Below are 113,284 nucleotides of genomic sequence, written 5' to 3' on the forward strand. Positions count from 1 at the left end.
GCAAATAGGAATGTGATTTTCATCATTCTCATTTACAATGGAATCTCTGAATTGGACAAATAATAGATAATTTCTGTACCCAGATCTAGCAAAATGTCATCTATTTACATTCAAGTTTACACCTTTTCTTCAAGTTCCACACTGGAGGCCATCAAAAACACTTCAGCTGGGCTCCTATATGGCCATGAGTGAGGGAAGAAGTGCATCCACAGGTTTTCAAAGTTTTTCCTACAGCTACTCATCAGTTGAAGAGGCAAGCCAGTTTTAATAAAAGTGGCATGCCTGTTCAGCCAAGTGATTGCTGCCACAGAAACTTTCAAAACATATTTCATGCTTCAGCATGCATTTATCTCCCCTATCCACGCATGCAAGTGTCTAGGATCGCATCTGTTAATAGCAGTTTCTCAGATCTACGGACTGTTATATTCTATCAAATCCCTCTGGGTGTGTCTAATCCTCTGTTTACTGCAGCAATCCTCATCTTCCTAGGTACCATATTTAACACCATCTGTGAGTGGTGGCCTTTCTAGAATACTGCTCTTTCTCCAAGTTTCCTTGTATTTGCAACCTGTGAAATCCAAAGCCCTGATTTCCTCTTCAGACGCAGCTAGGATTTCACAGACTTCAGATAGCAGATTTTCATCTACCGCTATTGTTCGAATAACATAAAATGTCAATAGTTATCTGAACCAGTTATTTTATCATAATTCTATTTAGCAATTAAAAATTACAAAATGTACAATAGAAAAATATTCAATAGTTCACAAACATGAAAAAACATATTTTAACATGCAGCTACATCCAGTCTGTCCAGTTCATGTGGGCGATGATTGTCACTAGTTCCAAAAGCTATGTTTACTTTGCATGTTGCGTATTTGGCAGTGCTGTTGGAACCAGCTTTTCCTTTCTCAAAACACATGGAGAGATTTGAACTTCTCAGCTATATTCCAGTTGTAATATAAATCCTCTCTTCCTCCCTCTGAGAATGAGTAACATTTGTTTCTGATAGCTTCCAAGTAAGATTTTTTTTGTTCTGGCCCTATAATATACAGGGCGATATCCTGATGACTTCTGTTCTGATGAACATCTGCTATTTTCAGTTCTTCCTTTAGACAGATGTTCTTTTGTGTGCACAGGGGCTCTTATGAAATCTGATGGACAATATTTATGATTGCCTCAAAATGGAGCAGTCCTTAATATAAGGAGTGTTGCTGATTGAAAAGAAACAAATGAAAGCCATGGCATCTGACACTTTGAAGATAACCTTGAGGTATAATGAAATCCATTTCACTTCTTCATGTTGTAACTTACGGCATCTTTTGAATTGGTAGGTTGAGAGCCATTTGTGGAGAGCTGGTTTGCTGCTCCTTCCAATTCCGATTCACGTATAAAGATTACTGCATCTCCGCTGACGTTTATTAGGCACTGTGCCTGCAAAGACAGAAAGCAGGCATCCAGTTATATATCTTCTAGATTTTAAACAGAATCTTATTGTTTACACAGGACTTTAAAATGCACAAAGAAATTCCTGCTACCGGACAAGGTCTTTGTACCTCTCTGCTGCCAGAAGCAGCCGAGTGCTGACAAAAAGTTTACAGATGAGCAGCTGCAGCAACGCTAGCAGAGAAGGAGCTTTCTGCAGATGGTTACAGCAGAGGCCAAAACTAGTAGTACTAGAGATTCAGAAGCTTCTGATCACACAGATGGTTTCTGTGTGAAATGGCCTGAGTAAATAATTATTTCCTCTCCACCTACACCAGCTCATTTTGTGAATATAGGGCCCTCCCTAACAGCCCCAACAAATAAACATTCATTTTTCTCCAAGCTAAGGATGCTCAGCCTTTTCAGCCTCACTTTTCATGTGTTTCCCTTTCAATTTCTTTGAAAGCTGACACAGCAGAAAGCTACAAATTGACAATTCGCCAACGTCCTTTTTGGAATGGTACACATTGTTCAAAAGGCCTTTGGAGCCCAGTGCAATAAATGCAGTTGTTCCTTTTTTATCGGGATTTAAGACTCCTGTCCATAAAAAGTGGGAATGTTATATATATATTTTACCAAAACTGTGATGTTTCTTGGAAAATGCAGCCCTCCATTCCCTGTGCTTCTATTGTGACTTCACGCACAAAAGGAGCCAAATCATGCAGTCACATTTATTAGCCAAGAATTCCAGTAGCTACAAACAAATGAAAAGTCTAATTGCTCCATTTTAAGGCCCAGGGGCTGTCACAAACACTTTAAAGAAGGGGTGGGGGACCCTTTTGGACTTGTGAGCCAGACTGTCATCTGCCCCCACTTCCGAGTGCCAACTTTTGACAGGTGAGTGGGATAACCCACTCGTCAATCACTTGACATGGTGTGATTAACAGGTAGGTTGTTTACTTAGCAGGAGTTCTTGACTGTGTTGGAAAACAAGCCTTTCTCGGGAGAAGCTGGCAACTCTCCCAGGCTCCCGGCTTGGTCTCCGGTGACCTCCCTGGCTGCAATCCCTGCAGGCTCCAGGCTAGGTCTCAATAGGCGACACTTCCCAGCGTGGGAAGTGCACACCCACTCCCTCCTGCTTCCCTAGCAGGGAAAGGAGCTAGCCAGAAACGTCTATTTACATACTTTTATTTCTGACTTTGCAGCACTACAGAAAACATGTCCGATCACTTCAAACTTCAGCAAACAAGTGAGAGAGACTTCCTGTACATACACAAGAGGAAGGTCTCATATTACACACTGAGCAAATTCCGGTGAATTGCCCTGTGAACTGACTGTAACATTGTTTCCCACAGTCAGCCCCATCATGTGATGTAAACAAGCTGGCTGTCTGCATCTGCGATGATCTCATATTGTAACAGACTGATTAGTTAGGAGAACCTTGCCTGGATGCCAGTACATTGCAAATGCTGTCAGGCTTCTCTAGTCCTTGACCGTTTATGTGCAGACATACAGTATTCTCTTCAAGCACCATTTACCTGATTTTTGTTTGGATTCTCCATGAACACGCACTGCTTCATGATGTAAGAGACAACGGCATTTCCCCCGAGAGCTGCCACGTGAGCCCTTACCATTGCAAAGACCTCAGCAATGAATGCATGAAGAAAACCGCTTACACCGCCCTCCTATAAAAACACACCAATACACATTTTAGTGGAAAGGCACTAGTAAAACCACCCCCAGCACTTACTGTTCTTTAGTTTCAAATTTATTCTAAACAAGTGAAAACTAATCAACAGTTGTTCCAAAAGAGTTGTGTCATTTTTCTTAGTCTTCTAAAGCATCATTCAGAGTTAACACATACTTTGAGAACTACTGCTTCAAACCTCCAAGTAAACAGTCTGATTTATCAGCAAAAAAGCAATGAAAAAACACAAATAGCATTCAAAACCATACAAGGAACAGATGGGACTGTGTGACAATTTGCTTAGGCTCCCAAAATGTTTGCTGTTATTGTTGCCTTATAATAGCATACCTGCATATTTTTCAAATTATCCAGCAGAGCTATACTGTGGATCTTTTCTGCAAGCACACAATCAAGGGCTGGGTTAATCTGCTAAAAAGAGCACCAAATTCAACTGTGCATTGGATTTTGCTTATAGTGAAGGTATATGGAGATATGATAATCTGGAATCTTCTCAAGCAAGATTTATGCCCTTTATTTTTCTGTTAATTCTGAATTGCTGAATCTCTTGCACCCAGCATAACTAAAACCCAAGATCAGCCATGTTAGCCATGAGAGAAAGGCGAATTCCAGTGCAGCTTACCTCACGCAAAGAAGTGGTTTCTCGTATAAAAAACATGTTGATTATTCCAAGGTATTTGGTTATTTTTGCCCCAGCGATGAAAGAAAGAGGTGTCATCTTAACAACTGGCACAGTGGAACTCATGCCGGATGAGCCAGAACGACGGGACTGTCCTTCTGTCAATGGACTTGGCTTGTCGAATGAAATGGCTGCAAGTGGCAGAAGGGAGGAAGGAAAGAAGGAAGACAGACAGAGAATAACTACTCAATATATGGACAGTTGCATCGGTAGCTCCAACAGATTAAGCCTTCTTCATGGTTTCCACATAGCTTGGTGACAACATTCAGCTGCCCGTGATGCTCAGCCATAGAAAAGAAATAACCATGCAGCACATGCAAACGAGAGACAAAAAGCTTGAATGGGATTTAATTTTGGAAGAAGAGTAGCATTCCTGCAAAAGAAAACACTGAGGCCAGCAGCTGCACATACAAATGATCAGTTATAAAGTGAAGACACAGGTAGTGCGGAGGGAGGGAGGGAGTGGTTGGGAAAGGTATCACGATTTGGTAAAAATTTCTGCTAGAGGGAACGACAAAAAGTCTACAGGAAAGAGTGTGAAAGTTGACACGTTTCTCCAGTCCAGCATTTTTCAAATTTTGGACAAATTCTTCATTGCTGTCAGCTTCCAGGTAAATCTTCATCTTGGGTAACTAAAGCAAAAGTCATACCTGCAGCCACTGAACTACTTAAACAAAAATTAAAAACTCACCACTTTGTAATTCAGTGATTGCTGCCACAAATATCATGCAGGTGATCCTTGCATAGTCTGAAGAATTTCACTGATGTATACATACACTTTCTGCCACACGGTATGTATACCTTTTAGTTGTACAATTCACAAGCCTATTTATCACCTATATATTTACTGGCAGTTTACTTTTGGAGCACAGAACAATGCGCTCCAAAATCAACCTGGCATTAATGTTTTCAAAAACAGACGCTGTGTGTCTGCAGCTTTCACACTCGGACACTGATTTTGCAATGCCACTACTGGGTAGGAAGCTCCACCGTTTGCCACTGAAAGATCAGAACTACGCTTCCAATGATCAGAATGTGGTAGAAATGACCGCCTACTTGTCTTAATTGATCCACGCCTTATGGTCTGAGCTTTCAGTTTAATGAATTCTATCCAGCTGTTGCATCTGTCTGCAAAGGAACTGTAATCAACTGATGTTGCTGGAAACACAGACAGAAAAACAAAAGGAAAAACAAAGGAAAAAAATATGGGTGATGCCCCTTTGCCCATTGCAGTGCTCCTTCTGATGAATCAATTATCTGCATCCAAGAATAAGTGGTTTTCCAAGAAAACACAGTGCTTGCTTCTGCTTGGACATTACAGGTAGGACATGATTCACCTACGTAGTATGAACATCTAGAAACATCATCCCTACGATAAATGCATACATGTCTTGTTCTATCCATTTCTACAGCAGTGAATTCAAAAGAGTACCTGCTGCCATAAGACTGCCTTGCAGTTTTCTGTAACAGTGCTTTCAGAGTGCTTGGCGGTGCTTCAAGAGATGCCCTTTTGGCAACTCTGATGATTCTGTGAATTATGTCCAACAGTTCTGAAAGTTACAGTGCTTGGGATCACTGTGGAGGCTTCTACAAGGCAGCACAAATTGAGCCTTCTGCTGTATGATGATCAGAAGGAAGATACTGCATAAGTACCTTCCACTCCCCAGATACACCAATTTCAGGCAGTGGTCCAGAGCAGAGGCTAGACAGGTCCCACACAAACTGCCTATGGGAGTCTGCAGGGCCACCAGCAGGGACCGCAAGGAAGCAGAGATCACATGAACAGATTCACACAGTTGCTGCAATTTGCAAGAACGAATTGATCTGGAGGATCACTGTGACTGTACAAATCATGGCACCAGTGTACATGGTCCCCACATGCTGTTTCGTACAGCTCTCTCTTCAATGTGATCCCTGCTGGGTGAGAGCTTGCTGGCTGCAGTTTGAATGGAGTCTGCTGACTGTCTGAACCAGTGTGAAGTGCTCAGTGTTGTGATATGTTTAGTTAATGAATACATCATGAAATGATCTGTACTGCACAGATATAAGTGGCGTGAAATACCCAGGTAACTTGATGTTGTGAATTCAGGTGCAAACAGTAGTCAAATGGGACAGAGTCATTCAGCTCTGAGCACATATTTTTAAATATAAAGGATATTTTCACTATAATAAACAAAATAACTGGCACAGGGCTGCATGAATGAGGGAACTCCCATATAATGTCCTTAGGATATCACACCTCACCCTCGACAGTATCCATACCAGACAAATCTTTTAAACAAATAAATGAAAAGTATTTGCACCCTTTTGGCAACAACTTTGATGTTTTGAATCCAACACCTGGGGTGCCTTGCTTGCTTCCTGGACCAGCTCACTAAAAGTTCAGCAATTGTTTTCAGCTTTAATTTAAAAACCACAGAACTTCTCCTGATAAGCAGGAAATAAAGATAAAATATACTGCACGTAAGCCCCTGTTTGTGCTGTTGAAACACCTCTTCTTTTTCAAGATCGTTACCCTCGCAGTGAAAATTGAAGCCCCCCCCCCCATTACTGAGTATTCCTAGGCAGGCACCAAGACTGGTATCAAGAATTCCACAGCAGCATGCATTTTTTATGTATTAACTGATCTTTAGTTCCATCCCCTTCCAGTCCTCCGTAAAAAAACAACAACTGAGGAATTCAATATAACATTAAAGGAAGATGAAGAACTGAACAACCAGTTATTATGAAAATTGTTCTGGAAGACAAAGCGACAATATAAGACCACCCGTCACTTCGAATTCTAGCTACCCTAATGTATATAAAAATACTTTATGAGCATATTCAGATATCAATAAGCCACATCAGAGCATGCTTTCCAAGGCAACTGGTACATACTTCCTGAATGCTTGAAACTACATCCCAAGTGTACCCCCAACAGAGCCAGGAATGTATGCCCTGTTCTGGCTTATAGCTAAATCAAGGAAACTCACCTCTTTGGACAGCTGTGTGGGAACTTGCATTCTCCAGGTCCTCTAATAAGACAAAATGAATTCCACTGATATGACATAAGAAACATTAACTATATTAATACAGATTTTTATTTCATGTCAATTTTTAAGTGAGTAATCTGCTAGAGAAATCCCTGTGTTGTGTTTTCTGGTTTTATTTCACACAACATTAACTTTGCACAACCTATTCACAACAGAATACAGTAAACTTTGTACTACATTCAAGAGGGACTGATTTTTCTTGGCAAAGCGTCTTTGGACCTTAAAAAGATTCTCTTCTAGTTCTATGGCCTTGCATACTGAGAAGGCTCTCTGTTTAAAAATAGCAAGGGATTGCAAATCTGAACTGCAACTACTAAAAAAAGAAGCATGTAGTCTGCGAAGTTACTACATTTACTGCCTACGCTCCATAGAACCTAAATGTATAGAATGGCTATGCAAGAATAAGGGTTAATGCTTAACCTAACATGGAGGATTAACATTGATGGAATAGGCAGCTAAACTGGAAAAGAAGAGGGAGCAAGGATTGATAATCACAGAATAGAAACAGAAGAAATGATAGAATGATGCACTTATGCATGTAGGTTATAAAAGCAGAGACTAAGTTCTAAAAATCTTGGAAAGAACGAAGTCTAAATATTTGACTTAGCCATTTTGCTCCCCTGCAGAAGCCAAGACTGAGCCCAACAGAAGAAAGAAAGAAAGAAAGAAAGAAAGAAAGAAAGAAAGAAAAGAGAAAATCTTTGTTGCAAGTACAGTATGTAAAACTGACCCCACTAATTGGTGGGAAAATTTTAACAGCTAGTACAAGTTTGTGACATTGATTAAATTTATAAGGTGTGTAACCTTTTAAAAATTGTACATGATAAATATTAAAATTTGTGGGGCAGTTTCTCTCACAAAATTTTTGTCAGCGAAAGATCACAAGGAATGCTTTTTACCTCTCAGAACTTAAAGCGGAAGCTGAGCATGCAGAACTCTTCTCTTTCTAAGTATCCCAAATGTTGGGAGCCAAATTACCTCTGTGAACTCTACCATACGTGCATGGTATAATTACAGAACTGAAGCTTTAATATATAATCACAAATGCAAGGCTGCTGATAATCCCTGGACTTTTGTGAGCAGAATCTGGGATTCCTAAGAAACAATCTATTTCTCTATATCTATACTGTATCTGCCTTTCTTCGTGGGGTAAGGGACTTTTTATGTCCTGCACTGCTACCTAATGCTACCCCCTTCATAGCTTCTATGCTTCTCTTCTTCCCGTATGAATCTTTCTATTACTGAATCCTGACTATGCTTTAACTCTCCACTTTCCACTAAAAGTGCCACTCCAAGCAGGGTGCCCAATTCTAAGCCCTCATCACCACCACCATTGTTTCATACCCTGCAGGTTCATCACATGGTTCAAATCTGCTGAACTGTTTTTCCCCTATGCATTTCCTCTTCTCTTTCAAACAGGATCTTTATTGTTCATTTCTATTTTGTCCTCAGTCAGCCCCCCCCACCGCCCTTTGATTGAGTCTTGTTTTTAGAAGCCTAGCATGGGGTGTACTCATTTTTAGCCAAGTAATTTATTACTCAAGCTCTTCTGTAAGAACTGCAGGCTAACAACAGAACATTTTTAAAAAGCCTATCTCAACTGTTTCTAGCAATGGAGGCATGTGCCCTGACTGGCATGTATCCAATTATCTTTTGTATTGTTATCATTTCTATACCACATTCTTTCTTCTTCTGAGTCCAACAGACTCAAAATTAGTTATGTCTTGTTCAAATTAAATAAATTCTAATCCAGGAAGCTTGTGTTTACCTTCATAATATTTAAGAGACCTCATCATAATTATTTTCAGATGAGCTCTCTTATTTTCAGAACTTTTCACCAGAGTGCTGACATCTGTAAGTTGGTCTATCAGTTCACAGGGCAACAAGATTGATAGGAATCCAAAAGGTGACTACATTTGAACTCCCTGGCTTAACCCATGATCTGCCACATATTCATCCCACACAAACTAACCCATAATAGTATAGACTACAGTGCCCTAGAAGCATGAAACAGGAATGACCAAGGTACACCAGGCTCAAGAAAGAACTGAATTTTTGTTAATGGTCCTCAGGTAAGCATGCAAAGAAGAGACTGGAAAATTGCCAAAGAACTATATGTTTGTAATAAAAGAACAATCAGCCGCAAGTCTGGACCTCACAAAACTTCTGGAACTTACTCACTGACATATCATATGCTGATATCTGTTCTAGCATGAAAAAGCCACAAATTTCTCTCATCAGATTTCTAAACACTGTATAAAGGCTTCCACTAAGCAAAATCAGACTGAAGACAGATGGTAAGTTTTGTTTTTGTGTGTTGCTGTTTGTTAGTTCTTTAGTGCCATGGTTGTCTCTGATCAAGCAAGTTTTGCAGGTTTATGAACTGCTCTGGTTTGCCATGGCTGACTGTGAGGAAAGCATACACATAGCACAGGCAACCATGGCTGTAATAAACTATTTTCAACACACACACGCACACCCAAATGAAAGGATGCCTCCAGCCCCAGACTACCAGCCTTCTTCTGCTCTCCAAGGTGCTGATTTTGCAAAGAGCACCTTAAAGCAAACGGAGGCAACAACCCCCAGAACGAGGGCTTCATATAGGTTACAGACATTAAGCTACATGAATATTTCATCCAATTCATTTCATATGATTGTATACAGTTCTCTACTGAGTAACTTTTATATTCACTCCGAATAAAAAAATGCTCCCTAGTCATTATATAAGCAGCATTTTAAAATATCTCTTTATATTTTATGTATATTATTGTCATTGGGTGCTGGCTATCTAACAAGCTTTTCCAGGTGCAAAGAAAATCTGGTTTGATTACTATAGGATCAATGCAACGCAATCTGTTACTACAGTTTAAATCAAGTGTCAGTGAACCAATTTTTGCCTAAGGGCCACATCCCATCTTGGCCATCTACCTGGAGGGCTCAAACCACCAGTGGGTGCAGCTAGGCACCTTGTGGCAACCTCTCCCTATGTTCATTTATGGAGCATCAGCTGCCTTGAGGCAGTGGATCCCAATAAAGCCAGCCTCCCTCATCCCTTGCTTTTCCCAACCGTAAAGGAGACAAAAGACATTAGAAACCACTGCTGTGAGCAGTTGCTGAAGAGGGAGGTAGGCAGGATATCAAAAGCAGCAGACAAATGGTTTCCCAATCTCCTCTGATGCTTTCAAAGAGCTGCCCACCTTCTCCTTTGCCTATGTTGAAAGCAGCTGTTGCCAGAGGCAGTGCTCTGACTGTCACTTTTAGACAGTCATAGACAAGTTGGCAGGCTGGTGGATTGAATCTGACTTGTGGGCCACTGGTTTCCTCACCACGGTTGAAGTAATTTCTACAAATCAATGTAAATCATGTCAGTTCTTTATGGAAGAACATGGTTTAACTACACTATTTCACTAACTTAATCTGCACTTCTGTCAACCATAAAAAGGTTATGTTTCAGCCCAGGCTGGAGAATCTTAAGCCAGGAGAATAAATTTCTCCTATTTTGCATGTGTGCCCTTGGCAACTCTTTATTAGTGCAGCTATACACTAGCCCAGCACCATCAACATGGGTTATGTCAACTAGGGCTCATTTTATCCACATGACAGCAGCAAAGCAAAGACTGACACGAAGGGAGCTATAATCAGTCCTTGCTGCTTGATGATTGTGCACATATGATGGGTGTGCTTGTAAACACAAATTTGTCATATAAACACTTTGCATTTTTAAGGATACATTTAAAATTGTGTATGAAACAGTGCTAGGTGCAGGGCTTTAAAGGAAGCTAGAATATACCCTAGGACAAAAATGTGATGGGAAGGGGCCATACTAAACACACATCAGGTATTATTGGACTATAGATTTCCTAGACATACATGCCTACTTAGCTAGTGTCAACACACCACAACAATACTTGCTGCGTGCATGCAACTCTAGAGAAAAGTCATGTGTATATATGCGTGAAAAATCAAGGTGAAAAAAGAATTTTCTGTTGTCCCAGTTTTTGCTTCCTGGGGTGGGGGGTTTTTTGTGCAACAATACGAATAAAGGAATGTCTGCACTTTTATGAAGGTGCATATGTGTTGCCTGTGCGTATGTGTACATATAAACACTACATGCCTACAGTTGTGAATCAATCTCACTTGCCAGATTAATTGGAGTGCAATGCTTCCTGCTTTCCAAAAAGTGGTAACAAATTCAGGCTGAAGTCTTCATGAAGCCACAATGTACATAGTACAACTTCAACTCAGGTTAAGGTCTCTCTGTTTTAGAGATACAGGGCCTGTTCACATGCTACTTTTTCCCAAGAATATAGCAGAAATGTGTAACAGGGCTTATGCACACTAGCCTTCTTCCCTGCATACTTTACTACATGCAGAACATAATGCTTTAACTAGGTGACAACATGCTTATTTGTATGCAGACGCTCCCTGATCCTTTTGTAATGATGCAGGTTTGTCTCAAAGCTGCTGGGAGAAAGCAGGGAGGGCAGCAGGCTGTTAGTCAAAACGCAGGAATAAAACAGGACCTAAGTATTATGGTAACGCAAAACAATATTCCAAGACCTTATGGAAGGCAGGCAGGCAGGCAATTGTCCAAGCTGTGTTTTCGTTATAGAAATTTAAAAAAACAGAACCTGATCAGGCAGGAATTTTATTTGTAAGCTGAATATACCCCTTTAGCACCATTACATTAACACTGCCCTCTGTGGGGGTTTAGTGAGAACGTAATAAATGTTTGGTTCGTTGATCTATTATTTTGCCTGAAGTGCAAATGAACTTAATAATTAAGTTCTCACAGGAGCTCAAGTAAATTATGAATCATAAATCAACTACAGATCTTTCCAAAAGAAAGAATTCCCTTTAGAGAATGGGAGGCGTTGATACGAACCTTGATGATCTCACATAAATGCTTGCTGAGTTTCACAGACCATCCATGGTTAATGTTAAACACACCGTTTGCTGACAAGGGAGTAGACTACCCTCTACTGGCCAGCAGTTATTTTACAAATAGGGTCTCCTACTAATCTTTGGAAAAGAATAAGCCAAATAAGTTAACAACAGTGAAACCCTGCAAGAAGGCTAAGTTTACACAATGAAAGACATGGAATTCCAGAAGATTCTGATTTGTAGAAAGAAGAGGAGGGTGGTTTGGTAAACAGAAACTCAGCAACAGGATAAATTTGTTGAAGTATTTGTGTGTTCAATAGTGCGTTGCTCCAGAAGCTTACCTCATGACCTAGCATAATCTATTAAAACTGACTTTAGGGATAAGAGTTTCTAGAGGATAGCCATGTTAATCAGTTGCACAGGAGCATTGTTAGGTACTTAAAAGACTTGGGGCACGGACTTATGGCACAAATTTGAAATGTATGTACATGCAAATATAGGCTCACATTCCAAGGTGGGGAAAGCATAGTTTTTACCTGTCAGGGCTTATTCTGAGCTATGGGCTGCTTATATACATATTAAAATCAAAACAAGAGCCTCTGGGAAAATTAGGATGGTGGTTGGCTGTGGTCTCCTGGGCATTGCACTTTGGAAGACTCCGGGCATCTTGTGGGATTCGGGTCTCTGGGACACTCCCTAATTACACTCCTGATGTTGTAGTAAAAACAAAATGAGTCTTGTTTCATAAAGCATAGTGACCATTCACAAGAGCAGAAATTGTTGGTCACATATCCTATATATCCTGCATTAATTAACTGTGGTAGAACAGATCTAGTAAAGTCCAGATGGAGAAAATTATTTTGTTGCCTTATACCAAAAAAAGTTATCAAAGCAAGCTACAATAAAATCCATACAACTAAAATTCATAACAAATACAGTATTTAAAATCTGTAACAGACTAAATGTTATTATCCACAATAATTAATAAGCAAAAATACATTTTCTTCACATAAAATTAACTGATTAAGTTCTCATTCAGCACTTTCCTGCAGGAGCCTCTCTTTGAAGTTCATTTGTTGAACATACACCTTTCAACAGGATGGAACCTCATATATCCAACAAAGTAGGCTCTTGCCACAAAACCTACACCATGATAAAACTGTTCATCTTTTAATGTATCACAAGACTCTTTGTTGATTCGGGCTGCAATTCTATGCCCACTTACCTTGAAGTAAGCCCACTGAAATTACTGGGACTTGCTTCACAACAGACATGTATAGCGTTATACGTTTGACCTCTTTTACAGATGTGCTGTGTTGACTTGAGTAGCAAAACACTTTCACAAGACATGGCATTTCAAATTAGCTTTCCAATGCAATGCTAATATCTCTTTTTCTAGGCAGTTACCTGTTTAGACCTCATCAGTTTAATGCAAAATTTGGAATATTTATTCCAGCGATCATTACTCTGCACTTATGCCAAATCACATACTTTGCCTCATCTCCCTAGTTTGGATTAATCATTTTGTGGCTCCCCACTGTGAAGTCTACAACCTCTGTATTAGGATAAAGATTTAGGACAGGCTTCCTCAAACATGGCCCTCTAGATGTTTTTGAGACTACTATTCCCATCATCCCTGACCACTGGTCCTGCTAGCTAGGGATCAGGGGAGTCGTAGGCCAAAAACATCTGGAGGGCTGAGTTTGAGGAAGCCTGATTTAGGATGAGGGTGGTGGAACATTTCCTTTCCTTTGGAAAATACCTGGCACAGCGCATTGTTAGTTATATCTGCCTCTCCAAGAGAAATAATCTATAATATTTACAATTCTTAAAATTCCAAAAAGACTTGCTTCAGACTCAGCAAAACCCATTGCTTCAGAGCACATTTTGTAGTTAGATGAACCACCTCATACTTTTCCAAAATGCAGCTGTCTCTAGACTAGAATGGCTGTTTGGCAGCAGCTCAAAGCAGCATCAGAAGAGCAGTAAAAGAAGCGCAAGTTGTTCCTGTTCATTTGCTCCCTCTTCAGCAGCAGCCACCCTGTTTTTAAAAAGAGACTGCACAGCGAACATATTAAGAAGATTTTGTTTTGCTCTCCTCACATATCCGGAGGATGAAGTCTTTTTGGCAAACAAAAAACTTGCATTGCGTAACAGGGCTATTTCTAAGGTTGACAAACAAAAAAGGAGCAAGTGGATGGAACACAGGAAGATAAGCATATGGCCTTTTTCTTTAACCAACCTTTTGCTGGCGAGAATTGCTGGGGAGCATGAGGATCAGAAGAAAGCTCCATGGGAAACTGTAGCTGTTCTTCATTGTCTGTAGAAGCTGGCAACAAAAACAAAAACAGAAGAAGAAAGGCACAAAAACCTTAATTTATTTCTCCTTTACAAAATTCACATATACCTACCTACACAAACAAAACAAAAAACCCCACAGACTTGGTTGTATCCAATGAAATTGTCCCTTTAGTGCAAGGACTTCTGCCTGCACAATGGGACTTCCTCTTCCTCTCTTCTGCTCCCCCAATCTATTCTGGATTTACTCTGGGGAGAAAAAAAGATGACCTGCTGCACAGTCGGACGTCATTGTGCTAACAGGACAACTTCGTTAGCAATCCACTGTAGTGGAAAGCAAAGAGATGTTCACTAATAACTACAGTTCACTTAACTGATTAAGTAGTACCAGCAGCTTCTTTCTAAATATGCCCTGAAGACCTGTGCCCCTCTGGAAAAATCACCAGTTAAATTGAGATATCACGCCTTAAGGTTAGCCACAGGTATTGCTTCAGTTGATGTTAATTCTATTCCCCAGAGGCATGAACGCAGGGCACTTTAATGCAGTTTACTCTCAGACTCACACCCTGTAAGCCACTGCACACACTACAATTAAATTAATCGATCTTAATCAAGGCATGGGATTAAATACATTAGTTTCAATCCACCCCCAGCATCTGCATGCATCATCACCATCCCAGTGTGTGTGTGAGCAGCATAAATGTATGATTGTTTCACTTGCTTGTGAAATATGCCACAGCCTGCAAGAAGTGGTTAAAAGCAAACCTGAGAATGATAAAAGCTGCTTGACCGTAATGATTTTAAAGATGAAATATGTTGCAGCAACATTAGGAAAGGGTGTCTAGGCTGCAGTGCTGCACCTAATGACACCCACTTAGGCCCAATTTAATGAATGGACATCCTGAGATGGCTGTGACAATGAACAATTATAGCACACATAACAGGCAAGAGCTGACAGTTTTAAGTTCCGCAATGTGTTTACCTCTTTGTAATGTTTTTTCTGCAGGAGTTTTAGCTGCTTGCAAAGCTTGGTGTTTGTCAAATGTTATTGCAACTGCTGTAACAGTGACCTGCAATTGTAAATATAATGTTGTCAGGTTTTTATTCCTTAGACTTTATTTCAAAGTTTTAAATTAACCCCGTCTACACTTTGGGGAGATATACAGACACACATTGTGCAAACCTTCACACTTTGCTTTTTAACTTAACCATGGCATTTTTCTTAACTGGTGGTTAATGGAAATCTTCACTTGCTGATCTCAGCAGACGGCATGCTCAAGGGTGAAGGAGCCAACTGGGCTTGAAGAGGTGTTGGGAAGTGCACCTCCACTGGCCCTCACTGGGTGCCAGTCCAAGCTCAATTGACCGCCTGGGGGACAGAGACTTGCCATGAACCAGAACTTTGCATCTGTGGACCACACCAAGTATTTAAATACTGGACATGCCACACAGAGACACATTAGTGTTGGAGGTGACTTCCCTGCTCACCTTCCCTCTGTCGCATACTCTTGCTATGGGCATCAGCTGTCACTAGTTACCCGCCACATGTTTAGCTGTTTGGGGGGGATTTTTTTGCCTTCCTCATCAGTCAGGATGTTTTCTGGCATTTTATTGCCAGAACATCTGTTGGTGAGTGAAGGGCACTCAGAAGGAACATCAGTCATGCGGGGGGAGAGGGCTAAGGAATATTGGGGGCACCAATTAGGCCTTGGCCCCAGCTTAGGGGCAGGGTTGCCCGTCACCCATCTAGGTTCTTGGATGAGGCCTTCCTGAAAACGGCCCACATCAGGGTGAACCCCTGATGCCAGGGGATTCCTATGCACATTCCACAGCTGGTGGGGCTGGAGAGAGAAATACCGGGCAGCAGGCAGGCTGTCCAATTAGGTGAGGATTTGCCCTATGCCTTGCCAATCCCGGACTCTCATTTCGGGTGCAGTGGGTGCAAGACAGGTTTGAAAGCAAAAACTTTTACAGAACATCATAACCTAATCACTATGGATTGGATCCAACCTAAGGTTGCAATTGATCTCGCCTTCTTTTTAAGGCTTGTGTGCACTGGACAGAGGTTTCCTCTATCAAGCCCTGCTAGCTTCCACCGATGGAGTGATGCCAGTGTCACCCCACTGGCAGGAAACTCTCTGTTCTGCCTGCGAAACATGCAAGTGGCCAGAAGTGCCACAGGCTGGATTGCCAGCAGCCTGCAGAAAGCCCCCAAATGGGGGAGGGGCTGTGGCAGCCTGGAATCTGCTAGATCCAAAACTAGCACCATGGGACAGCATCGGGTCTGATCACTGGACTAGCCCATTGTCTCCCACCCCCAAAATCAACAGAACCTGATGGCAGGTATGACTGTAATAGTCTGAATCCAACTCAATGATCTTTCAATACAAACTACTCCATTGAATGAGCCTATTTTGATAACTTGTAATTAGAAATAAAGATGTCTGGGACTGTGTAAAGGAAAAATGGTAGGCAACTATCCAAGGCAATGGTATTTTGTATGGCTGATTTGAGATTTTATAAAACTTCTACTCTGCCTTCCTCGCAAGCTGGCCCAGGGCAGCAAACCACAAAACAGCACATTTTTTTAAAAAAAAAAAATTACAAGCATTACAACCATCTGAAAAACCTTTTAAGTTTGCATGCAACAGTGTAATCATAGTAAGGTTTTGTTTCTGTCAGCATTCCTCACAACAACTTTGAAAGAAAGAAATTTAATTAAATATGATTTCACCATACTCTGGGGCATGCAAATAACTGAAAAGGTTAGAATGCAGTCAAACCTCTCATTTAAATACAGCAATTGCTAAAATAGGCTCACAGCATGGCCACACATATTTTAAAAGGAAATGGCAACGAGCACTGCAATTACATGGAACCACATGAACATTTCTGTGGAGACACATTTAAATTATCAAAGTTATATACTATGTCCAGGGCCTTGCCGAAAACAGACACATTCTTGAGAATGTGTGTCCTACAGCAACTGAGCAAAAGGAGCATTGCAACTGTCATTCTCCAAAGTATCTTCATAAACTTTGTTTGCTAAGCAGTCCAAGCTTTTAAACTCAAAATTGTAAAACTCAATGGTTGGGAAGGAGCTTTCAGCATAACCTGTGTCTGACTTGACCAGCTTTACTTTTTCAAAGTCTGCTCCTGTCACAGATTAATGTGAAGAGCTTCAAATACAAAAAGGTGAATGGACTGGCTTACCTGAATTAATTCATCCTCTGGAAGAGCAACTGTAAAATTTACATGGCACAGACAGCAAGGAATCATAGATCGAAGTTTAAAATACAGGCTCTGTTGAACACAAGAAATTAGTATATATTATGTATCTAGTATGCTCTGAATTCTAAGGGACGCAGGTGGCGCTGTGGGTTAAAGCCTCAGCGCCTAGGACTTGCCGATCGAAAGGTCGGCGGTTCGAATCCCTGCGGCGGGGTGCGCTCCCGCTGCTCGGTCCCAGCGCCTGCCAACCTAGCAGTTCGAAAGCACCTCCGGGTGCAAGTAGATAAATAGGGACCGCTTACCAGCGGGAAGGTAAACGGCGTTTCCGTGTGCGGCTCTGGCTCGCCAGAGCAGCGATGTCACGCTGGCCACGTGACCCGGAAGTGTCTCTGGACAGCGCTGGCCCCTGGCCTCTTAAGTGAGATGGGCGCACAACCCCAGAGTCTGTCAAGACTGGCCCGTACGGGCAGGGGTACCTTTACCTTTACCTTTTTATGCTCTGAATTGGTGGAAGTCTGGGTTTCATTTCTTTGTAGCCTGCTTCAGCTACATCAGTGTGAGCAGATGCTGCCATCTACCTTTAAAGTGTGCATGAATCATTTTGAGTATGCTGTTTCTGGCATACTTGGACCCTTGCCTGTAGTGGTTTGCAAAAGATATGTTGGAAAGATTCATACATTTGGAGATATATATTGCAAATATGTATGTGGGGCGGGGGAGAGACTCAGTTTCTTACAGTGGCATTAAAATGGCATTTAAGAATCATCTGATGACTTTGCTAATTACTGTATAGTTGCCAACCTTTGTCACTCCATGCTGAATGTGTGGCTTTTGGTCAAACTCCAGAAATGCCCATGCAAGAAATCTTCCATCTCTGGCACAGGTGTTGTGCTGCTACTGGATTTGTATGTTGTCAGTGGTTTTCAGGAATGTAGTTTTGGTGAAAAGCACCCTTGATGTTTTAAAGTAGATAGCTAATGAATCACATACACTGATACTTACTCTGGTGTCTTAACAAGAAAATAGATGTAGACTTGCATTATCTTATGTGCCATTTAACATTTGTATATGATTTCCTGAGACCTAAAGTTGGAATGGACCAGGTAGCCATCTAGTACAACCGTTTGCTACAATGCTGTGCCCACCCGCTCGCCAGCATTGTCCCATTCAGTATTAGTTTATGCAATCCACTCCACAGTTTGCCACAAGCAGAAAAGTAGGCACTGAGAAGTGACAGAAAAGTAATTCTACGTACCATTGGCAAAAAAACTTAATAGTTCAAAAACATACATAGTTCCAGCAGCCATTCATTTACCTTGAGCAGATTCTCACAGAGATCATTAAAGGTCTTGTTGAGTGTTTGGTTTGTTAGGGTAACATTATTAAGTCTGGAGACTCTCACTGATGTGAACATCTAAAGCAGAAACAAATTAAACGAGTTACTGTTTAAATATAATTTTATTACAGATCATATAAGTAATTAAGGTTGAGAGAGGTGATGAAGTTTGTTGTTGTTGTTGCTGTTGTTGTTGTTGTTGTTGTTGCTGTTGTTGTTGTTTTAAATCCAGGATGACTTAACACAGATAGAACTTGTCTGTTCCATTTTACAGTACAACTAAGAGCCATGAACCTGCGTTGGTATGTGCAGGTAAATTCTATATGTGCTATGTATTTATATAAAGGAGGGGCATGGGTTTGTACCAGAGAAGGGAAAGATTAGGAACATAGTTTAGAGTTTAACTTTTAGGTTTGGTTTCAAATATCTGTGAGCTGAAGGTGCAGGGGGGTAGTGGAGAAACCCACTAGCATTTTTCCACAAAAACTTCACATGGTACTACAACAAAACTCAATCTTGATGAGCACTTCATTTGCTTGATGGTGTTAAAACTGTTCTCGATGGGTTTACACTCATACCCACACCAGGTTCACAGCTTGAGGACACTCCTAGGTCTGTCACAACAGACCCAAGTTACATCAGTGGCACATAATGTGTTTCACCAGCTTAGGCTGGTCCCAGTAGTAACTGGGACCTCTCCCAAATAGCCAGTCACCCATGCTCTGGTAATGCTCCAATTAGACTACCGTAACCTGGTAGATGAGGGTGGGGACATGTTGCACTTGCACACAGCTCAGAAACTGAAAACTGCACAGAACACAGTTGGTAGGACGCTAACTGAGACCGGTCATCGGGAACAAAACCTCAGTAATATTGAATATTGGTTCCTGGTGCATTTCAGAGTGCAATACTTAGCTATAATGCCCTATACTGTTTGGGACCCAGGGAAATGGAACAGTAATTACTCCCATAGCAACTTGGCTGTGTATTAAAATATATCTTATCAGCGCTCTCGTTTGAATGCCTCCACCTGAGGTGAAGTGGCTAGCAACCAAGGAGAAGGCGGCACATTTAGATGTGGTGCCTGGAAGGCTTGCAGGGCATGCAAACTATTTTATTTGGGGCACCAAATACTTTTCCTCCTCCAATTTTAAAAACAGTATTTTTTGCGCCTGCTTTGTGTGGCCTTTTCCCCACTGCAATTTATGTTTTGATCTTATGTTGTATTATTATTATTATTTGCATCTTTGTAAAGTGCTCTGTAAACCTTTGTTGAAGAGAGATGTTCAGGTCCACTCATTCATTTGTTAAGGTGGGTTTCACAGCAGTGCAGAAGCCAAACAATCTCATAATAATAATAATAATAATAATAATAATAATAATAATATATTTATACCCCGCCCATCTGGCTGGGCTTCCCCAGCCACTCTGGGCGGCTTCCCAAAAAAATATTAAAATACTGTAATATATCCCATCTCAACCTGTTGCCTTCCAGTTGTTGGTGATGGCTGGTAAGAGTTGTAGTCCAAAACATCTGGAGGGCAGCAGGATGAGGAAGGGGACTCTAATGGAAGGTGTAAAAATGGTCCTTCTCTGAGTGGAAGGGCACCTTTAGATACAATCCATCGTGCCACCACTGGGCCCTAATGTCCCTGACACCTAATTTTTTATAAAGAACTGATGGTATGGGGGATCTTGCTCCTATAATTTTTTTACATGGATAATTATTCTTATGAATGCTAAACACTGTGTTAGACACAAATCATTATTTAGGTCTGAGATTATACATTTCACTATGAAAGAAAAGGCATTTAATTTTTGTTTTTGTATGCTTTTTTCTTTACCTGTATATCAGAAGTCCAGTTATTTATACCAGGCATAATTTCTGTGTTGCAGCTATAAAATCCTGCCAAATCACATAAAAGGTATTATTTTTAATAGCAGAGAACATTATTATGGTGCTGTATAACATGATCAGCTTTCAAGTTTTGTGTAGTTTCACAGCTAGATTTTCAACTAGCGTAATATATCAGACAGAAAGTTTTTAAAATGCAATGTCAGGGCTGGTTCAACTGCAGGTCAGTATGGAGACTCAGAGCTGAACTGTAAAATTGATTCTTTATTCAAGGAAACAGAATACAAACAAGAAAATCCTACGTGAGACTGGCCCCACTGAAGAATTTGCCAGAACTGATGATCTGATCACTTCCCCCTAAGTCTCCTCCCCATCCAGCTGTTTTCCCTGCAGTCTTAAACTCTGCTGGCAAGGGGGCCGCTGCAACCTCCAGGCTTGTCATTCTGCTGCGTGCAAAATTCTCCAAGTGCTTGGAGACAATGGGGGAGGAGAGCTGCATACAGTAGGACCAGCAGGCTCCTGTGAATCTGTTGCAGCCTCAGCCCCCACCTCCCCTACTCCTGCCATTTTCTGCCTCTTCTTCCTCTCTCTCTCTCTCACTCAAGCCTGTTGCTTGTTCAGCATTCAACCATTCTGCCTGCACCCCTTCATCCTCTGACTGTCTTCCATGTGCCGCCAACATTCCCTGGGTTTGGAGCCTTCCTCTTCTGAGGCTTCACTAGCGGGTTCTCCGGCTGCAGCCTCCCACCATTCCTAATTGCCCAGCCAGTCCCTGACATCCCACTTGTGAAAGTGGCCAGGATTACATATTTTAAGCAACCATGCAGGAAAACAGTAAAAATATAATGAGCCAGAGATCCCGGACTGGAGAAAGGCCATGATTCAGTGGCACAGGATTTGCTTTTCAAACAGAAGCTTCCATGATCAATCCCCAGCATCTCCAGGTAGGGCTATGGAGAACTCCTGCTGCCAGTCAGTGTCAACCATACTGAGCTAGATGGACCAATGGTCAAACGCAGTATAAGGTGGTTCCTTTGAAAGTACTTGCAGTCAGATTTTTAAAAAATAATAACTGCAAAATCCAATCAGTTGTTCAGTCTAGGTGACTGAAGATAGATTGAATAAGAAGAGATAATTTTTTGATATTTTTCAACCTTCTAGTTCTCATAATTGTAGAGAAAATCAACAAAATACACTTTGCAAAGTGTTCATGAGAAATAAATCCCACTAGCACTCTATAGTGGCTGAAAAATTCCACCAGGGGGCACTCCTAGAGCCACAAATGCTCTTAAGTCCATTAGGGAATGCAGCAAGAGAAATAGATCTATTCTAGCCTATATATGAGAAACTGACTACCAAAAAATACTGGAAGGGTTTAAAGAAAGAAAGACGATATTGGAGGGAGGACTACAAAATGATGTATCAAAAGTGTCAAGTGGCTAGTAGATTGTGGACAACTTGGAAGTTGAGAAATGAAAACAAATGGGCACTAAAATATAACAATTATTACGGATGTTGTTGGTAGACTCACTAGCCCATGAAGTGTGATTGTGCATAATTTATTACTTATAGAATTTGTATTGAATATTTTGACATGACAGTCCTCAAAGCGGTTTATAAACAGCCAATATAAAACTAAGTAACTAAAAGATAATATAAAGGCAATATCCAAAAGGTTTTCCACATATTTTGCATTTGTCTCTGCTATTCTCAAGGGCTGTGAAGTGGTGGGAAGGACAGAATCTTGCTATTATACAGTTGTGATGCACTGCAGAAAATCATGAAACTGATAAGTTAATGGAAGAACACAGCATTTCAGCACGCTGAGCACCCCACCCACTGTACCCTTTTTAGTTGTTTGACTTTGAAACCTTTTCTGTCCACCGACCTAAAAGACAGTTCACGGACAGCAGTTTATTCAAGTACAAGTTAGCGGCATCTGTTATTGGACCTGCAGGGCCTCAAACAGTGCAAAGTACAAGTGTGTTTTCAAATTCTGGAGGTTAAGCAGTTTCAAGAGATAAGAGAGTGGGGTGGGGGAATGACCATGACTGTGGAAGAACGTCAGAAAAGCCCAAATGGATCGCATCAAATATCCATCAACTGTAGGAAGTATCCTGTTACCAACATCAGTCAATCAAATGCCTCTCGGAAGCCCACAAAAGCAAAAGAACAGCCTCCCATTGTTGCTCCCCGCCAACTAGTACTGAGATCCTAGCTTGGTGAGCTATCTCATACTGTCTATACACAACCACTGGGCAGAGATGAGAATGGGGTAATCTATATTGGCTCCTAGGATTGGCAAGCAGCATGGATCCCTTAGACAGGCCAAGTAGAAAATACTATTCCACTGACCAGGCCAAGAGGAGGAAAGCAAGATCACAGTAATATTAAATAACAGGAGCCTGGGCTTCTAGTTTTGTCAGCAAGGCTTCTGCATTCTAAACCTCAGGGTCAACTCAGGCACTCCCAGTTCCAGCAACAGAACTAAAGGACCCTCCACTGGAGAAAGCACAGTCCAGCTCTGGGTGCAAGTATGGCTGTCCCAATCTCAGACTAGTCAGCACGGTTTGTAATGGTATGCAAGACTACTCTATGATTTACTGTAGGCCATATCCACACACACTGACTTCTTGTAACCAAGACCACCCCCCAAAATATAGCATTTTTAAATAAAAAAAATTGGTCCTCCATGCAAAAAGGTTTTTTATTACCTGCAAAACATGTCCATTCCCCTGTACTTCATTTTTTACTGACAGCTCCTATGGATCCCTTTCTGTGACACTATACAGTGGTACCTCTTGATGCGAACGGGATCCATTCCGGAACCCCGTTCGCATCCTGAGCAGAATGCAACCTGCGTCTCCGCGTCTGCTTCTGCGCATGCAACGTGATGTCATGCGCAAGCAGCAAAACCCGGAAGTAACGCTTTCCGTTACTTTCGGGTTGCCGTGGAATGCAACCTGAAAACACTCAACCTGAAGCTACTTTAACCGAAGGTATGACTGTAATGTCAAAAGGTTTTTGTTAGCCCCTGAAAGACTGCCTCAGAATTTGTCCTTTTAAACAAATGCAATTTTATGAGCTATAATGAATGATTTAAAATAGTGTAAAACAGCTGCTGGTAATGCTTTTTGGAAAGCAAGCCTTGAGAACTGCAGCTATTACCACAGCCACTTTTACATGCAGCCCCAGAGTTCACCAGGGGTCAGCGTGGCCCTCGGCCTGAAAAGGATTAGCCACCCGTGAACAAGAATATATACAATTTCTATGAACACAACAGATTTATTAACCAACTGCTCAACAATAATAGGATGGATTCTTAACCAGCAGAACCTTGAATCAATGCTAGGATCCCCTTAATCTGAGCATGTTTAATCACCCTTCAGCAGGTAATATGAAGGTTTCTAATTTGTGGTGCCAGCACAAAAAAAGGAAAGTCATCTCTTTTTTATTTTATAAATCCTAAAAAGTTGGAAGGCGAGTAAAGTGAGCTAATCCAGGGACCAATCACATAAAGACCTACACTTAAAAGATTGGTCACATTAGTAGCATTTGGAGAACAGACCTTCAGGGTCACGCTGCAAAGCATGTCAGAAAAGAGTCAACCCTCAACTTGTTCTAATCTGACTCTGTGGACATGGGAACCTCATCAGGGCACAGCCATTATAAGCAACCCGATATTGAAGGAACAAACACCACACAACGGCTACTGAAATGCACACAGCTTATTGGTAGATTGTATTGCAGTACCGACCAATCCTTCAACAACTTAGTCGAAAACACACTCATAGAGCCAGGCAGGACTCAAGCACTTCTTTGAGGATTGTGCAAGTTTGGTCTTTCTGCCTTTATCTCAGCCAGTGCGAGAAGAGATAGCATTAGAGAGATACTGTAAATGAATCCACCCTGTTTTAGACAAATATTTAACATGTATCCAAGGTTATCAATCCTGTGGAGTTAGATGAGGAAAACAGGCTTAAAAACAATATTGAAGTATTAATTCAGAGCATCAAACTAGCATTCTGCGTTAGGAGATGCCAAAGCAGGATAGAGAAGCACCGGAATGGAATCTGGTTTTCTGTCTGTGGGTTGACAGTACAGTGGTGCCTCGCAAGACGAAAAGAATCCGTTCCGCGAGTCTCTTCGTCTAGCGGTTTTTTCATCTTGCGAAGCAAGCCCATTGACGGCTTAGCGGATTAGCGCTATTAGCGGTTTAGCGGCTTTTAGCGGCTTATCGGCTTAGTGGATAAGCGGATAAGTGGCTTAGAAAAAGGGGGGGGGAGAAGAAAAAAAACCCGCAGGAACTCGCAAGACATTTTCGTCTTGCGAAGCAAGCCCATAGGAAATTCGTTTTGCGAAGCACCTCCAAAACGGAAAACTCTTTTGTCTAGTGAGTTTTCCGTCTTGCGAGGCATTCGTCTTGCGGGGCACCACTGTATTATATACAGTGGTGCCTCGCAAGACGAAATTAATCCGTTCCGTGAGGCTCTTCGTCTAGCGGTTTTTTCGTCTTGCGAAGCAAGCCCATTGACAGCTTAGCGGATTAGCGCTATTAGCGGTTTAGCGGCTTTTAACGGATCAGCTGATAAGCGGCTTATCAGCGGATCAGCTGATAAGCAGTTTAGCGGCTTAGGAAAAGGGGGGGGGGGAAAGGGGAAAAAACCCGCAGGAACTCGCAAGACATTTCGTCTTGCGAAGCAAGCCCATAGGGAAATTCGCGAAGCAAGCCCATAGGGAAATTTGCGAAGCGCCTCCAAAACGGAAAACCCTTTCGTCTAGCGGGTTTTCCGTCTTGCGAGGCGTTCGTCTTGCGGGGCACCACTGTATATTAAAGCAGCCATCATCTCTCAACCTCAGAAACTTCTCTAATATGGGGGGTAATAATTCTGACCTACATTATAAATTCACTGTAAATCTTACTGAGATAATATCCTCTTCAGAGGGCATTGTATTATCGATCTAAAGTCCAGGCTAACAAAAGTGATTCAGATATATAGCATTAAATGTCTCACACAGTTTCAGTTCACTTTATGCAAGTAACAGTTCAATCCAAAAGTAAGGTTTCCCCACCTTTGGATGGAACATGTCCAATATACCTGATTACATGGTTCTTCATCAAATGAAGAGAATCGGCAGTTTATTGTCGGAGAGAATTGTCTAAAGTCAACAAAATAAGAAACCAATGTTTACCATACCTGAAGGTGGAGGGACATCTGTTAATAAAGAGTGAACATCTTCCATTGCATCTGTATCATCAATCTGAAAAAAGACAGTATATAAATTATGTTGTGCACTCTGAAATTGAATTTATCAAGATTAATACAGCATATACTGTATGACATACATATATACATACAGATACATACATATACATATTCATATACGTATACATATACGTATACATATACATGCATACAGGTATAGCCAAGGCTTTTTTGCTCCTAAAAACATGTTTGGTAACTTCAGTTAGGCTTAAAATCAGCATCACGACTAAGTTTGCCCCTGGACAAATTGAGCTGGAATTTAAATGTAACATGCTCAAGAGAAAGCGTGATTATGAACACAGCCAAAATCATTTCAACTGGTTTTTCGCTCTTCAAGACAATTTAATTGATTTGGGACTATTTTTAAATGCTCATGATTATAAAACAACTGTCCATATTTTTTTTAAAGATGTATTTATTTCATAAAGAATAGCTGTGCCAACTTTATAAAAAAATTATTTCCTGATCTATAGTGGCACTAGCTGTAGTTTGGGCTGTGAGAGGGAAGGGATGCAAGCAAACAAACCTGCTAAACCAGCCCCTTCTTCAATTTTACCACTGGCACCATATGGATACCATTTTCCCCTGGCTCCCTCCACTAAACACCTCCCCTATCTCTTTCCAACATTTCTTAACTGGTGCAGCCAAATCTCCACATTGGACAGAGTGGTAAGGCAGTTAGGTGAGGGGTGAATAAGAAGGCAAAGACACAAACCCAAAACAAACTTAGTTTTTACTTAAGATTTTTGTGTGAGGTAACAAATTCAGAGTTTTTAAAGATGTTCTAGAAAAACATTTGTTTTTAAAAAAATAGTTTTGACTAGCTATCCATTAAAGCAGGGGTGTCAAACTCAAATTCATCGGGGGCCGCATCAGCAGTTTGGTCACCCTCAAAGGGCCGGTTGTATCTGTAGGACTATGTGTCCACTCTTTATTATCATAAATAAAAACAAGTGGAGGTTTCCTAAATGCATGTAAAGTGGAGGTTTCCTGTGTAGAACGGCCGGTGCCGCTAGAGGGCAGACGTTCTCTGGCCTGTAGGCTGCCGCGCATGCGCTGAAGAGGCGGCTTTCTTGTGTCAAAAAAAAAAAAAGCGATAATAAAAGGTGAAGGCTGCAGGCAGCGGCGGCTACACGGGCCACATGACGAGGTCTGGCTGGCCGGATTTGGCCCGCGGGCCTTGTGTTTGACACCCGTGCATTAAAGCAAAATACAAATAAGAGAGGAAAAGGCATCCCCTCCCAACTTTTTGGACCACCAGACAGTAAATTCTCCTCACAGACTGCTCTTTCAGTTTTCATTTCCCTAAACCTGTTAGGTCCCTTAAATATTTTGTTCCATTTTCCCCTTAGCTACTAAGTTCCTTAGCTGAATCTCTGACCTTGGTCAGAAAGCAGATGCAACAATTTCACCAAAAAACCAAAATACAAAATTCTGAACAGCTATATTCCTTCAATGTCACAAATAAAGCAATACTTTGGTTAATAATTATCAAAGCAATCTTATCTAAGAAGAAGAAGAAGAGTTTGGATTTGATATCCCGCCTTTCACTCCCTTTAAGGAGTCTCAAAGCGGCTAACATTCTCCTTTCCCTTCCTCCCCCACAACAAACACTCTGTGAGGTGAGTGAGGCTGAGAGACTTCAGAGAGAAGTGTGACTAGCCCAAGGTCACCCAGCAGCTGCATGTGGAGGAGCGGGGAAGCGAACCTGGTTCACCAGATTACGAGTCCACCGCTCTTAACCACTACACCACACTGAAAAAACAGAAGAGCTCAATGAATGCTGAGAATAACAAACAACTTATACACTTAGGTCTTCATTGATCAAACAGGAGCTAAAAAATATTTGTTGTAGGCCACTAACCCCTTTCTAGTCTATTTTGGCTGACAGAGCATATCTGATAATTTGGATAGTTAAACTATAAGTTTGTCACTAAGAATTTTAGAGTTGCCTCTCCTAGGGCTGTTATGTTACCATGAAAATTTTTGAATTCCTGCAACTTTTTATTATAGAAAATCAGGCTTGTAAGGCAAACAATCGTATACTTTATGACAGTGGACACCCCCAACCCTCCCCAAGGATTATACTTCATGAAGTAGAATCATGAAGCTTGCACCACAATAGATGTGTTAGTGTTTAACAAGAAAGTATTCTTTAATTAGCAACTTTGATATTTTTATACCCTTTAAGTTCTTCAGAAGGCATGTAGAAGTCTAAACTTTACAGAACATACCTCCAAGACGAAGGCATCTTTTTTTCCATGTGACAGGTCCAATTCTGTAATTTCATCAGAACTTTCAGACTGTGATCTTAGCACCCTAGTACGCCTTGGTTCTGGAATGGGCGAACCTATAATTTCTTCAGGTGCCTCCTAAGCAGAACAATGGTATGAAAACATGTATGCATCCCTTATTTTATTAAATCTTAAATTTTAAATGCCATGCCACTATACCCTTCCTCCAAAACAAAGGCAAAAAGTACAGGCACTGCCCCTTATCATCAGGGCCAAATTCAACACCTTGAAAGGTACAATCTGAAGAAGTGTTGAATAGCATGGATCAGGTCCTAATTCATGCAACGCAGAACTTCTTCAAAGTGCACCTTTCGATTGCTGGTGCTTCCTCCCTTCCTTGCTTGGCAGTGGATGAAGGGGTGCATGATTTCTGCAGTCTAAAAAAAAGCACACAGGCAGCATCCCCTAAAGCAGAAATACTGCAGTTCAAGAGCTGAGGAAGCAATAAAGTGTTTGCCTGTTTAACTGTTCCTGTCCGAAGTACCCAACTGAGAACCTAATGGATGCAGCACCAGCATCTTCTTAGACTAAAGAATCCACCTACAACTTATGCTTTCTCTATGAAATGCAGGGACACTGGGGCTCTGCAGTTTAAAAAGGTATGTACAGAAGTGAGCAGACTGCGGGTTCCTGAGGGTAAGCCAAGGAAGGAAATGAGGAAACCAAACCTAGACCTACGTTGTGTATCTGGGTTCTTTGGTCTTTTGGCCTTCCTCCTTTACAGAAGCCACCAATTTAGGTTTGAGATACATCAGGGGGTGAAGGGGCTGGGGAGGAAAGGTTCAGTTGTTCTGGCAAACCTCTTTGTATATATGCATTATAATAATAAAAAGAAACCTCCCTCCCCCCAAATTACAGACTCCCCCACTTGTGCACACGGCTACCTTCTAAGTAAGTTTCTTTGCTTATGTGCATGATCCATTCTGCATTAGCTAACAGGATATAGATTAGGTATGAACAGTGTATGACTCAGAATTGTTTGAACGGTTCCATAACCTTGCTTACTGGAGGGTTAATCTCATAAAGCTCCTTATTTTTGGCTATTGTATCATTTATCTTCTTCTGCATGTGCGATATATGTTGTTCGTAAGTGGCGTCATTCGGCGTCTTCCCAGCAATTTGAATCCCACCAGGAGATGGTAAGGCAGTCAGGTATACACCCGTGGCAGACTTTAAAGAATAAGACCAAAAAAAAAAAAAAAATGAAGTGCAATATATAGTCATGCTTTTTTAAATAAATGCTTTATAAGCATGCATTTCACACTATTTGTTAAATGTCCACTATTTAAACTTGAATCTCACAATCACAAATTTTCTAGTAATGTTATACTATTGGAATAACTTCTGGAAGCTTTCCACACTAAACCCATTTTACAGAACATGTAATCCATTCAGCTTTTTAAAAAGATTAGCAACACAAAAATTCATACACTGTAACAGATATTGCCTTCATTGTTCATACTTACAATTTTACAAAGACCGCTATAAGCTGGATCTTGCAAGAGTCTAGAGTGCCCTAGCTCTTATATCATCTATGTGTTTTATATACAAAATACAACAGATAACATAGAAGCTGCAGACAAAGCATCTTAAGAACTTAACCAGGATGCATCCCACCCTGAACCACAATGAGATTTATTCTGTCAGCAGCCTTCAAGGAACATCCCTAAATGCTGAATCTCAAAGTCTCTGGTTTCATTAGAAAACTATGGAGAAGATAAAAGGCTGGATCATAGTTCTCATCCTAACATTCACTTTCTTCAGGCGTTCAAAACAAAGTGCAATGCCTCAGCCTGGGTAGGATGATGCAGGGGCGTGGATGCATGTGCAGCAACAGTGGGGCTTAGGAGCACAGCTCCCAAGCCCACAAATGCTCTTTAGAATGGGTGAAGAGAACTCAAGAATGCTCCGTTCCTGGCTGCAAGACTATTTCTACCAACAATTATTTAAGAACTTGGAAAAACCCTGCTGGAACAGGCAAAAAAGCCCATCTAGTCCAGTCCTGTTATCACAATGGCCAATCAGATGTCTATGGGAGGCCTGCAAGCAGGTTGTGAGGACAACAGCTCTCTCCCTACATGTGATTCTTATCAACTGGTATTCAGAGGCATACTGCTTTCCGTATCACACATTAGAAGAAGAAGTGTTTGGATTTGATATCCCGCTTTATCACTACCTGAAGGAGTCTCAAAGCGGCTAACATTCTCCTTTCCCTTCCTCCCCCACAACAAACACTCTGTGAGGTGAGTGGGGCTGAGAGACTTCAGAGAAGTGTGATTAGCCCCAGGCAGCTAACCCAGCAGCTGCATGTGGAGGAGAGGGGAATCGAACTCAGTTCACCAGATTACAAGTCCATCGCTCTTAACTACTTCACCACACTGGCTCTCCTTAGAACATAGCAGCAGGAACACAATTCTCTGGAGTGCAGCTGATGCCATTGAACATATAATGACATGGATGGAGGAGCTGAAATATAGGAAAGATGCTGCAAAGGGAAGAAAGGTGTTTTTTTTGGGGGGACAGAGTTTTGAGCATGAGACTGGAGTCTATGGGAAATGCAGACTGACTCTTTAAGTAATGACCTTCATTTCTGGTTGGAGAGAGCCACAGTTGTGTCACCTGCTGATTCTGCCACCTGCCAATGGCTATTTTCCAGGTTCTCTATAGCCTTGAAAACCTTTAAGTCCATTGAAGTCTGCCATTCCCAAACATTTAATTTTCCCTCATCCCCCAAAATACATTTAATCAACTAAATACATCTCTTAAATACTACCTTCTCTTTTTGGTGTCATCGTTTATTTATAATAGGTACTTTTTATACTGCCCTTCAATCATATTCCATGGCAGTTTAGAAGAAAGACTAAACGGCGCATAATCAAAAAAGCATCACAACTAAGACTAGATTGTACCGTCCATTTAACTGTGCAGTTACCATCATGGAAAAGTATTGAGGCATTCCAGGTGGCTGTTCACCAACTGTGGAGCCCACTTCTCTTAAAGCATGGAAGGCCAGCTGGCTGCCTGTAGGCCAAATACACCACCTTCTGAGTCAATTCTGTATGCTTTACCGGTAGCTTGACCAAGTTTCAATTAAGGCACAGCAAATGCTATTCTCATTTAATTGCAATGAAAAGAAAAACGTATGGTTGCACAAAATGTAAATAGCCCATACTTTGTTACTTTATTTATAACATGTATTTTTACTTTCTTTATAACATGTGTGTAAATAGGACAATGCATGTCCTTGTGTAGAATACTATGCCTGAATGCATGTGCTCCATAATTTTGGAAGGCCTAACTGCCAAATAGCGCCAGCTTGATTATAGAGCCTACCTACTTGGTTGTGGAAGATTGCCACTTTCTAGAGAACATAATGGCTACCAAGAAGACTTTGCCTGACTATCTCAGTCAAAGTCTGATCCTCTATAATTTCTAGAAGAAATGTAAAAAAAATCCTCTTTGCACTGGCATCCAGTGACCGGGAGTAAGCAGCTATGGGGATATTCTAATTTAAATAGAGGTGTTGTTTTCATTATGTGGGTTTTATTTTAACTGCTCTCCAGAAAAGGGAATAAAAGAACCCCAAAATAAATACAGAAAAACTTACTGCCAAACCCATTAGCATTGTTTCTCCTACTGTGATCTGAATCCTCAGTCCAAAAAGAGCATTCATTCCTTTCAGTTTTAGCTTATTCATCAGCTGAGTGTGTACTTCATATTCCATAAATGGCAGCAGATTACTGATGGAAGTTGCATTTGCTTCGGCTTGTGCTTTCTTTTTCAGCCGACACAACCTATTGGGATGGACAGTAAAACACAAAGGGTCATGTTCAATTATGTTTTAGTTGGAGTTGTCCCACTGAAATTAATGTATATGACTAAGCTAGGTCCATTAATTTCAATGCATCTACCATGAGGAAAACCTAGTTGAATACTATCCAGAGTGGTAGGCCTGGTCTTACATGAAAAGTCTCTTAGCAATGGCTAAGAAGTTTAACACCATAAAATGCCCTGTTCTATAAAAGCATGATTCCCGAGGCTCCCCGCCACAATCAGTGATATGCCAAGCTAGAGGTAAAATGGGTTGAAGCTAGCAAAGGTCTAATAGGTAAACTAGAAGGTCTGAACAAAAACAAAGGACTAGATTAAAAAAACCACAGTCTGACAGATGAGTTTTAAAGCTTACCAGCAACAGAATTATGTGCAGCATTATCTACTAAATATGTGCTTAAGCTGTAAAAAATGTGCTTAAGCTGTTAGAAAAAAAATGATGTGTCAGAAGTAACAAGTTGCTTGTCTTGACAAAAAGCGTCCAGACTAAAATTCATTTTTTGCCTTCCCTTTTCCAGAGTAGACCTGCTCTTGGTAAAAGGAAACTTTCAGATGCTGTTAAAGGGGCCAGCGCTACTAACATTGATAACTGTACCCTGCTCTTTAAAACAAAAAGAGAGGTCAAAACAGAGAGCAAAGCAAATCTGGCAGAAAGATACCTGGCTTGAATGAGACATCCTTTCCCAACCACCAGTGCATCCACAGGCAAATCTATTGTTGTGAAAAGAACATCAGGGACTTTTTGCTTCCTGCAGTTGCAGCAGTAAGTGAGGTGAGCAGGGAATGGCATGTTGAGCTCATCATATGGTATGTGGCAAAAGCCACAACCCAGAGGTGATGTTTCCTCTAACCTAAAAAATGAGATTGTGAGACATCTAATATTACCATTCAGACACCATCTTGTGAAATATAAATATTGTATTTTACTGTGTGTGTTTTTTAAAAAACTGACCCATGCAGGCACTAACAGAACCCATACATTGTGGTGGTCAACTTTTGTTCTCTTTTTATGGTTCTTGCAACTGATTAAGCTGGTAAACAGTCACACACCTGTCACCTGTAGTGAGTCAAAATTGCCTTCAAGAGATCAGGCAGGGATGCTGTATGAAAGTTTGTTTTCCTCCCTCCTTGTTTTTTAAGGTATGCTTGTATATGCAAGGCAAGGCTGGAATACATGGGAACTAATGGTAGAATACTTGATTTTATCAATGTTAAAAGTCAAGCTTCTATAGAGTTACAGTCTTAACAAGAATAAAAAAGCTCAGTACAACGAAAAAACCAAGTTGCATAAATCAGAGGGACAATTGCAAAACAGTACTGTAATAAGATGGACTGTTTTGATTAGAATGAGCAAATATATGGCTATGGCTTTGCCTTTGTCTTAACAAAATAACCTGACTGTACCCCAAGGGCTCTTGTTTTTGGAACATAACACTCAGATAATTTGGGCACCTCTACAACAGGTTCTGGCAGTTTGAATTTGAGCAGAGATAGAATGCATGAGAGCAGTGAGTCAGCAAAAGGCAAAGCACCTTGGGGTGCAATTGTTCCCTTTGGGAGTTTGCTGCAGGATTAACAGTTGTGCTGCCTCCTCTTGGAGTCTATTTTGCTTGTTCTACACTCTGTCCGTATCTTTGTAAATAAAACTCAAGAACACCCATCCTTTTCCTGATCCAAAGAATACCCATAATACTACCCCATTACTTCTTACCTCTTGGGGAAATAGGGAGCACCTAAACGTATGTATTGTCTCGTGTTTCTGACAGCTGCAGCGTAAACTGAACATGGAGAGCTACTGTTTGCAAATCTCAAAATATTCTGCACTGAATTTTCATAGAAAGGTGGGATATATGTTTTGGGAATAAGCAAATGAAATCACAGGACATGGTAGTTTATATTGTTATCTGCACATATAACACCTTGTCCCTCTTCTTTATTTTTAAACTACCACACATCTTCGCTGTACCTTGCACTGATAGGATTTTTCAGCTGAGCAAGTGGACCAATTTGATGCTTTCGGCATAAAAAAAACTGGAATTCTGATAACACAATTTGCATATCAAAGCTTCATCATAAAAACAACTGGGTACAACCCAAGCAGCAAAAGTTAGACGTAAAACACCTTCCCTTCAGAAGCACTGAAACAAACTCATCTTGTCTAATGGAAGGGATGGATTGTATAAACAACAGCTTTAAAATAAAATTCAACAAGAACATCTCTTGCAATAGAGCCCACTGAAAAGAACAGCATATACACATATTATATTCAAAACATGGTGCTTACCATCTTTGTATTTATTTGATACCCTTTTATATACTGGGGGAGGGATAACAATATACACTATTTTATGAGGGCACAGAGGGAAAATGGTTAGGTGCAGACATAATGCTATTGATCCCTAATGATGAACTGGGTTAAGATGTACTTTATTTAAGTAAAAGTTTAATCCACTAATATTTGCAAGGCAAGATGAGGAAACAAGGGGGAGGGGGAATGTACCAAGATGCAATGATGTAACGACAGGTATACATTACAGTATTTTATAGGCCTACAGCGAGGCAGGGGAAATACTGGCTTCTGGGAGAAAGTGGGAGCTGCCTTCTAGTCTAACCTCAAGCCAAAACTTTTTATCAATACAGCCTGCTTCCTAGTGGATAGTGTGGAAAGCACCTGTGTCCTAAACCACTAGATGGTGCCAAGTTGAAGAATGAGTTGTGCCTCAATACCATCAACTCTAGCCGATTTTCTCAGGCTTAATACCTCTAACGTTTCATGAACTTTAGTTGACATTTTTAAAGAGTTAAATTTACCCATGCCCATTCAAAAAATTTTGTCAATATTTCAAGAGAGGCAAATTGCCACATGATACATTTATCATCAAGCTTATGCAGTGAAACGACACAGGGGGTCACTTGTATGCAGTGTGCTAGGAGAAGCAGAATAGGAAGGAGTGGCAAAGAGGAAGAAAAAATTTGCATTATGTGGTTAGTAGTCAAATGTGTTACCTTGCTGAGGCTGTTAGAAATTTGAAAACAATAAGGCTAGAGATTTGGTGCAGAGCTCCACAACTTCTGTTGTTGTTAGTGAAAAATCAGTAAAGTGGTTGGCTCCGCATCCTGTACTGTAACACTGGTAACCTACCCTAATAGAGAAGAACTATCCTGGTTTTGAGGAAAAAAATCAACCTCTCCCTTCTCTGACCCTATGGAAAAGTAGCCAGGCTGCCATGACAACCTTTGTTCCAAACAGACTTCCGTGGTGCCATCCTGGAGAAACCTAGGGTTCAGTACAGCTGCCGTGCCCGATGCAGACAAAATACAGACCTCTTCACTACAGAAAAGAAAAGAAGATGATAAAGCCACATTTTTGATTATATGCATTTTTAGGCATCCTATTTAGTAAAAGTCAAAACAACAATTATGAAACCAATTCAGAGCAAACCCTTTTGGAGCTGTATAGCCCAAGGTGAAGAATATAGTTACAGCATTCAGGAAAGGTGAGGCAGCCCTCTGCAGCCAGCAGGACTGCACTCTCTTCTCATCAACAGATGATTGGCAGGTGTCTATCCCACCCACCCAATCGAAGTTGGCCCGTAGGGAAGATAAAGATCTGAGCCTGGGTCAAAAAGGTTCCCCACTTCTATTCTACCAATATACACTAGAACTGTTGCTGGCATATTTTCCCAAACACGCTGAATGAGTGAACTTTTACTGCTGTGAAGTTTAGAGATAGTTGGCCACCCAGTTATCATACTTCAAAAAGAAGACATTTCTTTCCAAGCAGCACTGATCAAAGAATGATCTCGGGACAACAGAACACATAAAATCCTCCCATAGGTTGTGAAGCCTAAGCAAGGGTGCACTATATATTAAAAAAGGTAAAGAACCCCTGGCAGTTAAGTCCAGTTGCAGATGACTCTGGGTTGCGGCACTCTTCTCGCTTTACAGACCGAGGGAACCGGCGTTTGTCTGCAGACAGTTTTTCAGGGTCATAGGGCTAGCATGACTAAGCCGCTTCTGGCACAACGGAACACCGAAACCAGAGCAGCACACAGAAACGCAGTTTATCTTCCCACCGGAGCAGTACCTATTTATCTACTTGAACTTTTTTAGCGTGCTTACAAACTGCTAGGTTGAAAGGAGCTGGGACCAAGCAACGGGAGCTCATCCCGTCGCAGGGATTCGAACCGCCAACCTTCTGATCGGCAAGCCCAAGAGGCTCAGTGGTTTAGACCACAGCGCCACCTGCGTCCCTAGGGTGCACTATGTTCTCCTGTAAATACAAGGATCTAATTAATTGTTCTGCTCCATCTACAAGAAACAGCAGCCAATACTAGAGTAATGGAAACTTCCTACAGTGCTGTTGCTATGTTTATTTATTCAATTATTCCATTAATTTATAGGCCAATTAATATTTGTTTCAAAAATCTAAGTGATTTTTCAAAGTAAAAAACATAAAACTGCAAGGTTTATATTAAAAATAACAACACAAAAAGACATTATCACTGAAAAGAATCCCGAATCAGAATACTGAAACAAACTACCAAGCAGTGCAGTCTAAAAAACAAGAGTCAGGAAATGCCTGAACAAGTAGGTTTTTAATAGGCATCTGAAACACATCACAGTGATGCATCTTTGGCATGCGCCAGAAAGGGTGTCCCTGCCTCTCTGCCTGTTTTCTGCACCATTGTCTGAAGCATTCTCACTGCCTATCTCAGCTTTGCCTACACACTGCTTCCTGCAGTAATTTATTCTCCTTCCACACATGCTGCTTGTATGATTCAGGACTCATTTCGAAAGCATTACAAAAATATAAGTGATTTACCAAATGCTAGTTGATTCACTGTAGCCCACTACAGCATGACACCCCAGTGCCTTTGCATGGGATTTTATTTCTTGTCGTATTTCGGCCCACCATGCATCTCGTGTCTCTGGGTCATCTGAAAGATAAAGCAAAAATCAGTCACTGTTCTGCACTAACACAAGCATGTAAAACTTTGTGGCTAAAGATCAAGAATAATTTAGCTTTCAAGCTGTCACAAGCGCCTGACAACTTTGTTTTTGCTTCCTATCAGCCTATCGCTACACTGATTAGGTAACCTTGCTTATTCCTTTGTAGTGCTGATTTCATGAACTGAAACCTTGTTGATTCACTTGACTTCTTTAATTCTTAGAAAAACACAAGATTTTATGGATTTACTTTGTCCAACATTGCCTGCACAGGGGAACATTGTGGCTATGAGCTATACTCCTCTCCTATCTAACTTTATATGTACGTATTTATTTCTTGACTAAAATAGAGCAGTAGCCTCTGCAACCAGGATATACCTCAAATTCCACTGTAAGGACATCCGTAGTCACCAAATCTCAATGTTAAAGAGATCACACTCATTGTGGTTTCCTCCCTCTCTGGGCTTTCAAAAGCTCCCTAGTCAGGATACCAAGAAATGTGGAGCTTAACGCTTGTTGTTCGTGTATAGAAGCTCCAATTGCTATATATAATTCTCCATCGATGGTGTTTTGTTTTTCGAATACACCCCGAGAGCAAAAATCATAAAACTTTTGTGTCAGTCTTCTACAACTCTATATTCCAGGTAGTCCTTCTCCCTCAGCCTCTGGTCATAGCCAATAGCCACCCTCTTACCCATTAGGGCAAAATAAGGACCTCACTTCTGGTCCTTAACTATGACAATGTGTAAATTGCCATTTTTAGGCCTTCCTTTCTTAACAGTGGGAGAGGGGAAATCAGTGTTTTGACCCTTGCAGCTTTTGAGGTCAGTTCTACCCCATCTGGAATAGCCAAGGGGAGAGGGTACATGCACACAGCGCCAGGGGTCAAAATGATCCTGCACAAGGCTGCTTATAATTTTAGTTGTTGGCCATAGCTGCAGATGCTTAGCCCAGAAATTCTTCTGTCCACCAGAAAGGAGCATAGAGGATGAAATGTTCGGTCTATTTTCGTATCAGACTAATCAGTAACTCAACTTCTACCAACATCACAGATGGGATCAAGGGTCAATAGTACCCCCACAGGTTTACTAAGCCACTTTATAACCCTGAATTGTTTAACCCCACCCCTCAATTAGAACTTTTCTTGTGAAAAAGCAAAACCATTTTTGTATCATAGCTATTTTTGCGCAAAACTAAATAACCTGGTTTTTGGGGTCACTGAGACCCCAACTGCAAGCAACCAGTACCCTCACTTCTGTAGGTGGCAAGACAGTTCAGGGCCTTTAGATGCCCATTTATCTCTAGATACATAGAACCATCTCTGCAAAATGTGTTTCTGAGGATTTCTAGGGCACAATGTCACTGGCCTCCTTCAAAAGAAAGAATGACGTTCTCAAACTGAGGACAAGTTTCAGCGCTGAACTACAGGTGTGAGAGACAAGCTTACCCTTGTGTGTGGCCTATGGGATACGTTTAATAACACTCACACACAATATTTCATTATTACATATGATAATGTAATAACTGGTGAAAAATTAGTGCCATGCAAAGAAAGATGTCCAATGAGGCAGTATATGCCATCCAAATTCACAAAGTATGGCATAAAACTCTGGCTGTGTTGCAATTCCAAAACATCATGCTTATGATACAGATATGTATATATAAGCGGGGACTGGAGAGCAGTAGTCAGACAGTAGTCAAGAAACAAGCAACACAGGATTTACAGGATTATGGATGAAATATAACAATAAACAGCCAGGGGATTGGTGCAAAAAACCTGACTCTGGGTGGCTCACTGAAAAAACAAACAAACCAGAAATTCTCCCCAAGTTCCTTGCCCACAAATCCTGAAGTGTCAACAGCAACATATTTTGGATTTCAAGAAGATTTGACACTTTTCAGTCATAGGCTAACTATGTAGTACTCTCAGATCGGAATTTTAAGCTTGAGACCATTCTGTATTGTATTAAATTAAAGGAGGCATAGATGCCTGTGACCAGATTGTTTTCATATACAGTTCCACATGCATGATTAAACTGTGGCTGATGGTACTTAAATATATGGTGGACACTCACTGCTTATGTCTGGAAACTGAACAACCCACTGTAGTGTGAGTATCCTGAAAAATCCCCTTGTGGCTGATCTAATTCTAAAGTTCATCAACCTCTGCTCTAAGTCTAGATATGTAGCTAGCTTGCTTGGGGCATCTAGATGGCAGTCTCAGAACTGGTAAATCATTTGTCTAAAGTGGTGCTTTCTACTCAGGCTGCTCAGTTATCATGCACTATGGTTACAAATTCTGCAATACTAACCTCACTTACCTGGGAGTAAGACCTATTGAATTCAATAGAACTTACTTCTGAGCAGACATGGTTAGGATTGCCCTGTTATTAATTTAGAAGAAATTATAAACCTATTATTATTATTATTATTATTATTATTATTATTATTTTAAAAACCTAAGCAGTATACATGAAAAACAACATAAAACAATTATTTGTTGTTACCAGGAGTTCACCACTCATTATCACTGCACTGTTATAATGTAATTATAACAGTTGCATAAGTATATGTGTGTTAATGGCACTTTTTAAGTTTAAACGGTGGAATCAGTTTTCATACTTTACATAGTGAAGTGTTGCTAACCCCAATGATTTATGGGCAATTATAGTGTTTTATTGGGAAAGAGGTCTCAAAAAGGCATGAATTTTATTTTGTTTTGTTTTACTTGCAAATGGTCTCAGGCTTGATAATTTCCACCAGGTATTTTCTTTTAATAACTTTCCTGGAGCATATCTAACCATGATATCAAATTTATACAACTTTTTTTTTCTATTGAAAGAGGTTTAAACTATTTCAAAAGCAATGTGGAATATGGCATAGTTTACAGTTAAGCCATTCTTTCGCTACCAGTCTGTGTTTTCATAATGATATGACAACCAAAAAATAATCAAGTAAGACACAGAGCCTATTGCTGCTGCAACCAAAAAGGGAAAGATGTTGTCTTACGCTAGTAAATAAAATGGCATTTATTAAATGAATCAAAAACTCAAGGTATAACATTCATTTTAAAGAACAATTTTGTTAACACTGTAACCATAAATGACACATTTGTGAGGATGCACTGAAGGCAAACCTTGTTTTTGCACCCTGGTCTTAAAACAGATTTACTTGGAAGTGGGTTCCAATGACTGCAAACAGAACTTACTCACAAGCAGGGTGTTCAGAGCAAGAATCTTTAATTCATTTATTTTTCAAGTGGCTTACACATGTACCAGCAGAAATATCTGTGGAGGTTATTATGGAGCCTAACACAACCGAAAATCCAAAAGCAATCTTAATTCTCAAGAAAAATGTGTTTAAGAGCAGGACTTGCTAATTAAGAAGAAAGAAATGCATTCAGCAGCAAGCACACACACAAGCAAATAAACTAACAAACAAACAAAAACCAAACAAAAATGACTTACTATGTACTGTGAAAGCTTACTTATAAAGGAGAGAGGGCTTTGGGGACTCCCTTTCCATAACACAATTTCAGAAGAGGTCACCATAAAGAGAAATAAAATGAATGCATTTATGAGTTTCACTGACTCCATAATGACAACCATATTATCATACAGCCATATTTATTCTAAGTGTGGCTGGCCCTGCCTTTTTAAAAAAGCATGCAGTGACTAAACTAAAAGTACAAAGCATACTGCTATAAGTTAGGGCTGGAAAACTGGCAGCTCGAGTGAAATCTTGGGTGATGGTGGTGGGGCTTGGATCGAGACCTCCCACAAAATGGAAAGCTAGCAGCTAACCATGTAAGACCTGCAGTCCCCTAGGTGTTTCTGAACTCCAGCTCCCCGCAGCCCTTCAACCACCACTGATGGTCATGGAGAATAAGAATTGTAGTGCAGGAACACTTGGGGGGTTCGCCAGTTCTCATGTAACGTGTAGGCCTTCTCAAAAGGCCTAACTATCCAAGACTCTAATGAATCATTTTGATAAAATAGGTAGACCTTGTTCATAGTGTAAAAGTTTGAGAATAAAGCTTGTCAATACTCAAATGGGCATGCCTTCTAAAGAGCTTAAGGATATCTAGTAATGAATCAAGATACAGTCGTACCTTGGAAGTCGAATGGAATCCGTTCCAGAAGTCCATTTGACTTCCAAAACGTTTGGAAACCAAGGCACGGCTTCCAATTGGCTGCAGGAAGCTCCTGCAGCCAATCGGAAGCCGCGTCAGATGTTTGGGTTCCAAAGAATGTTTGCAAACCAGAACACTCACTTCCGGGTTTGCGGCATTAAAGAGCCAAATGTTCGACTCGCAAGGCATTCGGGATCCAAGGTACAACTGTAGTTTACTTTCAGACAGGGCTGACCCAAGACATTTTGCTGCCTGAGGCAAAGGACAAGATGGTACTTCATACACTCCATGTACAGAAGCTGACCAGAATGGAAGCTGGATATTACTTTAACACTGGAGGCAGAACAGCATTCTCCATTACACCTGAGGGAAGTCGGCCGGCTTAGGAATCGTGTAACTCTTAGCTGTGGCACCTCATTGCCACTCATTAGCATCTACTTTGTAAGATGGCTGCCTCATTCTGTCTAATGTTAAGGCCATCCCTGGGTCCAGACAACAACCTGCTTAACCCTTACCACCCTGAGAAGAAGCCAGGACTAGGTGGGAACCAAAAGCTAGATGCTTCAGAAAAAATAGTGGTCCACTGTTTAAAGATATGACTCTTTAAACTATTTAATCTGCATCTTAAACACCCACGTTGGTGTACATGCCTATAGTTAATATCTCTAACAGTACTGGTGTTACATCACTACCATTCTGTGGTACTGTGTTGGTAAAGCAAAAATGCATTTGCCGGCATAGTGAAATCAGTCCTGCAGCTACTAAAAAGTGTAGAAGTAATCATGTATCTGTAACTCCTGTTTTTATTTCCCAGAATGAAATTTGGAGCATATACTTAAACCTAGCATTCTATTAGTTTCTGCCATAGTGGATCACAGGCAGGCAAACAGATTTACAAGGTGCACCCACTTCTTTGGCATTCATCTGTTTCCATTTCTTTCCTATTCTCCAGTCAAGGGCAGACTTTAGATTCTATCCAGACATCAGAGCCTGAGGATCAGTTATTCAAGTGGATGGGGTCTTTTTAGGACAAAAACTAAACCAGGTCAGACTCCTACAATGGAAAGTGAATAGCTCACTCAAATACCTTTCTAGGCACGAATGGAGTCTGATGGGGAAAATGCTCGTCTAACCTTACACTGCAAGCTTCAAATTCTGTATGTGGAGAACCCAGGCAACAGTCCAGAGGAGCGGGAAGCAAGTTCCTTGGGGCTTTTTCGGTGCTGTTCCAATGGCAGCCCCCTGCAATGCTTGACTAGCCATTTTTGAAACTTGTGGTAATCCCAAAAGCATTTTTAGAAAGTAGCATGAGAAGCTGCTTTTTGGTAATAAAACTGAGATTTCATAGTTCCTTAAGCATGCCTTAAAGGGGTACTGAGGAAAAAGGACAAAATATTCTGGGCTTGCAATATATTAGAAGAGATTATAATTAAGTTTGGTTTGGGGTTTTTTATATAGTGAATGAAAAATATGACTGCTGCATTGAAACTGAGAAAATATCTTTCTAAAAACAAGGTATTTAAAAGAGGGAAAGGGGAAAAAACAGCTTTTCGTAAGTTATACAATGATCCATGGTAAGAAAACAAGACAATTACTCTAAAAATCTAAGTGTCATCACTCTTTTGTGTTGGAACCGTGTCTCAACATATATATAACACATGTAGTTACTGATAGTATTGCTTAACCTTCTAAATAATTAAGTTTGAATGAAAGTTCAGAAAAGCAGGTCAGAGAAGATGAGACAAGAGAGAGGGAGGGTGGGGAAGATAACAAGGTAAGCAAAAAAAAATCAAAACACAAGCAAATATATGAAAATTGCAAACATGATTAAAAAAAGGTCAGAGTGGTAAAAAAAAGAAATGCTCAAAAGAAAGAGGCAGAAACACTGTTGCAGGATCCCTAGACTAGATCCATAGACTCATCCTGTTTCTTTCTGCTAACAAGTGGGATTCTGTAGCTCAGAGTTTAAAAACAAGTTATCTCCTACTCCTGCTACCTTTACAATAATAAATCCTGATGAGCTCCATTCATGTGTGTTATTTGATTGTAGTGTCTTCACAATAGTGAACACTTGTTCACTGTAAATGTTTGACTAGCACCAGTTACTGAAAGGTCACTGAATTAAAATCACTCAATGGCTAAAAACCAGACCTAAAAATGCAAAGAACATTGTGAGATCATGGTTAAACACCATGTGGTATACTGCCACGTGGAATCTAATAACAAATGGCCAAACCAATGTTTTTTCCCCCAAAAGCAAACTAGCTTTTAGCAGAGAAGAACTACGAGGATCACTTAACAGGTAGTGTATGGGAGCAGAACCAGCTCCACTGCATCCAGAAAAACCACATGCCAAACTACAAAGTTTTAAAACAAAGTTTCTTCTCTCATACATAATTTAATTTAAAAGGTAAAAAAGAAATGAATTTCTCTTCCACAACATCATAGGTTTTAATGGATTTTAGTTCCCCCTCTATTAAAATTAACCAAAGAACTTTGTATATATACAAAATGCAATGCATATTCACACACAATATATGCAAACTTACCTTGCATGTAAAAAGATAAAAATGACTTTAATAAATAAATAAAAATCAATACACCACAACATGGCAAGAATAGTTCATACAAAACACTGGAATGCAGTGCAATGTGGAGCATTCTATTTTTTCTGACATGTATTTTTTTTTTTTACACGAGCCACACAATTTCACATGGGGATGCCATCAGAGCATTTACACATTTACATAAAGCTAAGGATTTACATAAACAATAGAGGAGTTGGGGGGGGAGCAGGATGGCATGGGTCCAGCACACTCCAGAAGGGTGCCGCCTGTTTGTTCCGGGCTAAAGCAAAAGCTTAAAGAACTAAGGGTTTGCAAAGCAGATTCAGCAGACAGGAGCCAGAAACGGTGGGTATTTTGGCGCATGCTTGGATCAGGTGACAGTACAGACTGAAAACTATGGCAGCTCACTGAAATGGTTACAGAAAGTAATGGCCCTGGAGTCTAGGTGAAAGCAAAAGGCAAGCATACAGAGCACTCAATCACAAGCTTTTCTAGCAAAAATCTATTCAAGTAAGTTTAGCAAGGATTCCCTAAAAACTTTTGAGCAGAAGATCTGTACAAAATTCTGCTGCATTTGAATCTTTCACTGGAATTACAAGAATCTTGCAGGGTTCAATCAATATTTTAGTTCCTACAAATAGATATGGTGTTGGAGGATAATGATTAGTAGAGCAGTAATGGGACACTCCAGCTGAAAAATTGTTGCTTCTAACAAGTTAGCTGTAGTCAATATCAACTTCTGTTGGTGTACTCATGCATACACCAATGAGCCTTCTCCTGATATGATTTTAGAATTGCACATTGGCTCCATGCCCTTAAATTAAGTTCTGTCAGAAATAAGTCAAATAATTTACCAGGACTAATTTATATGCTTTAATTGCAGCCTGTATGATATGATTAAGACTATTGAAAGGGTAAATCCACCCGAGTACCCCAACTTGAAAATGTAAAGAGAGAAATATTGCATTAACCCCAAGTATTTCTAAGACAGTTGTACTCAAAATGCTTCCTTACTCCTGTTTATTTATTTTCAGGAATCAACCCTGAAAAGCAAATAAGAACCTAGCCTATACTTAAAACTCAATGGATTTAAAAAAAAATTCTGCTGGTGGCACTGACAGTTCTGAATGGAAGTTTCTATGAAAAAGGATAATCATCTCTTATAGTACCATCTGATATTTTTTTAAAAAGAGAGAGGAATCATATACAATCAAAACACATTGGGTTCAATAGTGGGTGGGACTGCCTTTTTTCTCCCAGGCACCTGCCCCCCTTTCCACTTTTTATTTTTTATTTTGGGGAAGCGCATAAAGCTAAATGTACACAATTTAAACACATGTAAGTTGTTAGTTCCCTGTACTGCCTAGATGATCCAACATGCATTATCTTCCAGTTTGCATTTGAAAACACAGATTGTGTTATGGGTTGGTACTGTTTTCATTTTTGTATACAGAAACCTACACTGGGACCTTCTGGTGAATAAAATTATTAATAATAATAATAATAATAATAATAATGCCACGCCCATCTGACTGGGTTTCCCCAGCCACTCTGTGCGGCTTCCAACAGAATTAATGATAATAATTATAAAAAAGCAATAAAACATCAGGCTTCCCTGAAGAATGGATAGATGGATAAGAACTCAGCACACTATTGCAATACCTTTTACTCAAAGTATACCTATTAAAATTAATGGGTCTACCTTAAGTCATGTCCATTCATTTCAATGCGTCTATTCTATGTAAAACTTAGTTGAATAGCACCCACAAAATGTAGTCGTAGTCGGGTATATTAACAATAATAATAGCACTAGAACTACATTTTATCATAGCTCGCTAAATAAGTCTTTATAGCAATTCCCTACTGTGTGTGTGTGTGTGTGTGTGTGCGCGCGCGCGCGCGCATCCTTTATTATTTATAGCGTTGGAGGATTCTGCAAAAGATCCCCTACTGTGGTGAATTGCCTGGCCATGACAGGCATTTCCGAAACCGCAGCAGCACATCACATGCCCCAGTGATGTTCTGGTGTTCATTGCCTGTTCAGACCTCCTTAGAATCTATGTGAAATTAGGATATTTTACTTTAGTGTGCATCACTTGCCCCGGCACTTTCCATGCCTATTTCAAACCTAGTAGTAAGATTGGTATCTTGAAGAATAGCAAAGTATCTAAGCTCTGGATCTCCAGGCAAACACTGAAAATGTCCAAAGCAGTATCTCACATGGATACACAGAAAATATCTGCTACAATCCTGTTACTAGAGGAAAGAGATTGTGATACAATTAAACGAACATACATTATATTATCCCATTTGGCCATAAAGTTGAGAAGCTCCGATGCCAAGCTGGTTTAATCAATCACACTAAAACACAGAAACTATCTTGAGTCAACCTGTGGGCCATCATGCCTACATTAGAGCATCATACCTAGAACATTCTGTAGTTCCCCCATCCCCTCAATGTGCTGTTTCCTGTCCACACAGGGGTAGACAACCCTATATCCGCTGACTTTTCTTTAGAAGCTTCTAAGAGGTCAATGTGCCCAGTAAGTATATAGTGAAAAGCTCTCCTGGTCATTTTAACCTAGGGCTATTATACAACCCTTGCCAATTTTTCTCAAGCTTTGCTTGTTTCAAAATACTATTCTGTACAGAGCAAAGGGACCTACATAACGAAAAGGTGGCTGCTGACTGATTCTCATCAGCTGTACGTTCCAAGTTAAGAGATGAATGATAAGCCAGGTTAAGCAAGTGTTCAACTGGATGAGAATCAAGTATGAATTGCTCTATTATGAAGTTATTAATCCCACTAACAGTCAGGCAGCCTGCTAGCAGCACGTTCTTCAACATTATATCAGATATTACTGGCTTGCTACTACCAGTATTTGCTGGAATAAGCAAGCTACAGTAAGCAATCTTAAAACAATCTACTTCTTCTTGTGCCAACAATGCAGAGATTCACAGGGACATTTAGCATTGAAAAATGTTGCAGTTCAGCCATTATGGTCATAGAGACAGATCTACAATAAAGTATATATGAAACTTGTGTAGGAGGCTGCTTCAAAAGTTTTCTTAAGGTTCTTATGCATTAGAATAATTTTAGAGACTAACAGAACAATTACTCCCAAATTTAATTGCGTAAAAGATAAAGTATGTGGGCCCTATATACTTGGGTTTTTTAAGGGTGAAAGATGTCTGCAATCTAAAGAGAAACTAAAGACTTCCATTTGTGCAACAGAAATTCCCTTGCTCTCAGAGGTCCCTCTCAGATCTGTTTTGGGGGAGGTGGGGGGATCACAGCGGGAGAGGAGAGCAAGGGAAAGTTCTGATGCACAAGGGGAAGTCTTTGCACTAACAGAACAAGTTTATTGGATGCAACTCAATGGTATTAAAATGAACCAACAAAAGGCTACTAAGATGTGTATATCCAGCACAATCAACCAGGAATCTTGAGGCACCTTAAAAACAACACATTTATCATGTAAAATGCAGTCTTGACTATGCTACCACTCAGTGGATTTGTAACTGGCTGACTGACCGAACCCAAAGGGTGCTCATCAATGGTTCCTCTTCATCCTAGAGAAGAGTGACTAGTGGGGTACCACAGGGTTCTGTCTTGGGCCCGGTCTTATTCAACATCTTTATCAACGACTTGGATGATGGACTCAAGGGCATCCTGATCAAATTTGCAGATGACACCAAACTGGGAGGGGTGGCTAACACCCCAGAGGACAGGATCACACTTCAAAACGACCTTGACAGATTAGAGAACTGGGCCAAAACAAACAAGATGAATTTTAACAGGGAGAAATGTAAAGTATTGCACTTGGGCAAAAAAAAATGAGAGGCACAAATACAAGATGGGTGACACCTGCCTTGAAATCAGTACATGTGAAAATGATCTAGGAGTCTTGGTTGACCACAAACTTGACATGAGCCAACAGTGTGACGCGGCAGCTAAAAAAGCCAATGCAATTCTGGGCTGCATCAATAGGAGTATAGCATCTAGATCAAGGGAAGTAATAGTGCCACTGTATTCTGCTCTGGTCAGACCTCACCTGGAGTACTGTGTCCAGTTCTGGGCACCACTGACAAACTGGAACGTGTCCAGAGGAGGGCAACCAAAATGGTCAAAGGCCTGGAAACGATGCCTTATGAGGAACGGCTAAGGGAGCTGGGCATGTTTAGCCTGGAGAAGAGGAGGTTAAGGGGTGATATGATAGCCATGTTCAAATATATAAAAGGATGTCACATAGAGGAGGGAGAAAGGTTGTTTTCTGCTGCTCCAGAGAAGCGGACACGGAGCAATGGTTCCAAACTACAAGAAAGAAGATTCCACCTAAACATTAGGAAGAACTTCCTGACAGTAAGAGCTGTTTGACAGTGGAATTTGCTGCCAAGGAGTGTGGTGGAGTCTCCTTCTTTGGAGGTCTTTAAGCAGAGGCTTGACAACCATATGTCAAGAGTGCTCTGATGGTGTTTCCTGCTTGGCAGGGGGTTGGACTCGATGGCCCTTGTGGTCTCTTCCAACTCTAAGATTCTATGATTCTATCATGGCATAAGTTTTTGTGGACTAGAAGCCAGCTCCTGTTGCACTTTTATGCCATAAAAGTTGCAGGTTTTTAAGATGCCACAAAGTTTTGTTTTTCTGTGAAAGAGTAACACTATCATTCTGGAAGTCTAGCCATCAATATAAGTTATATTTTCTGTAAGAATATTTGGAAAATAGCCCATGAAATGTACAAGTTCATAGCAGTTTCAAATTACAACTGAAACTGTAACATTCTCAAATCATATATCCTGCACAGTACTCTGGTGGCAACCCTAACTATGCATAAGCCTTGGGGAAAGAGGGAATTACATTTTAAAAAACAACAACATGTGAATGCTTTCTAGTCAGAAAAAAACTAGATAAAACCATCTGAAAACTCTTTGGAATGAGACAATATTAAGACAGTTACAAGAAGGAGTCAGTTATTATTTACCTATTATATAAAAATGCACATGCTAAAACTGTATTCCCACTTAACTCTATGAACTCGGTGGGCCTTAGGGTTGGGTTGATTGACAAAATGAAGTCATCCTGTTCACACATGGATTTACATGTTGGAACTTCTGCTCCCTCGCCTCTCCTCCTGCATGCACCCAAATCTGGTCCAGAGGGATGGAGGAACTGCTAGAACAGATTTGGGGGCTGCACAGAGGGAAAAGAGGAAGGGGAAGTTCCACTGCACCAACAAAAGTCCTTGCACAAACTGGGCAACTGAGTAAACCTGTATAAGTTTGTGCTGTTAATTTATTTCTTGTTTAGACTCCCAAAAAACCAATTAAAGGTAAGTCATGGTTTTTTCCATTCTACATTTTGGGAACAAAAGGTCCAGAACCATTAATCTGTCAAAGCTGATTTGTGATTCACTCTCTCTCATATTGTCCTTGATGGATATTAATTAGCAGGAGGTCAGGAAATCAAAGGGGCCATGTACACACACATTCACCTCCCCAAAGCTTGCTCCATACCTCCCTTTGACTAAAGTCCATCACATATTACAAACAGTTGCTCCTGCAGGCATTTGATGGGACAGCCAGTTACAGCCAGAAAAGAGAAAATCAGCAACTACCATGTACCTGAATGATAATACAACAGCTCTTCAGATCTGAGTGCTTTACCAACAACACCATAAACCTAGACTGGGCAATATAATCTGTATTCAGGATCCTGAAAAGGAAATATATCCTCCAAGAAACAAGGCCAACTTTTTTAAAAGGGAGTTTCCATCAAAAAAATATTTTAATCAGATAAAAAAAATTAATCAGATGATATCATTCAACATTCAAAAATAGCCCCTCTGCTCTTACTCCCTCCCTTGCATTTTTCGATCCTGATCCATTTCCAGAAAATAAAATTCTACATAGTACTTCCAGATTGAAGGGCTTCTCTTTCTGATACTCAGTGAAATCACTGTGAACTCACTGTATTAGATAAACCATAAACTTAATAGACACATATGCCACCATGAATCATGGGTAACCGCTTTAACAGCCAACATTAAGTGACCTCACAATTAAAGTGAAGGTGATGATCTTGTGGCTACTGACAGATGCTTCATGACAGCAACAAGGCTTAGGGCTCGCTGAACAACCCACAACACTACATCCCAAATGAACATCAATTTCCAAGGGGAGAAGATTACTAATGAAAATGAGAGCTACAGTAACGTCATACAGGGAAAGTTAAATTGTAGTTGCATGATGCAAAGACCAAATGATTTTTAATGGCAGTGTATGCTTACAATTTAAAAGCTGGATATAAGGGAAATATAATCTGGAGATAAAAACTGTTCCTCAAAAGTTAACACAGTCATTGGAAAAAAATAAATAAAATGCGGAGACAGAAGAATAAGATAACATCACAGTGAAAAACTCTGTGGTGTCTAATAGATTGGAAAAAATTGTTCAAGGACCGTTAATGTTTACACCAAGTTATTTCTGTAATGCTGCCAAGGTCAATTAGACCTTGGGCTATCTACCATCTAAATTACACTTTTAAGCAAGCTTTCTAAGTTTGCTTTCAAAACTCAGCTACCCTACTCCAGTTCCATACCAGTGGCCCCCTGTGAGGCTTCTTAAGAGATTAAAGCAGTTTACAGAGCTCATATAGGATAAATATTAAGAATAAACTGAAAACAATAAATTGGTTTCTTTTCAAACATATTTTACTTGCTTATTCATTTAATCAAAACAATAAAAAATATTAGAATTCTAGATTTATCAACTACTAGATCAGTATTATTCAGAGAGCCAACTGACATATCCTGAAAGTCTAGATAAACTGAAGAGAACAAGCCCTGATCAGGGAGCTCAGGACATCAGCCATGGCCAGATTAGAATTGTGCAATTGGCTCATACTACCAGGGGGGATCCAGACTTTGAGCTTTCATTTTTTTAAAAGTAAGTCTCTAACCTTACTAGAATGTAAGAAAGCAAAATGTGTAGGCAACCTTCTAAGCGATTTCTGCGAGATGAGCCAACATTATTGCTCTTGCTTTCAGAGAATTCAGCTAATGAGTGAAGGTGACCCTATGACTAATGCGTGCTTTTTTTGGACATCAGGATTTAGGAATCCCCAGAATCCTGAATAGCTGCTGCTTTAATCTCTTTAGTTCACATTTATTTCCTGTTTGTGTCTTATTTCTAATCCTTGAAATCTCTGTAGTTTGTCCTTTACTTTCTAGCAAGGACTCATATTTCCTATGATGGGTTCATCTGAGATCAGGCACTCATTAGAAGCTATTTTATGCAAACACTACATATAACACGATAAGTGTGGGTGGATGTTAAAGTACCCCCCTGCCCCTGCCAAATAGCAAATGCAAAGATGCTTAGGCATGTTGCTTGCTGTGTAGGAGCTGAAATCCAGGCAGTCATTAAGAATTCATTGTATGGTTAACTTATAGTGCAATAGTATAAATGCCTACCTAGAAGTAAGTCACTTTTGTGTTTAATGGGTTTACTCTCAAGGTTAGTGGGCACAGGATGACATCTTTGACTTTTTTTATAAGCAAGGATCAGAAGTGTTCAGAAGTTAAATATAGGCAACCCACTAAGTATAAAGTTATTTTATAAAACGGGAATGAAATCAAATAATTTTAACACAATTAAATTACTATTAGTAAAAAATAATAATTATAACATTTTAAATTTTATAAGTTCATTCACACTGTTACCATATTGGCAATATGATATGGATTTGCTGATTCAATTTTGGTGTGTTTGTGTGTATTTTGAACCTTGTCACTGGAAGCTGGTTTTAATTACACTTTTGTTATTCAAAAGGTTATTCAAACTTTTTATTCCTGTATCCATCCATTCACACACTTACAAAATGGGAAGGGCTGCATGTGTGTGCTTCCAAAATTACTGTGGAACTAAAGCATTTGCAACAGTATTCGTCTCCATAAGACCTACCAACCTCAAACTCAGTTACATTATTCAGGTATAGACCAGTACACTAGAAGTATTTCTTCACCATTCAGACTTCTGAACATAGCACTTCCTAGGCCCTGATCTATCTGATCCCTCTCTTTTATTTCCATTATACATCTTCATAAAGTGTTTCTTTAAAAAATATGTGTTTATGGATTTTTAAGAAAGCATACAATTTCCAATGGATGCCCTTCTGCCCACCCCTCCCTATAAGACAGAAAATCAAGAGAATATAACACCATGGTTATAGATATGACTCTGGTGGCTGCCAGTCTCTAGGCTTTCCAATGGAAAATGTTATGAAATGGTAATTTTTATAAAATGTTGTTACTTTGCAGCATGCAAGGGGCTTTCCATTATGTCAAAAGAATTTGGTTTGGTAATTTGGCAGTTGCTATATTTCCACTCTGTTCTTCAGCTGCCCAGCACTTTGGCTCATTTAAAAATAAAGAAATCCTCATGGAAATGATATGATACATTTTGAAAAATCTCTCAAAATCCCCCAAACAGAAGCAAGAACTACCCACATTCTCCCCAGTTCCTTAAATGCCTGTTGGGACAAAAAGATCCTAGGTTGCTTTCAAAAGGTTAACATTGTCTCTCAGGGAAGGGCATTCTAATGGAGATGTCACAGAAGAGACCCTTCCACAAATGACAGAACATGGAGCATGACCTCATTAGATTTATCTGGGTGCAAAGGGTTGGCTGAGGGAGGCTCTCAAGGAACTAAATCAGATTTAATTTAATAGTAGGGTTTAACGTTCTGAAACGGAAAATTCTTTTGCAAATTTTCAAGATAAAAAATAATTAAAATTTGAAATATTAACTTGGTAACAAGCTACCGTTTTTCTAAAAAGACTTCACTGAGCTGCCATAATTTCTGTCAGTGTATGTAGTACTGAATGACTAATAAAATACCTGAATTGAAACTATTCCAGTCTAGCAGTTTGTATGATCTTGTGTTACCCATAATTCCGACAAAGGCTGAGTTCAAAACAGCAAATTAGTAGATCAGTTTTAGCAGAATAGTGAAAGCAAGAAAGAAAAAAAACAGCACACCACCAACAAGAACACAACTGATTAATACCACTCCACAGGAACTGGAAAGACACAGACAGCAAAGTTAATAAGAGAGTGAAAATAGAAAAGGAAGGATGGAAGGATCATGCTGTATTATTCTAGCTATATTTATCAAGTAAAAAGAGATTAACGCAATTACCAATACCATGCTTCAAAAGTCCTTTTCTATGTTTCCCTACTTATTCATCTGGCAGTTTATGTATTTCTCTCTTGAATTATCAGTTAATATTATCTGAGCAGAAATGATAGCATAACGTTTTAAAGAAAGACAGCAAATGGTGGGACAGTTTCAGAACTCCTGTGTTGCTTCAGTTCTGTGAGAAACTATTTTTGAATAGCCAATATTAGCATTTTATCAGCACAAGCATCTCTCACCTGCCTCTAGATTTTCCTTTGTTTTCTTATGAAGCATTTTTCTTTTTATTTTTTAAATGGTATTTTTTAAACAGGAAATTAGATTGGAAAATGTTCCAATGAAATTGTCCTTTCTCTTTTCATGCTACACAGAGATTTTCTCATGTACGATTCATTAATGTATTGAGACATGAAAAGGGAAAAGTACTTAAATGGCTATATTTCAACTTTTGTGGCTAATGTACAAAACATTTAAAATTTCACAGCAGAAAAAGCTTGGCTGGAACTAATTGCATGTTGGAAGCGATGGGGTCTCAACTGCATAAGGCGGCTCTCTCTACAAGTGCAACATTAGGCATGAATCATCTACTCTCCAAACAGGGCCAGACCAATGCACACAACCTGGGCCCACTGCTAGAACTGCTAGAAACAGGGGAATCCCCACAGGCAGTTGTCCCTTTTGCATGCTGACTAGGTACTACCTCCACAGATACGCACAAGATCTGTTAAGGAGCTTGGACATGGGCATATCTTTATTGGTTAGAGGCAAAAGGGAGATTGTGTCTGATCTGACCAATATCCAATCAGGACAGGAACAGAGGAAATTTTTTGAAGTGGGAAGTCCTCTTCTTCCAAAAGTTAGACATAGAAAATGACCTTACCCAAAAGAAAAGGCTCCCAGTCCTCAGTCTACAACACCAAAACACAGGACTTCATCAAGGAGAAAAACAGAAACAAGAAGCATCTATTTATACCTATGTCTATACCTAGTTGGAAATGGATTAGGTGAGATGAAAGTTATCAAAATGGAGATCTACCAAGAATGAAAGACTCTCCTCTCTTTGGACATGAACAGAGGGCCCTTCTGGTGACCAAGCCAAGCAACCATATTAGCCACTGTGGTTCACACAAAACAATCTGAAAGCATGCAGAATAGCATTTGTTCCCAAGCGGATGCCAAGGACAGCTTACCAAGACCATCAAAAAACAGGTTATCAGAAGTGATGCTGGCTGATTAGCCCACAGAAACAAACTGATTCCTGCAGTCAATGCCTTACGAGCAGCTGTCATGACATAAAGCTTCTTCTGGGGGTACATTTACCTTTCTGACATTTACCTTGCTAGGAAATCAATTACAAATCAATACAAACTGTCATAGAAAACAAGTCAATGACAGAAGCATCCACTTTAGGGGCTATTAAAGGATTAGAGATGTCCTTAGGAAGGGGACACAATCAATATCTCAACTTGTTTCTGGGTTTTGCTGCTAATGGAGTCTTCCATTCAGACCAAAACCTGGGCAAGGAAGGGTGGAAATGAAACTTGAAAAAATGATTGCGTAGAACCAGGAAATACTTTGGTTATTTCCAGAGGCTAGGAAGTAAAAGGAGCCCGTGCATCCACTACCTTAAGTGATAATTCTCTCAAAGTACTTCTAAGGGAAAGCAACTATCTTTTTTTGCATTCAGTACTATTGAAACTGGAGAGGTTCCCCCTTTTAATAAGCTTAAATAGAGTCCCTGTTTTACAGGAGCTGTCCCACTACTAGAGTTCCCCCTTTATTGAGGATGAAGGTTTTGGAGTTGGCCTCATCATATGGACAGGATCTGTGGAACAGTTAATATTAGGAAAAGTTCCACATGAAGAATACTTAATTGGCTCTTTGCCTTTCCCATAACTATCCAGTCTTCTCCAGAATTCCTTAGAGCAGGAAGAGTACAGAGGAATAAGCAGGAATTAGAAGAAAAGGGACTGATCTGAAGGGTGTTTCTGAGTGGGCACTAGGATACCACCAAGTGGGATTGTGGTCCTTCTGTTGCTTAAGGTAGGAAAATGTTATCACTCCAGAGAAAGCAATCTCTTATCCCTCCCTTGAAGTTTCCGTAAGAATGTCAGTTCACCTTCTGGCCAAGTGCAAAACCTGCTTAATACTAAGACCAACCATTCAACTAACAAACACCACAGCCAAAAATTAAGACAACTACATATAACATATAAAGACACAAGGTGTGGACAGTCCACACCTAACACCAAATCTTAACTATAAGCTTGTCAGTCAGTCTAGGATGTATTGTGGATGTTCTAGTGGCCACTCAAAAACACCTTTCATATAGAACCAATAGTCCCTTTTCTAGTAGGCACTAGACACCATAAAGCAGGATGCTCTAAAGCTAACCCTAACATCTATGGGTAGGTATTCACCTCCCAAATGCAGCCTCTGCAGAAATGTTTATCTTAATCTTATAATTCCTAGTAATTGAGCTTGGACTTGCTCAAGTGGCTGCCCCACAAACCTCCTGAAGAGGCATGTTAGTGGAAAATGCCGCTGAAGTGGCAACAGCCCCTATGGAATGGGTCTGCAGTGACAGTTAGGTGAAGTGAAATCTATGTAAGATAAAATGCAAGCTGCAACTCGTCTAGGAAGGGTGGTGGTAGAATACTGTTTTGCTGTGACTAATTCTGCTGAAATCTCAGCCATTAAGCATGTATTAGTTTTAATGTGACAGGTGTTAGGAGAAAATAACAGCTTGCTGCTGTACAATACACTGGGCAGAGGGAGTACCGTATTTTTCGCTCTATAACACGCACCCGACCATAACACGCACGTAGTTTTTAGAGGAGGAAAATCCGTAGGCATGCCACCCGTAGGCATTCCCTCCATAACACGCACAGACATTTCCCCTTACTTTTTAGGAGGAAAAAAGTGAGTGTTATGGTGCAAAAAATACGGTAGTAGATCTTCTTGTTTATACAGACAAAGCAACTGAATTGCACTGAAGCACTCATAAACACTGGAGCTACAGGCAAGGGGGGTTCTTCAAAATCCATAGCCATAAACCCTGAAGAGCTATCAGAATTCAACAAGACCTGTTGATCTGGGGCTGACCCAGATCCTCTATCATCTGCAGAAAGTTTCTCATCTCTGTGATTCACTGGTGTTTGTTGACATTCACCATTGTATATGGCTTGCCTGTACACAAGCTCTGAAGCTGATGGCTACCTCCTCTGCCCGCTGCTGGCAATCAGGTTCTGTAGAATCTCCTTGCCCACTGCTGCCACTGCTACTGTGGGGTTGGTCATGGTGTGCTGTTTCACCTTCAAGTGGCAGACATCTATTTGCATGCCTTGTTGACTTGGCTCCAGCACCTTGCTTCTTGAGAGGAATTGGGCCATTGGTGCTACTATGCCCTCTATCAACAAAGTCCCTGCACAAAGGAAGAGGAACCTTTCTTTAAAGCACAAGGTATTTAGCAGTCAGTAGAACTGCAGGGACACAGGTGGCACTGTGGTCTAAACCACAGAGCCTAGGGCTTGCCAATCAGAAGGTCAGCGGTTTGAATCCCTGCAACTGGGTGAGCTCCTGTTGCTCGGTCCCTGCTCCTGCCAACCTAGCAGTTTGAAAGCACGTCAAAGTGCAAGTAGATAAATAGGTACCGCTCTGGCGGGAAGGTAAATGGCGTTTCCGTGCGCTGCTCTGGTTCACCAGAAGCGGCTTAGTCATGCTGGCCACATGACCCAGAAGCTGTACGCCGGCTCCCTTGGCCAATAAAGTGAGATGAGCGCCGCAACCCCAGAGTTGTCCGTGACAGGACCTAACGGTCAGGGGTCCCTTTACCTAGAACTGTTCACAGCCTTTACCAAGCAGCAAGATAGGGGAGTCAAGAAGGATTATAAATGGGAGGTTGTGCTTTTTTAAGGGTTCAGTTAATTTCTTCAATCAAACAAAATAATTATTCAAGTAAAATCAATTTTCACAATTAATGAATTGAGAGGAATAATGAATTAATAAATGAGAGGAATGAATTAAAAGACTCAGTTAATTTGAATTAAATAGGAAAGGTAACAGGGCAGTTAATAAGCGTCACACCACAATGAGGTAATTTAAATGACAACTGACTGAAAATAAAATTCCCAACACACTGAAACACTGAAACACAGTAACTAAGTGCAATCACTCTGAATTCTCAAAAACAGTGAAAATGACAACTTGGTGAACTGGGAGCAAAGGCCAGAAGAGCAGTAAGTGAATATAGATCTGCTGCAACTGCGGTGGGAAAACAAACTGACATTCCCAGAGGGCTGAGATCTTCCTTCAGAGTTTTCCTGCCTCAAGCAACAGGAAGAATACAATCTCATCTGGTTGTGTCCTAGTGCCCACCAGATAACTCTTATTTTTTATGTTTACAATTAGATTTGTGGCATTAATGGCACTTGCTCCTTTTCCTTTAGGACCTTAATTCCTTCCCTCCTTCCCGAGTCCACAGGGCTCCACAGCTTACTCTGTGTAACAGGAGACTGAAGCGGGGTTGTAGTCTATGCTGTGAGTCTAAAGAAATTGATATGTGTGGCCTAACTGAGGCTACTGCTGAAGTTCCTGATTGGGGAAAGGGCAACTAAGTTCCCAGCACCAGTATCACACTTTGAATCTATCCAAGGAAAAGCAGGGTGAAATGTTTCCTTAAGGGAGGAGTCTAGGGCAGGGGTTGACAACCTGGTCCGTCCCTACCACCCACTAGTGGGCATTTCAGGATTCTAGGTGGGCGGTAGGGGGTTCTACGGCGCAAGCTAAATCCTCCTTCCATCGAGCACTGGTGGGCGGTAAGGAAATTTTACCATCAAGAAAGATGCATTAATGGGCGTTAGGTATAAAAAGGTTGACTACCCCTGGTCTAGGGAATTACTCCCTCTGGGACTTCCAACACTAACCTCTTTTGCTCCTCTTTCACTGCTCGTCTAGAGTAAATGGGACACCACCAAACTCTAACTTACACCCTTTCCTATCCTAACTAAAGCCCAGTGGAAAAAAAGATTAGACTGGGAAATGGGTAATGCTAAATGGAAAAACACTTGCTTTCTAGTTCTAAGAGGAACGGACCAGAGGCTGGGAGCTCACCGTTTGAATAAGGCCATTTCTAACCTCTTGCCTCTAACTTGCTGAAAAATGCAATTCCTCACTTTCAAATCTTACTCTGTTCATGTTCAGAGAATATTCTAGGGAAATCTCAGGATAATTTATGCAATTTTCCTTGATTCATCACACAAAAAATTAAGACATGCTGTTCTTAGGTTCTGGAAGAATCCTCAATAGCCAACTTTCAAACATTTAAAAAGAGCTGAAACAGAAAAACATCCAAGTTTGCACTTGAACACTTTCTCTTGAGAGTCCTAGTAAGATTTACAATTTGAGAATTCAGTTCTGTCATTGATTCTGATGTTATATATCACTGGCATTATAATTAAATAGCTCGATGACATTGAAAACATTTACAAGAAGGCTGTTGTTTATTTCACTTCAAAGCTTTGTTTATTTCACTTCAAAACATTTTGCAAGGTCTTACCTCCAATAAATATATATAAATATACAGAGTGTCAAGGTCACAACAAAATATCAAGATTTATTCCTGTGACATACCAGGATTGTGAATGCGATCCAGGAGCTTCACTGAGCGAGCACTGACAACACCGCCTACATGAAGGAGGAAGCCTGAAGGAAAGGCCGTCAAAGTAAAAAAAGGAAATTCCTGTTCCGATAAGAAGAAAAAAGGAAGAAATTATAGTTGATCTTAAGGGCTTGGCCTATTGTTCACCAATCAACATGCAAGTATCTCTTGAAACACAGGCAAAGCAGAACAGTTGGCAAAATGCTTTTTAAAGATTTACACACTATGCATTAAACAAGCAAAATGTATGCCATCCACAGACCCAACACACTGTGGGGTTAGCAGACATCTCAAAAGCAGTTAAGACACTACTTTCCCCCTCATAATGCTGCTCCTGGGCTGGGATGTTAACTATATATTGTGACACTGGAATCCTAAAGCCCAGAATGGGTACATCGTGCTGGACTCAATAAAATGTACTAGTGAGTACATTAAGAGGGATCAGGGAGTATTGTAGAGATATTATTAGGAGACTTAGAGCCTGATTATAGTGGTGTTTACTTGTAAGTCCTGTTTAATTCTTACATTTAATTACTGCATTCTTACCCTTCCTTTCTTCCAGGGAGCTCAAGACATTAATTACTACTACTACTACTATAGCTGCTGTTGAAACCATACTGGGTTTAAATCACATGGAAACCAGTAATTTACTTCTAAGTAAATGCTCAATGAATTGTGCTGGGAATCCTATAGTCTATCTTCGTTCTGGCAGTTAGGTATCTTCTTTACTTTCCATATTTTTTGTCTCATAAAAAATAAATATACTATGCAGGGACTTTGCCATTATTTTGCAGAAACAGGACCTCAAAGAGTCATTATACAATGGCAATTAAAAGACAAACAAATGCTTTAATAGGTGCTAAACAGTCTTTTTACTCTGAGAGGAGAATGTATTGAAAAATACTGAATCTAGGACCTAATAAAGTCATGGATTTTTCCTCAACTTCAATCAGGCCATATTACAGTGGCACCATGACCCCCCATGTTTGTGCTGAAATTTCGATCTACAATGCTAGTGTAATGATGTACCTTGTGCTATTACGATAATGACTGTTGTCACTGTTTCTGCAGCTCCTGAGATTCGGCTGCGAGAGTGTTTTATTTCATTAAGCACATCCAGAAACACAGTAAATTAATCTGCGCCCATCATTTCAGAAAATATTCTTATTATGCATTATTATTTATTCCAGGAGCCCAGGGCAACAGGATGTTTGAGAAGAAGCCTTAGGAAAATATTATTTGATTAGTCTCCCATGACCAAGAGGCAAATATACCCACAATACTTGGAATGGTGGTCAAGTTAAAATTATTGTACAGGCATTATTGATCCCTAACACAGCATGAAACACCCATGCATTGGCATAAATTAGGTTTAGGCTACACTAGGTGATTGCAGGCTGCAGTTCCCCTTCCCATTGCAACCTTAAGTTCGAATCATGTACATCTGCTTTCCAGACACAAGAGGGCAGGAGGAGAAGGGCTACAAGGAGGAAATGAATGGATGGTAAAGAGGAAAAGGATGGCAGGAGTGGGTCTGAACATGAAGCACAAGTAGAGGAGTAGCACCACTCTTTCCAAAACCACAGGGCTAATAATGTTCAGAGAGATGCAAAGATAAAGGGGGGGGGGGGAGGTCTTGACTCCAGCAAGCAGAAATTTCTGGGCAACTGAAAATGTTCTGTGTAGTCACACAGCCCATAAACAAATGGAATTTACAAGCAAAAACCCATAAAGAATAATAAAGAGAAATGCAACTTTAAAATGTTTCACGAAGTTTTTTCTTGAACATGGCTACTCTACTTAAGGGATAAAACTGAATCTAGAGAATAAGATTCAGAGAACAAGAGTTCTACTATATCTGTTATGAAAGATTATCTTTTTGTCTCTAAACAGGGATGGCCCCAAATGGGTTGGTCTAATGCAGATCTGCACACAATAATATATAGCATGTTTATGGGGGGAAAGAAGATGGGTTTCCATTTGCCAGTTCTACAGCATCAATGCAAAAAATAAATGGAAGTTCATGCAACAATGGTTTATTTCGTAATGTTCCTATGATTGGTAAGTGCAAAGGAAAGGAGAAAATAATCATTATCACATCTTACACTATGACATGAAAAATGACAGATGCCTCTACTTTCATACTATAAAGCTCACAATCTGGATAATCTACTGATTCAGTTACATAGCATTAACATTCTTCCTTAGATTATAAAAAGCAGTACAAAGAGGAGCATGGAAGAAGCCAAGAAGCCATTAACAAGCCAAGCACAAACTTCGAAAAACCTTCTAAAAGTCTGAAAAGAAAATATGCGATTCTTAGCATTTCAGAATATTTGTTTTTGCTGAGAGGTATGGTGTTTTTAAAGAGCTAGATATCTAACCCATAAGATTTCATAGGCAGTTCTAAAATGAGATGGGAAATAGAAATAAGAGATAAGAACAAGGAAAATAAAAAGATATTCAACTCTTGCAACCTCTAAGCCTGCATTACCATGATTATTTCAAGCCATCTCATTTTTTTCCAGTTCAAACTCGCAATGAATCGTTTGCTTGTAATGCTAAACCATGAGGATGATCTGAAGCAAGCCTTTGGCCTGTGTGTTCCCCCACCACCATCGTCTTCTTCCAGGGTGGCAGTGAGGAGGCATTCATAAGTTTTTCTTCTGTTTTACACTAACCACATTTTGTTGTGTTGCCCAAACCTTGACAAACTGTGGTCAGTCTTAACTATGGTGATTGGAAACAAGACAAGTTCAAAGCATAGTTTATGCTGACTTGTTTTCACTAAGGACAGTTAAGATTATCCACTGTTTAGGCTTTGGATATAATGCTAAACTGTGGATAATCTAAAACAGAAGTTTCTGATCTCCATGCCTGAAACAAGAGGGGGAGGGCACGAGCCCAAGACTCACTACAGCTCTTCCTTGCAACACAAACCATGGTTTGGTGTAATTTGCAAACTAGATCAATATATAAAACCAAACCGTAATTTTGGCATCTGCCATATTCTAGCTCATGATACATAGGCCTGTCCCATGCCATCTACATTTTAATCTCATGACTTCTAATTATATTTAGTCCTGATATTCAGAGTTATATAGTCTCCAAATGTAGAGGTTTCATGACCAATAGCCAACAAGAGCCCTACGTCCCGTGTATTCCAATTAAAAAGGCATAATAAAAAGACTGCAAAATGCATTTGCACAGGAGACATCAACAATAAATCATCTCACAAGAGCTCTCAACCCATTTCCACTCCAGTTCCTTGTACTATAAGTCAATGGGTTTTTTTTTTTTAAAAAAAAAAAAAGCCAGCTGTGCAATCACACAACACAGCATACCAGTATATATGAGCAATCTTAAGACTTTGCTTATACTATTTCCAATTTGAGAGGCACCTGGGGACATCTAGGGAGCTGCTTTAGGAGAGAAGAGTTTTGAACTAGATGTCCCTTTAATCCAACTCATCTGTTCACCTAGGCCTACTCTGAGAGGTAATCCTACTATGTTGATTTATTAAAATGATTGCCGATTTGTAGTGTTTTTTTGTACAGTACTTGTTTTATGAATGTAATTTTATTGTTGATTTTAAGCTGTTCACTGCCATGATATTATTTTCTTAGTATTGGGAGTATATTTTTGCACATATAATAATTCAGAACAAACATTAATACATCTTCAGCCATTTTCTTACATTCCTTAAGTAGCGAATGTAACATCAGAACCAGCCCCTGGAAATTATTTCCTAGCCACATTACTGGCTTATAATCTAACCCCTAAAACTGGTACAGGCTACAGGAACAAACACTTCTGCATAATCCACACAAAAATCAATAGAAGGAACATAGCTGTAATACTCGGTTTGTTGCACTACAGATGACTAACAAATGGTTTGACTGGAGAGGGGAAAACAGAAGCAGATGTAAAATTAAAGCATATTTCAAGTATGCCAATTAGACCCACAATGTACCATCACACAGAGTTTATATGCTACTTTTCGGTGTGAAGGTATAGGGCATTTTTAAAGATACATTTTAAGCCTAGCTTTTTTCAAAGTTGTATCTCATTTATAATTATTGTTCATGACTAATAAACGTATTAATAAAGAATTCATCAAAGTATTAAAAGCTTGCAAAGGGAGTTTAAAAATGAAGTTTATCAACCCGAACAACATATAAAAACCCACAAAACATTTAAATTACTAAGACAGGGGCACAGGGTAAAAACTTCCTTTTTGCGTTAGTTTATTTTCAAATTAAACATTACAAAATAAACAATATGAATTGCTATTTAAATGAAATGAAAAGTTAAATGAAATGTACAGTCATGCGGACTATTGGTTAAGAAGGAGGACTTGGATTTGTTAAATGGTCTGAGGAGAAATCTTTATAAATTTGCATCCGAAGGATTCTAAAGGGAATCTGGAAATAATACTATTAACAAATAATGCCAAATTCCTAAAATGTAACTCCGAACTCGAAAGGGGTTTTCAAAATAAAATTAACACAAAAAGAGAGGGCTTAAAAGAAATGTCACACAATGATTTGGAACATACCCGCCTTCTACAGAACCTATGAGGCGATCCTCCCTTAGCAATGGGTAACACAAGAAATGAAAAGAGAATCATCCAACTTATACAAACTTAATGTTGCTATTCATTTTAGAATTAATCCACATTTTAATGGTGTGTGCATATACAGTGTTAAGTATATAACATTTGGTACAGTCCTCTAAACCCAAGTAAAAGTTTGTCTTTAGTGAAGAAATCAGAAATTCACAAAGAATTTAGGTGCAGGTATCCAGCTGAGCTTAGATCCATTAGGCCAGCGGTTCTCAATCTGTGGGTCCCTAGATGTTGTTGGACTACAATTCCCATCATCCCTGAGCTCTGGCCCTGCTAGCTAGGGTGATGGGAGTTGCAGTTCAACAGCATCTGGGGACCCACAGGTTGAGAAAGGCTGCATTAGGCAGAATGTGCTTATAGTTCTAGTTCATAGCCACTTAAAAAATACAAGCTTAGGGAGCAGTTGGAGGAGGTTATAGCTGCTTTGACATGGCACACAAATTCATTTACATGAAGATTTAGCTTTTTAAATTCTGTTTTAGAGCTCTCTAGAGTCTGAGTATGGATATCCAACAGTGTTTATCAAATTGGGAGAAAGGACAGAAACACTGTACATACTTATGGTGGAATACTCCATGGCATGTCCTTGTTTTGGATATCTAATTCTCCCATCTGAACAAGGATTAAATCCCATACAGTTCAGGATCAACATAAGGAGATAACAGTTGTTTAATGAACAAGGAAATTAGCAGTTGATAAAGAGACATTTCCACAGTGACAGGTTCAGACATGCAAGTTAAAAATAGGATTATCATGCTTTTCTTACCCTTTGCTCCAAAGCCGTCTGAGTTTGCTGTCTTAACAGAGCTTTTAATGGCCCCCCTTCTTTTCCAGCACTCCCACTGCCCATTCCTAAAGGATATCAGCATGTAAGTAAGCAGTCATATCAAACAGCTAAATAATATATTATACTGAATTTTCATTTAAAAAACATGGCATATACATGCAAATGGAAGAATTATGAAAGTTCAAACTTGCAAGATTCGGAAAGCCAAAATCATTTACCAAGTACCTTTGCACAAAAAACCATATTTTGATAAATACAATGTGTCGGTCTTTTTATTTCTAATTGTACAGAAGACCTAAAAATGTATTTTTATTTATCTGATGCATCAAAAAGATGGCAAAATTTTCCATCAACATGTACAGAAAAATTAAAAGAGATTTAGTGTAGATAGAAATAAAACAGTAGAAGGTCGAAAGATTTAAACATAGTTTGTTCTTTCTTTCACTGATAATACTGGGAACTTCAGGCTCTAACTTTTACAAGCAGGTCATCAATTAGAATAAAAAAATCTGTCAGCATGCTCATAAATTGTGGTTAAGTAAAACCTATCGTTTTAGAGGTTTCAGTGTACTGTTGGCAAAAGATTGTGACTCTCTTCTCCTGACATTAATTGGATTATTTATGTACTTCTCTTTTCAAAAGTTTCAGAGTAATAGAACATTTTTGCACCACAACAGTGGTCTAGAGTTTTGCACTACAGTGGTGCCTCGCAAGACGAAAATAATCCGTTCCGCGAGTCTCTTCGTCTAGCGGTTTTTTCGTCATGCGAAGCATCCCTATTAGCGGCTTAGCGGATTAGTGCTATTAGCGGCTTAGCGGCTATTAGCGGCTTAGAAAAAGGGGGGGAAAGGGAAAAAACTCGCAAGACGTTTTCGTCTTGCAAAGCAAGCCCATAGGGAAATTCATCTCGAAAAACAGAAAACCCTTTCGTCTAGCGGGTTTTTCGTCTTGCGAGGCATTCATCTTGCGGGGCACTACTGTATATGATATTCACATGAGCGCAGAGCATTTAGAAAGGCAAACGTGCAACTGTCAACACTTTTAGTTTCTACAGTAAAATTTTCAGGGTAAAGTATTAAAGCATTTAGGGGCATTACACCTCAGTGTTCACACAGCAGGAGCATCTAAAATAATAAGGAAGGCCGCAGCTCAGGGGTAGAAAACATGCAAAGGTTTAATCCCTGACATTGGCAGGTAGGGAAAGGAAACTATTTCTTGAAACTCTGGAGAGAAGCTGCCTGTGTAGGCAGGTGGACCAAAGGTCTAACTTCGCAGAAAGCAGCTTCCTGTGTTTCTAACGCAATTTCTACTATCAAAGCCAGTAATGTTTTTTACAATATACTTGCTAAGGGCTTGTTTCAATGCTGCCTAGTTTCCTTACACCAATATGGATCAGTCTTGTCTAAAAATCATAACAATTCCAGTGATGAAATGCTTATTCTCTCTCGTAAGATATGAACCACCAGAAACTGCTTCTGGGCAAGCCTCACTGAAATAAAGGGGTCTTGCCCATTAGCACGTAGTACGTACAAAAGAGAACATCACTGGCACTCTAAGTATCTCAAAATCAGGCACACCGGCTTGCCCCTGCAACTGAGGGGGCCAGTATCACACAACGTGCGCACACTGTGCCTGCACACCACACAACACACTGGCGTCACTCGCCCACGCTCTGCAACATGCTGACATGTCACACACACACTGTGCAGCTTGAGCATGATGTGCACACTTCACATGGCATGCTCACAGTGTGCAAACATTGCTGCAGAATATTGAGGGGGCCTGTCCACTTCCTTGAAAATTGGGGGGGGCTCTCAGCCCCTTGTCCCCCTTAAAGGCATCCCTATCTCAAATAAATATGGACAGCCATTCCATTTGACAATTCAGATACTGATGCATACACTAAATACTATCCTATACTAGACTAAAAACTAATCTGTTTAAAATAAGGCAAGTAAAAAGAAACCCACAATTTGAACAGATAAGCTCATTGTAAGGTGTAAGATTTCCCACCCATTCACACATTAATTTCAAAATGGTTGGAATTTTTTAACCACTTGCAAATTCACAAATCCAAATAATGCAAGCAGAAAGTGGTTGTAAGTGTCTGAACTTATATTGGTAATCTACATGTTGCTGGTCGCCCCCACTTTTATTAAAACTGCCAGATTCTAGAGTAAGGACAAAAACAAATATCAAAGGAAATATTTTTAGCTGCTTTTGGATAAGGAAACTAACATTAGCATCTGTATAGTCCCATTCAGTATTGTCAATCTAATTTGATATCTTACAAGGGACTATACAATACTAAGAACGAAGACAGAATGGAATGAAGACTATTTGTGGAAATGAAACATATTTTTGCAGAAGAAAGGACAACTAAAACACTACCTGTAGACATACACTAACCAAGTATGTATTCAGCAAAGCAATCTAGAGAAATAACAGGCAAAACAGGTGCATATTGGGAATGGTATTCAAAACAGGACAGAAACCAAATATGGCTGATGGCCACATGATGGTCAACAGAGTAATAGAAATGGCCTGAAGAGGAAGAATGAATGCTTGTTCCAGGTAAAACAGAGGAACATTTTAAAATGACTGGAAATGAATTATTACATCACCATCTAATGATGAAAAACAAGCCAATTACCAATGCTTGGTAAAGTTTTTGGAGAAAAAAAGAGAAAAGTCTGTAGTATAAAAAGGATGAGGTTTCTTTAAATGGTGACCAAACTTTAAAGGGGGGGAAAGCTGATTAAGTTGAAAAACCCATTTAGTGAGTAGACTTTTGTTATCGTCATGCAGCCAGCAGTTTTCAGAGTTTTAAAAGGGTGTGCAGCGAAAACAAGAGAAGCTTTAAAACTACCCTCAGCGCCAATAGTGGGACTAAAAAAAAAACAGCAAGGCGATTTAAGATTGATCCTACCAGAAGCAGCCAGAAGCAGCTCTTCAGTGAAAGAAACACTTTTCCTCAGAATTGGGTTGGCATGGCTAGAGTGAAGAGGGTTAGAGATAGACCCAGAGAGAAGGAGACAGGGCTGTTTAAGCTGTGGGAAATCACAAGATAGTGTAGGGGAGCTGGGATACAGGAAAATCCTAGGTCCCTGGGGGGAAAGTGCTGTGGAGGGAAGCAGTAGAGATGATAGATTTCAGAAGATGACTAAAAAGAAATCAAAAAGAAAAAAAGCAAAATGAAGAAAAAAAGCAAAATGAATCAAGCAAAACCAAATTTTGTAAAAACGAACAGACAACCTAACAGAATATGAATGAGCTATTACTGACATACAATAAATGAAATGACAAATACAGCACTACAATGTGAATGAAGAGCACATTCAAATGATACTTTAAAAAACTGTTCTTCCTTAATAGCAGGAATAGTTTCAATGTGCTTTTACTTTTATTTCAAACTCTGATATTCAAAATAAATTTGCTTGCAGATGATGAACAGCTACTTTCCATGAGCCTAAAAAATGTACATTTTCTTTTTCAGAAAAATTTTGAAATTTCTTAACCTGAACCACACAGCCTTTAATTTTTATTTCATGTAAAAATATCATGTTTGATCTACTCTTTTAGTTCCTATCTTCTCAATTTCCTCCACATATATGTTAGGGTAATGACCAGTGTTAGAAAATCAGCTAGCAACATTTTATTAGGAAGATTACTCTGCTGGTTTGCAAAAAACAAAAAACAGCACGAGTCATAAATCAAGACTAAGCTGCATCAAAGTAGCATTCTGAAGATGCTAATCACTAACACTTAACCTACACTGACAGCAAAACTTGGCCCTTTTTTAGCAATATACACTTGTAATATATTTAGAAAGAATATACACCATCATTTCTATTAGTATACTCTATCTGGTTAAACGTGATTGTAGTCTATGGTGCCACTTAGTGAATGGGAAGTGTTCTATCAGTGGAATGAGGAAGTAACTTTCAGTATGAAATCTGTTTTTGAAAACTCTTATTGATTGTCATGCATTACAGAGGCTTGCTCTCCAAGCGAATGTGTCTTAACTTCTCTTGAGATCATGGAACTAGTTTCACAGTTTGAGATCCAACAAACTCCAAGTGGAATTCTACTAATGGAATGAAGCTTTCCAGACACTGTGTCTGGCTTCAGCCAATGAAAAGGACTGGGGTCATAAGGAATGGCATGGGATATGAAACAGGGTAGATGCAGATGGAGGAAGGAATCAGAAGAAAATGTAGAATCCCCCCACACACACACACACAAACACACTTGGTATGAGCAGAAATGTATCCCATTTGCATGAGAGTCCCTTTGGATTCCATCCATGGTCTGGCCAATTAGCCTATTTAAATTTCACCAAAGTCAAAGGAATTAAGTGAGTGCAAGATTTTGGACAAGTTGTTCAGATCTTTGCTCCTCCCATTAGTTATATTAGATCTAGTGCAGTAAATGTTGTCTCTCTCTCTCTCTCTCTCTCTCTCTCTCTCTCTCTCTGTGTGTGTGTATGTGTGCGTGCGTGCCTGTCTCTCTCTCCCTCACACACATGCACAAATGTTAGCCTACTTTCTAAGAATGGTTAATGCCATGTTAACTATTTCTTTCAATTTCTTTAAATTCAACAGCATAAAAAAATAATTTATTTCTGTAAAGACAATGGGTTGGATCCATACTTAAAATAGACCCAGCGAAGCCAACTTAAGTTATTTTAAGTCCCATGGATACCATAGGTAAGGTAAAGGTAAAGGTACCCCTGCCCGTACGGGCCAGTCTTGACAGACTCTGGGGTTGTGCGCCCATCTCACTCAAGAGGCCAGGGGCCAGCGCTGTCCGGAGACACTTCCGGGTCACGTGGCCAGCGTGACATCGCTGCTCTGGCGAGCCAGAGCCGCACACGGAAACGCCGTTTACCTTCCCGCTGGTAAGCGGTCCCTATTTATCTACTTGCACCCGGAGGTGCTTTCGAACTGCTAGGTTGGCAGGCGCTGGGACCAAGCAGCGGGAGCGCACCCCGCCGCAGGGATTCAAACCGCCGACCTTTCGATCGGCAAGTCCTAGGCGCTGAGGCTTTAACCCACAGCGCCACCTGCGTCCCACATGGATACCATAGGCCTACTCAAAGTATGATCAAGTTTAGATCCACACCACATGTTAAAATAGCCTCTTAAATCAACATAAACAGGAATGTACAGTAGGTATCATTTTATCTAGCAAAGGAAGTACAAAATAAAGATATACTCTTTTAAGAGGAAACAGATGAAAAACATACTCCCTAACATTACTAAATTCACCTACAACAACAACAACAATAATAATAATGATAATAATTTATTATTTATACCCCGCCCATCCAGCTGGGTTTCCCCAGCCTACAATATTGTCAAGTGCAACAACAACAAAATGGGGCAGGGGAAAACCGGATTTAAAATACAGCTGTTCATAGCTGAGATTCTGTAGCATTTTCTAAAATTATTATTTCAAAAAACAAAAAGACAACCAAAACAATTGCATTATCTTCTAGCAGAGTTTGTTCTTAAAGATAAAAAGAACAAAAGTAGATTGCATGAAAATTAATGCACATAGCCATATAGTTAGAGCAGTGTTTCTCAAACTTTCTGAACTCAGGCTCCTTTTCAAACATCCACTACATTCTGCACATAATATCAATTATTTTCCACAGATGAACCCGTAGAGATCCTTGCACCTAAATTAGGTGCAAGTGACTTGCAGTTATGCATAAGGATCTGGATAATACCCCCCATATATATTTTAGAAAAGAAAACTGGAGCTTTGCATAGTGATTCATCAAAGATAAAAGCAGTAGCAGTTTCTAGGTTTCTAGGTTTCTTGTCTGTCAAATCACCCTGAGAAGATGGGACACTGAGGATGCAATTTGCCTCAAGTCCCACATTGATCAGAGAGGTTGTCTGTCAGGGGGTACACCACTGAGGTCTCGGTTGGAGCCCAAGGACGGCACTACAATTTTCGAGATCCTATCCCTGACTGGAACTTCACAACCTTTCTCCTGGTGCCTCATGCCTCCTAAGGGAAGCCTGTCCCACGGTTTGAGAACCACTGAATTAGCAGGCAGAGTAAAGCAGCAACATTAAGGGATGATGGCATTTGTTCAGTGTTTGTAAGATGGCATGCATTCACTCCATACATTAAATGAAATAATAAAACTTAAAATGTTTTCTACATCAAAAACATAAGTTGCTAACAAGAATTTACTACTATCTTAAAGTAGGTGGTGTCTATGCCAGTTGTACATAGCTTGGAAGCAGCTCAGCAGGCAGCCCATCAGCCAAATTTCTAGAAAGCTCAGGTGATTAATTGCCAAGAAGTGCACGCATACAGAAACATATTTGGATTAGAAGATAGTTAGTCTTATGAGTATGACACTGTTAAAAAGGACATGCGAAACTACTTCCCCAACATATTATGGTGACTATTTATCTCCATAATTTGCAATATGATGTGGAGGAAATTAAAAGAAACTCCTTGTGACCTTTCTGTTATATTCTGATGTACTATATGTCAGCTTGCAAAAGCTGTCCATAAACTAAATAATGCAAAAAGCAATTCATAAGAGTTAGACATATAGACAGTTTTCAAACTTTATTGGAGTAGGAGAGATCTCCTATTTTAGGGTTGTTGTGCTAACTTACATGCCCAAAAACAGAGAAAAGGAAGTGAGTAAAAAAGCTAATAGAAACAACACAAATTAAACAAAATAAATAAATAAATCAAAATAACGTGGGTGGCAGCACCTTACCAGTTTTGGGTGTCAAACTCAAATCTGTGTCAGAAGAAGAGGACTGTCGACTGTAGGACTTGGAAGGTGAAAAGGAATAGATTTGGTTTTTCAGAGGGGTGGAGGGTCCTGATGAATGAGGATTGGGATTGGGATCTTCATTGAAAGGAATCCTGCCAGAAGAAGGTGGAAACATATTCAGTGATCCTATGCCAAAGGACCGGGCTGATAGCAGCATGATCCCAACAACAGGGTGTGGGAAGGGATGGGGAAGGGCCACTAGTTGTCCTGAAGTGCAAAGCTGGATTATGAGGCCAAAGGCAACGGCAAAAAACCAAAACGTTTGTTTACCAACTCAGCATTATTGCAGGGAGATGGCAAATATTTGATAGCAAAAGAAAAACAAGAACAAAATACACAGCTGAGGAATGAAGCATCAAAAACCAAGAAAAACAGGCAAAGAAAGTAAAACCCATCAAAACCATCACTTGGGGCAGCAGTGCAAAATGCTTTTTTGAACCAGATTATCAAAAAGGAAAACAAAGACAATTGCAGACCATATATCTGTGTGTTTATATACACACAGACACAGACACTTATATATACACACACACATATATATTTCCAAGAAAGTTTCCTTATCCTTTAGCATCTGCAGTGTGCCACAGCTAAAAACAAAGAAGGAAACCAGACTGATACCATTGTATTGACAACCTTGATTACATTTAATAGTACCTTACCTGTTTGTCCAAATTAAGACTTCAGTCACAGAAACATCTTTGAGGACATCATGATTAAGCCTGAAGCCCAATCAAGATGTATATTTCCCCCCCCCCCCATGACAAGGGATATTTTCACACCTTAGGTTTTTCAGTTTATAACTGGAAAGGGAAAAAAACTCACTCACACACCAAGCAAAAGTACAGCAACAGATGGTTAAATTCCAGTCACCTATCACCTCTGTTGTATCAGATGGAGACTAATGTAGTTATTTCCAGGAGTAAGACTCCCAGTGAGAAAAGTTTTGTGGTACCTGCCTACACTGCCTGCCTGCCTGCCCTTTGCAGTCACTGTGCCTGTAGCCTGTCTCTCCCCAGCTTCTGAGTCTGAGCAGTCTCGTACCAGTGTAGATGAGAGTGGGAACAGACACAGAGAAGTTCTGAGTAAGCCGTGAGCCAGTAGCTGTGTGAATTGGGCTGTTGTGAGTCGAGCGACATCCATGGCTTGGTGGATGAACCAGCGGAGACCTGAGAGAATTTGCAGCCAAGGCGGAAGGAAAGAAAAAAAATACATACAAAAGATTGCACAGTTACATTTAAAAAATATTTCAGGGAGCTTTAAGAGCAGGCTCTAAAGCAGGGGTGTCAAACGTAAGGCTTGAGGGCCTTATCATATATTTTTGTGGTTCCCAACATGGCCCACAGGACACCTACCATATTTCACAGAACTTCAGTCTTGTGAGCCAAGAAGCCAAAAATGGCAAACTGGCATGCTTCCTCGCAAGCAGATCAATCGACGACATGGCTCTAGCCTGCCACTCCAATTTATCTCATGCTAAGTAAAGGCCTCAGCAAATTAATTATGCTCACACAAGGGAGATGAACTAGGGAGCCAATGGACAGTGGATTCCGACAGGAGCTTCTCGTTCATAGCTCCCCCCCTCCCCGTCAGGGATATACACCAGACAGTGAAATACTTGAAATTGTGGTGTGGGGGGGGGGACTCAGCAGCAGATGTTTAACAAATTGTGCTGGGATTCACATTTTTTTATTTTTAAAAAATGCATGTGGTTCCCAAGGATCTACTCACTGAGAAGTTGGCCCTCCAACTCATTTTTTTTACACCCCTGCTCTAAACAGTTAAGATGAAATCTTAAGAAAGCAGCTAAGCATTACCTTGTTAAAAGTGACATTGTATCTGTAGCAATGTGTTAACTGGGAAGAAAGAAACACCCGCAGGTGCCTGCTAATCTTGTAATACCTGGATTCAATGCAATTTCTTTAGACTGGCTTAATTCTGTTTCTAATAAACATAAAAATCTTAGCATGCAAGGTGCAACCAGGGAATGGAGAAATAATGTTTCCATTTTCTTTTCAAGATGGAATGACAACAGATGTAGGGCGAACATTCTTAACAGGTTATTAGATGTGTAAAAGCAATGTGGCAATTGCATGGTTTTACTTATGGACCTATGATTCCACTACAGGGAAGCTTTGTAAAGAAAAACTGTCTTCCTTTTTAAAAAAACATGGCTCTTAGCAAAAAGATGGGTATATACAAATTACTCATAATATATGAGTTTCTCATGTTTTCTGATGAAAATAAAACCCAGTAGCCCATACTTCTCTAAACTCTCACTTGTGCTGAGAATTGGAAAAGGCAAGAAACAGCAGGGGAAAAATATACTCTGGGTTGCAGTATTTCTCTCCATACTAAGGCTAAAAGGGGAAAAATCTCTACTCTTCCCCCCCAAGCCCTCTGTGCATGCCAGAGGATTTGAGGAAGGATGTATTTTGCAAGATCAAGTAAGGGTTGGCTAGCAAGCCAAGCCAGTATCTGTGGACCAGTCTCATGGCTAGCTGAAAACAGAAATAAATAAAAATAGGCAGTGACATTCGAGTTCACAAAGCGTTTTGTTTTGATCGTCTGATCAACCATGACAAAGTAGCATCAACTCTGAACAATGAATGAAGCTTAATTCAGAATGAAGATTTGGAAGCATTTATCTTACCAGTGCAAAAGCAACTTGACTAGCTATCGCACAGACTAACTTTGGTCATATACCCTGCATTTAGCTATCAATTGCTTTCACACAGACCATGTCAGTGTGGTGCTTCCTGCAGCAGCTCATAAAACCTGAGCCAACCTTAGAGGGATATGGAAACAGAATGTGACAAGTTTAACTGCAGAATTATGAGATAGGTGTGAAACCTAAGGTTCAGCAATCCCAGCAACAGCAGTGTACAAAGCATATTGACAAAATATACAGTTACGGGAGGGTGAGTCTAACATTTGCACATACTTCAATGTATGAAAATAATTATTTTCAATAATAAGCTCTTAAATAACGGATAGTTTTCAAGATTCCAGCTATCTCAGCTAGAGCACACATAATCCCAATTTACACACACAGAAAAAACATATGCTGGTCCTTCTCTTAGGGCTGGCATAAAAAAGCCTTTATGATGCTGTAAATGTAGCTAGATGCTATTTCACCAGGCATATACATAGCTTTCCCAAACAAGGTGCTTTCAGGCTGGCATGCTACTATTTTTGTTTCACTTGCTCATGCTAAAAACTGAACTCCATGAACTATAAGTGAAGTGAAAGCTTGCCTACTATTTCAGGTCAAAGAGCAGCAAAGACAACTTGGTGCTTCCCTCTCTTATTTAGAATAAAGGCAGATATAAGAACCTGATAGAAATAGCTTAACACATATTAGCATCTTATGGTACTATAGCATTTAATATTCACATTGTAATACTTTTGTCTCTTATGCAGATGCACATTCAGACTACAAGTACTGGAAACAGAAGGCCTGTTGAAAAACTGTAATATGGCAAAAGATTCTGAAAGACAAAACATTCCATTGATGCAGGTTCACCACCAGGAAAACTCGCACATTGAACTGCAACGTAGAAGAGGCAAACACAATCAGCAGCACCTTGTGTAACACTGCTAGAATTATATATGGTATGACTGCATAGGCATTTGTCACACACATTTTATTTCTGCAGCATCTGGTCAAATAGGACCATCAGTTCATTTTGAATCCCCTCAGATTTCTAAATTCCAAAAAATTACCAACAAAATTGGTAGGCAGGAACATGTGTATGAAATCACAGCAGACAAATGAAATTATGCAAAACTGTATGAGTATATAAACAAAACATGAAAATCTCTTTCCAATGAACATCTGACTCATACTTACTCCTTCATATCTTTGGATGGGGAATTACATGTGGGTAAGAATGCTGATGTGTTACTTAATTTATCCAAGGTACAGGCTGTTCCTATGGCTCGTACTACTAGTCCAGATTCTCCCTCCAGATCAAAACACTGCAAATAGCCAACAACTGCATTCCCTCTCATTTCAAGTACCTTCAAGCCAATCTTCCTTTGCAGCTCTCCTGCAAAAGAGGTATATGCCAGTTAGCCAGAAATTAACTTAAAATATATTTGCAAGTCTGATAATAAGAAAAAGATGAGAACAGAAAAATGTATTCACATTTAGATAGCATGATTTATTCATTTTTTTAAAATTTTGTGCTCTGTCATCCAGAAGTACATGGGCTTAAGGACTGTTTCACCAGTTACAATTTTACAGGTGCATAAAAATATTTTATAGATGCCTATAGAACTGCTACAGGGAAGCTATGGCCCTTCTGATGTGGTTGGACTCATCCTTCAGGTCTGATGAGCCTTCAACATCTAAAGGGCCACAGGCTCCCTATCCCTGTAGTAGAAATAAGAAAGATGCAGATATATGCTTATTTGCAAACAAGTTTCCTGTACACAGGTTAAATTCATGACAACTATATAGTCTGTGAATTGGCCCTTAGTGTCTCTGCTGAAACTTTTTATAACCATGAAAATAGACCACACTATGGTGTAGTGGTTAAGAGCGGAAGTCTCGTAATCTGGGGAACCGTGTTTGCATCTCCGCTCCTCCACATGCAGCTGCTGGGTGACCTTGGGCCAGTCACACTTCTCTGAAGTCTCTCAGCCCCACTCACCTCACAGAGTGTTTGTTGTGGGGGAGGAAGGGAAAGGAGAATGTTAGCCGCTTTGAGACTCCTTAAAGGGAGTGAAAGGCGGGATATCAAATCCAAACTCCTCTTCTTCTTCTTCTTCTTCAAGCCATTTTCTAATATATTATAATACTGATAAAATAGGAGCTATTATACAAATTTGCTACACTTTTATTTTAAAACAGCACAATCCTCCAGAGCCTTTCTTCACATGCAGAGGAAGTCCCTAACTCACTGAGTGTTTGAGATCCATTGGCTACCCTCTCCTGGTTTAGACAGCTAATCAAAGCTGGACCCTGGGTATGGCTGCTGTTGCATGCTGACAGCTTCTAGGAGCAACAGCTGATGTATTAGTGCTAAACAAAACAACAATGGACACTGTGTGTGTGTGTGTGTGTGTGTGTGTGTGTGTGTAATCTCTCTAAATATAAATATAAATTATGCCAGCTTCATTCCTATACTCATTTACTCAGTAGTAAACTAAGTTCAGAATAAACATAGATAGGCAGTGCTGAAATCCATTGCCTAGAAAAGAATTTAGAAACACTCTCTAATGTGCAAAATTCATCAACAAGAAATCTCTAGGGAGCAGTGTTAATAGTAGGCAAGTGCATTGAGACTGTAAACCCATCATTAGGACGAGACCAAAAGTGTTTTCCTGCAGACTACAAGAAGACTTTAAATATATTTGTAGATCATTTTCTGTGGCAGGCCCGATTGTGTTGCTCTTGCATGTACTATGTAAGCATTCATAGATGGATGCAAAATTTGAAAATAAATGGACACTGAAACTTTAGCTATACAAAAGAATTACATCTTCTGTATAACAGGATGTAATTTAAATCCTCTTTCCATGTTGTTACGGATATTAAAAAACAACCTTCAAAACTAAATGCTTGTGACCACACACCTCCTCCAAACTACTACTGAACATGTCACAAAGCAAGCAATTTATAGAGCATGTGGAGGTGCTTGAAGAGCAAAAAGTAGAGAAATGGTGCAGAAATCCCCACAGTCCTTCAGAGGGACTACGACCCCCTCCAAAGGAGGCAATATTCCATCAGAAAGCACATAACAGATTTCCAACTTTTAAATACTGTAAATAATATACTTTCAGAAAGTAAAAAAAATATTTTTGCTAAGTGCTAGAACTACTATAATTAGTAACAGTGCAAAACAAACAACTGTAGGCTGAATCAGCGGCCAAGTATATGAAAAAGAATCATTAAGCAGTTAAGAGCAGATCTTCACTCATTCAGTGTCTACACTGTTATTCTGTAAAGATTGCTTACATAGTTCAACATTTCAAAATGACCTTTGAAATTCCAACTTTCCAGGGGATACGTGGCTGCTGTATAATGTGAGCTAAAGTTTCAACGCAGACTAGAAATCACCACCCCCAAGTTGCAATTACTGTATCTGTTTGTAAATTATTGCTATATTAAGTTACTGTATATGTTAAAAAGTGAAATGTTTACCAGTTACTATTAATATAATTTTTTGTCGACTTCCTAATACCCAAGAGAGAAATTATTTTTATCTGTTTAAAATAAATGTAGAAAGCATTTTCATCATAAAAATAACAAACTAGTTTACTGTATTTGGTTTTTTTGTAAAGAATGTAAGATATCCAGTTCATTTAAAGCTGTGGTTCATTTAAGGATCAGTGGCCAGGATTGACAACTGTGACAGGTAAGCTTTTACTGGCTGGTGAAACACCTGCATCATATCTCTAAGTGGAGGTCATTCGACAATGTGAGTGTCATAGCAGAGAAGGCACATGATGCAACTCTTCTGGACGTGCATGACTAGAAGGGCCTCCCACAATGATGAGCTGGTTTATACAGGGACTGAGCTGGTTTAAACAGAAGGAGGCCCTCAAGTAGTCTGGTCCCAAGCTGTACAGGGCTTTGTAAGAAGAGTAACAAAACGTTACAATCAGTTTGTCAGCAAACAGACAACCAGCACAATTCCTTTGGCACAAAAGTAATATGTGCATGGTAGGATAGTCCATCAAGCATCCTAGCCACTGTATATACCACCAAATCAGCCTCAAGGGCAACTACAAATAGAGTGCATTGCAATAATCCAGTCTAAAAGTTACTTGTTTTATTTTATTTACCAAGATTTATATGAATAACATCTACATAATTACTAATGCATTTACTAGCTTGTGGCCAAGTTACCTCTGCGGAGGAACTGGTGTAGCTTGCACAACAGTTGCTGTTGGTGGAATGTTGTCCTAACCACCATGGCCATCTGAGTCTCCAGTGGCTAGGATTATTCAGGAAGCAACCCTGAACTACAAACTCGATACTTTTCTATTCTTTCAGGTAATGTTAACTATAAAATGTTCAGCTGGCTTTAAAACACAGTAATAAAATCTGCAAAACAGCTCAACAGAAATTAACAGAAATGCAGATCCTTTATTAGATTCATGTGTGCCTTTTTCAATGAAATAAATGATATTGTAATTACCTGACATTAATGAAATAAGCCTCTGCCTGGCCTCATTTGATGCCCTTGGTGTACGGATTCGGTCTATCCACTGATATTCTGGATCTTCATTAACCACCAGTTCTTCTACAAACCCATGAATGATTACAGCTTTATAGCACTTTGGAATAGATGTAGCTGTTAAAAGCACAAGCACAGTGTAAAATATTTAATTATTTAAAACAACTATATACCACCTTTTCCCACAACTCATTCCAGGCCGGATTATAATAAAACAATGTGAATGTTTTTTTAAAAAAAAATACAACCCCCCCCCCAACCAATAAAACACAAAGATAAAAAGCTTACAGATGAATCATGCTAAAAATATCAGGCACTAAAAAGAAAATTTAAAAAGCACTGGTACCAAGAAGCCTCTTGAAAAGTGCATTCCATAGCTGGGACACCACAGCCCCCCCCCCCAAAAAGAAGCCCCCTTGCTACTTGATACCCATCTCACCTCCAAAGGAGGCACTGGGAGTAAGGGATCGGAAAAGGATTGCAAAAGTGTGGGTAGCTTGGTATGGGAGTTGTGGCTCCTTCAGCTATCTGGATGCCAAAATTATTAAGGGTTTGAATATATGTATGTATGTATGTATGTAGGGACGCGGGTGGCGCTATGGGTTAAACCACAGAGCCTAGGACTTGCCGATCAGAAGGTCGGTGGTTCGAATCCCCGCAATGGGGTGAGCTCCCGTTGCCATCAATTTTGATTTTAATTTATTTTTATAATGTTTTATAATGTTGTATTGTTTTAGTGTTGTTAGCCGCCCTGAGCCCGGCTTCGGCTGGGGAGGGCGGGATATAAATAAAATTTATTATTATTATTATTATTATTATTATTATTATTATTATTATTATTATTATTCCGTGCACTGCTCTGGTTCGCCAGAAGCGGCTTAGTCATGCTGGCCACATGACCCAGAAGCTGTATGCCGGCTCCCTCGGCCAATAAAGCGAGATGAGCGCCGCAACCCCAGAGTCATCCGCGACTGGACCTAATGGTCAGGGATCCCTTTACCTTTTTATGTATGTATGTATGTATGTATGTATGTATGTATAAATCCATTCGCTTTGAATTGGGGATGGAAACAAACAGGCAGTCTCTTCTGGCAATTGTATTCTGCACTAACTGACTATTTTCAATCTAGAGAATATAAATCTTAAAAGCTTTATTTCTTTAGTACATCACTTATCTCATTTTTTACAGACAATTTTTTCCAACTATGTTTTTAGACTTACTGCAAAAAAATTTAACTCCACATGATGACTGTCTAAAACGATTTAAATCATTGAAGAGGTCTACTTTCACCACCACATTGATCTCTCCACGTATACCTGTTTGTAAAAAATATACGAGAAAGTGAGAATTTGTATTAGAATAGAAAGTCTTCCATGATTGCTTTAAATATCGGAATACCATTGTCAGCCCAAAAACTCCCAAGGGGGTTCAGAATTAATTAAAGAACAGAAAACAATAGATAATCTATTAAAAGAGAGCCACAAAAATACTAAAAATCAAATAGGTACTCAAATGAAAACTAAACACACCACATGAACTGGGCAGTGGAGGTACTGGTAGAGAATGTCCTTTCACATGTCACCAGATTCTTCCTGACTGAGGTGAAGTAACCGATAAAAGGGCCTCTAATGAAAATTTTAATAACTGGGCAGATTCACTTAGCAACCGGAACATTCATATTCAGTATTTTAGTCCCAAATAGCACTGGAATATTCTTTATTCTATGGCATCACATATTATAGTATATCCATGATATACAACATGGAATACAACATGAAAGGTATGAGCAACTTTTATAGTGAATTAAAACTTCTTGGAAACCTGCATCTTGGGAAGATAAAAACAACCATAGTTCTGCAACAGTGTCAAACTGGAGAGTATGTCAAGAACAGATCTAAATAGCTGCAAGAAACCCTCCATAGTTATGTCCTAGCTGCAAGGATGGTGTAAGCCTGATGTCAAGTAAAACTTACTGCTTCAGCACATTGCTTCACCACTCTGTGAACTCTAATCCCTTGAAACATGAGTCAAAGCCAGTAAGTTCATCAGGAAACTGATTGAGGAACACCCTTAATGACCCTATGTCATGTGCTGTATCCTTTTTAAAAGAGTACAGATCATTCCATAACATAGGTCTACTTAAAATAAAAGGCATTCCTTCCATAAATAGTTTTTTAAGGCAAGTTTTTCAGAAAATATTACAATGGCATAATGTAATTTAAAGATTACACCTGGTACTCTTAAAATAATCTTAAAATGTTAAGAATAACTGAAGTGACCACATTAAGTGCAGAATTCTTTGATTTGTTTCTAAAATTAATTTAAATTAAATTTCTTTCCACAAGGTTAATGTAGACATATCAGTACTATTTGTTTATTATTGTTGGTTTTCTAACTGTTGTTTATAAAAACAGCATCACACACACACACAAACTTAAATTACACAGGGCAACATCTAACTAGATCACTGACTTCTGCGAGTCTACTAACAACGAATATCACCCAAAATCTGCATCACAACAGCTATTACACAGCACTGTTTAGGTGTTGCTCACATATTATATAATACTATTTTTGTCCAGATTTTCAGGGATTTAGCATTGGAAGATTTGTCATCCCAGTGCTAGGGTCCATGGCAAAAGAAAAATGGCATAACTTTAAACACAACTTTTTTATTTGAAACAACATGTGAAACTGACAGAACTCAACTGATGTCTCAGGAAAGCTTAAAACTATTTTGTATTTTAAATGGCACAATAAGTCTACCTCAACGCTCCTAAACAATTTGCCAAATAAAATATGTTTTAAAACAATGTTAAAAATCTCACCATGTATCGTATCATAAATTGGAAACCAGCCAGAGATAACTGTAGCTGCTTCACTGTAGAGGAGAGGATCAATATCAATGTAAACTTTTCCAATGGCATCATTAGCACTATAAGTATCATGATCAAGAACAGTTATCTGCAGAGGCTCATCTTGTAGATCTTCATCATCCACCTAGAAAATAAAAATATGGAGCTTCAAAATTTCACAAGGTAGAATCTGTATTAACAAAATCTTTATTGATTCAAAATTGCTAGTTTAAATTCCCTGTGGAGCATACAATAAAGATTAACATGAAACTGGTAGGGGTCTCAAAAACTACGAATTCCAAATGGTTCTGTTCAGATGACCACTACAAAACATCCACTTCTGTTTTTCAACTAGTTTGTTTTTCTGTCTGAAATGGGAACTGCAATTAAGTTTTTGCTACAGTTTATCTAAACAATCCAAAATCAGAAACCAGTTTGATCTTCTCTCTTTGGACAAACCAGATTAAACTAAGTACATTTTGTGCTGATTCAGACAAAATGAGGAGCTGCTGTTAGTTGAAAATGGACATTCTTTGGGCTTAATAACTTGCTTCTAAGTCTACCTTTTTTGTTGAATTTACCTCAAATTTAAACCATTCAGAATTCCACTGAGGATTGAGAGATTTGGGATACACATCTGTCTTAAATGTGGTGTTTCCAAACTTCACCTGAAAAATATACCAAAAAAAAAGACAAATTGAAGCAAAATCTTGTTCTCCACCTTTTTCCAAAACTTACACTTTTAAAATAAAGTTAGTGCCATGCAATTGTTTTCAAACATTTGACAGACCATTGCTACATGTCTGTAGGATGGGCCTTTAAATGTGATTGCCCTGAGTTAACACTGTGAGTTCTTTGAAATTATAAAGCTGGGGAGGTGGAAATTTTTGTCCTGGTATGCCAAGTCACAACCCCAACATCTAGATTGGCTCAAAGTTCCAAACCAGATAGTAACCAGCTTACATCTTCAATTCCAATGCAGCTAGCACTTCTATCCCTCAGCAGTTAGTCTGTTATACCTCCTAAGAGACAGCAAACAACAATGCATAGGCTCAGAAGACTCTGGAGATGATTACTGAATGCACATAAGAGAAAACACTGTGTGGTTTATAGCAGAACAGTGAGAATGAGAGAAAATGAGTTGGTGTGAAAGAAAATGGCTGTGCTTATATGGGAGATGAAAAATGGGCTAGACAGTGAAAACAATATGCTCACTGTACAGTGTTTGTGGGTGAGCATGCTTGCAGATTCTACACATAATTATTGAACATGTGAGAAAGTGAAGGACTTATACACTTGTAGATTATATAGTGAAAAATGAAAAACAAGGCAGAAAGAAAATTAAGATGTTCGGGGGGGGGGGGGGTGTAGAGCAAGGTCCCTTAAGGATTCATCTCCCAACTACAGCCCCATCAATACACATGTAAACTAATGTGTAAGATGGAAAGTTTCTATTCACATACAGAAGAGAGATTAATAATGAGTACTAAAGCTCTTTAACATATGTAATTTTCTAATAGATGCAACTTTGAAATCTTTAGGATGTAACTCATATTTAATCAAAAAGACTCAATATCCCAAAATTTGAGAGGAGCTTGTCTGGAAGATTAGCCAAATTAGAAATTTTCCAAGCAAACACACAGCTTTGATTACCAAGCTAAAACACCTTGGGCTTCCTCCCTCAAACAACCATGAGACTGACGGGCTTCTCATTCATTTTTCTGCCTCTCAGTCTCCCTACCTTGCCCACAGAACTCTGCCTATCTCTAGGTTCTGTAAAAGGCCAACTGTCCTTTAACTTCCCCCATGCTTTTGAACATTCTATGGCTAACCGCTTAATTCACTCAGGAGATAGAATGTTCATCAACATTCATCACATTCCTATGGCTTAGCCAACATTGTCAGAAGCTTCATAACTGCTACAACAAAATTATTTAGTCTATTAATATACAGTAGGATTGCATCTTGAAGGAGGTTATGTTCCAGGGGGTGGCAGGTAAAGTCAAAATCATGTATAATCAAACCTCCCTGGAACTACCCCTGAGCAAGCAATCTTACCTTCCAGAGCCAGCACAAGGTCTCACAAGGCCATCCAAGATCTCATGAAGGCCTCCAGAGCTCACAAGAGTTTCTCAGAGCCTGATAAGCAAGGCACAGAGCTTAAAGGCTCTTTCTGCACATGGTTGTTTTTTAATCTACAGAAGAATCATAGCTAATTTTAAACAGCTGAGGACAGGGAAGAATTAGTATTTATTTTGAAAACCTCAAAGAGTGATAACAAATTGTGGCATCCCACTTGCAAAGCAGACAACCACTCGCACAAATGTGAATTCTCTTCTCCCCATACGCCTCCAAAATATGCTCCAGATGGCTGAGGCATCTCCAGAACTAGTTTGGAAAGGCATGGGGTTGGGGAGAAAGAGAAAGGAGTCCCATTGTGTCTGCTGGTGAAATGTTGGATCTCACTCGAAGAGACTAAAAGTTAGTTATTATACAGTATTTCCTTTTCCTATTTGTATAATTGGAACACAATCGACACAAGTCTTCTTAATGTTGGAAAGTTTAGGTGCATGTTCAACTCAGAGAACAAGCACAGTTTTTTCAGATGGCCACAAGGTTTTCTGCATCAGACTTGTATCTGACCTTTCAGGCATTGAAAAAGGCTTGACTTCCAATGTTTCCACACACTGCATTTTGAAGAGCAGAATACAAAACAGAGGCATTCCACGGTGTAGTAATAGTATTTAACATGGAAGATTAAAGGTCAGTATTTTAAGCACACTTTTGTACAAAAATAAGTGGAATTAATATCTTTCTATGTGATTATTTACATACATACATAATCTTTTTTGTATGCTGGCTTTCCGCAGTCTACAATTGTCACAGAAGTTTATAAACAGCTAAATAATGTGAACAACCATGCCTCCTTCAAGGTGGCCCAAAATGAACCCTCTGGTCAAGTTGTATTCATTACCAAATACACAACAGCAGGCAAAGCCTCTCAGCTGGCTGTCACCAGCTAGGACAGAAGAAAGTCAGGAGAGAAAATTGTTGACCAGACTTCCCCAAGTACTTTGTTCACAACCTCAGGTGAAATCCATCACCCATGCAACTGTTAAGGGGACATCCTATACAGTTCCTGAAACTGGCTTGTTATCCAAGACAGATCATATTTCAAGCATATCAGAGTGAGTGATATTTGATTCCAAAGAATCACAGTCATCCAACTGTATCAGCCTCCTGTCTTTCCTAAGCAGCACTGCCAGATGGCATTCTGCAGTTGCAATATCAGTGGGAAATATTTCTTTTGCCACCACAACCACCATAAAATAAGAAGAAGAGTGAAGAAGAAGAGTTTGGATTTGATATCCCGCTTTATCACAACCCTAGGGAGTCTCAAAGCGGCTAACATTCTCCTTTCCCTTCCTCCCCCACAACAAACACTCTGTGGGGTGAGTGGGGCTGAGAGACTTCAGAGAAGTGTGACTAGCCCAAGGTCACCCAGCAGCTGCATGTGGAGGAGCGGAGACTCGAACCCGGTTCCCCAGATTACGAGACTACTGCTCTTAACCACTACACCACACTGGCTCTTAAATGGGCTTTAAACCACATTTGGTTCACAATTGTGCCCTGAATTATCACCAGATGTGCTCTAGCTGACATTGCAACTGATTTTAAAACAGTGTAAATGAACGAACAGTGGATAACAGAAATGACTTAAATCTAGTTATCACCTTTTTTGCAAAGGCGCTTTGTCTTTACACCCACATGAATTCCCACATCACAGAGATGCCCTGATGGGGAAAAGCGGTACCTATGTAGAAACTACTTGTATGCCCAGTTCTCTGCAGGGTCGTCTTTACCCAGGGGTGCAAGGGGTGTGGAGCACCCGGGAACTGAATTCTGGGGGGTGCCAGGTACCCACCGCTGAAGCTCTTAACTACCTACCTGTTATGAAATAATAAATAATTTTGATCAAGCTAGAAAAACAAAATACATATATACCTAGGTATTACGGAAATGTATACCTACTGTTTCACTAAAGGACTTTCGACTTTGTGCGTTCATTTACCAAAGATGCACCGTGCCAGTGGTGGCGCTTGTCAAACTCAATGACGGCGCTCACAACTAAATTTGGGGGCGCTGGGCAGATCTTTGCACCCCAGCGGCACATATGCTAAAGACTTGCCTCTTGTCTCTGCATTGTCCATGATTAAAGTTAAGGGTAAGTTAAAGGGACCCCCTGATCATTAGGTCCAGTCGTGACTGACTCTAGGGTTGCGGCGCTCATCTCGCTTTATTGGCCGAGGGAGCCGGCGTACAGCTTCCGGGTCATGGGGCCAGCATGACTAAGCTGCTTCTGGCAAACCAGAGCAGCGCACGGAAACGCTGTTTACCTTCCCGCCACAGCAGTACCTATTTATCTACTTGCACTTTAACGTGCTTTCAAGCTGCTAGGTTGGCAGGAGCTGGGACCGAGCAATGGGAGCTCACCCCGTCGCGGGGATTCGAACCGCCGACCTTCTGATTGGCAAGTCCTAGGCTCTGTGGTTTAAACCACAGCATCACCCAGTTAGTGTGCCAGCTGCACCTGTTCCTTGAGATGTCTGATTTGGCCAGTGACACAAGCCTTAGTTACATCCTGTTTGGGTTACTCTAATGAGCTCTATGCAGGGCTGCCTTTGAAAGGTGCTCAGAAAGCTGCAGCCAGATTGTTGACCGGGGCTGGTTATAGGAAGCATACGACTCTTTTGCTTCACTGACTGTTTCTGGACAAAATTCAAAGTGCTGGTTATCCCCTTATAAAGTCCTACACAGCTTAGGTCCAGGCTATCTGAAAGACTGTATTCCCCCAAACAAACCTTTGAGATCTTCGGGGAGGCCCTTCTCTTGGTCCCACTGCCCTCCCAGGCATGCTTGGCAGGGGCATGGGTGAGGGCTTTCTTGGTGGCTGCTCCCAGACTTTGGAGCTCCCTCCCTAGAGAAGCAAGACTGTCTCCCTTCTTGTTGTCCCAATAATTTATGGGAGAAATTTTGATATGCTTTAAATAATCTATCAATGTTTGATAGGTTTTTAATTATTGTTTTTCTTCTATGTTTTTATCAGTTCATATTATTAACTGTAAGCTGCCTTGGGTCCCATCAGTGGGAAAGGTGGGGCATAAATAAATTATTGTTGTTGCTGTTATCATTATCATCATCATCATTTCTGAACATTATACAAGTCTTAAAAACACAGAAGATCTGTGAGGAAAAAGATGGCAAGCATTCTCCCTACAATAAGCAGGCATAATAAGTGCATTACGTATAAAGTCTGCAAAGCAATTACTGTATTAAAAGCACAATAATTGTTATATGTGAGAAATTTAGTACAATGAATAATAATTTGCTTACATGTGAGAGATAAAATTTCAGGCTCTTGTTCATTAAAGAGGTAGAAAAAAGCCCACCAAACATAGTCACCAGGACCACAAAATCAGTTTTCAATGCCTGAACTGAGCTCAGGGACAAGTTAAATAGTAAAGATAGTATTTCTGAGTATGAGCCAAGTGTTGTTCCATCACTACTGAAGAAACACAACCAACACCTATCTATAGCTAATAAAATGAAAGCATATAATACAACAAATATGAAATGACATTTCTCCTTTTTTAAACCAAGCATTGGGGAAAACAATTCCTTGAAAAATTACTTCAAATATTACATCAAACCACTTTCATGTAGACCTTTTATACCAGTACTGTATAAGAAATAAAATCTTCATGTAGACTACTATGTGCAGCATACCGGGCAAATTCATATATTACTGTATATGTGTTCTGCCTATTATGTGTACTCAAATATCTGTAACACACATTTCTGGTCACATGCAAATACACATGCCAAGAGTGGCTCTAGCTCTCTGCCATAAGTGCACTGGCCAACACACAAGCACCTAGCATACAAGCCAGGAAAACAAGTTACCATCTATATCAGGCCTGCATGACATGCAATTCACCTAGTTGTATATAATCCAGCAGCCATGTCCTGTGAACTACAAGGTACTAGACAACTACTGTTTGTACAATTCTCGGCAAGAACTGAACACAGATTTGATCAAGAGGTTGGAGCAACAATATTTTACACTTTTAGTTTAGAAAAGGAGAGGACATGGAAGAGGACAAAGACTCTTCCTCCCCCAGTAGCAAAGCATACATCAAATGGACATTGCAGGGGGCTGGACTAGATGACCCACTGAGTCCCTTACATCTCTGTCATTCTATGTTTCAATGAAATTGCAAGACAATAGATTTTTGGTTGGTTATTAGGAGATTAATGGTAAGAGGGGCAGGTGAGGCTCATCAACCTGGGAAGGTAGCCTGCCCAACTAGGAGATGGAAAATTCTAATCCTAAACCTTTGCTGCCTTGTGGGACATCTTTGGGAGAAAAAAGGTAAAGGAGCAAACACTACATAAATTCAGAGTGGAGTCCCTAAGATGGCTGAATGGCTCTTTGTACGCCTCCTTCCGCCAACTCCTACAGCCAAGCTGGTGCCAAACATATTGCTCTGCTTTCCTTTGGACCACATCAGCGAGGCCAAGAGGGGGTTCTTGTCATTTGGGCAGCCCAGGACCTTTATATACACTGCCCAGGCTGTCACTTTGTCACTTTGGTGCTGCTAACACAGGAGTTTGACTTCAACACTGGAGGCGTACTCCATTATGCCTCGACACACACAAATGTCAACAACAGAGAATACTGCTGTAATAACCTTACATATAATCTGATTAAGAATATACCATACATTCATGCTCATTTTCTATTCAACCTGGCCCTTTATAAAAACTTATTTAGAATTTTTATATCTCTATTTTCCCTTTTCTGTCATATAGTGTATTCACCAATGTATATGCTTTTCAAGTTGCTTGGGAGATCTTTCTGGGTGACAAGCAACCAGTAAGTAGTAATAATGCATTGTGATTAGTTGCTTATTTAAGGTGTTCATACATACCACTTGCTTTTCACGCAGGCCTCGCAAAGTGGTTTGATTGGTTTGATCTACTGAACGATTTATTAAATAATCAAACAATAACAGAACATGAAAAAGACACACACGCACACACACACATGCATACACACACATGTGTATTTCACTGTGTGCTGTATGCAAATTTAGGCAATTATTGTTTTCTGTTATTACTTATGGTGGGTGTGTTTTTTTTTCCTTAAATGTTATGTAAGATGATATACTGAAGTATTGCATGATTCCCCCCTCCCCTTATGGTATTAAATAGGTGCATAATAATAATAACAATTTATTACTTGTACCCCACCCATCTGGCTATATATTTCTGCAAGTTGCTTGGAAAACTTTGGGTGACAAGCGACTAGTAAGTTTAATAAGCAAATAAAATAAATTGCATTTTTGGCACCTGCTAAAAACACCACTGTTTAGAGAAGTTGAGATGACTCTAATTTGTTTTAGTATTTTAACTCTTGTATGTTTTAAAGTAGGGTTGTGATTTTTGTGTGTGAGAATTTTATCACACACAAAAATCAATGGTGTGTGTGTGCAGAAAACTCTATTTCACAAAACTTATACACCCCTTGATTGTATTTATTTTTAACAAAAGCGCATTACAAAATAAATAAATAAAACAACAATAATAATAGCAACCAACCACCTTACAAAACGGGCTAAAACCACCTCGACTTCCCAAGCATCTGGGTAGTCTAAAAATCGGGTAGGCTTTTTTTGTTGTTTTTGTTTTTCTAAGCATGCGCGGGAAAGGCCCTGCTGGACCTCAAGTGGCAGGGAGTTCCGAAGTTCTTCACAAACAGGAGGAGGGCGCCGCGCGGCGCCAGTCGAAGCGCCGAGGCGAGACGACCTCGGAAGCACAAATGGCCCCCGGCAAATCAATAAATGCGAAGAGCCGCAGGTGTATTGACCGGGGCCGAGCCCTGAGGAGAGACCGAGAGAGAAGCCCCTCCCGCCTTCCCGCCCCTTCAAACCTCCACGAAGGCGTCCGTCAGGTCACTGGCTCGGTCCATGACGGGCAGGTGCCGCCCCGCCACAATCTTGACCTTCAGCTTCCCGGGCATCTTCCTTTCGCCTCAGTCTCCTCCTCCTCTTCACCTTCCGCCCAGGGCGGCTGAGGTAAAAGCCCGAGGCGGGCGGGCGGCCGATAGAGCGGAGGCTCAGTCCAAGGAAAGCGGTGACCGGGCTGAGGGGAGGGGAGAGCGCAGAGAGACTGAAGCAGAAACGGTGTAAACGTCGCCCGTGCGCATGCGCATCCCCCCGCGCGCGATCAGAAGATACCCTCCCCAACGGCCCTCCCCGAGCGCATTAAGCACGAGGCTCTCCACGGCTAGGGCTGCGGCGGCTCCCCGCGCCTGCGCACTCGTCGAACAACATCGCTCCTCTCGTTCCCTTCACCGCCCCCTCCCCCCGATGATTTTCCTTCCCTCAGGCCTGTTTTCCCTGTGGCTGCGCATGCGCGAAAGGGAATGCGGTTACGACGGGTGACTAGGGACGATGGCGACTTCCGCGCAGGCGCGTTAGCTTGCAGGCCTGTTGCCATTAGCCGGCTAACTGTCTCAGCGCTGATGGGGGTCGTTTTAAATAAATTATTTTAAGTGATTCTCGGGCCTCCACCCATTGAACCTCTTGTTTTGGGGTGAGGAGAAAGGGGCGCGTCCTCCTCGTCAACCCGTTATTTAAAACAGGGCGGATAAAGCGCGAGCCGTCGGTGGAGGCCAGAGCAGTATCGAGCGCCGAGTCGCCGATAGGAGCCCGGCTTGCGGTTGCCTAGGTTACCTTCCCAGGCCGCGCGGGAGAGCACCGAGCTGGAGATTGATGGGCTTTTCCATGCCTGCAAGTGGGGTTTTGTCGCTGCTGCACCTGCAGCTGCGTTAAAAGGCCTCTTCACAGCCTGGAGTTGGGTTTCCTAGCACACCTTTCCCGCCCCGACCTGGCCACAGTGATCCATGCCACGGTCACCTCCAGGCTTGACTACTGTAATTTGCTCTACGCGGAGCTGCCCTTGAAGCTGTCCCACAAACTCCAGTGGGTGCAGAATGCTGCAGCGAGGCTCCTCACGGGATCCCTGCCATGGGAGCATATTCACCCAGTGCTTTTCCTTTTTTTTAAATATATTTTTTATTAGTTTTTTTTTTAACATATCATTTTCAACAGTAATTAAACATACTTTTACATCTTATTCAAATTTTTGATTTCCATCAATCCTGTCTGAAATTTTTCCAATCTAGTCTCTCAGTATGCATTTCTTATCTTCCCTATTACATTTCAAACTCATAACCAATATCTTTATCTTTTTCTACTTTGTAATGTAGCACCCTGCTTGTGGTTAACGCTTAGCTGGAATGAAATATTCAACGCAGCAATAGAGAAATTAAAATAGTAATTTATTTGTCAGACAAATAAATATGAGGCACAGTGGTATATGGTTACCAAGCTCTGGCCTGGCCTCCTGCCATTCTGGCCAGCACTTATATTTCCTTAATCCAGCCCCCTTGCTCCTCCTGTGGCTGCCTCTGTCCAATCAGCCTGGTTGAAATTCCTATTGGCTGTTTGCTAGAGCCAATCACAAAAGATACACCCATTTCCTTCTTGCCCTTTTATGGAAATCAAAAAGCTATATATTCTTCTATCTATAAATGACAAATAAGTAGTAATATATCTTACATGTGTCTCAACAAGGAATCTTAATTACCAGCTCACCTCTTGCCCTCCTTGCCCTATTGCCTTCCAAAACAGATAATTAATCTTGAATTTTTATCTTATGCATGTCAAGGATTGAGTTCACATCAACATTGAGAGATCTCCTTCATTTGAAGGTTTCTAAACAAAAGGCCTGACAACCATATATCAGGAGTGCTCGATGGCGTCTCCTGTCTGGCAAGGGGGGGGGGCTGATGGCTGATGGCCCCTGTGATCTCTTCCAACTATATGAAATAAGAATCTAGCATTTCTTAAATCCTTTGCATAATTATATTTAAACTAATATATTTAATACATAAATAACCTTTTAAAAGGAAAAGAAATCTTAAAAGGATCTTAGTTTAAGAAACAAACAGCTTTAGAAAAGATTTCCCAGAAAATGTTCTGTTTCTGCCAGCTAGATGCTTTTTCACTGCTCTTGACCTTCTTAACCTTAGGAAGAAGATATGGCTCATTTTACTATTTATCCACCCTTAATTTGTAGGGTCAGTGTAACCTTGGCTGTCAGCCTGTAATTCCCTTTTTACGACTTTGAGAATTGTTTTCTGCTATAAATCAGGGGGGCCCCTTGTCTAGGAGTAAAAATATCTTGCCAAGGTTTTTAGGCATGGTCTTCTGCCTGGCATGAAACAGAACATTTTTAAACTCATTCTTAAAATACAAGCCCTGATTAAACATATAAGCTTTAATAAAAATGCAAGCTTATGATTAGATGCCTCAGTAATACTTCATATATTTCTCCTTACAAAACTTCTTGTAGTCCTACTAGCGTAATTTGTTGATTACAACTGCTCTTCAAATAATTCATATACTTCTTCCAATCTTCTGTAAATCTCTGGTCCCACAGGTCTCGAATCCTTCCTGTCATTTTGTCCAATTCTGCATAGCCAATTAATTTTGTCTGCCCACCCAGTGCTTTTCCAGCTGCACTGGCTACCGGTGGAGTACAAGGTCAGATTTAAGGTGCTGGTTTTGACCCTCACAGCCTAGGACCCTCGTACCTACGGGACGGCCTCTCCCGCTATGCCCCACAGAGGACCTTAAGGTCCATAAAGAGCAACATCCTAGAGGTCCCAGACCCTAAGGAAGTCAGATTAGCCTCAAGCAGAGCCAGGGCTTTTTCAACTCTGGCTCCGACCTAGTGGAATGCTCTGTCTCATGAGACCAGGGCCCTGCAGGATCTGATTTATTTCCGCAGGGCCTGTAAGTCAGAGTTGTTCCGCCTGGCCTTTGGGTTGGAGTCAATTTGATTCCCTCCCCCTCTTTCTTTTTTCCTTTCTCCTCCTGTGATGAAGCTGCGTTTTAATGTTTTAATGTTGTATTTTAATCTTGTTTTTAAGTTGTATTCATTCAACTTGTTTTTATTGCTTGTTAGCTGCCCTGAGCACGGCCTTGGCTGGGAAGGGTGAGGTATAAATACAATTTATTATTATTATTATTATTATTATTATTATTATTATTATACCTCTCTCTCCCTGTACGAGTCTAGGCCTGCAAGCCACAACGATTTTTGCTTGGCCTCCTCACGTCTTGGTTGACAGCTTGAAGATTCCATTGAAAGACGATGTTCTGTAATACTGTGTGTTTTGTAGCAGGCTTTTTGGGCTGCAGTACCTGGGCATAAACCCCACTGAGTTCAATAGGACTTGCTTTTCAGTTACCTGTTGTCAATATTTGCATGGCTAAATCTATTGCCAAGTCTTTCTGTTTATTGCACACTGAAAACAAAACCTCTTAGTGACTTTCTAACACGTTAAATTTAAACACTGGATGCAAAGGCTCCATGTTTCCTTGCGGCTTTAGAAAGCTGACTTCTGGTGTGTCCGGCTTTACCTAGTGGTGGCCAATAGCAGGCAGCTGTCTTAATTTCCCAGAATGCTCCAGAGTGATGCATTGGTGTGGAATTTAAATGGCCACTTATGGGATGCTTCAGTGACACATTGACCAACCAAAGATCTGTAACCAGGGCGGGGGGCCAAGAGGTTAGAAAAGGGCCAAAGTACATTTAATTGGGGGTGGCTTTGCCTTGCATATTAGATTTCTGAAAGTGGAATTGCAATATAGGTCACATTCCAAGTCCTTCTAACTTGGATGGTCTTAATTTTAAATTAGTCAAATAAGAATTACTCTCTTGCTTCCCCCCCCCCCACCCATATATGTGAAAAGTGCTATGCCTTCAAGTAATCACAGGGTTCCAGCAATGGGAGTATCCTCCTGATGCTGCATTTGAGATTTAAGAGATTTAGGGTATGTCCAGGCAGGTATTTATTGTAGAATTGGTGCTCCACATAACAGCGTTCACCAGTTTACTCTCCCCCCCCCCCCAATTTAATCCAGATTTCCTCTTTCTGGGGGAAATCTGGTATGTGCTAGTGACCATTTGTGATATATGAAAAGCCAGTTTAGAAACACTATTTTATTATTCATTACGCTGGTGTTCCAGCTATCATCCCAAGAAACTCAAGGCATTATGGATGGTCTCTTCATCTCTTAACTTCACAACAACCCTGTGGGGAACGTTACACTGCAAAAGAGAGAGAGTGGATAACTCAATAACCACCTCCAGTATGTTCCTCCCATCCAGTAAAGGCTGATCCATGAAACGTGAATGGGGCTCTGCCTTTCCAGTCTCAACCCTGCCTTCTTTCTTACACCTGATGTGGGTTTGGTTCTGCCTGTCATTACCTCTGACTCTCTCTACTGTTGGTCTTCCTGATTCCTGCCCTACCAGTCCTGATGGGCAGCAGCCTCCATGGCTCCTGTCAACTGAGAAAAAACACTTCACGCAGACCCTTGTTCCTAAAAGCTTGTGCCACAGTCCTATACAGATCCAGGCTTCATTCCCATTGAACTCATTGGAACCTGTGGCTGAGAAAGTATGTGTAAGATTGCGCTCTAAATCTGTTCATCTTTAAGGTGTCGAGTTACTCTTTGTTCTGCAATAGAATGACACAGTCTTCTGGATTTTATTGCTATAGAATCATTTATTAACAGTTTGTAACTTAATTGTGCTGACAAGCATTAAGATTTAGATGGATGACAAGGTAAGTTTGTTTAACATTAACACAGTATTGCTGTATTGGCCTATCAGCTGTGAAACATCAGGCTTATATACATCTTGAAGGGTATAAAAGAGGTTACAGCTGAAAGATAGTTACCATTCTGGTAAGAATAGTACTTTTGATTCAGTTTCTTTCATCTTCAGTGGGATAAGATAATATATATTGTTCTCTGACACCCACCCAATGTTATCCTTGCAACAACTGGAGGTAGGTTAGGCCGACAGATAGTAACTAACCCAAGGTCACCCAGTGAGATTCATGGCTAAGTAGAGACTTAACTCTGGATTCCCAAGGCCCTAGCCATGTGTTTTAAGTAGGGGGGGAGGGCTTGTAGTATTAAAGTCTGAAAACATCTACTGTATATGTATATGAATTACCTTTGAAGTACATTATAGTGGTGCTACCAATATTAACAGCATATCAAAAACAAAAAGCACCTTTAGGGCTGCAACTCTATGGCACACATAATATGTGACAGAGTACGGTTTTTGTTTGTTTTGTGTTTCTGTGTTTTTATTGTCAACTGACTTGTGATCCTTGGATGAAAAGTGGTATAGAAATTTAATTAATAATTGAATGCATAATTACGGTATTATTCTAAGATAGACTGTGGCAGATTGAGGGGACAAGACCAATAGTGGGTTCAACAGTCAAGATGGTGGTTTCTGCACATGTGGTAGAGGGAAGTAGGTGGCTTTCAACCTGGGAAGGTAGCCCATCTAGGAGAAGGAAAACTGATCCTAAACCTCCGCTGCTTTGCAGGGTATCTTCCAAGGAAGAAAAGGCTCAGGAGTAAACCCTACACAAATCCAGAGTGGAGTCCCTAAGGCGGCTGGGTGGCACCTTGTACGCCTCCTTCTGGCAACTCCTGCAGCCAAGCTGATGCCAAATGCTTTCATTTGGACCACATCAGTGAGGCTGAGAGGGGTGTCTTGTCTTCTGGGCAGCCCAGACCCTCCAATATACACTGCACAGGCTTGCGCCCTGCGAAGGTCACTTTGGTGCTGCTAATGCAGTAGTTTAACTTCACCCCTAGAGGCACTCCATTGTCTCTTGAGACAAACTGATGCCAACAACAATAATCCTAAACCAAATTATTTCCGTGGGCTTAGGCACACTTAATTCTGCAAAGGATCAATTCCAAGATGTTCAGCCAAATCCTTTGCATGTGTACTTTGAAGTTCTGCTTATTTCCATGGGACTTACCGGTATTCCCAAATGTGTGTGTGTGTGTGTGTGTGTGTGTAGGATTTAAACCTCAGGTTGACAGCTTCAAACACACTGAGAAAGTACAGCAGCAGCAGTACAAAAATTGTCATTGCCCATCCCCAACCAACTTTAAAAGGCCAGAACCCTGGGAAGATATTTTCAGCAGTGTGATGGGATATACGGTATTTATCTATACTATAATCTGTGTTCTCTTTGTAGAGACATGCCAGGTATTTCTTTGTGCATTCAAAGAGATTAAGCTGACTAACAAACAGAACAAAACCCCCTCTGTATTCTTCAAACTTAAGAGAGCAAACGCAGCTATTAAATCTCATGTGATGACACTTTGTGCTGCCTATTCCAAAAGGAGCCAAAATGCTTTGGGGTTTGTGTGCTTTTTGCTTTTGGTTCTTCAAACTCCACTACTTCAAAGGGCGCTCAAGGTCATCTGTTGCTTCCCAAAGACCTTCGCTTCAGCCTGTATAAAGAACTTGCTTTTTGGGCAAGGGAATAAACGTTTCCTCAGGATGGGGGCAGCTGGAAAGTGGTAACTTATTTAGCTGTGAACTGTTGCGCGCCCTGCAGAAACTGACAAGCAGGGGTAACGTATGTTTCAGGGGAGCCAGAACGAACACTACTTGGGGTTCTGACACCAGATCCAAAAACTGGCTGTTGAAGTTTCTCAGGCAGAGGGAGATCTCCAGCAAAAGCTTGGAGGAAAGTATGAAACAACATGACCACAGGATTCTCCACCTGCTGCTGCTTCTGAACCAGTCTCAAGTGAGGCTGTGTATTACAATACAGTAGTCTTAATGCACAAGTCACATAGGTTTTCTACCACTTGGAACTTCAGCAATCTGGAATAATCTGGACCTGCTACCAATCAGTAATCTATGCCTACACTTCTCAGGAGGAGAAAGAAAGGAACTTTTGCCCTCTGTCTTCTCCCTAAAGCAACCATCTAGCTGCTAGCAAAATAGTTGCCAACCATACTGTCTGACAATAGCAAATGGTCAAAGAAATGTAGTGTGCGCAGGTGGATCTTTGCATGCTCTCTTCAATGCTCCCCAAAGCAAACAGGGGGTTGTTAAGTATGACGCTGTTGACCTTTTGGCATTGAATTAAAATGCATATGCCTTTAAATGGTTCTCATTCTAACCAAGCATAGTAGGTGGAGTGCTGAACTAGAAACAGTGGAGACCTAGGTTCAAATCTACACAGGCTCTACGTGACAGTAATTTTTATGTTCTTTTGTTGTTGTTTAGTCGTTTAGTTGTATCCGACTCTTCGTGACCCCATGGACCAGAGCACGCCAGGCACCCCATCTTCCACTGCCTCCCGCAGCTTGGTCAGACTCATGTTTGTCACTTCAAGAACACTGTTCAACCATCTCGTCCTCTGTCATCCCCTTCTCCTTGTGCCCTCCATCTTTCCCAACATCAGGGTCTTTTCCAGGGAGTCTTCTCTTCTCATGAGGTGGCCAAAGTATTGGAGCCTCAGCTTCAGGATCTGTCCTTCCAGTGAGCACCCAGGGCTAATTTCCTTAAGAATGGATGCATTTGATCTTCTTGCAGTCCATGGGACTCTCAAGAGTCTTCTCCAGCACCATAATTCAAAAGCATCAATTCTTCGGCGATCAGCCTTCTTTATGGTCCAGCTCTCACTTCCATACATTACTACTGGGAAAACCGTGGCTTTAACTATACAGACCTTTGTTGGCAAGGTGATGTCTCTGCTTTTTAAGATGCTGTCTAGGTTTGCCATCGCCTTTCTCCCAAGGAGCAGGCGTCTTTTAATTTCGTGACTGCTATCACCATCCGTAGAGATCAAGGAGCCCAAGAAAGTAAAATCTCTCACTGCCTCCAATTCTTCCCCTTCTATTTGCCAGGAGGTGATGGGACCAGTGGCAATGATCTTCGTTTTTTTGATGTTGAGTTTCAGACCATATTTTGCACTCTCCTCTTTCACCCTCATTAAAAGGTTCTTTAATTCCTCCTCACTTTCCGCCATCAAGGTTGTGTCAGCTGCATATCTGAGGTTGTTGATATTTCTTCCGGCGATCTTAATTCCAGCTTGGGATTCATCCAGCCCAGCCTTTCGCATGATGAATTCTGCATATAAGTTAAATAAACAGGGAGACAATATACCGCCTTGCCGTACTCCTTTCCCAATTTTGAACCAGTCAGTTGTTCCATATCCAGTTCTAACTGTAGCTTCTTGTCCCACATAGAGATTTCTCAGGAGACAGATGAGGTGATCAGGCACTCCCATTTCTTTAAGAACTTGCCATAGTTTGCCATGGTCGACACAGTCAAAGGCTTTTGCATAGTCAATGAAGCAGAAGTAGATGTCTTTCTGGAACTTTCTAGCTTTCTCCATAATCCAGCGCATGTTTGCAATTTGGTCTCTGGTTCCTCTGCCCCTTCGAAATCCAGCTTGCACTTCTGGGAGTTCTCGGTCCACATACTGCTTAAGCCTGCCTTGTAGAATTTTAAGCATAACCTTGCTAGCGTGTGAAATGAGTGCAATTGTGCGGTAGTTGGAGCATTCTTTGGCACTGCCCTTCTTTGGGATTGGGATGTAGACTGATCTTCTCCAATCCTCCGGCCACTGCTGAGTTTTCCAAATTTGCTGGCATATTGAGTGTAGCACCTTAACAGCATCATCATTTAAAATTTTAAATAGCTCAGCTGGAATATCATCACTTCCACTGGCCTTGTTATTAGCAGTGCTTTCTAAGGCCCATTTGACTTCACTCTCCAGTATGTCTGGCTCAAGGTCAGCAACCACACTATCTGGGGTGTACAAGTCATCCATATATTTCTGGTATAATTCCTCTGTGTATTCTTGCCACCTCTTCTTGATGTCTTCTGCTTCTGTTAGGTCCTTACCATTTTTGTCCTTCATTATGGTAATCTTTGTACGAAATGTTCCTTTCATATTTCCGATTTTCTTGAACAGATCTCTGGTTCTTCCCATTCTGTTGTTTTCCTCTATTTCTTTGCATTGCTCATTTAAGAAGGCCTTCTTGTCTCTCCTTGCTATTCTTTGGAAATCTTTGCTTTGGAAATCTTCCTATATCTTTCACTATCTCCTTCGCATTTTGCTTGCCTTCTCTCCCCAGCTATTTGTAAGGCCTCGTTGGACAGCCACTTTGCTTTCTTTGCATTTCCTTTTCATTGGGATGGTTTTAGTTGCTGCTTCCTGTATAATGTTACGAGCCTCCACCCATAGTTCTTCAGGCACTCTGTCCACCAAATCTAAATCCTTAAACCTGTTCCTCACTTCCACTGTGTATTCATAAGGGATTTGGTTTAGATTGTATCTTACCGGACCAGTGGTTTTTCCTACTTTCTTCAGTTTAAGCTTGAATTTTGCTATAAGAAGCTGATGATCTGAGCCACAGTCAGCTCCAGGTCTTGTTTTTGCTGACTGTATAGAGCTTCTCCATCTTTGGCTGCAGAGAATATAATCAATCTGATTTCGATGCTGCCCATCTGGTGATGTCCATGTGTAGAGTCGTCTCTTGTGTTGTTGGAAAAGAGTGTTTGTGATGACCAGCTTGTTCTCTTGACAGAACTCTATTAGCCTTTGCCTCGCTTCGTTTTGATCTCCAATGCCAAGCTTGCAAGTTGTTCCTTTTATCTCTTGATTCCCTACTTTAGCATTCCAATCCCCTATAATGAGAAGAACATCCTTCTTTGGTGTCACTTCTATAAGGTCTTGTTCTTTTATAATAGTTTAAATTAGAGAATGATTGACTTGATGTTTTTTAAATCTTTAAATTTGGTATTGAATGCTTTAATAAAAGCAAGTCACTTTGATTTTGTTGTTGTTGTAAGCAACAAATTAACAATGATAATATCATGATTTGGGGCCAGTTCATGTGCTTAGCTCACAGAGTTGTTCCCAAGGCCCCTGGAGGAAAAAACGAGGGCTGTCTTTCTCAATGACTCAGTACAGTGCAAAGAAAGCCCATCAACAGCACCACACCTTGCCCCCGTAACAACATGTGCACAGACCACTCAAGGACACAAGCATGTGTGCAGAAAGGTCAGTTTTCAAATGGATTTCTTACAGTGCAGTCCTACAATATGCCAACTCAATCCTTAAGTCCCACTCATTTCAGTGGGGCTTATTCCCAGGTGTAAGTGAGTACAGTGGTACCTTGGGTTACATACGCTTCAGGTTACAGACTCCGCTAACCCAGAAATAGTGCTTCAGGTTAAGAACTCTGCTTCAGGATGAGAACAGAAATCGTGCTCTGGTGGCGCAGCGGCAGCAGGAGGCCCCATTAGCTAAAGTGGTGCTTCAGGTTAAGAACAGTTTCAGGTTAAGTACAGACCTCTGGAACAAATTAAGTACTTAACCTGAGGTACCACTGTATAGAATTGCAAAGGCAATTCTCACATGATAGCTATATGGGCCTATACTATGTTCCGCTATTCTCAGCAAAATTGTCTAACTCAGAATCTTGCATGTAGGTTTCTTTTGATCCCACACGCTGGACCAGATGAGCTCTGGCCTGATCCACCAGTGCTCTTCATAAATTCTTACTTAAAACGTTTGTTAGCCAAAATCTCTGGAGTGATTTGATAGTCGTACAAGGAACTCTTAACTGACCAGTCGCACGTGAGCCAAGCACTTCCCGCTTGGCATGTCTTGCATCCTGCCAGGCCCTTCTTTGCACTCTCCCAAGCAGGTAGCAATCGCAAGAGCTACAGTACTGCAAGACGAATGCCTCGCAAGACGAAAAACTCGCTAGACAAAAGAGTTTTCCGTCTTTTGAGGTGCTTCGCAAGACGAATTTCCCTATGGGCTTGCTTCGCAAGATGAAATGTCTTGCGAGTTCTTGCGAGTTTTTCCCCTCCCCCCCTTTTTTCTAAGCCGCTAAGCCGCTAAACCACTAATAGTGCTAATCCGCTAATAGCCGTTGTCAGGGCTTCAGGAGCAGAAGCACAGGGAAGAGGGGAGATGGAGAGCGAAGGGGAAGAATCTGAGGGCAGCGTAGGGGAAGATGACAGTGGCCCGAGAGATTCCATGAGCCTCTCCAGCGAATCGGAAGATTCACAGAAGGGGGCGCCAGTGGCCAGGGCAAGGGGATTCCCAAGGGAGACACTCCAGGAGCAAGGGGCCAGCAGGGACTCCCAGAGTAGCAGTTGGAAATCAGGACCAGCTTCCCCACCAGAGCATAGTGGGGGGGAAGAGTCCCAGGTATCGAGGGCAGAGGATTCCACACCAGGGAGTGAAGATAAGTCAGGGCTGGCCACGCCTCCATCGGAGAGCCAGACAACGGAGGGGAGGTCAGATCCGGGCAGTATCCCGGAAGAGGGAAGCAGTGACAGAAGCAGTGTGACGGTCAGGAGAAAGGTCACTGGGTTGGCGCGAGAGGCAAGTTCAAATGTACAGGAGCGCGGGACAGCAGAGAATGAGGATTGGGAACCGGGTCCTAAAGCCCGCCGGAGACAGGGGGAGGAGTCAGCCGACTCAGCGTCGGAAGAGTCCAGAAAGGGGAAAGCCCCGGCGGGCAGGAGGACCCAGAGGAGGAGAGAACAACGGAAAAGGTGGAGCAGGGCTAGGATCTTAAACTGGTGTCAGAGGGGAGGAGATTCAGACGGGACTTCGCCGGTCTAGGGTTTAAGACGTAGGGCTGCACGCTGCGGCTTTGGAATGGAAGTTGAACTTCAATAAGGACTTTTGTACATAACGACGATCGGACGTTGGTCCTCTGTGAGCTGGGACCTAGGGGCAGCTCTGACAGCCGTGCTTCGCAAGATGAAAAAACCGCAAGACGAAGAGACTCGCGGAACGGATTAATTTCGTCTTGCGAGGCACCACTGTACCTATATAGGAAGCCCCTGCTGTACACGTTCAGCACGAGATAGGCCATTAACGTTTTGCAGGCCTGAATTACAACAATTTCTTTGTGTGCCGTGTACTGTAGAGTGCTATGACTGAGCATCTTGGAAATGCCTACTCATAAAAGGCAGAACAAAAATAGCCATGAATGATCTCTGGGCAAGCGCCAACAGTGTGCCACATGGACGGCTGTTTACACATGAATGACTGAAGGAGAAAGTTCTCTAAATAAAAAGTGTGCGGATCAGAGGAGAGTGCCTGCAAGTTCTCAAATGTCACAGCTGCCTATAAGAACTTAAAATTCATAGTAAGGTAAAGGTAAAGGGACCCCTGACCATGAGGTCCAGTCGTGACCGACTCTAGGGTTGTGGCACTCATCTCGCTTTATTGGCTGAGGGTGCCGGCGTACAGCTTCTGGGTCATGTGGCCAGCATGACTAAGCCGCTTCTGGTGAACCAGACCAGTGCACGGAAACGCCGTTTACCTTCCCGCCGGAGCAGTACCTATTTATCTACTTGAACTTTGACATGCTTTCGAACTGCTAGGTTGGCAGGAGCTGGGACTGAGCAACGGGAGCTCCCCCCGTTGCGCGGCTTCAAACTGCCAACCTTCTGATCAGCAAGTCCTAGGCTCTGTGGTTTAACCCACAGCGCCACGTTTCTGTTATTTCCATCGTAAAGATCACTGGTGTTCAAACATTTCCTTTTTTATGGCAGCTTGCTTTTTTTATTTCAAACACAGTTTGTGTGAAACATCTGATTGTTTAAAGTTTTCCCATTCACTATCAACACTCCAAAGCCATACTGCAGTTAACCTTGTAGTCAAGCCCAAGCGTGTTTTAACTGAAACAACCACACAACGTTTCCCCGTTTACCCCTGCCTTCACTTCCCCTTCCTCTTCTTGCTTTCCTTAGGTTGAATTTTAGATCATGGCATCACCTTACGCCTTTACCCCCTGATTCTGCAGAACTGGCACTGTTGCAGGTGCTGCATGATACTTGTTTTGCACTTGCGAGAAATTGATCTTCTAGTGTGGCAGCACCTGCACTTTGGAACTGCCTGCCACTTGACATCAGACAGACACCACCCCCACACTTTTGCATAAACATTTTTGTTTAGGCAAGACCAGGGGTCAGCAAACCTTTTCAGCGGGGGACTGGTCCACTGTCTCTCAGACCTTGTGGGGGGCTGGACTATATTTTGAAGGGGAAAAAATGAACAAATTCCTATGCCCCCAAAATAACCCAGAGATGCATTTTAAATAAAAGGACACATTCTACTCATGTAAAAGCACGCTGGTTGCCAGACCGTCCGTGGGCCAGATTTAGAAGGCAATTGGGCCGGATCCGGCCCCCAGGCCTTAGTTTGCCAATCCATGGGCAAGACTATCCAGACAAGTAGGCGTTGCATGTGTTTAAATCTGTTTTTAGCTTATTGTTGATTCTGATAATCTTGATGTTTTTAAGCAACTGTTTTTATCTGCCTTTTATTAATAATTTCAGCGTCTCATTTCTGTAAACTGCTTAGAGGTTTTATTACAGTCAAGCAGTATATAACCTTGGATAAATAAATAAATTGTAAGTTGTTTTGCTTTTGTCTGTGCTGAATCTCCCACCATTCGACCCCATCAGATGACTCCAGGTTCTAACAGAAAACTTCTATCTGTTTTCCCCACAGCATGCATGCATTTTTACAAATCTCTATCATGCAGCCTCAATAATTTTTTCCTAAACTAAAAAACTCCAACTGTTGTAACCTTTCTTCGCAGGAGAGTTGTGTCAGTCATCTGATCCCTGGCAATTTCTAGATACAACAGAACATTGGAAGAAAAGTGGGCATGATTTTCAGGGCAGCTCATACTCATCAAAAGCAAACTAGTTGTGGCATTAAGAACTATTTCTAGAATATACATCTATAAAGCAGGAAGAGAAGCTGTAAAAATAAAACCAGGAGCAGCAAATGTACTAAACATAAAAAGCTTCAGGTATTTTTTTTTTTTTTTTAAGTATTAAGCTGATGGTGAAAACTTGTTAAATCTCACACTTACATATTTATCACATTTACCTTTTGAATTATAAAATAATTGCAAGATGGTTTACAGTGTAGAGTTTTTAAAAACCCCAATAAAATAATGTTGAAAAATACAAAACAGTGCTAGGACCAAAGAGCACGTTGAAAACGATGAAATTGGCACACAGCAACTCCTCCAGCCAAGCTGGTGCCAAATGTATTGCTCTGCTTTCCATTGGACCATGTCAGTGAGACCAAGAGGGGAGTCTTGCCATCTGAGCAGCCCAGGACCTTCATATACACTGTCCAGGCTTGCGTCCCAGAAAGATCACTTTGGTGCTGCTAACACAGGTAAGATTTACAAAAAAAAGAGAAAAACACACCAATAAATACATTTTAGAAAGGGGCAAGATTAGATGTGGATGCACATGGTGTAATAATTTTTTTTAAGGTTATATATATATATATATATATATATATATATAAAATGTTCATAAATGTACCCACCAAGCACGTACATAGATATGTGGACCACATATCTGGAGCAGCACAGGAAAACCGCTCTGAAACCATTTTGACTCAGAACCTACAAAGGACTCTATGAGGGCTTTTGTGTCCCCCATCAAGGAATAAGGGCAGATTTTTGTTTATTACAGAGGCATTTTTAAAAAAACCAAGACCCCTTGCACCCCATTCTGCTCCTTTTTCCTGCTCAGGGGAGGCCTGTCCTCTGCCTGCACCTGAGAGCCAGCCCATCACATGGGGCTGGGCCTTGGTGTGGCCTCTCCTCGTCCTCACCTGTTCTCCAGCAGCCACTGTGAGCTGCCCAAGGGAGGAGGCTGGAGACAAGTGCTGGTGAACCTCTTTCCTGAGCGGGGCAAACAGGGACCTTCTGGGATCAATTCAGAAGCCAGGAGGGCTTTCGTCATTCTGGGACTGTTCCTGGAAAACAGGGCCGCTTAGAGGGCATGCCATTGTCCGTTACGGAACATGCGCACCATCTGCTTGAAACTTGAAGCACCTAAACACTTAGCTTTGGAGTGGTTCAAAGGCTCCCCTTCCATGCTGATTGGGTGGCTTTAAGATGCTGAGGAAATTAGTAAGGGTCGCCCGTCCCCCAATGACCCTGGACCACTACAACACTGTATCTTAAAGGGGTTTACTTGTTTTTGGATTATCTCTAATGCTGCTACACTACAAAAGGGTTCCATGTGCCAACGCCCTTTTTTGCTCAGCCTTTCAGCAACATTTATGTTTTCCTGGCTACCCATGTACACAATACACATTAAAACAACAAAACACAATACACATTAAAACAACAAAACCTTATTACCTAACTCAAGAATGTGTCATCAAGCTAAAACACAGCATAAAGATAAAGCATTAAGTACTGCAGCAGAAGGGTTAGGGTAAGGTTACCAGATTTCCCCCCCAAAGAATCCAGAGACACTTTAAAAAAAAGAGAGAGAGAGAGAAAGTTATTTTTTAAAAATCATTAAAAAAATAAGTAGTAATATCTTCTCTTCTGGGTCTCCTCTGTCACGCAGACTTCCTCTGGGCCCCAGCCTGATCTCTTGGAGTGCTGTTGTGTATTGAGTCAAAGGATTTTATATCTGTATTATTATTGTCTGTAATTGCATTAGGGTAAAGTAACTGCCTTTTGGTTCCAGAGGTTACAGCTACTATTGGTTCATTTAAGCTGCTATATTTGGATCCTCTGTCTTATTGGTTGCCTCCAAAAGGCAGGACTGTGATTGCCTGTTATTGTTCCCTCCAAAATGTATCCCTTCTAGCTAGTTCCCTGTCCCTATAAATGTAGCTCTCCCCTCCTCAGGTCTTAGTCTTGTTGCTTTAATAAAGAAGTGTTACTAGAGAGCTGTCTCCAGCATATTATGTCAAGAGAGCTGAAATCACAAACCCCACGTCACAACAAGTGCTATCTGCCATGGAGTAGGCTTGGGTTGGGCCTGGGCTCGGCCACTTGTCCTTGCTCACCCGGTGCTCTCCTCTTCCTCAGCAGCGGCAGAGGCAACAGCGCGGCAGGGTCGGGGCTCCCCACTTTTTTCTCCTTCCTCTTTCTCTCTCTTCCTTCTCCTCCTTCTCCCTGCGAGTGCTGTTGAGCAGTCAACCAGGTGGCCGGGCGCTCTCATTCCTGCCTCAATTTGGGTCATAGGTGGGATCTGCGGGTCCCCCAGTTGATGCGCCAGGCATCCCCGGTTCCCCCGCGGCAGCGGCAGTCTCAGCAGCCCGGAGCCAGCCTGGTAGTGCAGTTGGCTCTGGCTGGCTTCAGGAGCTGCTCGCTGCCATGGAGCCCGCCATTTTGCCTCTCTGGAAGTCCCCATATGATGTGTCTTGTGCCGTTGAACCAACCACGCAACATTCATTCCCTACTAATAAATCTACAACACTTAAAATATAAATCCGGGAACATTAAGTTAAATCCGGGGACATTCCGGGGATGGATTTTGTCCGGCGACAGATTTGTAAATCTGGGGACTGTCCCCGGGAAACAGGGACATCTGGTAACCATAGGTTAGGGGTGCACATACGCCAATAAAGGAAAGGACTCTGGATTGAAATATGCTGCGGAAGCAGACAATCATATAACATAAACATAAATGAAATGAAAGGAGCCAGCAATTACATAAGCATGCATTATATATATAATGTTCATAAATGTACCCACCAAGCACGTACATAGATATGTGGACCACATTATCTGGAGCAGCACAGGAAAACCGCTCTGAAACCATTTTGACTCAGAACCAAGGTGTGCCTGCCCTTTCCTGTGGGTGAGGGGCCACCCTGTTGCACCCTGTTGTTCAATAAAGATCAGGCTTACTAGCTGCTTTGCTTCTCGATATTCTCTGGTTGGCCTCTGTTATTTTCTCCTACTGATGGAGAACCTACAAAGGACTCTATGAGGGCTTTTGTGTCCCCCATCAAGGAATAAGGGCAGATTTTTGTTTATTACAGAGGCATTTTTTAAACAACCAAGACCCCTTACACCCCATTCTGCTCCTTTCTCCTGCTCAGGGGAGGCCTGTCCTCTGCCAGCACCTGAGAGCCAGCCCATCACATGGGGCTGGGCCTTGGTGTGGCCTCTCCTCGTCCTCACCTGTTCTCCAGCAGCCACTGTGAGCTGCCCAAGGGAGGAGGCTGGAGACAAGTGCTGGTGATCCTCCTTCCTGAGCAGGGCAAACAGGGACCTTCTGGGATCAATTCAGAAGCCAGGAGGGCTTTCGTCATTCTGGGACTGTTCCTGGAAAACAGGGCCGCTTAGAGGGCATGCCATTGTCCGTTACGGAACATGCGCACCATCTGCTTGAAACTTGAAGCACCTAAACACTTAGCTTTGGAGTGGTTCAAAGGCTCCCCTTCCATGCTGATTGGGTGGCTTTAAGATGCTGAGGAAATTAGTAAGGGTCGCCCGTCCCCCAATGACCCTGGACCACTACAACACTGTATCTTAAAGGGGTTTACTTGTTTTTGGATTATCTCTAATGCTGCTACACTACAAAAGGGTTCCATGTGCCAACGCCCTTTTTTGCTCAGCCTTGCAGCAACATTTATGTTTTCCTGGCTACCCATGTACACAATACACATTAAAACAACAAAACACAATACACATTAAAACAACAAAACCTTATTACCTAACTCAAGAATGTGTCATCAAGCTAAAACACAGCATAAAGATAAAGCATTAAGAACTGCAGCAGAAGGGTTAGGGTAAGGTTACCAGATTTCCCCCCCAAAGAATCCAGAGACACTTTTTTTTAAAAAAAAGAGAGAAAAAAAGTTATTTTTTAAAAATCATTTAAAAAAAGAAGTAATATCTTCTCTTCTGGGTCTCCTCTGTCACGCAGACTTCCTCTGGGCCCCAGCCTGATCTCTTGGAGTGCTGTTGTGTATTGAGTCAAAGGATTTTATATCTGTATTATTATTGTCTGTAATTGCATTAGGGTAAAGTAACTGCCTTTTGGTTCCAGAGGGTACAGCTACTATTGGTTCATTTAAGCTGCTGTATTTGGATCCTCTGTCTTATTGGTTGCCTCCAAAAGGCAGGACTGTGATTGCCTGTTATTGTTCCCTCCAAAATGTATCCCTTCTAGCTAGTTCCCTGTCCCTATAAATGTAGCTCTCCCCTCCTCAGGTCTTAGTCTTGTTGCTTTAATAAAGAAGTGTTACTAGAGAGCTGTCTCCAGCATATTATGTCAAGAGAGCTGAAATCACAAACCCCACGTCACAACAAGTGCTATCTGCCATGGAGTAGGCTTGGGTTGGGCCTGGGCTCGGCCACTTGTCCTTGCTCACCCGGTGCTCTCCTCTTCCTCAGCAGCGGCAGAGGCAACAGCGTGGCAGGGTCGGGGCTCCCCACTTTTTTCTCCTTCCTCTTTCTCTCTCTTCCTTCTCCTCCTTCTCCCTGCGAGTGCTGTTGAGCAGTCAACCAGGTGGCCGGGCGCTCTCATTCCTGCCTCAATTTGGGTCATAGGTGGGATCTGCGGGTCCCCCAGTTGATGCGCCAGGCATCCCCGGTTCCCCCGCGGCAGCGGCAGTCTCAGCAGCCCGGAGCCAGCCTGGTAGTGCAGTTGGCTCTGGCTGGCTTCAGGAGCTGCTCGCTGCCATGGAGCCCGCCATTTTGCCTCTCTGGAAGTCCCCATATGATGTGTCTTGTGCCGTTGAACCAACCACGCAACATTCATTCCCTACTAATAAATCTACAACACTTAAGATATAAATCCGGGAACATTAAGTTAAATCCGGGGACATTCCGGGGATGGATTTTGTCCGGCGACAGATTTGTAAATCTGGGGACTGTCCCCGGGAAACAGGGACATCTGGTAACCATAGGTTAGGGGTGCACATACGCCAATAAAGGAAAGGACTCTGGATTGAAATATGCTGCGGAAGCAGACAATCATATAACATAAACATAAATGAAATGAAAGGAGCCAGCAATTACATAAGCATGCATTATATATATAATGTTCATAAATGTACCCACCAAGCACGTACATAGATATGTGGACCACATTATCTGGAGCAGCACAGGAAAACCGCTCTGAAACCATTTTGACTCAGAACCAAGGTGTGCCTGCCCTTTCCTGCGGGTGACGGGACCACCCTGTTGCACCCTGTTGTTCAATAAAGCTGCTTTGCTTCTCAATATTCTCTGGTTGGCCTCTGTTATTTTCTCCTACTGATGGAGAACCTACAAAGGACTCTATGAGGGCTTTTGTGTCCCCCATCAAGGAATAAGGGCAGATTTTTGTTTATTACAGAGGCATTTTTTAAAAAACCAAGACCCCTTGCACCCCATTCTGCTCCTTTTTCCTGCTCAGGGGAGGCCTGTCCTCTGCCTGCACCTGAGAGCCAGCCCATCACATGGGGCTGGGCCTTGGTGTGGCCTCTCCTCGTCCTCACCTGTTCTCCAGCAGCCACTGTGAGCTGCCCAAGGGAGGAGGCTGGAGACAAGTGCTGGTGATCCTCCTTCCTGAGCGGGGCAAACAGGGACCTTCTGGGATCAATTCAGAAGCCAGGAGGGCTTTCGTCATTCTGGGACTGTTCCTGGAAAACAGGGCCGCTTAGAGGGCATGCCATTGTCCGTTACGGAACATGCGCACCATCTGCTTGAAACTTGAAGCACCTAAACACTTAGCTTTGGAGTGGTTCAAAGGCTCCCCTTCCATGCTGATTGGGTGGCTTTAAGATGCTGAGGAAATTAGTAAGGGTCGCCCGTCCCCCAATGACCCTGGACCACTACAACACTGTATCTTAAAGGGGTTTACTTGTTTTTGGATTATCTCTAATGCTGCTACACTACAAAAGGGTTCCATGTGCCAACGCCCTTTTTTGCTCAGCTTTGCAGCAACATTTATGTTTTCCTGGCTACCCATGTACACAATACACATTAAAACAACAAAACACAATACACATTAAAACAACAAAACCTTATTGCCTAACTCAAGAATGTGTCATCAAGCTAAAACACAGCATAAAGATAAAGCATTAAGAACTGCAGCAGAAGGGTTAGGGTAAGGTTACCAGATTTCCCCCCCAAAGAATCCAGAGACACTTTTTTTTAAAAAAAAGAGAGAAAAAAAGTTATTTTTTAAAAATCATTTAAAAAAAGAAGTAATATCTTCTCTTCTGGGTCTCCTCTGTCACGCAGACTTCCTCTGGGCCCCAGCCTGATCTCTTGGAGTGCTGTTGTGTATTGAGTCAAAGGATTTTATATCTGTATTATTATTGTCTGTAATTGCATTAGGGTAAAGTAACTGCCTTTTGGTTCCAGAGGGTACAGCTACTATTGGTTCATTTAAGCTGCTGTATTTGGATCCTCTGTCTTATTGGTTGCCTCCAAAAGGCAGGACTGTGATTGCCTGTTATTGTTCCCTCCAAAATGTATCCCTTCTAGCTAGTTCCCTGTCCCTATAAATGTAGCTCTCCCCTCCTCAGGTCTTAGTCTTGTTGCTTTAATAAAGAAGTGTTACTAGAGAGCTGTCTCCAGCATATTATGTCAAGAGAGCTGAAATCACAAACCCCACGTCACAACAAGTGCTATCTGCCATGGAGTAGGCTTGGGTTGGGCCTGGGCTCGGCCACTTGTCCTTGCTCACCCGGTGCTCTCCTCTTCCTCAGCAGCGGCAGAGGCAACAGCGTGGCAGGGTCGGGGCTCCCCACTTTTTTCTCCTTCCTCTTTCTCTCTCTTCCTTCTCCTCCTTCTCCCTGCGAGTGCTGTTGAGCAGTCAACCAGGTGGCCGGGCGCTCTCATTCCTGCCTCAATTTGGGTCATAGGTGGGATCTGCGGGTCCCCCAGTTGATGCGCCAGGCATCCCCGGTTCCCCCGCGGCAGCGGCAGTCTCAGCAGCCCGGAGCCAGCCTGGTAGTGCAGTTGGCTCTGGCTGGCTTCAGGAGCTGCTCGCTGCCATGGAGCCCGCCATTTTGCCTCTCTGGAAGTCCCCATATGATGTGTCTTGTGCCGTTGAACCAACCACGCAACATTCATTCCCTACTAATAAATCTACAACACTTAAGATATAAATCCGGGAACATTAAGTTAAATCCGGGGACATTCCGGGGATGGATTTTGTCCGGCGACAGATTTGTAAATCTGGGGACTGTCCCCGGGAAACAGGGACATCTGGTAACCATAGGTTAGGGGTGCACATACGCCAATAAAGGAAAGGACTCTGGATTGAAATATGCTGCGGAAGCAGACAATCATATAACATAAACATAAATGAAATGAAAGGAGCCAGCAATTACATAAGCATGCATTATATATATAATGTTCATAAATGTACCCACCAAGCACGTACATAGATATGTGGACCACATTATCTGGAGCAGCACAGGAAAACCGCTCTGAAACCATTTTGACTCAGAACCAAGGTGTGCCTGCCCTTTCCTGCGGGTGACGGGACCACCCTGTTGCACCCTGTTGTTCAATAAAGCTGCTTTGCTTCTCAATATTCTCTGGTTGGCCTCTGTTATTTTCTCCTACTGATGGAGAACCTACAAAGGACTCTATGAGGGCTTTTGTGTCCCCCATCAAGGAATAAGGGCAGATTTTTGTTTATTACAGAGGCATTTTTTAAAAAACCAAGACCCCTTGCACCCCATTCTGCTCCTTTTTCCTGCTCAGGGGAGGCCTGTCCTCTGCCTGCACCTGAGAGCCAGCCCATCACATGGGGCTGGGCCTTGGTGTGGCCTCTCCTCGTCCTCACCTGTTCTCCAGCAGCCACTGTGAGCTGCCCAAGGGAGGAGGCTGGAGACAAGTGCTGGTGATCCTCCTTCCTGAGCGGGGCAAACAGGGACCTTCTGGGATCAATTCAGAAGCCAGGAGGGCTTTCGTCATTCTGGGACTGTTCCTGGAAAACAGGGCCGCTTAGAGGGCATGCCATTGTCCGTTACGGAACATGCGCACCATCTGCTTGAAACTTGAAGCACCTAAACACTTAGCTTTGGAGTGGTTCAAAGGCTCCCCTTCCATGCTGATTGGGTGGCTTTAAGATGCTGAGGAAATTAGTAAGGGTCGCCCGTCCCCCAATGACCCTGGACCACTACAACACTGTATCTTAAAGGGGTTTACTTGTTTTTGGATTATCTCTAATGCTGCTACACTACAAAAGGGTTCCATGTGCCAACGCCCTTTTTTGCTCAGCCTTTCAGCAACATTTATGTTTTCCTGGCTACCCATGTACACAATACACATTAAAACAACAAAACACAATACACATTAAAACAACAAAACCTTATTACCTAACTCAAGAATGTGTCATCAAGCTAAAACACAGCATAAAGATAAAGCATTAAGTACTGCAGCAGAAGGGTTAGGGTAAGGTTACCAGATTCCCCCCCCCCAAAGAATCCAGAGACACTTTTTAAAAAAAAAAAGAGAGAAAAAGTTATTTTTTAAAAATCATTTAAAAAAAGAAGTAATATCTTCTCTTCTGGGTCTCCTCTGTCACGCAGACTTCCTCTGGGCCCCAGCCTGATCTCTTGGAGTGCTGTTGTGTACTGAGTCATAGGATTTTATATCTGTATTATTATTGTCTGTAATTGCATTAGGGTAAAGTAACTGCCTTTTGGTTCCAGAGGCTACAGCTACTATTGGTTCATTTAAGCTGCTGTATTTGGATCCTCTGTCTTACTGGTTGCCTCCAAAAGGCAGGACTGTGATTGCCTGTTATTGTTCCCTCCAAAATGTATCCCTTCTAGCTAGTTCCCTGTCCCTATAAATGTAGCTCTCCCCTCCTCAGGTCTTAGTCTTGTTGCTTTAATAAAGAAGTGTTACTAGAGAGCTGTCTCCAGCATATTATGTCAAGAGAGCTGAAATCACAAACCCCACGTCACAACAAGTGCTATCTGCCATGGAGTAGGCTTGGGTTGGGCCTGGGCTCGGCCACTTGTCCTTGCTCACCCGGTGCTCTCCTCTTCCTCAGCAGCGGCAGAGGCAACAGCGCGGCAGGGTCGGGGCTCCCCACTTTTTTCTCCTTCCTCTTTCTCTCTCTTCCTTCTCCTCCTTCTCCCTGCGAGTGCTGTTGAGCAGTCAACCAAGGTGGCCGGGCGCTCTCATTCCTGCCTCAATTTGGGTCATAGGTGGGATCCGCGGGTCCCCCAGTTGATGCGCCAGGCATCCCCGGTTCCCCCGCGGCAGCGGCAGTCTCAGCAGCCTGGAGCCAGCCTGGTAGTGCAGTTGGCTCTGGCTGGCTTCAGGAGCTGCTCGCTGCCATGGAGCCCGCCATTTTGCCTCTCTGGAAGTCCCCATATGATGTGTCTTGTGCCGTTGAACCAACCACGCAACATTCATTCCCTACTAATAAATCTACAACACTTAAAATATAAATCCGGGAACATTAAGTTAAATCCGGGGACATTCCGGGGATGGATTTTGTCCGGCGACAGATTTGTAAATCTGGGGACTGTCCCCGGGAAACAGGGACATCTGGTAACCATAGGTTAGGGGTGCACATACGCCAATAAAGGAAAGGACTCTGGATTGAAATATGCTGCGGAAGCAGACAATCATATAACATAAACATAAATAAAATGAAAGGAGCCAGCAATTACATAAGCATGCATTATATATATATAATGTTCATAAATGTACCCACCAAGCACGTACATAGATATGTGGACCACATTATCTGGAGCAGCACAGGAAAACCGCTCTGAAACCATTTTGACTCAGAACCAAGGTGTGCCTGCCCTTTTCTGCGGGTGAGGGGCCACCCTGTTGCACCCTGTTGTTCAAAAAAGATCAGGCTTACTAGCTGCTTTGCTTCTCGATATTCTCTGGTTGGCCTCTGTTATTTTCTCCTACTGATGGAGAACCTACAAAGGACTCTATGAGGGCTTTTGTGTCCCCCATCAAGGAATAAGGGCAGATTTTTGTTTATTACAGAGGCATTTTTTAAACAACCAAGACCCCTTACACCCCATTCTGCTCCTTTCTCCTGCTCAGGGGAGGCCTGTCCTCTGCCAGCACCTGAGAGCCAGCCCATCACATGGGGCTGGGCCTTGGTGTGGCCTCTCCTCGTCCTCACCTGTTCTCCAGCAGCCACTGTGAGCTTCCCAAGGGAGGAGGCTGGAGACAAGTGCTGGTGATCCTCCTTCCTGAGCAGGGCAAACAGGGACCTTCTGGGATCAATTCAGAAGCCAGGAGGGCTTTCGTCATTCTGGGACTGTTCCTGGAAAACAGGGCCGCTTAGAGGGCATGCCATTGTCCGTTACGGAACATGCGCACCATCTGCTTGAAACTTGAAGCACCTAAACACTTAGCTTTGGAGTGGTTCAAAGGCTCCCCTTCCATGCTGATTGGGTGGCTTTAAGATGCTGAGGAAATTAGTAAGGGTCGCCCGTCCCCCAATGACCCTGGACCACTACAACACTGTATCTTAAAGGGGTTTACTTGTTTTTGGATTATCTCTAATGCTGCTACACTACAAAAGGGTTCCATGTGCCAACGCCCTTTTTTGCTCAGCCTTGCAGCAACATTTATGTTTTCCTGGCTACCCATGTACACAATACACATTAAAACAACAAAACACAATACACATTAAAACAACAAAACCTTATTACCTAACTCAAGAATGTGTCATCAAGCTAAAACACAGCATAAAGATAAAGCATTAAGAACTGCAGCAGAAGGGTTAGGGTAAGGTTACCAGATTTCCCCCCCAAAGAATCCAGAGACACTTTTTTTTAAAAAAAAGAGAGAAAAAAAGTTATTTTTTAAAAATCATTTAAAAAAAGAAGTAATATCTTCTCTTCTGGGTCTCCTCTGTCACGCAGACTTCCTCTGGGC

The 113,284-nt window shown here is 41.2% G+C and overlaps 1 protein-coding gene across 33 annotated transcripts; it reads right to left on the reverse strand.

Annotated features, from left to right (window-relative positions):
* Window positions 1-593: 593 nt before the first annotated feature.
* C2CD5 (C2 calcium dependent domain containing 5) lies at window positions 594-89,007 on the reverse strand. Of its 33 annotated transcripts, none has more exons than XM_079992190.1 (31): window positions 88,603-89,007; window positions 81,191-81,277; window positions 80,583-80,754; window positions 78,975-79,070; window positions 77,715-77,870; window positions 74,417-74,615; window positions 71,523-71,732; window positions 70,507-70,658; window positions 66,682-66,873; window positions 63,732-63,817; window positions 62,897-62,929; window positions 58,311-58,419; window positions 52,382-52,447; window positions 40,272-40,301; window positions 36,660-36,774; window positions 35,070-35,165; window positions 32,494-32,685; window positions 31,611-31,797; window positions 29,009-29,173; window positions 27,944-28,081; window positions 25,641-25,704; window positions 20,432-20,493; window positions 18,567-18,665; window positions 17,234-17,323; window positions 15,003-15,090; window positions 13,965-14,051; window positions 6,779-6,820; window positions 4,863-4,964; window positions 3,750-3,937; window positions 2,961-3,107; window positions 594-1,431 (listed from the first exon to the last, which is right to left on the reverse strand). In XM_079992190.1, the coding sequence occupies exons 1-31, from the start codon at window positions 88,690-88,692 to the stop codon at window positions 1,288-1,290; spliced, it is 3,684 nt and encodes a 1,227-aa protein (XP_079848316.1). In that variant the 5' UTR covers window positions 88,693-89,007; the 3' UTR covers window positions 594-1,287. The 33 variants fall into 33 exon arrangements, with proteins under 33 accessions (XP_079848316.1, XP_079848308.1, XP_079848286.1 ...); XM_079992182.1 differs by having other exon boundaries at window positions 4,863-4,934; window positions 34,977-35,165; window positions 88,603-89,005; XM_079992160.1 differs by having other exon boundaries at window positions 34,977-35,165; window positions 88,603-89,005.
* Between the last annotated feature and the right edge of the window lie 24,277 nt (window positions 89,008-113,284).

The sequence above is a fragment of the Podarcis cretensis genome, assembly GCF_951804945.1.
Source record: "Podarcis cretensis genome assembly, chromosome: 10".
NCBI lineage: Eukaryota > Metazoa > Chordata > Lepidosauria > Squamata > Lacertidae > Podarcis > Podarcis cretensis.

Bases quoted from the DNA above. Each gene is read 5' to 3' on its own strand.
- C2CD5 (XM_079992160.1), bottom strand. From the start codon at position 88,692: ATGCCCGGGAAGCTGAAGGTCAAGATTGTGGCGGGGCGGCACCTGCCC. The intron at 63,818-66,681 runs GTAGGATCAATC...GATATCCTTTAG, and splicing joins GCTGCTTCTGGCTGCTTCTG to GAATGGGCAGTGGGAGTGCT. The intron at 28,082-29,008 runs GTAAGCAAGGTT...TGTTCTGCTTAG, and splicing joins TTTATGAGATTAACCCTCCA to GAGGCACCTGAAGAAATTAT.